General features: G+C 43.6%; 2 protein-coding genes across 7 annotated transcripts; one reads left to right on the top strand and one right to left on the bottom strand.

Annotated features, from left to right (window-relative positions):
* The first annotated feature begins 617 nt into the window (after positions 1 to 617).
* On the top strand, positions 618 to 72429 carry CNNM1 (cyclin and CBS domain divalent metal cation transport mediator 1). Of its 6 annotated transcripts, XR_004029084.1 has the most exons (13): positions 624 to 2479; positions 31878 to 32021; positions 35172 to 35312; positions 36555 to 36724; positions 38742 to 38841; positions 39285 to 39332; positions 42965 to 43027; positions 51232 to 51395; positions 62937 to 63120; positions 63269 to 63418; positions 65419 to 65520; positions 66550 to 68140; positions 71658 to 72429. XR_004029084.1 is itself a non-coding variant. In XM_030808624.1 (12 exons), the coding sequence occupies exons 1-12, from the start codon at positions 907 to 909 to the stop codon at positions 66627 to 66629; spliced, it is 2919 nt and encodes a 972-aa protein (XP_030664484.1). In that variant the 5' UTR covers positions 618 to 906; the 3' UTR covers positions 66630 to 69430. The 6 variants fall into 6 exon arrangements, 5 of the variants coding, with proteins under 5 accessions (XP_030664484.1, XP_030664494.1, XP_030664496.1 ...); XM_030808624.1 differs by lacking the exon at positions 71658 to 72429 and having other exon boundaries at positions 618 to 2479; positions 66550 to 69430; XM_030808634.1 differs by lacking the exons at positions 63269 to 63418; positions 71658 to 72429 and having other exon boundaries at positions 618 to 2479; positions 66550 to 69430.
* GOT1 (glutamic-oxaloacetic transaminase 1) lies at positions 71948 to 104170 on the bottom strand. Its single transcript, XM_003255323.4, has 9 exons — positions 102900 to 104170; positions 95774 to 95955; positions 81565 to 81688; positions 80987 to 81099; positions 80600 to 80704; positions 78552 to 78702; positions 78297 to 78462; positions 77413 to 77555; positions 71948 to 72769 (listed from the first exon to the last, which is right to left on the bottom strand). The coding sequence occupies exons 1-9, from the start codon at positions 103015 to 103017 to the stop codon at positions 72630 to 72632; spliced, it is 1242 nt and encodes a 413-aa protein (XP_003255371.1). The 5' UTR covers positions 103018 to 104170; the 3' UTR covers positions 71948 to 72629.
* Positions 104171 to 121896: the final 17726 nt, after the last annotated feature.

Genomic DNA, 121896 nt, shown 5'->3' with positions numbered 1-121896 from the left:
CCAGCTACTCAGGAGGCTGAGGTAGGAGAATCGCTTGAACCCGGGAGGTGGAGGTTGCAGTGAGCCAAGATTGTGCCACTGCACTCCACCCTGGGCGACAGAGCAAGACTCCATCTCAAAATAAATAAATAAATAAATAAATAAATAAATCTCATATAAATGTGTGTGTACAAATTTATACATAAATACTTTTAACACAAATGGTAGCATATTATACTTGATATTCTGCACCTTACTTTGTTTCTACAATTACTTTGGAGATTTTTTTCCATATTACATATACAATGGATCCACCACATTATTTTTTATTGCTGCATAATATTCCATTGCATAGTGGTTTCACTTATTTCAACAGTTTCTTATTGATGGACATTCGGATCTTAACTAGGAACTGAACTTAAATAATCCAGAAATTTTTGCAATAATGAAAGGTCAGCTGGAGTTGAGGCTAAACGTTTTCACATATTCAAGAATTGACTCCAGAATATTCTTTTGACCAGAAGGTGGAATGCAAGTGGCAGGAGAAGCAAAAAGCTGGGAAATTTCCCGGGCCAATGGGGAAGCAGTGGAGCCGGCAGGGAATTACTGCCGGGTAGGAGTTCGTAGAGGGGCACCTTACTTTTGGAGTAGGAGGCCATGCTGCAAACCCAGACTTTTCAGGCTGCATCTCAGATATACCGAAGTGTGTACCCGCTACGCACAGTGCGGTGATGCCTGGTCACCTCCAGCCTACCGCGGGGATCTCCTGCCCAGGCGGAGTCTGAATGCTCACCGCCACCAACCCACGCGCGCAGTGGGCGTACACGTGGTGACCTGCCTGCGGCTGGGTTCCCGGCTCCGGCTCCTCCTCCCTCCAGCTCTCGCTCGGCTTTCTGCAGTATCACGTGCAGCCGCGCTGGGTGCAGGATGGCGGCGGCCGCGGCGGCGGCAGCAGCGGTGGGTGTTAGGCTCCGAGACTGCTGCAGCCGAGGCGCTGTGCTCCTGCTCTTCTTTTCCCTGTCTCCTCGGCCCCCGGCCGCCGCCGCCTGGCTGCTGGGCCTGCGGCCCGAGGACACTGCTGGAGGCCGCGTGTCCCTGGAGGGGGGCACCCTGCGCGCCGCCGAAGGCACCAGTTTCCTCCTGCGTGTCTATTTCCAGCCAGGACCGCCGGCCACCGCCGCACCGGTGCCCTCACCGACCCTCAACTCGGGTGAGAATGGCACCGGCGACTGGGCTCCGCGGCTCGTGTTCATCGAGGAGCCCCCGGGCGGTAGCGGCGTGGCCCCCAGCGCGGTCCCCACGCGCCCCCCGGGACCGCAGCGCTGCCGCGAGCAGAGCGACTGGGCATCGGACGTGGAAGTCCTGGGGCCCTTGCGTCCCGGGGGCGTGGCAGGCTCGGCCCTGGTCCAGGTGCGAGTGCGGGAGCTGCGCAAGGGCGAGGCGGAGCGGGGCGGCGCGGGCGGTGGCGGGAAGCTCTTTTCGCTCTGCGCCTGGGATGGGCGCGCGTGGCACCACCACGGCGCCGCCGGCGGCTTCCTGCTGCGGGTCCGCCCGCGGTTGTACGGCCCAGGCGGGGACCTGCTGCCCCCTGCGTGGCTGCGGGCGCTCGGGGCGCTCCTGCTGCTAGCCTTGTCGGCCCTGTTCAGCGGCCTGCGCCTGAGCCTGCTGTCGCTGGACCCGGTGGAGTTACGGGTGCTGCGGAACAGCGGCTCGGCCGCCGAGCAGGAGCAGGCGCGCCGCGTGCAGGCCGTTCGCGGCAGGGGGACCCATCTGCTCTGCACCCTACTCCTGGGCCAAGCCGGAGCCAACGCGGCCCTGGCTGGCTGGCTGTACACCTCGCTGCCGCCGGGCGTCGGGGGCACCGGGGAAGACTACAGCGAAGAGGGGATCCACTTCCCATGGCTGCCGGCGCTCGTGTGCACCGGCGCGGTATTCCTGGGCGCCGAAATCTGCCCCTACTCAGTATGCTCGCGGCACGGGCTGGCCATTGCCTCGCACAGCGTGTGCCTGACCCGGCTTCTGATGGCAGCCGCTTTCCCCGTGTGCTACCCGCTGGGCCGCCTGCTGGACTGGGCGCTGCGCCAGGAGATAAGCACCTTCTACACGCGGGAGAAGCTGCTGGAGACGTTGCGGGCCGCAGACCCCTACAGCGACCTGGTGAAGGAGGAGCTCAACATCATACAGGGTGCCCTGGAGCTGCGCACCAAAGTGGTAGAGGAGGTGCTGACCCCCCTGGGAGACTGCTTCATGCTGCGCTCAGACGCGGTGCTCGACTTCGCCACTGTCTCCGAGATCCTGCGCAGCGGCTACACTCGCATCCCAGTGTACGAGGGCGACCAGCGGCACAACATTGTGGACATTTTATTTGTCAAGGACTTGGCCTTCGTGGACCCCGACGACTGCACCCCGCTCCTCACTGTCACCCGCTTCTACAACCGGCCCCTGCATTGTGTTTTCAATGACACCCGACTGGACACGGTACTGGAGGAGTTTAAGAAGGGTGAGCAGTAGTCTATCTTCTCTCCCAACTCTTATCCCCTTCAAAGGTATTATCCTTTCCTAACCACGTGAGGCTGTAGGTACCCAAAGCAATTTCTCTCCTACGGTACCAAAAACCCAAGGAAGACTCTACCTCTTGGCTCCCTGGCTATTTTCATCTCACTTCTGCCTCACTTCTTGCTCCTGATTGAGCCCCAGGCCTCTTCCCCTCTACTTGATTCACAAGATGCACCATATTCCTTATTTATTACATTCCATCAGTGTTTTTCCAAGACCTACCAAGTGTCAGATGCTGTGTAAGTGGGAGATAACCCTTGAAGATCATTGCATAGCTCCCCACCTATTACAGGAGGCACCTCTACAGGTTCCCATACAAGCAGCCTTTGCTTTAAACTCCTCCCAGGGCTGAAAGCTCACTATTTACAGAGGAAACTAGTTCCATTGCTGGACAGCTCCAGTGGCTGACAATGTTTCCTCATATAGAGCAGAAATTTGTGTCTCCAAATCCTCCTAGCTCTTCTGCCTTTTGAATCATGTAGACTAAACCCAGACACCTTAGACGTTCTTCCCCATACTTAACTTCCCATCAGGTATCGATTGCACACATATCAAGTACTCAGGTCCAGGGCCGGGCGCGGTGGCTCATGCTTGTAATCCCAGCACTTTGGGAAGCCGAGGCGAGAGGATTACTTGAGCCCAGGAGTTCAAAGCTTCAGTGAGCTGTAATCCCACCACTGTACAAAAGAGCAAGACCCTGTCTTTGTGGGGGGGGGAGGGAAGTACTCAGGTTGGGGTTTAAAAGTTGACTAAGGCAGTAGGATCCTTGTAATTCTGGGAACTGTGGTCCTGTGAAATAGGATAGATCTGGACCTGAAGAAATATTCTGGGTAGAGGAGATCCTAGAAAACTTGTATACCCAAATGAGTGGGGTTTCCTTCAGCGCTATCACCATCCTCCAACCCTCCTGCCCAAACTCAAGCTTGATGTCGTGCTTATAACATGTTTACTTCATGTCTGAGTTTGTCTTCAGAAAGTGCCTTCTGGTGACTACAAGTTCACTCAAGAAAAATCAGCCTGGATACATTAGAGTCACCCCTCTTGGCATTACACAGTTTGACCGTCCCCCTAATTCACCAGATTTGGCCCAGAACCCTTGATTGTTTTTTAAAATCAAATCTACTTTCAAGAGTCAACATTGAGAGCATTCAAAAGACTATCTCACAAACCCTGAAAGCAAGTCCAGACATCATAATTTGAAAACAGGGACATAATTAGAATAAGTGTAGAACTTTCCAGAATGACTCCTTTGAAGGAGGCATTCATCTGATATGAGTTGGAATGTTTATTAAAAACAAAAACCAAAAAATCAATCCCTTGACTTCAGATTCAGGCTTCAGATATAGCTTCCTAATGGCTAGCAGTACTCTCATTTGACTGCATTTTGTATAAATTTTTTGTCAAAAATTTAACATCATGATAATTTGAGCCCGAGGCTGCAGTGAGCTATGACTGTGCCACTGAACTCTAGCCTGGGTAACAGAGCAAGACCATGTCTCAAAAAAGAAAGAAAGAGAGAAAGAGAGAGGAAGGGAGGGAGGGAGGGAGGGAAGGGAAAATTCAGTCTCACTACTTTAACATCATAAATAATCTTTAGAACTTTGAATACAAACAAATCTGGGGTCTTGTTCCTGCCACAATATTTTGAAATCATATTAAATATTAAAATGTAGCCTGGAAGGGGGGAAAAAGGTCTAAAAGCTACTTTCAGTCTCAGATTTGAGAGAACAGCCCTAGACTTTGTGTTGGTATGATGAGAAGGGAAAGAAATGTATATATGGCAGCTATTTTAGTCCATTTTCGGCTGCTGTCTCACCCTGTTCAGTCCATCTCGCCTTAATCCTTGCATTCATAGTTCCCGCTGCAACTTGAGGTTCATCTATCCACTCTTAGAATTATGCTTACATTTTGTGTATCTTACAGAAGTAGGGTCTTAGATCTGGGCACTGGGTGGCATAAACCACAGAAATTTATTTCCTCAAAGATCTGGGGGCTAGCAGTCCAAGATCAAGGTGTCTGGCAGGTTTGGTTTCTTCTGAGGCGTTTCTCCTTGGCTTGCAGTCACCACCTTCTAACTGTGTCCTGACATGGTATTTCCTCTGTATGCATGCATCCGTGGTGTCTCCTTGTGTGTCCAAATTTTCTCTTCTAACAAGGACACCAGTCAGATTGGATTAGGGCCCACCCTAACGGCCTCATTTTAACTTAGTCACCTCTTAGAAGTGATAGTTAGGATACAGAGCAGTTAAGATAGTGTCTCATTGTCGTGTGCTGGCAGAAGATGTTTTAAATGAAACTCCTATGAACTCATTCATTCATTTGTTTAGGTTTGTTTGTTTGTTTGAGACAAAGTTTCACTCTGTTGCCCAGGCTGGAATGCAGTGGCACCATCTCGGCTCACTGCAAACTCTGCCTCCTGGGTTCAAGTGATTCTTCTGCCTCAGCCTCCCAAGTAGCTGTGATTACAGGAGTGCACCACCACGCCTGGCTAATTTTTGTATTTTTAGTAGACACAGGGTTTCACCATGTTGGCCAAGCTGGTCTCGAACTCCTGACCTCAGGTGATCCACCTACCTAGGCCTCCCAAAGTGCTGGGATTACAGGCGTGAGCCACTGCACCTGGCCTCATTTAGTATTTTTTAAACATCTATACAGTTTTAGGCAACAGGGGAGACGAGAAGACTGTCCTCAGGAGGTTAGCAATATACAGGGCATAATGAGCAGTCCTTTGAAGCAGGAATTGTCATATTAACTCTTATATCCCCAGCACCTTACACAGTGCCTTGTACATACTAAGCTGTTCCAAAAAGTTGTTATTGATCTGAAATGAATCCCTGTGCAGAATTTCTAAACCTGGTCTGAAAAAAAGCTCCTTTAGTGTTTTATTAATAGGTACTTTGTATTTAGGTAGATCACTAAAGAGAAGCAAGCCATTACAGAGAATACTATGCCAAGGAAGATATTTCCACCTTCTTTCATAGCCTTGCTACTTCCTCAAAGTAAGGTCCATGAAACAGCAGCATGAGTCTCACCTGGGAGCTTATTAGAAATGCAGAATTTTATGCCTCACCGTAAATCCACTGAATGAAAATCTGCATTTTAGCAAGCCGCCATGTGGCTCCTATGTGACATTAAAGTTTGAGAATCATTGCCTTCAGAGACCCCTTATTAACAGTGTTTGGTAGATCTACTTAGGATAGACTATAAGACATAATGAACAAGGTGGATGTTCTCAGGCTGCAAGCTATATAACATAGTGGTCATTTTCTTTAGGAGTTATACATTTGCACCATAGGTTAGGAGATGAAAGCTGGGTTGAACTGCTTTTCTTTACCTTTAAAAATAACTTTTTTGGCTGGGTGCAGTGGCTCACGCCTGTAATCCCAGCATTTTGGGAGGCCGAGGTGCGTGGATCACCTGAGGTCAGGAGTTCGTGACCAGCCTGGCCAACATGGTGAAACCCCATCTCTACTAAAAATACAAAAATTAGCCAGGTGTGGTGGCACACACCTGTAATCCCAGCTAATTGGGAGGCTGAGACAGGAGAAATGCTGAGACAGGAGGCGGAGGCTGCAGTGAGCTGAGATCGCACCACTGTACTCCAGCGTGGGTGACAGAGCAAGACTCTGTCTCAAAATAAATAAATAAATAATTAAAAAAAAATTCTAAAGCAGGTCTTTAATAGCTCTTCCATTTTCCTTACTTCCTTGCATCTCAAGTAACTTAACCACCAACAAACCCCTTAGAAGGTAGAAGAGGAAAATGATGATATTAATAGGAGCCACAGTTACCATTAACTGAGCACCAACAATTCTTCCAGGCACCATGCCAGGCCCTTTACATACTCAGAACAACCCTCCTGGATAGATGTTATTAACTGCATTGTACAGATGAAGAAACTAAAGCTCGGATCAATAACATGACTTGTACAACTTTCCATAACTAATAACTGACTGAATTGTGATGTGAACTACATCTGTAGGACCCCAAAGCCTGTTCTTTCCCTGCTACACCTGTCTTATTCCTTCCTCTATCCTGGAATTCCTGCCACCCACAGGGTTCAAAGGTAGCCTTTTCACCTCTGATTGCAGCCCATGGCTGCAATGGAGGTGAATCCACCTCCAGTTTCTGCAGGTTAATAATGTAGCTTTATAATTACAGTAATTGCTAACATGCATATTGAACTTGATAAAAACATTTCTATATACCTTCTCTTGTCCAATCTTAAACAACTCTGCAGTTACAGGTGATGATATGGGATTTTATCTTTTTACTTCTTATGAGTTGCAAGTCTTTAGAAGTGGGTAAGAGGAAAATGGTCTTTCACACTGGAGTGCTAGGTTTACAAAAGGGAACAGTATTTCTCACCACTGGACTGTAATTCCTTGAGGGCAGAGAATGAATCTTACTTACTTTGTGTTCTCAGGACAAGTACAGTGACCACCATGGCTAGGGGATGTATAAACATTTATTGAATAAATGGTTTTAAATACCTAACTTCTATATTTCTATGTTTGAGTGAGGTGAACCCTAAGTACAGAATAATTAATGTGGTTCCTTGATCCAGGCAAATCTCTCCTCTTCCTCTTCATGGGCCTCTGTCCCCAATAAGTGGCACCACTTGTCCCTTTAGTCTCCCAGGCTAGAAAGCTTTCCTTCGCATTCACCTCATCCTATTAATCACTGTCGTCTGCACAGGCTGTCATTACAAAATAGCATAGACTGGTGACTTAACAGAAATTTATTTTCTCACAATTCAAGGCTTTGACGTCCAAGATCAAGGTTCTGGCCAACTCAGTTTCTGGTGAGGATGCTCTTCCTGGGTTGCAGATGGGTTCCTTCTCTCCATGGCCTTTCCTCAGTGCATGCCCACAGAGAGCAAGAGGCTCTGGTCCTCTCTTCTTAGAAAGACACCAATCCTGTGGGATTAGGGCCCACCCTTATGCCATCATTTAATCTTAACTACTATACTTCCTTAGAGGCCTCTCTGGGTGTCATTAGGGCTTCAACATATGAATTTTGTGGGAAGACAAACATTCAGTCCATAACAATCACCAAAGCTGGCCAAATAATTGGATGCCAATATTGCATCCAACTGCAGTCATATGTCATTTTGGTCAATGATAGACTCCTTGTACGATGGTGGTCCCATAAGATTACATTGGAGCTAAAAAATTCTTGTCACCTAGTGATGTCCTAGCAGTCATAACACCTAACATCGTCATAAGGCACACATTACCTTTACTATGTTTAGATAAGCAAATACCATTGTGTTACAATTACCTACAGTATTCAGTACAGTAACATGCTCTACAGGTTTGTAGCCTAGGATTAATAGGTTATAACAGATAGCCTATACTTGCAGTACACTATATCCTCTAGGTTTTGTGTGAGTACATTTTATGATGTTCACACAATCATGAAATTGCCTTGCAATGAATTTCTCAGAGAGTGTCTCTATAGTTAAGCAGTGCATGACGATTTCTTAAGTCTGTACATAATTTAATCCACTATTTGTTCCTGTTAGGTTATTCACTGATTTTATTCAACAAATAGTTGTGTTGGCACAGTGGAGAACACCACCAACATAGTCCTTGTCTGCATAGAGCTTCATTCTAATTCAGGAGACAGAAATTAAACAGGATAGTGATTAAGAACATAAGATTCGGCCAGGCGTGGTAGCTCACACCTGTAATCTGAGCACTTTGGGAAGCCGAGGCAGGTGGATCATTTGAGGTCAGGAGTTAGAGACCAGCCTGGCCAACATGGTGAAACCCCGTCTCTACTAAAAATACAAAAATTAGCTGGGCAGTAGTGGGGCACACCTGTAATTCCAGCTACTCGGGAGGCCGAGGCAGGAGACTTGCTTGAGCCTGGGAGGCGGAGGTTGCAGTAAGCCAAGATCATGCCACTGAACTCCAGTCTGGGCAACAGAATGCGACCCTGTCTCAAAAAAAGAACATAAGACTTACTGGAATGCCTGGGTTGATACTGGCCCTGGGCAAATTACTTAACTGTTTATGTCTGTTTCATTAGCTGTAAAATGAAAATAATACTAATATTTACTCATAAGATTGTGTGAAATATTAAGACTATTGCATTATGCTTACTTACTACCTGTCATATAAGTACTAAGTAGATGTTAGCTATGATTATTAAATATAAACACAAGTCTCTTACTCGTTTATGCAAATGCCTCCTAAGAAGTTACACTTTTTCACATTTTTGTCTCCCTCAAATTCGTTCTCTCTAGTGCCACTAAAATAATCTCCAGTAATGTCACTGCTTAAAGCCCTTCCGCAGCTCCCCGCTGCCTACGGGAGAGAGGCTAAGCTGGTAAGGCAGCCAGCAATGCACTCATGACCTGCTTCCTGCCCTCCCCTCCAGCCTCATCCCTCACCACTCCCTGCCACAGCTTTACCCTCCAGCAACGCTGAACTCTGTGGTGCACTGTGCTATTCTTGTCTTTGTCCCTTTATTCACACTGCACTTCTGTCAGGAATATGCTTTGCCTGACTAATTCATTGCCAGCTCTTTGACACTCAGCTCAGGGGCCTCCTCCTCTGGGAAACTTCTCCTGTAAACCCCAAAATACAAAAATAGATTTTTTGGCCAGCTTCATTGTTTTATGTGCATATCTCAGTCATTGAACTAACAAGCTGTACTATCAGCGTTTGTTTATAAGTGCCTCCCGCCCATATAATGAGCATCTCCAGGGCAAAACTTATCTATTTTTGTAGCTCCAGCAGCTAACAATGGATATGACACATAGTAAATTTTCAATAAATGTTTGTTTAAAGACTGAATGGATGACTTAAGGAGTTAAACTTTAATATAATGGAAGAGATCTGCAGAGCACTAGTAAATGAATTAAATCATTTTGGACTATGCAGCAGAACAAATCAAACTTAGAAGTTTGTTAGTGTTAGAAGAAAAGTGTTGCATCTATTGTTTCTCAGCTTCTTTAGGTACATCTATTAATATTTATTACAACAATTTCTTTTCACATGTAAAGCACTGTGCTAAGAGTTAGGGGTATGAGATAAAAATCTCTGTTCCCAAAGAGCCTAAAGCATAGTGGATGAATAGCACTTCCCTTTGCAAAGCTAGAAGGCAAGCTGGACACTCACCTTTCCCATGACTTCTGGTGACCTTGAATTTACAAGTCATGTCTCAGTATATAAGTACAGGATATGGGTAAGACAGACCTTGGTACATAAAGCATTAAAATGAAAGTGCTATACTAGAAATGAAAAAATGCAATGGGAACATGGAGGATACAATAACTATGACTAGGTGGCATTTTTTTTTTTTTGAGATGGAGTCTCACTTTGTCGCCCAGGCTGGAGTGTAGTGGTATGATCTCACCTCCCGGGTTCAAGCGATTCTCCTGCCTCAGCCTCCCAAGTAGCTGGGACTACAGGCTTGTGCCACCATGCCCGGCTAAAGTTTTGTATTTTAGTAGAGACGAGGTTTCACCGTGTTGCCCAGGGTGGTCTCGAACTCCTGAGCTCAGGCAATCCGCCAGCCTCAGCCTCCCAAAGTGCTAGGATTGCAGGTGTGAGCCACTGCACCCAGTCATATTTTGCTTTTATAAATTTTTTACTGAAGTTTATGTTTCTATAATTTATACAGAAACAAATTTAAATATAGAATAGTAGAAAAAAGAAGTGTGAAAATCATATGAGGATAATCATCCCACTGTCCTGAAATAGTAACTCAGTATTTTGTTATATTAAAAATATATTGCCTGCTGGGCGCGGTGGCTCACGCTTGTAATCCCAGCACTTTGGGAGGCCGAGGCGGGCGGATCACGAGGTCAAAAGATCGAGACCACGGTGAAACCCCGTCTCTACTGAAAATACAAAAAATTAGCCGGGCGTGGTGGCGGGCGCCTGTAGTCCCTCCCAGCTACTCGGAGAGGCTGAGGCAGGAGAATGGCGTGAACCCGGGAGGCGGAGCTTGCAGTGAGCCGAGATGGCGCCACTGCACTCCAGCCTGGGCGACAGAGCAAGACTCCGTCTCAAAAAAAAAAAAAAAATATATATATATATATATATATATATATATACATATATTGCACATAATAATGAAATTCTTAAAAAGAAAACAAAAAGAAAAACCCATTGTCCTGCCATCAAGCACAAATCAAATGTCCCATTCTAATCCTGAGTGATTTTCTTATAGGATGGTATTTTTGCTATAGTTTCCTCAGGGTTGAGTTCTATAATTTGAGAAGAATAATTTTAAAAATGGAGCCATAGAGATTTATCATACTTCTTAAATTTACTACTCTATTATTGGATTGCTTTTAGGAGACACCGAGTTCTGTATAGACAACAGGGGAAAGGAATAAAGCTTTGTTCTGAAGTCAAAGCTTTTGAGTAATACAGCACTGACTGACATTTAACTCAATTAAACAATTTAGCTTTGCTGGGCTAATAACACCATCTTTACAAACAAAAGAGCAAAACCCACGTATGCTAGGCTGCTCCACCTGTACACTAGCATGGCTGTAACACAGCCTACTGCACAATCTATACTCAGTCTTTGCTTATTCATTGATTCATTCAGTAAACATTTTTTGAATTCCTGCTTTGGGCCAGGCATTATACTAGACTCTGGGAACACAGTGGTGAGCTAGGCAGACATTATGGAACTAAAAATATCCTCTTCCATCTTTGGTCTTCCTGCAAGTGGTCTGTTGCCTAAAGCAGGGGTCCCTAACCCCCAGACTGCAGAACGGTACCAGTTTGTGGCCTGGTAGGAACTGGGCCGCACAGTGGAAGGTGAGCAGTGAGCAAGCATTACTGTCTGAGCCCCACCTCCTGTCAGATCAGCTGGGGCATTAGGAGCGAGAACCCTATTGTGAACTGCATATGCAAGGAATCTAGGTTGCGTGCTCCTTATGAGAATCTAATGCCTGATGATCTGAGGTGGAACAGTTCCATCCCCAAACTGTCCCCCCTCCCACCCCAGTTCGTGGAAAAATCATCTTCCACAAAACCTGTCCCTGGTGCCAAAAAAGTTGGGGACCTCTGGCCTAAAGTATTCCAACCAGCCAGTAAGTGCTCCTGGCCCAGACACACAAGGTGGCCTTTTCACTGCAGAATAATCTAGTCCAAAAAGCCAGTGTTTTACTTTACACTCCAAATGCTGACCTTAGCTATTTTTGCAGGAAGAATAACCATTCCATTGCTTAATTCTATACCTGCCAAAGCATTAGTGCTCTATTCTTTGTCTTCCATAAAAGAAAATAAATTTTTTCATTCACAGTTACATTTCACTGTTATAAATAGATGTATTACGTTTTTAAAATGTGTTAAATGTTGCTAAATAATAATCAGTAAAATTTGTAATGAGATGCTTACTTTCTAAACAATAGAGCAAGCAGTAAACCAAGTGTAGTCCATTGTATATAGAGAGAAAGAATGAAAGGAAATGAAAAAGTGAAAATAATTAATATTCAAGATGATAAACTTGTGGGGTTTTTTCCTTTAAACATTTTCATTGTGATTGTTATAATGTTGTTATATTCTTTTTTTTCCAGCCTGGCAAAAGAAATGCCAGGTAACAATAGAATCTGAACTGGAAGGGGCACTAAAAATACCTGTGAGAGAATCTCATTCACACTTTTTTCAGATTTAGTTATCTTTTCCAGGCCATACCAGCCTTCATTGTCAAACTTGTCTTTTTATCTATCTAAATCCCACAGGCTGCAGTTAAATTCCATTTTTTCTATTTATCATCCTTTGTGAATATTCTTGTATTTGAAGAATATCATAGCTCATCTCAATTCCATTTTTTAGCTACCAAATACATTTGATTGTGTTTCTCGCTCCCTTGAAGCGTTTGGGTGTCTCCGAGGAAGGTCTGTGGGTTTTCCTAGTAGTACTGTCTTAAAACGAGTTCCTTCTAGGCCCATGTTTGGGGATTCTGGGACCTTCAATAACAACTCTAAATTCTCTTTTTATTTGCTACTGTTATGTTCCTTTTCAAAATGAGATTCTCCATTCTTTTCTTTCTCTCTCTTCCCTCCTTCCTTCCTTCCTTCCCTCCCTCCCTCCCTCTCTCTCTCTCCCTCTTTCTTTCTTTCCCTTTCTTTCTTTCTTTCTTTCTTTCTTTCTTTCTTTCTTTCTTTCTTTCTTTCTTTCCTTCCCTTCCTTCCTTCCTTCCTTCCTTCCTTCCTTCCTGTATTGAATGGCCATTCTTCTCTCTGGTCAGGCCTGTGTTAGGCACTGGGGATGCAGTGTGGACAAGACAGACACCATTCCTGCCCTCCTAGGGTTTGCAGTCGAGTAGGAGAGAGACACCAAGCAATAAATAATTAAAAATTGTCCTAAGTGAGTTGAAGAAAAAGTATAGGGAGCTCTGAACATATAATAGATAGACTTGGTCTTATAGGTAAAGATAGACTCTCCCTCGCCAAGTGGTATTTGAGCTGAATCCTAAAGGACGGTGACAAGGAGTTCATCAGAGGAAGAGCTTCCCAGGAGACAGGAACAGACATGCAAAGGCCCTGAGGAAGGAGGGCCAGCATGGGTGCCATGCCGAGCTCCTGGGCTGTGTAACATCCAGGAGGGAAAGTGCCACCTCTGCCAGCCACCCTCCTGTTTTCTCCTAGTGACTCTCAACAGCATCTGGGCAGGTCAGTTCAGTAGTATGTACTGAGTACCAGGGCTCGGCAGATAGACATGGATATAAATGCAGTGCTGACCCTGCCCTCCAGGAACAAGAAAGAAGGAAGGGCCATGATGGAAATGATGATATGAGGCAGCCTGGGGTACAGGAAAGGGAATCCAGAAAACATCAGTGGGTGAAAAGGGAAGGGAGAAATAGTCCCTAGATGATATGAGAAAACTTTTCTGAGAAAGTGGAATTTCAGCTCAGCCTTAAAAGAAGGAGAAGGACCCTGCTAAGCAATTATGAAGGGAAGAGTGTTCCAGCTAAGGCAGGAGTTTCAGCTGAAAAAGAAAGGCAGCGGGGGAGCCGACACTGTGTCTGAATGCTGGGAAAGCCATTATCATAATGTTGCTTTTCTTCCAGCAAAATGGGGAGCTAGGCAGCTGGAGATATTTGTCAAACATAATTTTGTTTCCTTCAAATGCTAAAACTGTATATTTTAACCATTTTTGATGGTGATATTTCTAAAATGTTTTATATCCATTCCTGCCTTCCTTAACAAAGGATTCTAAATATAACTTAATCTTTTCTTGAAGACACAGGATCATGATCATGAGAGTGTAGTTATTTTATGCTGTATTCCCTATTTTTTACATTTTTCTCTGTCCTCTGGCTGACAGCTGTTAGTTCTCTTTGAATCTGCCTCCAGCAAATCCCTGTCCCACCATTCCCCACAAAACCATTTTTCCTGTGTTCATCTCACAGTTTCTGTTTCACTGATAAACTAAGTGAATACCATGTTGAGAATCATGTGCCTGATATATAGTATGTTTCAATCAATACTTGTTGGTTAAATGATTAGTTAGGCTTTGACTGTAAGCCTAGGGCAGGGAGTCAATGGAGAGACCTGGGACAGTTCTTTCTGGGACCATATTCAAAACAGTGGGAAGTCAGACCTCCAGATAATGGGTTGTTACTCTGCTATTTTTACAGTGTTGCTTAGCAAGCCAAACCACTAACTGGCTTAGATTCTAGTGACGAACAACTATTTTTTCATGCCCTAGTGATGTTGGTTACCATGGTGCTCTGGATGACACAGTTGGCTTTTTTATAATTGCCTTTTAGTGGCTCAAGAAGTTATTTTGTGATAAAGGTGTTGATTATTTCTGATAAAATAGAGCAGGATAATTACTATAAAGTACAGCCTTTTTTTTAAGCTAGAGAAAGGGACAGTTTTGTTTTTCCAAATCAAGGTGGTTGCTGCAGGATTGGTAGAATAACATTTTTGTGTTTCTCTTCCTGATTTGGTAGAGAATGATTTCACTTGATTGTATAGTTTAAGAACAACAACAACAACAACAAAAATCTAGTATGTGTCAAGGTAGCTGTTTCTCATCTCATTCCAAAGGAGGCTTTCAAATATTAAGATACAAAGATTAGGAGCTCAGAGCCCTTTATAAACACAAGAGGCTCTAACAGCACTGTTAAAATTCTGGTATATATCATTGCAAAGAAGTATCCTGTAAAACCAAACTGTTTTGTAGCCCAGAGCTGTTTAGACTTATAAAAGCATAGAATTTTAGAGCCAGAAATGGAACCTTGGTGATCACCTGGTCCCATCTTTTTTTTTTTTCGTTCTTTTTTTTGAGACGGAGTCTCACTTTTGTCGCCCAGGCTGGAGTGCAGTGACACAATCTCGGCTCACTGCAACCTCCACCTCCCGGTTTCAAGCAATTCTCCTGCCTCAGCCTAAGTAGCTGGGATTACAGGCACCTGCCACCACTCCCAGCTGATTTTTGTATTTTTTAGTAGAGACGGGGTTTCACGATGTTGGCCAGGCTTGGTCTCAAACTCCTGACCTCAGGTGATCTGCCCATCTTGGCCTCCCAAAGTGCTGGGATTACAGGCATGAGCCACCGTGACTGCCCGGCACATCTTTTATGATTGAGAAAACTGAGGCACAGAAAGGATAAATACTAAAAAGAGCAATGATAATCCCTCATAGTTGCAAAGGCGTTATGTTTATTTATCGGCAAATTTTTTAAATGGCCATATAAACAAATATCACAGCCATATAAACAAAATTTCCAATTTAGTAATTTATTTTGTGCTCACCATAAATGTGAGGTCAGCATTTTTTATCCCCATTTTGTATATGCAGCACCAGAGATCTAACGACAGAAGTGTTCTGCTCAATGTTAGTGACAGAGGTGGAACCAGAACCCACATGTCTGACTTGCCACCTCAGACCATGGAGCCATGGACACAGACAGAGGGTCCCAGAGGCCTGAACTCAGATCCCAGCACCTTCGTTGACTAGCTTCGACTGGGGCAGGTCACTGTATCACTCTGAGACTTCTTTCTTTTTTGTTTTGTTTTGTTTTTTTGTTTTGAGATGGAGTCTCCCTCTGTCGCCCAGGCTGGAGCACCGTGGCATGGTCTTGACTCACTGCAAACTCTGCCTCCTGGGTTCAAGTGATTCTCCTGCCTCAGCCTCCTGAGTAGCTCAGATTACAGGCACCCGCCACCACGCCCAGCTAATTTTTGTTTTGTTTTTTTTTCAGTAGAGATGGGGTTTCACCATATTGGCCAGGCTGGTCTCGAACTCCTGACCTCAGGTGATCAGCCCGCCTTGGCCTCCCAAAGTGCTGGGATTACAGGCATAAGCCACTGTGCCCGGCCTATTCCCCTTTTAAGAAGAAGGAAGATAGGCCAGGTGTGGTGACTCACCCCTGTAATCCCAGCACTTTGGGAGGCCGAGGTGGGCGGATCACCTGAGGTCAGACGTTCAAGACCAGCCTGGCCAACATGGTGAAACCCCGTCTCTACAAAAATATAAAAATTAGCCGGGCGTGATGGCGGGTGCCTGTAATCCCAGCTGCTCAGGAGGCTGAGGCGGGAGAATCACTTGAACCCGGGAGGTGGAGGTTGCAGTGAGCTAAGATCATGCCATTACACTCCAGCCTAGGCAACAGAGCGAGATTCCGTCTCAAAGAAAAAAAGGGTGGGTGGGGGGGGATAGTGATACTACACTGTGAGTTTACTGTGAGGTCTGAAGGCAATTCCGGTATAGCCCTAAAGAGACTCCACCATTTGCCTCTTACCTCCCTGATCTAGTTAAATGAATGTGTACAGTTAGTCATCTTGTATAACAAGTCCTTCCTCTCTCTAATCCAGCCCATGTAAAACTGTATATAATAAGAAAACAAAATGGAAAGCTGTTTACTTTGGGTAGGGCCCAGGGGATGAAAATTGGGCCGTGGGAGGTTCCTTCTTTTTCTTTTATCCTGTCATCAGTTAGAATTCAGTTTCCTTCCCCATCACTCTGCCCTTCCTCAGACATCTCAGGCAAATAAAAAAACCTGACCATATAATCAAATATCACAGCCATATAAACAAAACTCCTCAAAGCTCCAAGCAGTCTACTAAAATAAAATATCAGGCTAAACGTAAGGTTTGGACTTGAAGGCAGAAGTGTAGCGAGGAGGTGGAATTGTGACTCCTTTCCCCTTCCCAGTTCAAAGCCGTTCTCCTCCCTTGCTAATCACTAGGGAGGTGCCGGGCATTAGCCCAGCATGCCTCTAGGCATTAACAGAATATGTGCCCATTGCTCTTAACATGTCGGAGACAGTAAACCTGATATTTGGCCTGGAATGTGGAGTCTGCATTGTGTTGGAAAGAGCACAAGGTCAAGAGGCAGACAGACCTGGGGTTTTTCCTGGCTCCATCACATACTAATATTTGTCCTTGGATAAGTCACTTTATTTTTCCAAGTCTCAGTTTCCTCATCTACATATTAGTAATAACAATCCCCCTTTTGCAGAGATATTATGAAGACCAGAGGTAACGTATGCACCCAATGTACAGTAGGTATTGCAGAAACTACTATGGCAAAAACTAGGAAATGGAGTCTCAGGATTCAGCTTGATTTAGATCAAAAATGATATGGAGAACACTGAAGAATCTGTAGGCTGTCTTCAGCTGCAATGAACACCTTCAAAAGCATGGATTTTAAGATCATCTCAGGTATCTAGCTTACTTCGAATAGTGCCCCTAAGAGTCCACATATCTCTCTTCTCCCAGGGACTAGCCTAGTTTGACCATACTCCCTGGCTGGCCCAGAACTAAGTAACGACTAAAGTTGGCCCTGTTTGCCTTTCGATGTATCATCCTCATATCTGAGGTTGGTTTGTGACCTGAGAATGACACCATCTGCCAAAGCTTAGCCAAATCACTCTGAGTCACCATGGTGATTTTTAAGCAGGGGATCCTGGGTATGGTTAGTCTGAACCTGGAGAGAGAGAGTCAAACTGGCCACCCAGGCAGTCTCCAAGACCAGTTCTGTGTCTGAGAGGCCTGAGCTTAATGTATCCAGCCTTTTCTAGTTGGGTCTTGAAGCTTTCCACAAATCCTAGCCAGGGCCCAATTTTGGCTTCACCATTTATTGGCTGAGTATTCTTGGACCAGTTATTTTATTTTTATTTTCTTTTATATTTTTTAATTTAAAAAAAATTTTTTAAGAGATGGGGTCTTACCATGTTGCCCAGGGTGGTCTCGAACTCATGGCCTCAAGCTATCCTCCTGCTTCAGCTTCCCAAAGTGCTGGTCTTATGAGCCACCACCCTTGACTCTGGATTGCCTGTGGACCAGCTATTTTATAAATAATATGTTTTGACATAGTAGTGGGAAAGAAGGCAAAAAAAATGTACCAAAAAATCATGGGAGCCTTTAATGCAAGGAAGAAGAATTCAGAAATGATCCTGCTTAGTCTTAAATGATCCTCCTACATGTGATTGAGGTGGGCAGTAACCTCACAAATGCAGTATTTGGGGGATCGTTAATCTGGTTTTAGTGTACAAAATGTATTAGAGCTAGAAAAACCAAAAGGATGAATGGTTAGGATATTGGTGCAGTTGTCCAAAATGGGATGAGGGCATAGAAATTAAGGACACTTTGAATTAAAAGAGGAAAAAAAATCTCTTAGACTTCATTACATGTGAACACTCCTCCTCAGTCTCCTTTACTGGTTCTGCCTACATCATATCCACTGGTGTATCTTCAGCACCTGGCACAGTGCCTACCCATAGCAGATGCTCAAATATTTATTCCATGAATGTTGCATTTCTATGACCTCTAAATGTTACAGTGCCTCAGGTCTCAGAAATTGATCTCTTCTCTGTCTACTCTCATTCCCTCGGTTATTTCATTCATTCTCCCAAACTTATCAACATGAACTCCAGACTTACATTTCCAATTGCCACTGAACATCTCCACTTAGAGGTCTAAAATACATCTCAAACTTAAACCTGCCCAAAACTGAACTCCTGCTCTTTTTGCCAAACACACTCCTTAAGTGATCCTCCCACCTCAGCCTCCTTAGTAGCTGGGGTTACAGGCGTGGGCCACCATGGCCAGCTAATATTTTTAATTTTTTATAGAGATGAGCTTTCACTATGTTGTCTAGGCTGATCTTGGAACTCCCGGGCTCAAGCAACCCTCCTGCCTCAGCCTCCCAAAGTGCTGGGATTACAGGCATGAGCCACTGCACTCAGTCATATGTCTATTCTTAACACAGCAGTTTAGCAAATGAACGCAGAAACAGAAAACCAAATACCGCATGTTCTCACTTATGAGTGGGAGCTAAATAATGAGAACACGTGGACACAAAGAGGGCAACAGCAGACACTGGAGGAGGGAGAGGATTAGAAAAAAAATACCTATTGGGTACTATGCTTAGTACCCGGGTGAAGAAATAGTCTGTATACCAAACCTCTGTGACATGAATTTGCCTGTATAACAAACCTGCACATATACCCCTGAACCTAAAATAAAAGTTAAAAGAAAAAAAAAAACAAAACACAGCAGCTAGAGTTCCTTTTAAAGCATAAGTTGGCCAGGCACGTGGCTCACGCCTGTAATACCAGCACTTTGGGAGGCAGAGGCAGGTGGATCATGAGGTCAGGAGTTCAAGACTAACCTGGCCAAGATGGTGAAACCCCATCTCTACTAAAAATACAAAAAAAATTAGCCTGGCATGGTGGCAGGCACCTGTAATCTCAGCTACTTGGGAGGCTGAGGCAGAGAATCGCTTGAACCCGGGAGGCGGAGGTTGCAGTGAGCCAAGATCACACCACTGCACTCCAGCCTGGGGGACAGAGCGAGATTCTGTCTCAAAAACACACAAAAGCAAAAACATAAGTCAGATCATATCACCTTTTTGCAACACACACACACACACACACACACACACACAAAATGTTACAATGGCTTTTTTTTATGTCACTGAGAGAAGACCCAAAGGCCTTCCTGGCTCTATCACATCAGCACCTCCCCTACCCTTCAACTCCCTGACCTTGGCTCCCACTACTTTCCTCTCCCACATTCTGCAGCCACTGCATTGGCCTCCTTGCCATTCCTTAAGCACATCAGTTACACTCCCAATGCATGGCCTTTACACCCTGTTCTACTGCGGAGATCTCCACAGGGCTCCCTACCTCACTGCCTTCAGGGCTTTATTGAAACATCACCTCAGGGAGTTCATCCCCGGGCTTCCCTCCCTAAAATTGTAACACCTGCTCTCTCACTCCCACACACTCCCTCATCACTATTCCCTGCTTCGCTTTCGCCTTAGCACTGTGCTATATATATATTTTTTATATATATGATGTGTGTGTGTGTGTATATATATATATGTATTTTTTTTTTTTAACAACATCTCACTGTCACCCCAGCTGGAGTGCAGTGGTGCAATCATTGCTAGCTGCAGACTCAAATTCCTAGGCTCAAACAATCCTCCTGCCTCAGCCTCCCAAGCAGCTGGGACTGCAGGCATGCACCACCCCACCTGGCTAAATTTTTTTAAATTTTTTGTAAAGATGAAGTTTTGATTCATTGCCCAGGCTGGTCACAAACCCCTGGGCCCAAGCAGTCCTCCTGCCTCAGCCTCCCAAAGTGTTGGGATAATGGGCTTAAGTCACGGTGCCCAGCCTTATGCTATATATTTTACTTATGTATTTGCTTTATTATCTCTTACCTCTACTTACAAGAGTGTAAGCTGCAGGAGGAAAATGATTTTGTGCATTGTGCTCATTGCTGCATTTCAAATGCCTAGAAGAGTGCTCGGCAGTGGTAGTCATTCAGTAAGTACTTGTTGAAAAAATAAAGGAAGAAGAATTGAAACAATGTGGGGATTTTTTTCTAAATTGACATAAAGGAAAGATAAAAGATGACTCTTGGGTTATGACTTAGGGTAACTAGAGTTAATGGTATCATTTACTGTAGTGAAGACAGAGGAAGAGCAGGGGCAAGTGTCTTGAAGATTAGGAGTTCCTATTTGGGTAAGTGATTTTGACAAGAGGACAGCTCAGGCAAAATATCTAAAACAGGATGGGTGTTCAAAATAGACATTGAGGCCAGGTGCAGTGGCTCACACCTGTAATCCCAGCACTTTGGGAGGCCAAAGTGGGCAGACTGCTTGAGCTCAGGAGTTCGAGACCAGCCTGGGCAACATTGCAAAGCCCCATCTCTACAAAAACAAACACAAACAAGCAAAAAAAATAGCCAGGCCTGCTGGCTTGAGTCTGTTGTCCTAGCTACTCAGGAGGCTGAGGTGGGAGGATCCCTTGAGCCTGGGAGGTAGAGGTTGCAGTGAGCTGAGATTGCACCACTGCACTCCAACCTGGGCAACAGAGTGAGGCCCTGTCTCAAAACAAAAAAATAGACACCTATGTTCAGATGTAAATCCAGTTCTCAGGAAAGAGGTGATTGTGATATTTAAATTAATAGGCTTTGCTGGGATCTTTAATCAACAGGAGAGATGAGCAGAAGATCAAGGACAGGAGCAGAAGTTCTTAACTGCAAGTGCCCATTAGAATCACCTGAAGAAGTTTTAAGCATTCCAGTGTCCCAGCCTCATCCACGATCAATTAGATCAGAATTTCTGTGGGTGGGACATAGGCATCAGTATGTGACTCCAACGTGTAGCCAGGGTTGAGAATCACTGAGTCAGAGTCCTTAAGATATATTTATCTGTAGGTGAAGATTAAAAAAAAGGAATTCACAATGGAAATAGAAAAGTTCCAGTCATAAGGGTGGGAAGAGAAGTAGGGTAGTCTTGACTAGGATTTCTGATACCCAAGTGTGCATAAGAATCACCTGGAGATCTTCAGGAAATGCAAATTCTGATTCAGAAAGCTAAGATGAGGGCCTGAATTTCTGCTTCCCTCACAAGCTCCTAAGTGATACCATGTTTCCAATCCAAGGACCACACTTTGAGTAGCACATGTCAAGAGCAGTGTTTCTCAAACTTTAGTATGCATACGAATCACCTGGAGAGCTCATTAAAACAGCTATCTTGGCCCGGCGCAGTGGCTCACGCCTGTAATCCCAGCACTTTGGGAGGCTGAGGTGGGCGGATCATGAGGTCAGGAGATCGAGACCATCCTGGCTAACACGGCAAAACCCCGTCTCTACTAAATATAAAAAAATTAGCTGGGCGTGGTGGCATGCGCCTGTAGTCCCAGCTACTTGGGAGGCTGAGGCAGGAGAATTGCTTGAACCCGAGAGGCAGAGGTTGCAGTGAGCCAGGATCGTGCCATTGCACTCCAGCCTGAGCGACAGAGCGAGACTCAGTCTCAAAACAAAACAGACAAACAAACAAAAAAAACAGCTATCTGGACCCTACCCCACCCCGTAAGATCCTGATTCTGATTCTGTAGGGCAGGGATGGGACCTCAGATCTTGCATTTTGAACAAAGGCCCAGGTAGTGTTCATGCTGCTACTCCAAGGAATACATTTCCATTGGTACTGAGTCACCAAGACCAAGGTAAGAAAGAGGAGACACTCAATGCTGTCTACCAAATGAATAAAAGATGCTGCAAGCACACCTGGAAGAAGAACGTAGCAAAAGCCACTATATTTTATAAGGTGAAGGTCACAAGTGAGGCCGAAACCATAAAACCATAAAACAATTTTGCTTAGTTCTCTATTTCCAAGCAATATGCTTTCCTCCTAGCTTTTATATTTTATCTTGGGAACAGTTACCAAAGTGCTGTAGCTATTTTTGAAGAAGAGAGGAAGCAAATCAATTATTTGCCTTTTTGTTCCCCTAAGGCATCGGAGGTATGCTAATGGAGTCCTTGAGAGCTCTTCTCTATGGATGTGCCTAAACCATGTAGAATAGATGAGGCTATATTTATTAAAGACTTTGAAGGCTATTTTAGCTTCTTCAAATATCAAAATACAATTGTGATGTTGCTGCCACTGCCTTTCTGTATATTTTTACATTTTTATTTATTTCAGGTTCCGGGGTATATGTGCAGGATGTGTAGGTTTGTTACATAGGTAAACATGTGCTATGGTGGTTTGCTGCACCTATCAACCCATCACCTAGGTATTAAGCCCAGCATGATTAGCTATTTTTCCTAATGTTCTCCCTCCTCCAACCCCACCCCCCTAATAGGCCAGGGCTTTAGACCTCAATAGTATTGATGTTTGAGGCCAGGTAATTCTTTGTGTTGGGGGACTGTCCTGTGCATTGAATGATGTTTAGCTTCATCCCTGGCCTCTACCCACCAAATGCCAGTAGCATTCCCTGCCTCAAGTTGTGACAACCAGATTATCTCCATATATGGCCAAATGTCCCCTGGGGGACAAAGTCACCTCCATTTGAGAACCACTGCTTTAAAAGCAATACCTGAAAACCTCATCTTCTAAGAAATCTGACTTGTAGTTTGGGTATGTCGATACAAGGTAGTGATGATAAAACCTTAGGTAGAACACTGCCAGTAACCAGTACTAGGACTGCCCTTTGGATTCTTGGGGCAATGGAAAACACTAATTTGGCCTTCAGTAATGGGTAATTTTACTGACCTCAAATGTGCCAAGAGCCTAATAGGTAATGTGGTATCTCAAGCCTGTCTCAGAGGAGATTGGTACAGAAGCCACAAAGAGACCCTTTCCCAAACCCAGCGTTGAATAGTCAATTACTACTTTTTGCCCATGTCAACAAAATACTGCAACCACTCACACAATATAAGATAGAGTATTAATCACCTTGCCACTGCAGCTACCCTTTGTTTTGGGAGGTTCTTTTCATGAGTACTTAGCGTCTTGTGACCCTTAAGCTAGGCACACCAAAGGGACCAGGATTTACTAAACATCTTGGTACTGATTTCTCTTCCTCATAACCAGTGTGACAAATCTTACTCATAAACCAGTGGTTTTCAAACTTTAGCCTGCATCAAAATCACCTGTAAAGCTTATTAAACCACAGATCACTGGGCTATGCCCCAGGGATTCTGATTCACTAGGTCTAGGGTTGGGCCTGAGAATTTGCATTTTTATTTTTTTATTTTTTGAGACAAGGTCTTGCTCTGTTGCCCACGCTGGAGTGCAGTGGTACGATCACAGTTTGCTGCAGGTTCAACTTCCCCAGGCTCAGATGATCCTCCCACCTCAGCCTCTCTAGTAACTGGGACTATAGGCACATGCCACCATGCCCAGCTAATTTTTTTGTTTTTTTTTTTTATAGAGACAGGGTTTCCCCATATTGCCCAGGCTGGTCTCAAACTCCTGGGCTCAAGCAATCCCCTGGCATCAACCTCCCAAAGTGCTGGGATTACAGTCATGAACCACTACACCCAGCCAGAATTTGCATATTTAATTAGTTCGAGTGATGTTGATGCTGGTGGTCCAGGGATCACACTTTGAGGACCAATGTCATAAGCCAAGATAGTAGTTCTCAACTTTGGCTGAACGTTAGACTCACCTGGGGGTCATTTTAAACTATTGATGCCACCCCCTCACCAATGAAATCAGAATTTCCAGGTGTGAGATCAAGTTATATTAATAGAATATACTTAAAGCTTCTCAGGTAATTCTAATGCACAGCCAGCATTGAAAACCATTGAACTAGGTGAGATGCATTCCAAAGCATTGAGAGTGGAGGGTCTTACCAGGTGGCCCTGTTTAATAGAGGAAAGAAAGATCACCAGTAAATATCAGTTAATCCTAGAGAAGTATGACTCCAACCCCTGAGGCTTCATTGAGGATTATTTCTCCTGTTCCACCGAAATGCATCCCAATACTGTAGTCCAAACAAGGTTCAAATCTCAGTTGCATATCATCTTTGTTATGTCTCATCAAGATGTGGGCAGGATTGGAGCCAGAGATTGTAAATCAGAGGCTGGGTTGGGAAGAAGTAGTCAAGGCTTGAGGGATGCAAACCAAGGCTTGAGGAGCTCACAGCTGGTAGAAATCAGGAAAGGCCATCAGGACAGTGCTGGGCTTCTGTTGAGACCGATCACCAGGAACATGGCAGAAAATCAAGCCAGAGGCCAGAGTTTGTAGTCACGAGATCTGAAGTGAGACACCAGTGAGCCCAGAGTTAAATATGTTCTTTAGACCTCAGAGACAGATGTAGCCTTCATTTTTAGAAAGTGCATTTTCATAAAACCCACTTATTTTTCAACTCAGCCCAGAGATTTCTCATCTATTGATGTTAGTGGCACAGTAGTATGCTCAAGAAACATGTAAAAATGCCTCATAAACTAGTATCATTCAAGAGTTTTCCACCCAAGGAAGTACCTTTTGCCTCTGCTGAATCTTTATGAGATACATTATGCTCTTGGACTTAGCAGGATTAAAGTTTGTCACGTTTACTATTTTTAGCAATTGGAAGGGTGACTTTGCCAGGGCCCCAATTGTTTTGCACCTGACTCAAGACTGAGAGTGTGTGGAGCAAACTTAGCTTAGTGTACTCCTCAACATCTGTAGCTTAGGATGACTTTACTGTGTGGTCTTGTTTGCAGTAATGCTTCTAAGGGAATACAGTCTCTGCTTCCACCCTGCCACCACCACCACCTCGCCAAGGAAAATGCCCACCAAATGAGATAGAACCCTTTAACGGAAGTTGGAAACAAAGCTAACTTGTTTAAAAATATGCACAAGACACATGTCTCAATAGATTCTGGAGAAACCTGAGAGCCTGTCCAATCATTGATTCACACCATGAGGGGTACAGGAAGTCCTGAAAAACATCCAACTTCAGTGCTCTTCTGTACTCTGTATAAAGCCTTCTCACAAACTATGAAGTTGTGTATAAATGATATCCTTCTTCATTACTAGCCTAAATTATTTCACAGACATCTCACTTTTCTAGAAAGTTGGAAGGAAACTGAGATTGGACTAATAGTTGTGAGAAGGCATTTGAGAATTTTTGCTAGTCCGCAGAGGGATGGCTCAACAGAAAAGGCCACAGTTCTCATTCACATAATCTCATAGGAAGGCAGAAGAGAAAAACCAAAATTTAAGCCACTTTACCACATATGCCATTAGGAAGTAAGGGAAGAAATGGTAAACAGATAGAGAGGAGAAATAATGTGTGTTAGATACGAGCATTTGCCCAGAGAAAGATGGAAACCCTTGGGATATTTGAGCCCCCACTGCCCCATTTGGACCCAGTTTAGAAGTTGTAAATATTCACAAGTCATCCTCGAGAGTTGATGAGGTTTCTGAAAGATGTGAACCAGGCCAACAGCTCTTTGTTCTCATATTTTCCCTCTCCTGCCTGTGATAAAGCCCTCATCCCTGTTCACCATTTCTGCCTGCACAGAACTCATAATATGGTGCCTTCTCCCCTATTTCTTGTCTCCCAGTGGCCTCACCTGTGGGAGACCATTTTTACTCTTCACACATCCTAGAGCACAAAATGATAATGTGTGCTGTAAATTATTACCCAAGTCCAAATCAGCATTCCTCTCATTTCAACCCATTCTCTTTATGAAGCAGTCCCTACTTTTACTCAACTTGTGTTGTAGGTTGTAACTTTCAGCCACACCAACTTCCTGCTCATTCAGGCATGGATTATTATTTTTTTCAATTGGCGTTCTTTTTAAAAAATAATAGCTTCATTGAGATAAGATTCACATACCATAAAACTCATCCTTTTAAAGTGCACACTTAATGCATTTTAGTATATTCAGAGTTGTGCAAACATCCCTACTAATCTAATTCCAGAACATTTCATCACTCCAGAAGAAACTCTGTACTCACTTAGCCGTGCCCCACACTTTCCTTTCCTCAGCTTCTGGCAACCATGACTTACTTTCTTCCTCTGTAGATTAGTCTATTCTGGAAATTTTACATAAATGGAATCATACAACATGGCCTTTTGTGTCTGGCTTCTTTCACTTAGCATAATGCTTTCAAGGGTCATCCATGTTGTAGGGTGTACTTCATTCCTTTTGATGGCAGGTTAATATCCAATTGTATTGATATAACACATTTTGTTTGGAAACATTTGGATTGTTTTCACTTTTAGGCTGTTAGGAATAATACTACTCTGAATATTTGTGTACAAGTTTTTGTGTGGATATATGTTTTTATTTCTCTAAAAGTAGAATTGCCGGGTCATTTGATAATTTTGTGTTTAACATCTTGAGGAACCACCAGACTATTTTTCAATCCCACCAGCAATGTCTGCGAGGTTCAATTTTTTCTGCATCCTAACCAACATTTGTTATTATCTGTCTTTTTTATTATCGCCATCTTGTGGGTATAAAGTATCTCATTAGCATCTTGATTTGAATTTCCTTCGTGATGACAATGTTTTGTTTTGTTTTGTTTTGTTTTGTTTTTTTGAGACGGAGTCTCGCTCTGTCACCCAGGCTAGAGCGCAGTGGCGTGATCTCGGCTCACTGCAAGCTCCGCCTCCTGGGTTCACGCCATTCTCCTGCCTCAGCCTCCTGAGTAGCTGGGAATACAGGCACCTGCCACCACACCCGGCTAATTTTTTTTCGTATTTTTAGTCGAGACGGGGTTTCACCGTGTTAGCCAGGATGGTCTCGATCTCCTGACCTCGTGATCCACCTGCCTCGGCCTCCCAAAGTGCTGGGATTACAGGTGTGAGCCACCGCGCCTGGCTCGTGATGACCATGTTAAGCATCTTTTCATTTGCTTATTAACCAATTGTATATCTTCTTTGGAGAAATATCTGTTCAAATCCTTTGCTCACTTTTTAATTGAGTTGGTTTTTTATGTGTTGTAGTATTTCATTATATATTCTGGATATAAGTCCTTTATCTAATGATTTGCAAATATTTTCTCCCATTCTGTGAATTGTCTTTTACCTTTCTTGGTGGTGTACTTTGCACAGATATTTCTAATTTTGGTGAAGTCCATTTGATCTGTTTTTTTTTATTTGATTGTGTTTTGGGTGTCCAAAGAAATCACTGCCTACTCTAAGGTTTTTGCCTATGTTTTTTTTCTAAGAGTTTTATAGTTTTTACTCTTATATGTAGGTGCTTGATCCATTTGTAGTTCATTTTTATGTATAGTATGAGGTAGGCATCGAACTTCACTTTTTTGCATGTGGATGTCCAGTTACCAGCTACTATTTGTTGACTTCTCAATGTTAAGCATCTTTTCACGTGCATTGACCAATTGTTTATCTTCCTTGGAGAAATATCTACTCAAATCTTTTGCCCACTTTTGGAGTTGTCTTCTTAAGAGTTGTAAGATTTTGATTTGTATTTCCTTACTGATGATATGCCAGGTGCTATTCTAGATTCTGAGGAAACAGAAGTAAACAGGATGTAGCATACCTGTTGCCTCTCAGGGAGCTTACCCTCACGGGTAGGGGTGGGGAACGCATATAAATAGAAAACAACCAGGGTCAAATAATGTGTGTGCAATGCCTGACACTGTGCCTGGCCCCTAGAGTGTGCATAGCAACAGGTAGCTTCAGTAATAATAATAACAGCTATTATTGTTATTATAAATGCCAGTACAGAGATGTGTACAAAGTGCTGTGGCAGGAGGGAGTGACTTGCACTTGTTTCAAGCTTGGCTACACATAGGGCCACCCCCAGCACCTCTAGGGCCCAGGAAGGGAGTAGGGGAGGTGCAGGCATAGGGCTCTTAAAGACCAACCTTTCATGAGTGTGTGTGTGGTATGTGTGACAGGGAAACAGCTGGTTTTCTTGTCTCTGTGAGTGTCAACTCGGAATAAGGATTGTGATTGACAATTCCCATCCCAGTCTGTACTTAAGAAGAAATGGCTTCCTTCATTGGTGTGTAGCAGATCTCAACAGGCTTTGGAGGGAAGTTCAGAGGCTAAGAGTAAATTATAAAATGTTTCTAAATAGCTTACCTAGGTACATTATCTTAAATATTATATAATTAGGGCTTAAAATCTCTATTCCTTGGTGATAACATAGTGTGTCCTCAAACTGAACTTTCAAAGTATAGAGCAATGGTGGTTTTTTAATGTGGAAACTATAATACTCTTTGTAAAATATCAAAAACTTAATTTAATTTCATCATATGAATAAATTACCTTAGTGGTAGGGAGTGTGGCTTTATTATATGTATTCTAGGGTTCACGTTACAAAAAAAATCCAATTATAGGAAACAATTTTAAGAAATCACTTTTCCAAGGCTTTTCATTATACTAGTCATCTGTTTTGTCATCTGCTAGCACATGTTAGCAGAAAAGTGAGAATAGGTGCCATAAGTTAAGAAAAATGTGTTAGAAATGAAAAACCTTAAGTTGAGCACGTTCTAACAATTAATATAATCTAATTTAAGCTACAAAGTACTTTGGCCAAACTGGGTAGGATGCAGTTTTTTCCAAGAAGGATAATTTTAGAACCACTGATGCAAGGTTTAAATTTTAATTTAAACACACTATTATATTTTATCAAAAAATAAAGGCTTTCTTTAGTATCTGGTTTTAATATCCTCTATTGTATAAATTATGAGTTTTTATTCAGTCTTCGGTTCATCAGGCACTGATTGGCTGTCTGATATATGGAGGGAACTTTATTTAAGTATATGATCCTTTGTCCTAAAGTAGTTCATGATCTGAGGAGGAAATGCTGTCTAGTGTAGGACAGATACATTGCTAGTTACAAGAAGTAGCAATTTGTGATAAATGCTGTAATAGAGAGGTTGGTTCAGATTCAGAATGGGGTAGATCTGGGGGAGCTTTCTTGGAGAGCTGGTACCTGGGCTAGAGCCCAAAGTTGGGGGTAGGGGAGATGGCGGCAATGGGGAAGAGAAATCAAGGAAGTGGTGGTAACCTGGTACGCCTGAAGTATAGAATGATTAGGGGATGTAGCAGGGCATACAGTTAGACAGGGAAGAGCCACATTGTGGAATCTTGATGATATTACACCAAACTAATGAGCCTGGACTTGATCCTGTAAGCAGTAGAGAGCCATAGAGTGTTTTTGAGGAGAGTTGTAACATGATCAGATCAGTACAGAAGGAGGCTGAAGGTTAGGTTGAAGGTGGGGAAAAAATTAGAGACCATTCTTGGGTGATACAAATGCCATCTTTCCAATTTCGTTTCAGCTTAAAAACTCCAAGGGGTAGCTATCTTATGATTTCAGATATTTGATACAGAAGTTCATTTACATTTTAATGGTTATTTATGCCTCCCGCTAACTGATGACTCCTCTTGACTGATATTTTTTAGCAATGGCCAAGCAAGAGTTTATAAAGGGTAAAACACCGCATGTTCTCACTCATAGGTGGGAACTGAACAATGAGAACACATGGACACAGGAAGGGGAACATCACACACCGGGGCCTGTTGTGGGGTGGGGGGAGGGGGGAGGGATAGCATTAGGAGAAATACCTAATGTTAAATGACGAGTTACTGGGTGCAGCAAACCAACATGGCACATGTATACATATATAACTAACCTGCACGTTGTGCACATGTACCCTACAACTTAAAGTATAATAAAAAAAGAGTTTATAAAGGGTACTAATAAAGCATGAACTTGCTTTTTATTGTTTTCCATAATAACATCTGAGTCAGTACCCCAGATTTTCTCCTTAAATGTCTCTGAGCCAAGGAAAGGAACCAACCAGATTTTTATTTTAGAAAAAGAACCAGGAAATGTGTCTATACAGCAGAAGAAAACAAACCGATATGAAGCAGGACTGTTAGACAAAACTTCAGTCCCCGGGTTAGTACTGAACCTAGTTACCTGGTTTGCAATCCAGCTTTGCTCTTACAGGCTGTGTAACTTCAGGCATGCTACATAACCAATCTGTGCCTCAGTTCTGTTATGTGTAAAATGTGGAGAATAGCACTCACCTCAGTGGTTGTTATGAGAATTAAATAGATAAATTTAGAGTTCTCTGGCACATAGTAAGACCTCAATAAATGGAAACTATTATTATTCAGTCATTGGGCAAGAAAAATGAAGTCTATGAAGTCTCTGCCAGTGACACATTGTAGTATACAGTCTTTTCACATATTCACTAGGTCATTTGAGCTCCACAGTCACCTTATAGGTACTGATTGTTCAAGCTACCATTGCTGCTAACAAACTACCCCAAAACTTAGAGCCATAAAACAACAACTATTTTGTTATGCTCACAGATTCTGTGAGTCAGGAATTCAAAAGAAGTACAGCGGGAATGGCTTATCTCTGCCTCACAGTGTCTGGGGCCATAGCTGGGAGCTGCTTGAAAGGCTGGGGAGAGGCTGGGTGAGGTGGCTCACACCTGTAACCCCAGCACTTTGGGAGGCCAAGGCAGGTGGATCATGAGGTCAAGAGATCGAGACCATCCTGGCCAACATGGTGAAACCCCGTCTCTACTAAACATACAAAAATTAGCTGGGCATGGTGGTGCTTGTCTGTAGTCCTAGCTACTTGGGGGGCTGAGGTAGGAGAATCACTGGAACCCGGAAGGTGGAGGTTGCAGTGAGCTGATATCACACCATTGCACTCCAGCCTGGTGACAGAGAGAGACTCCATCTCAAAAAGGAAGGAAGGAAGGAAGGAAGGAAGGAAGGAAGGAAGGAAGGAAGGAAGGAAGGAAGGAAGGAAGGGGGAGGGAGGGAGGGAGGGAAGGAAAGAAGGAAAGAAAGGCTGGGGAGTGAGTGAGACAAGGGGCTAGATCAGCTGAGACTGGCAAATCCACTTCCAAGACAGCTTCTTCTGCCAAACTGCCTGGCACTTTGGTGGGAAAGCTGGAAGGGTGGGCTCAGCTGGGACTGGCACCTAAGCACCTACATTGTGGCCTCTCCACTATGGGGGCCTCAGGGCAGTACTCAGACTTCTTACAATGTTCTTGCAGCAAAAGCTACATGCCTTTATGACCTAGCCTCAGAAGTCCTGTAATGGACATTCATTTCCCATTCTCTTTTGGTTGAAGTAGTCACAAGCTCACCCAGATTCAAGGGGAGGGGCTGTAGACCACACCTCTCCATGGGAGGCACACCACAAAGGCCATGTTTTAAAATCACCACACTGGCATTATTTCCTGATTCTAGATGAGAGATGTTAATTCAGTGGAGATTAAATGATTTGCCAAGGAATAGTAACTGGGATAGTTAGCGGGGAAGGGGGCTTAGGGGAGGAGAATGACTTTTGCCATAATTCTGACTGTAAATTCTTGCTCTTTCAATTAGTGTATATTATATCAGCTAACATATACTTGCTAATATGTAAAAGTTCAAAGAAAAAAATTAACTGGTTTTGAGTATATTCAGTAACTTCCCTAAATAGGAACACAAATCTAGAAGAATAAGGTTTGCATTTATAAGCGCTTGCATAAAAACTTCACATTTTAAGGAGGTCCAGGGATGAGTGCAGTCCTGAGATTGGTCAGACAGCAACTTTGTATCATTTTTCTCACAAAGAAAGAACTCTGAAAATGTCCCTGATACTTAACTGTGATTTCATTTGTTCTCTAGGAAAATCTCACCTGGCCATTGTCCAGCGGGTGAATAATGAGGGAGAAGGAGACCCTTTCTATGAGGTCATGGGCATTGTCACACTGGAGGATATCATAGAGGAGATCATCAAGTCGGAGATCCTGGATGAAACTGATCTCTACAGTAAGTGCACGGCCTTGGCTGTTCTCCAGGGTCATCTTATTTTCCTCCAAGACTCTCAGGTAAAGCCTCGTTTGATTTATAGAAAGGGTGTCAGGGCAAACCCTGTGCCCTGATGTGTGTCAGCCACCTATGCCAGGTGCTGCTGTGGCAAGATATCCTAGCTGGAATCACTTCTGAGTCGCTGGGAACATGCTAGCTAAGTGTTTATCAGGAGGGAACCTTCAGGAACTGAGCCAAGACTATGAAAAGGAGACCTCCCAGCCTTTGGATAGAAAAGGGACTACAGGAAACACAGTGTTCCCAGGACGGTGCCCAGAGGCCTCTCTGCCCTTGTTTCTGTCCCCCATGTTCTTGTTTGGTTGCTTCATCCACCTAGATGCAGACCCCAACAGGGGTTCCACTCACACCAGAACATCAGTGAGCAGTGGAGACTGTCATGAGATTGCCTACTCACAGCCTAAGCCAAAAACTGAATATTCCTTCTTACAAACTTCCCTGTCCTCTTATGCCTTTCAGCCCACCACCCTGGGTTTCTGTTCTCTCCCTGCCACCAGCATCCCTGCTCTTGTCTCTGCCTCCTTCTTTCTGGTCTGCTCCCCCTCCTAACTCCCTCACTCAGGAACAATACAGACTTTTCTATGCAGATGTGAGTACTTTGGGTTACTGAACCTTATCAAAGCTTTGCTTGCAAACATTACAAAGGCATGCTTTGTCTTTAGGATTGGAATGTTATCTAAGTCCATGGGAGTCCCTAGGCTGGGAAGTGTTTCCTCCTGAGAATTTCATCTCATGGAATAGCCATCCTTTTCTTCCTTACAGATAACTCATTTCAGACTTCGGTCCTTAGTTTGTGAGATGTGGCCTTTCAGAAACTGGCTCCTGGTAGAAAGAGCTTTGATACTGTAAGGCAGTGAGCAGTGCAGAAAGAGTGCCTTCCTTTTAGACAAAGAAGAGATCAACTCTAAAAGGTGGGCCAGGCCTTGACAAAGACAAGCAAGAGAGTCATGGCACCTCCCAAGCAAGAGCCTGGGCACTGCTGTGCTTGACCCAACCAGGCGTGTCTTCCTCACATGGGGATCGAGCTCGGAAGTGTCCTCTCCCTCCCCCACCTCTGCCTGCCACTCTTGATTTAGAATTCTCAGGTGTAGCCTGGGCAACATGGTGAAACCCCATCTCTACAAAAAATACAACAGTTAGCCAGGCGTGGTGACATGTGCCTGTAGTCCCAGCTACTTGGGAGGCCAAGGTGGGAGGATCACTTGAGCCTGGGAGGTCCTGGCTGCAGTGAGCTGAGATTGTGCCACGGCATTCCAGCATGGGAGCCTGGCTGACAGGGCAAGACTGTCTCAAAAAAAAAAAAAAAAAAAAAAAAAAAATCCCAGATGTCTCAGATAAACTAGTGAAGCCATTCACACTAAGGTGTTAGGTGCTGATAATAGTCTAAATGAGTAAGCTCCTCCCAGGGCACTTGTTTGAACAACCTTAAGGTTTCAAACACACACTATTAAAATCTAAGGAATGAAGGGGGTGATCAGAGGAATGATTCCCTAATGATGCCATGTTAAGTGGCAATCTGATGGGGGGGGGCTCTTAGGCAAACATCATACAAATCAGAAAGTTGCTCACTAGTGAGAGTGAAAGAGCTGGGCTAATAACCTGTATTTGCTACTCTTTTGCTGAGTGATCCTCTTTCTACAGGAGCAGGTTAGGGTCTTTCTACCTATAAATAGCTGCTGGCATGATTCCTTAAGAGCTGTGAAAAGGCCCAGAAGCCAGGGATACTGTCTTTCTTCTTGCATGACCCTGACCTCTTACGTGATCTGGATACCTGGGCCTGGGTCTGCACATTGTGACTTGAGCAAAAGGAGTGTCAAAGCAGGGGCCAGATGACTGTGAAGGCCCAGAGTGAGAGCGGGCCATGGAAGAGCTGCGCCGGCAAGAGGGCACTTTGTCCCTTCTAGAAGGAAACGCAAAGCAAGCCCCAAAAGGAGAGGGGGCACAACAGGGAGCCGGATTCTGGGGCCTTATTTTCCTGCCACAGGGGTTCATTCCCTTTCATTCTCACTGCATCCACTCAACTTGCACCAGAGGTTCCCCCACAGCCCTGTTTCTCTTTAGGTCAAGTTTGGAGAAAACACGAATCCCTCTCCCTGTTCCCCTTAGTGCAGATAAGATGGGCTAGCAGTTTGAAAATTTTACTCAAAACTCAGGGAAAGCAAAAGAGAAAGAACCAAAGAAAACATTTCCTCTACCAAAAAGAAAAAAAAAAAAAAGCGGGGGCGGGGGGGATGTAGATATATTTAGACAAGCTTTAAAAAGAATGAGAACAAATTAAATTGGAAAAAGCAGATTTTTTGAACCAATAATTACATGCCTGATACATAGGCTCTTGGGAGGTACCAGACCCTGCCTGAGGCCCCAACCCAGAAAACCCACCTTTAGAGATTATAGGTCCAATCTTATTTCTTCTCCTGTCTTCTTCCTTATATTTCCCCAGATTCCCTCCCAGTGGAGGGACTGGGGTTGAAGCAGGGAAATTGTGAGATAAGAGATGGTGGCCACCTTCCTTCCTTGTGTGGCATGCTTCAGGTACCACTCAGAGCATGGTTCACATAAGCAGCAGGAGACTAGAGGGCAAAGGAGTGGGAGAGAGTCAGAAATTCCCTGGGCCCCTGCAACCCTCTTGATACTAAGAATGCAGGTCCCTTGTGTGTGTATGACTTTGTGTAAAAGCATTCTCACAGGTAGTTTCCAGTTGGAGTCTCATAATTAATTGCACAAGATGAGTATGAGAGCTATATTAAATATTATTAGCCTCCTTGTACAGATTAAAATAAAAACTCTGATGCTTAGAGAGGTTGCATGGTGAGTAAGTAGGGGAACCAGCCCCAGAACCCCAGACTTGGATACCCTAAGCCAGCTTTCCCCTTTTTCTACTATACACCCCCTAAGTGTGGAAAACACTGAAATGATGGCAGTCTGCCATTGTCTATCCCTCACCAAAATCCTTCTACTTCCTGGGTGATATTGTGATGTCACCCATAGTTGACACTGCAGAAATGTTCTATCTGTCCCCTGTGATTCTGGGAAAACCTCCAAAGACCAACATGATTCTGAGATAGCTGCAATCTGTCCTCTGTGACCCCACAGCTGACAATCGGAAAAAGCAGAGGGTCCCGCACCGGGAGCGGAAGCGGCATGACTTCTCCTTGTTTAAGCTTTCGGACACGGAGATGCGGGTGAAAATCTCACCACAGCTTCTGCTAGCCACACACCGCTTCATGGCCACAGGTAGGACAAGTCTCCACTCCAGAGAAGCTAAAACAGAATCTCTAGGGTGGGACCCAGGCACCAATCCTTGTTAATACCTTCCAGCCTGATTCCAGTGTGCTGTCAGGACTGAGAAGCATGTTCTAGGAAGGAGGTTGCCTTAGACAGGGTAATGGATGCCACCTACTGTCGTATTGAGCCCCAGGCCTGATCTTATAGAGGAAGAAATGAGTATAACTCAACTCTTCTACCACAGAAAAGAGCTAAAGAAACCATTGCTGCATTTTTCCCTCTTCTAGTCACTTCCTGGCTGAAGCCTGAGGCCATCTCCCTGTCTGTTAGACTTGCAGTGCCCTAGAGCAGTACCATAGAAGCCTGTGAGCTATGAATTTTTAAAATACAGAAGTGTATTGTGAATCTTGGGATCTTTAGAAAGAAAAAAAAGTGAGAAAATCCAAAGATAAACTCCTTCTTGTGAAGAAGGTAAAGTTTGTCTTTGAACCCTCTGACCATCCATGCTTAATTAATGTGCTGACCTAGAATGATCATATCTATCACTAACTTCAATATTTAATTAATCCAACATGTATTTATTGAGTATATAATGAGTGCTAGCACTGTTTTAGGTGCTAAAGAGTAGAAAATTTTAAGTTGGAGCTGCTTTAAGGTAGAATTTCTAGTTCTGAATACAGGTTTCTTTTAACTACTTCCCAGAGCATATGTTATATAAGTACTATAAGTTTAACATATGTAATATAAGTAATAGCTGTAATATATAAATATGATGCAATGATGCCTCACATTATTGACAACTTATTATTTAAATAATTGCCTGTCTTTAGTAACGTGGGATTTCATTTCATTCAGCAGATATGTGTCATACAAATAAGCCAGATTAAATTATCTGCATCTCATTCAGTTATAGCATTAAAGTCTTTGCTGTTTATGTGGCTTAGTTGTCCATGTCCAATTTTAAATAAAATCAAAGAAAGTTAATAACAAAATAGACATTTCCAAATGGAGACCTGTTTCTCCTGAGATGCCAGTGCAGGGACACACATCTCCAGAGGACGTGGGTAAGGCCCTGAGATGCACACTTGGGATTAGGATCTTCCACCCCAGAGGAACTGCAGAAGCCCTGCCAGCCTGATACATGCACAGGGGTCCTAGTTGTGCTCACTCTGACTCCTCCCAGCTGCCACTGCTGGAATGGGTGGGACATAGCTGATGCTGATTCCTCCCTTCCCACTCACTCTCCTCTAGAAGTGGAGCCCTTTAAGTCTCTGTACCTTTCGGAGAAGATCCTGCTCCGGCTCCTGAAACATCCCAACGTGATCCAGGAGCTGAAGTTTGATGAGAAGAACAAGAAGGCCCCGGAACACTACCTCTACCAGCGCAACCGCCCTGTGGACTACTTTGTGCTGCTTCTACAGGTGAGTAGGAAAGTCAGGGAACCTCTAAGAGCCAGACGAGGGCATCTCCAGGGTGAAGAAATGGCCATGCCTCCTTCAGCACCAAGTTCCAAGACTTGGCTGCTGCCTCAGGAATAAGGCCAGTTGGGTGGACATTTCTTCATGACCTGCAGGAGGGGCCTAGACGTGGAAGACTGGTGTGCTGGGATCTTTGACATTTAGTCTGACAACTCAGCGATGTTTGGGGTGGGTTGAATACCTCTCCGATAGAGGGGTTCTGCTTCTAAACTTCCAGAACTGCTGCTCTGCGGAAGCTATAATACCTCCTCATCTCTGCTTGAACATCCCCTGAAATGAAACTGCCCACTGCCTCCTAAACTTTAGACAACTCTTCTTTAAACCCTTCTCTCTGTCAAGTGGAAATCTCACCATCTGTGACTTCCATACTGGTCCTTGCTCTGCTCTCTGGAGGTACATGGGACACATTCATTCTCTCAGCTGCATTTCAGCCTTTGCAGTTCCTGAAATCTTCTCCCCCTTCAGAGGACCAGGAAGGGGAAAAATGACCTGTTCAAAGAAGTGCAACATCTCCCCAGTGCTCACATAAGTATGATCACCTTCTGCTCTGGATACCTGAATAGGCCTGTCTTAAATAAGTGTCTGACATGATTACAGCTTGTAACACTGCTGGTGCCCTGTCTGACTGCACCATTAGCTCTGTCACTGATTCCCTGTCCTTTCCCAACATAATGTTGTGAATCCTAAATACACTGATTGTATTTTAAAATCTTGATTAAGCTCACATGAACTTAGAAATGGTCTCTTTGTTACTGTCCACTTCCAGCCTCTCTGCTCTGTCACTATAACTTGCCTCACGTATATCTTTCCAAATGGTCTGAACAAAATGACCTCTCTTCTCCAAAAAATGGAGTCATTTGCTTCACTGTTGGAAATCAACAAGAATCCTGTTACATTGTTTGTATAATGTAATGATCACATAGTTTCATGTCTTATGCTAAATATAAACTTAACAGTTTTCAAATAAAACATGGAATAAAATATAGTAGCAAGGGTGTACACTCAGAAATTTGAAAAATATGGCTTTAAAATTCTATTGTTGCCATTTCCTAATTAACCTTGACCAAGTTATTCAATCTCTGAGCCTCAAAATTGAGTCCCTTGTAAATTGAGGATAAAAATGGCATGGGCTTCATGGGGTTGTGGGGCGAATTGCATGAGAATCTATGCAGTGCACATAACACAGTGTCATGTCCGTGCATGCTACGCATTACACATCAGCTATCACTATTATTGGCAATGAATTAAACAAGCTTCACACAGAATTAGATTTTATCTTTTTTTCTTTTTTCTTTTTTTTTTTTTTGAGACAGAGTCTCACTGTGTCACCCAGGCTGGAGTGCAGTGGCCCGATCTCAGCTCACTGCAACCTCTGCCTCCCTGGTTCAAGCGATTCTCCTGCCTCAGTCTCCCGAGCAGCTAGGACTACAGGTGTGCACCACCACACCCAGCTAATTTTTGTATGTTTAGTAGAGATGGGGTTTCACCATATTGGCCAGGCTGGTCTCAAACTCCTGACCTTGTGATCCACCCGCCTTGGCCTCCCAAAGTGCTGGGATTACAGGCATGAGCCACCGCACCCGGCCTAGATTTTATCTTGACCTGACTTAGGAATGGTCCAATCTTGGACTAAACCGGTGGGGCAGTTTATGAGGCCCTGGGTTAGCTAGTGCTTAGGCCTGCATCATGGAAGGGCCATTACAGTACGCAAGGACAGCTTGGTTATTCATGACTGGATGCTGTTTTATGAACAACGAAGCACTGAATTTACTGCAAAGAGCTACTAAAGCTGGAGGTGCTTTCTCAAATGTAAATCTGGAGAGAATTAACATTCCTCTGTGATAAGAACATGGGTCTAGTCCACTTGTTATCCAAGCAGAAATGCTTAGGGTTCTAGTCAATAGTAGAACTGGAAGTGCTCATACACATTCATAGTATACTTCCTTTTTTTTTTTTCCAGGGTAAAGTGGAGGTGGAGGTTGGTAAGGAAGGCCTTCGCTTTGAAAATGGAGCCTTTACTTACTATGGTGTCCCAGCCATCATGACCACTGCTTGCTCAGGTATTCTAGTTTCCATTTGTTTATTGGGAAAGTAATGGGATATGGTAGAAAAAGCACAGGGGTTCAAGTCTTGACTCCCCCTTTGACTCTTGTTAATCCGCCTGGACAAGCCATTTAGCCTCCTTGGCTTTAGTTCCTTCCTCTGCAAAATGGGTGTATGAATCACTTTTCATTCAGTTAGTGCTTAAAAAAAAAGTGACAAAAAATTGAATTGTAAAAAGCAGTAATATTTTCAAGTGTTAGGGATCTAGGGTGGTAGATTTCAATATGAAAAGACAAGTTTAGTTTATTTTGCTTTTCATACTTGTTCCCTACCCTTCCATTTAATTGCCTGGTTTTTACAGGGTTAATTGGTGCTGGGGGTGGATAGAAGAGGGAAGATTCCCATAAGAAGTGTGTTTTCTGAGTTGCCTCTGAAACCCACTACATCCTTCTGTCCTTAGATAATGACGTGCGGAAGGTTGGAAGTCTGGCTGGATCTTCTGTCTTTCGTATGTATCTCTCAAATCCCTTCCTCGTCCTCCCCATCGTAGTCCTGCCTCAGCCGGCTCTGGGAACCTGGAACAAGCACTTTGAGCCTGGGCTGGGGCTAAGACAAATGCTGGCAGCCCCTTTGTAATGTTCTGCCAGGAACACTGCTTCCTGCTAGGTACCCACAGACCATGGGAGGTTGGGTCCTGTGTGTCTGGAATGTTTTCTGCTGCTTCTCTGCTCACATGGTTGGGGGGATGCAGGGGTTGTAAGGGAAGGCACTGCTTATTGCCACCTTCCAGGGAATGCAGGCAGGTGATTTGTGTGCTTGGGCAGAAGCTCAGCCCTTCCTTCTGTGCAATAACAATTCACCCATGGCCTTTACTCAAAAACTCTCATATGCTATTAGTGTGTCTGTGGGGTTTGTCCTCAGTAAGAAGTGACTGCAAGATTTGGGGATCTAAGTTCCACCCTTGTGCAATACGTTGCTTATCTGCTTCTCTTTCCTGGTTCTCCACCTCTCAGCTAGTGGAGAGGTATCTGCCAGCTGGCTGTGCATGCTGTTGGTGGGGGCAGGCACAGGGCTGATGGCTGGTGTGCTCTGCCCCTTCTGTGCTGTGCCTTCTTGCTGTTCCCTGTGTAGTTATTGCACTTGTGTTTAAAGGGCGTGGCATTTTTTGTGATTAAAAGTGTGATCCAGAAAGAATTATTTCTCTAGATTTCTTTCTGATTCATGGATCTGAATTTTGCATTGCTTTCAGCTGTGTTTACAGTGATCACTTCAATGCCAAATAGGGCCTTTCCTCTCATCATAAAAAAAGATTTTACATATTGCCTTGTGGTGCGAAGTATCAGAGGGTCCCAGAGCTTGATATCTTAGTCCCTGGAACATGGCAAGGTAGATACCATTTTAACATGAGTGAAACTAAAGAAATGACTTGCTTCGAATCACCCAGTAAGTTGGTGACCGGCCAAGATGCTTCCTGGTGTCCTGGCTAGTTCACACAGCACAATAAAATACAGATTTCAGATCCATCATATTCTGGAATGCAATTTCTAAGTGGAAATAGTGGAACAATTTACAGTTTAATTGTTACAGTGTAATAGCCCAGCCAGTGGCTGAAATGAAATACCTGCCCCGTGTGAAGAGTGTCAAAACATGAGTTGGAGGAGATCTGTAAAATTGAAAAGACCCTGGTACATTATTATACTTAAGACAATGAATCTCAATCAAGATTGATGAAGGAAGCATCAGTGCTCAGTAGAACTCTGGATGGGTGAGGGACGGGCTACAGGACTTTGGCAAACCTTAGTTCTCTAAGGGAAATTTCCATCATCCATCACATTAGGGACTTCTCCTGGGATTCTAATATGTTACCTAGAAATGTCTTTGGTCTCTTCCAGAAGACTAAAAGAGGTGGAAATTCTGAGAAAAAAAGACCTACATATGGCTTCCTAGCCCACCCAATTTATATGACCTTCTTTCTAAAAAATAAAAAAATAAAAAAAATTGCTGTGGCCGGGCATGGTGGCTCTCACCTGTAATCCCAGCACTTTGGGAGGCCAGGACGGGCGGATCACGTAGTCAGGAGATCGAGACCATCCTGGCCAACATGGTGAAACCCTGTCTCTACTAAAAATACAAAAATTAGCCAGGCATAGTAGCATGTGCCTTTGATCCCAGCTACTCCGGAGGCTGAGGCGGGTGAATCGCTTGAACCCGGGAGGTGGAGGTTGCAGTGAGCCGAGATCATGCCACCGTACTCCAGCCTGGCTACAGAGCAAGATTCCATCTCAAAAAAAAAAAAAATTGTTTTAAGTAGAAGGAAGATGTTATCCGATTTCTTCCTTTCCTTCCTTCTTGTCTCTAGTTCTTGCTTTCAGAAGCTTTCAGTTGCATCAGTGAGATAGAAATAAAGTTGCAACATTGATTTCTCCTTTAAAACTAGTTAACTGAAAAGAAGCATAGCACTCTTTCTCCTTCTGTCCCCATGTTACTGAGCATCTCTGTAAATCTTGAGAAGGAAAAAGAAATATTATTAGCCAATGGGGTAAAAAGACATTTTCCATCCTCCCCAAACCCATACTTAGTGTAGTGAAGTGTGAAAACTTCAAAGGCCGCCCATACCCCACAGTTATCCCAGGTGAATGCTCAGCCCATGGTCCAGCCACCCAGCATCTTTCACTGGCCAAGAACCTCAACCTATAGGTTGAGGGAGAGCTTAAGTCTAAGCTAAAAGGCAATAAAATCTTGTAGGGTCTTGGCCCAGCCCCATCCACCTATGCTTGAAGCTAGCTTAATCAGCCTTAGAGGATGAGGAGTGAGATTATGAGTTTGCTGGAATACTGGCACGATGACCTATGCTTCAAAGTTGAGCTTGAGGCTACAAAGAAGTCTCTGGCTTTCCTGTATGAGGTGAAGGGAACATAATCTACACTGTCTTCTTCTTCTTGGTTCTGATTGCCAGGAACCCAGGGTAGCTGGAATAGGTGCACACACAGGTGTGCAGATGTGGAAAGAACAGGTCTCCTGTCTGTTTGGTATATACATTTATGCATTGTATACAATGTATACAGTTTGGTGTATACATTTATACATTTAGAACTATGATTCTTCTTGAGAATAGAGAGTTTCTTAACTCCATTGTGTCTCATAATATTAGAGGCCCATTCTAATATTCATTAACATCTCATGTCAGAGTAAAGGATTATCAGGTAGGTAATTTCAAATAAAATCATTTGGTGTAGCAAATAAAACTGCAGAAGCAGTCTATTTCCGTATGCTATCATCTGCAGACTGGTTTCATTTAGCTCCTTAAAAAGGACTCTGGGAATGATCAGATAAGAGAGATGAAGACAGGTTCCCATAGTTCCCATGCCCAGACACTGCTTGAAGGGGGAGGGGCTGGACCGTTACTACACACTCAACTCTACCCGGGCCCCCAGGTGATAGCCAGCACCGTTTCAAACTCTGTGGGGAAAGAGAAGGAAAAGGGAACGGAGAGATACTTTGGACCACTGGTACTTGCCACGAAGTGGCTTTATTTAATTCATCAAGTTGATTCACATTAACACTGCTAGAGATATTGTTCTTCCTTTATCCCTATCCTCTAGCAATGCACAGTTCTTCACCAACACTGTGACCAGAGGCATCTCCTAGGAGTCTGAGGCAGGATCTAGCTTCCTCAAGGATGCCCCTAGCAGGAGCACACGCTTTCCATTCAGGACTCTGAGTACCTATGCAGGTGCCCTTGGCAGTTGAGCTCCATGGGAGCTGGGAGAGCTTGGTGGGAATGCAGCGCTGGGCTCCCAGCATGTTTGCTGGCTCAAAATGGGAGCCTCAGAGAATGCTGCCTACATGCTTCCCACAGGGCTCGGCTTGTGCTTGTACATCTGATTCCAAGATGTGTTGCACATCTTTTCAGATGACCTTCAGCAAAATCCATTTTATTTTCTTGTCTTTCTGGAGAGTGACTTTGTAAGAGGATGTGATTCCTGTGTTTTCAGAGTCAGGATTCCTTTTTGCAGAGAAATGTGATGTTGTGAAGATCCAGGAACAGACTGTCTCACCCACTTTGTTCTTTGTCTCTTTCCTTTTGTGTTTATATCTTCCCTTTCGCAACTCACAAATCCTTGGCCCCTGACTCTTTAGTGCCCGTCTCTGTGTCTCGTACCTTCGCTGTCAGCAGAGGGGACTCTCTGGCAGGCTCCCCAGGTAAACATGCATGGGTGTCTCGGGTCTCTGTAGATCCAGAGGGGTTTGCAAGAAGCCTTTGGCCTCTGTCACTTTCCTGCATGAGAACTAATCTCTCCACCAGGCACTCCTGTGACTAAGGCATAGCACTTTTCACAAATAGTACTCATTTGCACATACCACCCAGGCATTGCTGGTTCAGTGGTGTCATTTGTGAGTTTACCTCCCAGGAACGTATCTGTGTATGCACATGGAAAAATGGTGGGGGTGAGGGATAGTGTGAGTTTTTCCTTATTTGTCTGACTACAGAATGGAGGGATGAGGAGTACAGCATGAATGAAGTAGGAATAGTGGAATACTATGCTTTATTTCTACCTATTTTCTTTCTACCTTTCTTTCCTTCCATGTCCTCATCTTCCTAATAATGTTACTCTGTGATGATCATATTCTCACGAGCTCTGCTCGTACAAAAGATGCTATATGTAAAACTTTCAAAACAACTTTTCATTAGGTTTAACCTCTTTTGTTGATAAATGAAATAGTCACTGGGTTTCTTTTTAATCGGGTAACAATTCCTCATAGAGCTAGACAATAATTCAATGACTGAGAAGAATGCAACAAATCTGAATGATCAACGGTTTGTTTTCATCTCTAGAGGTTGTTCTCTTGGGCTCATAGAGCAAGTAATGACTAAACCAGGAATGTATTTGTTAAATTGCCCTGCAGTTAGAACACAGTCCAATTTCCTCTACCCTCTAAATCTGTATCCCTTATCATGTTGCTGGGGTAATGATACTAAGACCCTACCATATCCTCAGTCATCGAGAAATCGCTTATGTTTCTCCGTCTGTATAGTAGACCCTCAACATTTAAAAAAGGCTATGTTTTGAGACTTCAAACGCTGCAATTTGCAACCTCAGAAGTGTTTATGTTGACTTCTGTTTTTTCCCCACATCGCTTTTTTTCATCAAAAACCATCTGGTCCTCATGTTAATCTATACAAGATAAGTTAACCACCTTCTCAAATTTCACCGAAGTTTTCTGTCTGTCTCTCAATGGTGATTTTCCACTAAGAAATAGTTTTTCTTGCTTTGTGAGAGCTCATGCCTTCATAATGACTACAGGATCGGATAGTCAATGTGAAATGCCAGTCTGGTGCCCTCACCAGCTAAATGGTCTACTCCTACATGCCAGCAAAATTAGAAATGACCACTTGATGGACCTTCAAATTCCTTCACATGCAGTGAATCTTGGTGAATTCCAAGAGTGTGCTGTGAAGGTTCAGAGGAAAGGGGAGATGCACATTTTAAAAGACTTTCAGCCCAAAAGATCAAAGCGAGGATGTGTTTTCCTTTTTAATTAACCTTCAGTTAACCAGATGACCTAGTTAATTGTAACTTCCCAGTTAAAGGAAGGTTAATTCTCGTTCATCTGTATTGATTGTGATAAAGTTCATGATAACCCAATGTCAGACAGAGATGAAAGTGATTCCCTCCTGCTGTGCAGAACCCCCAGGAAGTGCTGAGACTTCTGATCCAACTCTGGGTAGTGTCATGTGCCCCTGGGAGTATTTTCAACTTTCCCCCCTTTTCCATGACTGTGGATATTCAACACAACAGGAGATTAGTGTCAACACAATGGAAACCCTACCCATAAAGAGGTAAGCTTATTCCCACCCTTGGTTTAACTCTGCAGGGTGGAGCAATGGTGGGTACAGTTGAAGAAAACCAGAGGTAGGGAGTGCCTAGTTTCTCCTTTGGCTTATTCCTGTCCACCTTATGTCTGGTCTCTATCTAGAGCTAATCACTGTGCCTTCCCAGTGATCAGGTGACATCCACAGGACCTATTCTGTGGTATTTCCTCTGTCACTCTTGCTTTTGTTCCATATCATTAAAAGAAGTAGCCTCAGAGGTCTGGGATTTTGTAGAAAGAAGTTCCAGGTAACTTCTGGCCCTATAAGCACAGACTTTGGAACCGAGGGTTCTTATTCAGTGCTCGATTGTCCATTCATAATGTGCATTGAGATCAACAATGATGCCATTTTCTCCTAGAATATACCAAAGTACCTAAAAAATTTTTTTACTTTGCAAAATGTGCTAAGTGGAAATATTGATTTCTGATCCAGATACATTAATTTACATATATGCTAAATCTCAACCCTATCTTATATGGGGGGAAAATAAATCCTAGAAATTAGTAGGGCCTTTAAGTTTAAAAAAGAACTGTCATTGTCTTATTTGACTCCCCACAATCACTTTGGGAGATAGGCAGGAATTGTCATTGAAAAACAACAGATTAAAAAACAGGTTCTGAGAAAGTCAGTCAGTGTTGTATGTGTAGTAGGTAGGTAGAGGGACAAGGACTGGAATCTAAATCTTAGCTCCTGCTCTCCATCTACTGCCTGCGACCTTGCTGTACCTCTGAATATAGACATTTTGTGCCCCCTAGAGGGCTGTGATTTATTTGCATTTTGAAAGCAGTGCTAATTACGAATCTGGTGCTCACACTAGATTGAGGACAGGGGTCTCTGCACCAAATATTGCCATCGTTATCCATAGGGAGTCTCTTTCTATTTGAGCCTTAGTTTGAAATAAGAGCACAGTGGTTCACAGATTACCTCCAGAGTGTGGTGTGGTTAACCAACTTGGCAGGTGCTTTCATTTAAAAATGAAACTTCTGATCAGGGGTTTCCCCTGAAAGTACACAGCCCCACTGCAATTATCATTCCCTTTCCCCAGATTCACTCCTTCTTTCTTCTCCTGGTGGTGGAGATAATTTTCAATTCCCCATGACAGTCCTTTCAAATCCACAAAAGCACAGAGACAGAGACTTTGGAACCAAGGGTTCTTTTTCAGTGCTCGGTTATCTATTCATAATGTGCACTGAGATCAATAATGACAGTTTTCTGCTTGAATATACAGGGAATCTCTAAAAATAATATTTCTACTTTGCAAAATGTGGTAAGTGGAAATATTCCTTCGGGTTGGCTCTTGTGTAATGAACATTTGGGAACCATTAAAGCTCCGTGTAAAGTGAATGAGTTCATCTGGGATCCTAACTTGGGCTTAGAGTTCACATTGTAGTTTTGACAGACAGCTGGCTTTGGTGTTCGGTTGTCTGATGCTAAATATTGCCCCAGTATAATGAATTTTAATAATTCTAGTTTGTACTCTTACAGGTCTGTGTAATTAAGCTTCCTCATCCATTTTGGAGAACAGAGATGGCCCATGGCACAATTACAGTCAGACCAAAGTAGGCCATTCCCCCTCATCCCTCACTGATGGTACAAAAGATGTAGGCAGGCAACCCCTGAACCCTCCTTTTTCCTCAAATCCCCATAAGGAAAATGGGAGCTTAGCATTCTACTTCTGTGTCTTGGGGTCTGATTCCAGGATAGGGTTGTGAAGGCTCCCTGGATACAGGTGTCGCAAATGAAGCAAGATTCCCAGAGCTGCTGTGTATAGATTTTCAGGGCCCCTGACTATTACTGCGGAAGGAGAGGAGATTCCATCCAGCCCCAATTACAGTGTGAAGTCCTCTACCATACCCTTTGCCACCCTGCCCCCAGTTTTACCCTAGTGCCTTCTCCGCCCAAATATGTTGGTGTTACATATCACTGTTTGATCTGTCTCCTTCCAGACCTCCTTGCACTATACTTAGGATTTTCCTCCTCGCTTCACTCCCCCAAGCTGTGCCTCTGTGCTCTTAGGATATGCCAAGGGGAATTACACAACTTGAACTAGTTTGCCATGCTGCTAGGACACTTGTCTGTTACTGATTTCTTCTGCTTTTTATTAAAAGCATTTCCATGTCCCTTGCTCAGAAACCTCTGAGTGTATGTGCACAATTACCAAAATGCCAAGTCATCAGCATCCCACCTATTGAGGAATGTCAGACTCCAGGACACAAAAACATTGATCTCACACAATACTCAGAGGAGCTGGGACCTTCTCATGGAGTGAAGGTTCTTTTTTCTTTTAAAAATTGCTTTTATAGACTCGATCTTTGTAAGACAGTTGTATCGTTTGGTGTTGGGAATCCTTTATGATTTTATAAATAAACTCTCAATAGCATTGTTTTTACTTAAAAAAAAAAAAAAGACATGTTTTTCCTCCTCCCAGCACAATAGTGATGTAGCTTGTGTTTGACATGTGAGTCCCTATGGTTGTCATCTACACTGGGTGCCAGTGAAATGATGAGAGCTTTGGAGGGAACTGGGATGTAGCTGTTGCCTCTGTCTCCAACAGGAGAGGCTTCCACGGATGGAAGGAGTTTAGTAGATAAAATGGGGCTATTTCCCTGTTGTCCTTCATGAACATATCTTGAATTGTGACATAAGAGATGAGGATGTGGAACAAGTGGTGTAGGGTGTGTGAAGCCCATGTCTGGCCAGGCAAAGTGGAGGATTATTGAGGAATGGTGGTGATTCTCTGGGCAGCTGAAGCCACAAGCCCTGCTCACACTGTCTTCCCTTGGTTATGTCCAAACTGAGTTGAGGTCAAAACCCACCAGGTCAAGGTATGGTTTTCCAGATGCTGCACTGGGGCCAAAGAAGCTACTCTTGGGCAGGACTGTCTGCCCCACTTTTCTGCAACAATTAGCCTGGAGGAAAGAACACAGACTTATCCAGCCACCACCCTAAAATAGCCACAAATGGGTCTGGCCAAGCCAGAACTCATCAATTTGCTTCCTCTTCTTCTTTTTTTTATAGATTTAGGGGGTACAAGTGCATTTTTGTTACATAGATATATTGCATAGTCGTGAAGTCTGAGCTTTTAGTGTGGCCATCACCCAAATAGTATACATTGTACTCATTATGTAATTTCTATCCCTCACCTTCTCCTGCCCTTCTGGGTCTTCAAGGTCTATTATTTCCCTTTGTCCACTTGTACATATTATTTAGCTCCCACTTACAAGAGAAATGATGCAGTCTTTGACTTTCTGAGTTATTTCACTTAAGATAATTGCCTCTATTTCCATCCATGTTGCTGCAAAAGACATGATTTCATTCTTTTTATGGCTGAGTAATATTTCATTGTGTGTACACACATACACACACACACGGACACACAGACACACACACACACACAGACACACACACACACATATATATATATACAAAATCACATTTTCTTTATCCAGTCATCCATTGATGGACACTTGGGTTGATTCTGTATCTTTGCTATTGTGAATAGTGCTGCAAGAAACATACACGTACAGGTATCTTTTTTACGTAATTTCTTTTCCTTTGGGTAGATACCCGGTTGTGGGCTTGCTGGCTTGAATGCTAGTTCTATTTTTAAGAACTCATCAGTTTGTTTTCAAGGAATCAGGCCCAGAAGTGAAATGTACCTTTTTCTGCCCAACACTACTGCTTTTTACAATCGCCTTGGTGCTTCATGTTGTCCTCTACAGCACCATCACTGTCCCTGTCCTGTCAGTTCTTAGTCGCTCTGGAGAAGGGTCTGGTCCTTCATCATACAGTGGATGGGTAGGGCCCTAGGCACCTGACTTCAGGACCCCCTGTTTCACATGCCCTTATTAAACAAACAGTCTTGCTGCTCCATGTGGCCTCTTCCTCAAGTTACTGGGTCAAGGCCTGAGGCTTCTTGGTGCCCTTCGATTCTAGTTGCACACTATTTTACTCTATCCAGCCACATTTCTGGAGTGTCTTGCTCCCCACCCTCACTTCTTGGGGAAGTCAGCTTCCCCAGAATGACTTTAGGTTTGTGATGATTTAAGAGCTTTAGTGACTTTAAGAGCTTTAGTTTGATGATTTAAGAGCTTTAATGACTTTAGCTTTGTGATGATTTAAGAGCTCTGAAACCTTTTTTAAAAACGAATTTAGATTATAAACTTTAAGAGTCATTGTATCACCCTGTGGGACCCTGACGTGCTGATTCATTTATTCTACACGTTTTCCTTGAGTACCTTCTCTAGGCCAGGCACTGTGCTAGATGCTGGGCGTACAATGAGGATAACCAGAGAAGACAAGGTCTCTGCCCTCGTGGAATTAAAAGTTGAATTAAGTAGATGTAACAAGTAGTTACTAATATGTAATTAATACTTGTGAAAGTGCTTTGAAAGGATGGACGGGGGTCACGATAGAGGAGAACAGGAGGAATCTTCTTAGGTGACCAGACAAGTTCTTCAGAGAAGGTGGTGCCTCAGCTGAGAACTAGTGACTGAGGAGCAGACAGCCATTAACTGAGGCGGGAGGAGGTGGGGTAGGAAGGGGAAATGGCATTCCTTGAGGTGGGGAAAGCCTGCATGGTTAAGGACGCCCAGGGAGGCCAGTGGCTAAAGCAAAGCAAGAGAGGGGAAAGGAGGTCCCAAGATAAGATCAGATGGGAAAGCAGGGGCCAGGTCACAGCAAGGAATTTGGATTTTATTCAGACAAAACAGGAAGCTGATTTGTGTTTTAAAAATGTGATTCTGGCAGCTGAGGTGAAAACAGATTATAAGATTCTAAGTGGGGAGACTGTGGTCCAGGTGAGGCTGAGGTAGCTGGGATTTGAGTGGAGACAGAGATAGGACCGATGGGCTCATTATGTCAGATGGATAGCAAGGCTCCATGTGGGGCTGAGGGAGCGGCAGGAGTCAAGGACAATCCTGGGGTTTCTGGTTTCAGGAACTGCATATAAGTGGATGACACTTACTGAGAAGGGGGAAGATTGGAAGTGGACTCCTTAATTCCATAATCAGATCAAGACAGTGATGATTATGGTTCTAATGAGAAAATGATTCAACCTATTATTTTACTCTTTCTGCTACATGGTTTGCCAGACAACAGCTTGGCAGCTAAATAGATCATCAACCTTCCATGACTCATTCCAAATAGAGTCTAATCAAATATTTTGCTTTATCTCAAGAGACAGGATTACATTCCCAAGGTTCTACCCTGAAAGAGCAGAATCTATAAAGAATCTGATTTTTCATTTGAGCCCCCTGAGCTAAATCTGTGTTAAGAGAAGCTGACAGCCTCCACATCCCCTTTTTTGGAAGAAGCAGAAGGATTGGGGGAGCTTTGCAGTCTACCACTTGGGGTAGTTCCACAGTTGAGAAGATGTTTGGAGTCACCTTTGGTATCCTCTTTTCTGTTGTTCCTAGAGAGGGCAGCTCATATAAAAACAAGTGAGATGGTCTTAATTGAACTTTTCCAAGAAGTATTTCTTAAAAATGTGAAAAGAATCTGGCTAAGCATTCAGGAGATCTTTGACAGAAGGCCTGCAGATTATCCCAGTGCCCCCCTCAGGCCTCTGCAAGAGGGAGCCCAGCCCTAGACCCACACTGTGGCCCTTCTCAGTCCAGCCCATCTGTATGGGGCAAAGAGTTCTCAGGGCCAAAGGGATGTGCTGAGCCAGAGCCTGTGTCTTCCCTTCTAAACCACATTTCAGATATCCAGAATCCTGGAATCCCCACCCAAACAATCCTAGGGGACCAGGGGTCCAGAAGCCCTAGGGCCAGTGCTGGCTATCCACCCACAGCTCTGTTTTCTGGCATGGTTGCTATGAACATTTGTCAAGGAAGAGGATAAAGCCTATTTTTACCATTTATCAATGTAATTTCTAACTTAAAAATATTTATCCTTGTGGTTTGTGGGCTTCCGTTTGTCCCAGGCCCTGCCAATGTGGGGGCAGGCCTGAGTTCTTCCCACTAAAATATATGGCCACATGAGGATTGGTTGCCTGTGCTGTGACAGATGGTTTTGAGGGCACACCCAAGGCCTTGGCCTTTCTAAAATAAGGTTTGTGATTGGAGTTGATGTAAAATACCTCACCATGGTAGAGGGGCACATGGTCTAGGGTAGCAAGCCATGCCTATAGTACTGACCTCATCTCATTCGGGGTCCTTGTGCACCTAACCTGAAGACAAGAACCAAGGAAGATGTGAACCACCCGTCCCCGCTGTCTGGGGAAAACAGATGCTCTAGCTCCTCACTGGGAGAGGTTGTGGGGAGCAGCTGAGTGGAAGGGAGCCATGAGTTTGTCTTAAGTATTTGTTCCTCTTAGGAATAAACATCAACAAAGCAGCTCAGCTCCTTCGCGGGCTCTGGTGGGAAGGGTGAGGCTCATCACCACCACCCAGTGTTACCATTGCCTGAAAGTCGTATGGGATCTCAGTAAACAACACCTATCTCTCCCTCCTTTCCTGTCTCCCTCCCTCCCCCTTCTTCCTCCCCACCCATCCCTCCTTGTCTTTTCTCCATCTCTCACCATCTGCAGTAAACCGGTCCCCTTCTCGCTGCAGTGGGTTGAATCGTTCTGAGTCTCCAAACCGAGAGCGCAGTGACTTTGGGGGCAGCAACACTCAGCTGTACAGCAGCAACAACAACCTCTACATGCCTGACTACTCAGTCCACATCCTCAGCGATGTGCAGTTTGTGAAGGTAACTCCCCCAGGAAGGTTATCCTCTCCCTCCCAGTGGGCAGTGTTGGCTGGGTGAGCGGGACAAGAAGACCACCCCCATTCCTAGGCGGGATGTGCGCACCATTCCCCTGTGTTCCAATACAGTGCTGGGTGGTAACTGCTACTGGCTGTATAAAGGCTGTTTTCAGTAAGCTTTAGGACTGTTCATTATTTGTCACTCTTTTAACATCTCCTGGCCCCCTTTTTTCATGTGGGGAAATGAGGCACAAAGCAATAGATTAGCTTGCCTGACACAAGTTGCTACCAGAATCATTTCCTTTGGATCCCCTACCATTGGCATCAGTTTGATTTTGTTCATTGGTCTTTCTAAGATAAGATTTTTCTAAGATAAGTTTGCAGGTGATTAATAAACCAAGTGATATATAGAAGAAACTATGCTATACATCTGCCTGTCTGTTGGTTAAATAGAAGAAACCATGCTATACTTTTACATATGATAATATATTTTTATACCTTAAAGTCTAAAACACAACTTGACCTGTCTGTTAACTGAAAATCTTTTGTAGTCACTAGTAGGACCCCTTGAAAATTACTAAGCTATTTGAAGAGAACCATGTGCAAGTGCCCAGGAGAGAGGTAGCAAAAGGCTCATGGCCTCATAATTAAGGAGGAGGAGAGCTGTTTCTTCATCCCCTCACTGGGATTGGCATCACACAGGAGCCTTTACATTTTCCCCTTTCCTCTTGTTTCCATAGGTTCTATTTTTTTTTTGAGACAGAATCTCGCTCTGCTGCCCAGGCTGGAGTGCAGTGGCATGATCTCGGCTCACTGCAACCTCCGCCTCCCAGGTTCAAGCAATCCTCCTGCCTCAGCCTCCTGAGTAGCTGGGACTACAGGCACACGCCACCGCGTCCAGCTAATTTTTGTGTTTTTAGTAGAGATGGGGTTTCACCATGTTGGTCAGGTTGGTCTTGATCTCTTGACTTCATGATCCACCTGCCTTGGCCTCCCAAAGTGCTGGGATTACAGGCGTGAGCCACCACACCCAGCCTGTTTTGTTTCCTAGTATTCTGCAAACCATGACAAACTTTGTCCTGAGATCTAGCTAGAGCTCCATTTATCCCAGGCCAGCAGAACACCCAGTGAGCTCACTTGGTAGCTGTTGTACAGTTGCAGGCTGGGTCATGAGAGGTGCACTGAAATCACCAGGGTGGAAGAAGGTCCTTCTTTCTAGAACACACGCCTTCATTATTTGGAGAGGGGTGTGTGCTGGTCGGCTTTCTGTGTTTCAGGACTTTGTGGACAGCCCTGAGTTAAAACTGACATCAGCCTATAAAAGTAACCTTGAAAAGTAACCATGGAATGTTGCCAGAGGGAGGGATAGAACCTGGGGGATGGGGTGAGACAATAACTGTTTTTTGCAATAAACTGTGCAAGGCACTTTACTGAGTCCTTTGTTTGAATTATCCATTTAGTCTCACAGCCACCCTATGAGGTAGGTATCGCTGTCATTCCCATTTTCTAGATGAAGAGTTGAGGTTTGAGGAGTATAAGGTCACATGTCTAGTAAATGGCACAGCCAGGCTTCAAAGTTGGGTCTTTCTGCCTCCAGAATCCAAGCCCTGAAGTCAGTGGGCTTTAGAGTGAGTGGTAGGACATCGGAGCTAAAGGAACCCGGGGGAAGTGCCTTTACGAGCTGACCGAGCAATGCTCATGGGTGCATATGACTGTGGACACTTAAGTCTAACGTGACAAGGAGGTTAAACCTTAGAAAACCATAGCCCACAATTCTGCTCCTCATAGCTTCCATCCCTGAAGGCTTCTCATTGCTAATGCAGACGTTCCCCAGAAGGGGAGGTAGGGAAAAAGTGGGAAAAGAGGAACTCTAATATGTTAAGTCTGGTTGGTTTTCGTGTTGGACATGTGATCTGTGGGGAAAGAAATGGAAAGTCATATAGAGTATGTGATTCAACAAACATTGAATGGAGGCCTGCTCTGTTCTTGGCACTGTTGAGGTACTGTGGTGAAGACAGCAAGCTGCTGCCTTTCGGGAGCTTACAGGCTAATGAGGGAGAAAGATGACAACCACATACGTAACCTAGGTAATTTCAGGTAGTACTAAGGGCTGTGAAGGAAATAAAGAGGTCATTGGGATCAGTGATTGGGCAGAGAAGGCAAGGAGACTGCTCTTGAAATGGTTATCAGACAGGCTGAGGAAGGACATTTTTGCTGAGACTTGAAAGGGGAGGGGGAGAATGTTCAAGATAGAAACAACAGAGGCTGGAAGGAGCTTGGGTCTGAGTGCCGGCCCATGGCGTGCAAAGGCAGAGGCTCCATGAGAATGCACCATCACAGGTGGTATCACCTGGGATCTTTAGGCCATAGTAAGGAATTTGGATTCTATTTTAAGTGTGGTGGGGGTGTGTGTGTGTGTGTGTGTGTGTGTGTGTGTGTGTGTGTAGAGACAGGATTCTCACTATGTTTCCCAGACTGGTCTCAAACTCTTGACCTCCAGCGATCCTCCCACCTCAGCCTCCCAAAGTGATGTGATTACAGCCAGAATTTTTAAGTTTGTTTCTCTTTTCATTTATATCAGTCATTTTCGGCCACTGTAACAAATTACCATAGACTGTGTGGCTTAAGCAACAGATATTTATTTCTCACCATTCTGGAGGCTGGGAAGTCCAATATCAAGGTGCCAGCAGATCCAGCATCTGATGAAGGCTTACTACGTAGTTTGCAGATTGCCTCTCATTGTATTCTCACATGGTGGAGAGCAAAGAAAGGAAGTAAACTCTCTCTCTCTCTTTTTTTTTTTTTTTTTTTTAATTGAGACAGGGTCTCACTATGTTGACTGGGCTGGTCTTAAACTCCTGGCCTCAAGTGATCCTCTTGCCTCAGCCTCCCAAAGTGCTGACAAGCTCTCTTCTTATAAGGGCACTAATTCCCTTCATGAGAAATTCACCCTTATATCCTAATCACCTCCCAAAGGCCCCAGCTGCTAATACCACCACATTGGGGTTAGGATTTCAACATATGAATATTGAGGAGACACAAACATTCAGTCCATAACCATTCATATCAGAAGTTGAGAAAATCAGTATGAAGATTTGGTTTGCTGCTTGGAGTAGAAAAGTGAAGGAGATTTTGAAGAGTCATGTTCAATGTGCAAAAACATCATCAGGCTTTACAGATTGGACAGTACTTTCAGGAGATGGATTTGGCAACTCCTCAGAGGAATGTGCTAAGATGATTACCTAGCATTAAGTTTGTAAGGATTTTCTTAAAACTTGCCAATGGGCTGGGCGTGGTGGCTCACGCCTGTAATCCCAGCACTTTGGGAGGCCGAGGCGGGTGGATCACCTGAGGTCAGGAGTTCGTGACCAGCCTGGCCAACATGGAGAAACCCTATCTGTACTAAAAATACAAAAATTAGCCAGGCGTGGTGGCAGGCATCTGTAATCCCAGCTATTCAGGAGGCTGAGGCAGGAAAATCACTTGAACCTGGGAGGCAGAGGTGGCAGTGAGCTGAGATCGTGCCACTGCACTCCAGCCTGGGTGACAGAGGGAGACTCGGCCTCAAAAAAAAAAAAAAAAAAAAAAATTGCCAATGATCTCCAACCCTAGAACATAAGGAAAAGGAACATTCTACAAATCACAAGGAACATAAAAGTCTGTTTCCCAATGTGAGATAGTGTCAGTGTTGAAAACCCCAAGTCCCAGGTCAGTTCTCAGGTGTAGGTGTCAGTCCTTTTTGTCCAAACAGAAGACTTTGCTGGATCAGTGAAGCGGAGCAGCACAGAATTTGATTTTTCTTTCCATCTGGATATTTTGAAATCAAGAAGAATAAATGTCAAAAGTAGAGAAGTTGAGAGGAAGGTGGAAACCAATTAAGTGTTATTCAACCGGGCGCGGCAGCTCACGCCTGTAATCCCAGCATTTTGGGAGGCTGACGTGGGCAGATCATCTGAGGTCAGGAGTTTCAGACCAGCCTGGCCAACATGGTGAAACCCTGTCTCTACTAAAAATACAAGAAAAATTAGCCAGGCATGGTGGTGGGCATCTGTAATCCCAGCTATTCAGGAGGCTGAGGCAGGAGAATCACTTCAACCCAGGACACGGAGGTTGTAGTGAGCCAAGGCCATTGCACTCCACCTGAGTGACAAGAGTGAGACTCTGTCTTCAAAAAACAAAAAAAAGAGTGTTATTCGAAAACCTCTTCAGGCCAGGCGCAGTGGCTCACACCTGTAATCCCAGCAATTTGGGAGGCTGAGGCAGGCAGATCACTTGAGGTCAGGAGTTCAAGACCACCCTGGCCAACATGGCGAAACCCCATTTCTACTAAAAATACAAAAATTACCCAGGCATGGTGGCGGGCACCTGTAATCCCAGCTACTTGGGAGGCTGAGGCAGGAGAATTGCTTGAACCTGGGAGGCGGAGGTTGTGGTGAGCCGAGATCGGCACCACTGCACTCCAGCCTGGGCAACAAGAGCGAAACTCCGTCTCAAAAAAAAAAAAAAAAAAAAACTTTGATTAAAATGGGTAGTTCTCCAAAAAGGAATTCTGTGAGTTCAAGCTCTTTTTTTTAACACAAGTGTCTTTTTTGTTTTGATTTTCTCTTTTCTTTTTTTTTTTTTAATATAAGATTCTGCCTTAGATTAACATTGAAAATTACCTCCTCCTGATTGATTAGACTGTGTTAGGGACGTTATTTAGGCTGCCCATTTATCTACCTCCCTCACCCATCTCTCCCCGTCTTTCCTTTTGTTGTTATTGTGTTTTTTAACATGAGAGTTTTGGGGGAAGCTAAAGAGAAGACTGCAAGATGAGTGTTTTCACAGGTTGAAGCCCCTGTGGTTGGCTGCTGGAAGGTTTCACAAGGGCTTTTTATATCCAACAGACTGAAGGTCCAGAATTAAGTCCAGGAGTAATTGAACTTCAAGATAAGTTACAAAATGAGATGGAAAGGTGCATCTAATAGTTATCTGGGAAAGGTGTTAAACAAAGCCATGATTAATAGTAGTTAATAAGTTATGAAGGTACCAAAGAATTCTTATGAAGGTTTTTTGAAATGTGTTCTGTGTCATCATTAAGCTAAGAATACTTGGCAGATGTCTTACAGTCTGGACTGTGTAACCTTGACCACGATTCCTCATCACCATCTTGTGGCCAAATCCCTAGATTGCAGCATTGTGTCTTCAGGGTTGAATAAACCACTTGAAAGTGAAAACAGAACATTATACCATGATAGGAGGCCAGGTGCAGTGGCTCACACCTGTAATCCCACCACTTTGGGAGGCTGAGACAGGAGAATCACTTGAGGCCAGGAGTGTGAGACCAGCCTGGGCAACAAAGTGAGACCCCATCTCTACAAAAATAAATTTTTAAATTAGCCAGGCATGGTGGCATGCACTTGTAGTCCCAGCTACTTGGGAGGCTGAGGCAGGAAGATTGCTTAAACCCAGGAGTTCAAGGTTACAGTGAGCTGTGATCATGCCACTGCACTCCAGCCTGCGCAACAGAGCGAGACCCTGTCTCTAAAATAAAATGACAGGAGACATCACATTAGCCTAAAGGTTAACTTCTGGACACCTTGGCTGCTAAGTCAAAAAGTCCAGAAAGGCACCCTTGCTTTTCACTACTTTCAGAATAAACAGACCTCCGCGTCCTTTGTAGCGTAGTGGGTGCTTGGATTCTAAACTGGCCACTCTATAATATAGAGAAGACAATTTGAACTAAAGCTGTTGCTAATAAATGGTTATGTCTACTGCAAAGAAGAGTAAACAAAAACATGGAGTCTGTTGAAAAGTGGCTTGATTCCCTCAGTCAACTAATCGATAAGTATTTGTTAAGCATTAACAATGGTTCTCGGTGCCATGAGCTATACTACAGAAATATAAATCTAATAAAAATATATCCTCTGCCTTATAAGTAGATTAAGACCTAGTTAGAGAGAGGAAGCTTAAGGTAAGTTGAATAATAGTGACCAATGCAGGGTACTATCTAATTCATTACAAAATTATGTGGAATTTTTTTTTTTTGATGGAGTCTCGCTCTGTCCCCCAGGCTGGAGTGCAGTGGTGCGATCTTGGCTCACTGCAACCTCTGCCTCCTGGGTTCAAGCAATTCTCCTGCCTCAGCCTCCTGAGTAGTCAGGATTACAGGCGTGTGCCACCACGCCTGGCTAATTTTTGTATTTTTAATAGAGACAAGGTTTCACCATGTTGGTCAGGCTGATCTTGAACTCCTGACCTTGTGATCCGCCCACCTCGGCCTCCCAAAGTGCTGGGATTACAGGTGTGAACCACTATCTGGAATTTTTTAAGCACTAATAGGCTGGAGAATGTACTTTAGGAATTTGGAAAGAACAAGAGGAGAGTTAAGGCAATGCCATGCAAAGGGACACCCTTAAACGGGTATGGAAGGCAAGTAGACATGATGCATTCGAGGGACTGGGTAGAGAGAGAAGCTGGGCGGGACCAGTGGTTCTGTCCTGGTGAGTAGTGGGAGTGCTGCTGGCCCTGCAAGGCCAGGTCATCGAAACTGGGCACAGCCGTTTAGGCGGTCCACTAAACCTTCACCATCCAGTACAGTAGCCAGTAGCCATGTATAAATACAGCCATTTAGTACATGCGGCTATTGAACGCATGAAGTGTGACTCTTTCAAACTGATGTGCTATAAGTGCAAAATACACATTGTATTTCAAGACCAGTGTGAAAAAGAAAGTAAAATTCCTCACTAATCACTTCAACTAATCACATGATGATGTGAAATTATTTTGGATATATTGGGTTAAATGAAATATGTTATTAAAATTAACTTTACCTGTTTTTACTTTTTAAACTGTGACTACTAGAAAACTTTGAATTACCCATGGGACTCACGTTACATTTCTCTTCAACGGTATTATGCTAGATTAAAAGAAGTTGTCATAAGTTGTTGAACAAGGGGAAGGAACTGACAAGAAGTGATACCCGAACCTAGAAATGCCTTTGGGAGAGGCAGAGCAGAGTTGCTTCCCTGGATACATTGGCACCTTGTCAACAATTTCTTTTAAGGCAACACATTGACATGGCAGAAGTTCATGATTTAAAAAAAAATTTTTTTTAAAAAAGCTGTGTGAAAGCAAGGCTGTTAAAGCTGTGAGTCACATAGAGGATTTAGCCATTGGGCGGTACCTTTCCTTTTATATAAACACCTACCAACAGTGCAGACCCTCTCCAGCCCCTACCCCTCCCCAGCCTCACTGCCATACATTGCCATGCTTCTTCCCACTAATGTCAGACCCTGGCTATGGCTGTCTGAATCTTCTCTTTAGCATCACTGACAAGTGGTGGTTTAACATCTGTGTGAATGCCTCCAATGATGAGGAACTCGGTACCTTACGAGGAAGTGTGTCCCATTCACTCAGCATTGTTACCAAAAATACTTTCTTCCCATCCTTTCCTCCCTGACAGTGCTTAAAAAGAGGGTTAGAGTTCCTGGATCCTTGATTCCAGGTAACAAGAGGGGCTTATCATTGTTTCTTAAAAACAAAAAGAGGCCAGGTGTGGTGGCTCACGCCTGTAATCCCAGCACTTTGGGAGGCCGAGGCGGGCGGATCACGAGGTCAGGAGATCGAGACCACGGTGAAACCCCGTCTCTATTAAAAATACAAAAAAATTAGCTGGGCGTGGTGGCGGGCGCCTGTAGTCCCAGCTACACGGGAGGCTGAGGCAGGAGAATGGCGTGAACCAGGGAGGCGGAGCTTGCAGTGAGCCGAGATTGTGCCACTGCACTCCCGCCTGGGAGACAGAGTGAGACTCCATCTCAAAAAAAAAAAAAAGAAAAAAGAGGCCGGGCGCAGTGGCTCACACCTGTAATCCCAGCACTTTGGGAGGCCGAGGAGGGTGATGTCACCTGAGGTCGGGAGTTCAAAATCAGCCTGACCAATATGGTGAAACCCCGTATCTATTAAAAATACAAAAAAATAAGCTGGGCGTCGTGGTGTGCACCTATGGTCCCATCTATTCAGGAGGCTGAAACAGGAGAATTGCTTGAATCTGGGAGGCAGAGGTTGCACTACTGCACTCCAGCCTGGGCAAGACAGAGCGAGACTCCATCTCAAAAAAAAAAAAAGAAAAAAAAATTAAAAAAAGAGTGGTACAACTCACTGAAGATAAAATCTGGGCAGAACTTTTCCAAAAATAAATTGGTTAAATAATATAGAGCATTTTGCAACAGTAGTCATTCCCAAGAGACTTTCAGCTTGGGGGGCGCAGCCAGTCTACCAACTCATAGGGGCCCTGAGCCAGGAAATCCATTTCAAAGCCTACTGAAACAGCCCCTTCATTCTTTCTTCCTCCTCTCCTTTCTTCACTCACTGTCCCTTTCCTTCTGTCCCCCTTCTCCACTGTCCATACTTGGAATTGCCTGCCTTCCCCTACTTTCTCTTTTGCTTTATTTTCTTGATTAAGGATTTATTTTTCCAAGACCTAGTCTTGCTTTCACAGCATCTCCAGTCACACTGACTCTGGGGGCAGAGCGGACACTGCTCCTTCCCCCACCTCCACCCTGTGTGTGGCATCAGCAATTTAGACATAATGAGATGGTAAGCTTGACAGCTGTCTTTGAAATGTATGTCCATTATAAAGTCAAATGGTGAGACATGCATGTGGGCATGTTTTAAACAACCATTCCTAACAGTTTTGTGTAATGGATTCACTCATGTTATCTCATTATCTCTGGGCCTCTTTTATAAGATCAGAGAGGTTAACAACGTGGCCAGTGTATTCATTTGCCCGTTGGCTGATTAAAAATGTATATATATATTGGCCAGGCGCGGCGGCTCACGCCTGTAATCCCAGCACTTTGGGAGGCCGAGGCGGGCGGATCACAAGGTCAGGAGATCGAGACCATCCTGGCTAACACGGTGAAACCCTGTCTCTACTAAAAATACAAAAAATTAGCCGGGCGAGGTGGCGGGCGCCTGTAGTCCCAGCTACACGGGAGGCTGAGGCAGGAGAATGGCGTGAACCCCAGGGGGCGGAGCCTGCAGTGAGCCGAGATCGTGCCACTGCACTCCAGCCTGGGTGAAAGAGTGAGACTCCTTCTCAAAAAAAAAAAAAAAAAAAAAAAAAAAAAAAGTATATATATTTGGCCAAGGTCGCCCGGCTTGAAAGTGGTAAAATTGGGACTTGAACTTTAGTTCTTGGCAGTGTGTTTCCTGCCATATTTCTTAGGTGAAGGGACATTTGGCCTTTGACTAAACTAGAAGCCAAAGCTAAATAACTAAAGAACCCAAATAGAGTAAGATCAACTGCTTTACTGGGCTTACCAAGTGTCATTTAGGGAATTTTCCCATCCTTTGGTGTTAGAGCCAAATTTCCTCATCTTTAGGGGCAATTTTGGAACCTGACTTCTCACTTCCCAACAGAGGGAGTTGCAAAAGTCAGGTGTTCTCAATAAGAACATTGAATCGATTGAAGAGTTTGGATAAATGCTAAGTGGAGAACTGTGGTTCCATGCCATAAAGCATAGAACATACCATTTTAACCTGAAAAATATCGAAGCCAGTTGTTAACACTTTGCTGCTTTGTCCTTTAAAATCCTTTAGAAGAAAAAAGCCAAAACCTGTGTAGTACCTGTATCTGATTTTAACTAGGTCTTAAGTTAGCAGTTCTCAAAGTGTGATCTCCAGACTAGCAGCACCAGGAACAGAGGAACTTGCTAAAAATGCAAATTCTCAGTCTCCACCCCAGACCTAGTAAATTAGAAACTCTGAGAGTTAAACCCAACAATCTTGTTTTAACAAGTCCTTCAGATAATTCTGATGCTGAGGTTTGAGAATCACTGATTTAAACCATCAAGAGAAAACTCTATTTGCCCACTCAAATGGGCAGTAGTATGATTGCAGGCCTGGAATCTCTGCATGTGTGTGTCCCATATGCTCTGCAAAAAGGCACGCTTTTTTTTTTTTTTTTTTTTTTTTTTGAGAGAAGTCTTGCTCTTACCCCCCAGGTTTGAATGCAATGGCTCAATCTTGGCTCACTGCAGCCTCTGCCTCCCAGGTTCAAACGATTCTCCTGCCTCTGCCTCCCAAATAGCTGGGATTAAGTCGCCTGCCACCACGCTTGGCTAATTTTTGTATTTTTTAGTAGAGACTGGGTTTCACCATGTTGGCCAGGCTGGTCTCAAATTCCTGACTTCAGGTGATCCGCCTGCCTCGGCCTCCCAAAGTGCTGGGATTACAGGCGTGAGCCACTGCACCTGGCCAGGCATGCATTCTTAACTGGTGTTTTGTGATTAGATTAGTTGTGCTTAGAATTTGCTTGGTTCTCTTGCAAAATATCCTGAAGTTTGTTAAAGAAAGGATTGATCGTGTCCAGTAAAATAATGGGTCTTGTCAGTAGTTGACAAGGAGCCACTGTTGAGACCTTGCTGGATACAAAGCTAACTTCAAGACTACTCTCCGTCCCAACGTGTAAGCCTTAACCATCCCCTCTCCTATTTCCAGCAGAAATCTTTTCTGTTTCAACATGTAATACCAATTCTGCCCCAGAGGAAACAGAAGGCAAAATGAGCAGAATTTGTGGTTTTGTCCATTCTCTAGCGCTAATGCAGTGAAGGAGGGATGAAAATGCTTTAGGAGATGGTATGATTGGGAAGGATATTATGCCGTGTACCATTTCCATCCTTCCCCCAGTGCCAGCCGCTGATGAGCGGTTTCACATTCCGGTACTGGGTGGCACACAACCTAGTCTGTTTTCACTGCTAGCAAGGATTCACAGTGCCAGTCTGTTATGTACATCCAGAGAACAGGGGTGACAGAGACACTCTCCTGCCTTTTAGAAGAGATATTTGATCCATATTTTTCCTGCCTGGAATAGTGGAGACTCCTGTCTGGTCTGGCTGCAGCCTGACCCTCCAGATGCCTTCACTTTCAGATCAAAATGGTATGTTCTATGCTTTATGGCATGGAACCACAGTTCTCCATGAGGACAGTAACAAGTCTGACTCCTGTGATTTGAGGAGACAGCTGGGAAACCTCCCTGATGTTGTCCTAGCCAGCATAGGATCATGACCCTACATCCAGGGATGGACTTAGTCCAAATCAGAAATGTCCGTGTTCTCTCAGGCCTTAGCCTCCAGCTTCCCAACACTGAGACCTGGGGCATGAGAGCTTCCCTGCTGGAGTCCTACCTTATTCTCACCAAGTCACCCCCGACTGACCCTTTGGGCCTTTGGCAATAGTATAAATGGGTGTTTTAAACTTCTCCATGGGCACCCACCCTGCTCTCAGAAGATGCCCTCCATCCTCTCCAGGGTCTCAGAAGGTTTGGCTCTTCCAGGTGCCAATAAAAATGAACAGTGGGAGCTGGTGGCAGACCAGCAAAAGGCCCCCTCACTGTCCCTGCTGGACTGCTACAGTGTGGGTAAGGCCCCCGTTCATGGATCTCAGGCCTGAGAGGCCGAGGGTTCCAAGCACCCCAGCGAGGCTGCCCCTGAGCCTGGGAAGGCTGGCTGCATCAGCAGGTCTCTGCCTAGCTGCTCCTAAGCTCCTGCCCTCTTCCTTCCAGATCACACGGCAGCAGTATCAGAACGCACTCACTGCCTGCCACATGGACAGCTCACCTCAGTCCCCCGACATGGAGGCCTTCACAGACGGGGACTCCACTAAGGCCCCCACAACCCGGGGCACACCCCAGACCCCCAAGGATGACCCCGCCATCACGCTCCTGAACAACAGGAACAGCCTGCCGTGTAAGTCAGCTGGGCAGACGGGCAGGCCGGGCTGGTGTGGGATAAGGACGACCCTGCCTTCCTCTTCTAGCCCTGCCCAGGGCTCACACCACCTGAGCCCTGGGTCTTCTCCAAAGCAGAGAGGTGATGCGCTCACTGTCCTCCCCAGGCAGCCGCTCAGACGGGCTGAGAAGCCCCAGCGAGGTAGTATACCTGAGGATGGAGGAGCTGGCCTTCACCCAGGAAGAAATGACTGACTTCGAGGAGCACAGCACACAGCAGCTCACGCTGTCTCCTGCAGCCGTTCCCACAAGAGCAGGTCAGGGAGGCCACCTGGGCCCAGTGCAGCAAGGGGGATCATTGCCTTTGGGCACTGGGATGGCCCAGGGAAAGCTGGCTGAGGGGAGCCCTGGGACTGCAGCCCCTGCGTTAAACCTCCGACCTCCTTACACAGCCAGGGAAAGGAAACATTTACTGAGCATGTACCATGCATCAGGCCCTGTCTGATTCATTCTCCTAGGAAAACTGTGTAGGGCAGTATTAGGAGTTGGGTTTCTGCCTGGATTCAGACCCTGGCTCCTTCATTTAGGAGTTAAGCAATTTTAGGCAAGTTATTGAACCTAAGACTCAGTTTTTTTTTATCTGAATAGATAAGTATCCTTATGTTAATAGGTATAAATTATGACAGCTATCTTATAAAGTAGCTTTGAGTAGAAATGAGATAACGTACATAAAAGGCATATCACAGTGTTCAGTACCATGCTTTATAAATGTTACATAGCTATTATTAGGCCTACTTTACAGATTAGGAAACTGAAATCAGCCGTCATTCTAACTAGCTGTGGCTTTGACCAAAGGTGTAGTCTATAAGACTTTTCCTGAGGTCTCAGACCATATCACCTCCCTCTGAGACACTGAACATTTCTGCCTTGACAGTGGTATTGCTCTGAGCTCCCAGGGTCCCAGCAGTCCTGAGAAGCTTCTGTGTTTGCCTCACTAAGATGTACTTCCCCAAGCTTTCAGTAGCCCCCTATGCCTGTACCCAAGCCAGCAGTTCCCCTACCCGACCTGTCAGACCTACTTCAATCTGTAGTATAAGACCTCTCAAGTCCAGAGCAACAACCTGAAAAAGTGCTCCAAGATTTTTTAAGTTGGCCAGGCATGGTGGCTCATGCCTGTAATCCCAGCACTTTGGGAGGCCCAGGCAGGCGGATCACCTAAGGTCTGGGGTTCGAGACCAGCCTGACCAACATGGTGAAACCCTATCTCTACTAAAAAAAACCACAAAAATTAGCCGGGCGTGGTGGTGGGTGCCTGTAATCCCAGCTACTCAGGAGGCCAAGGCAGGAGAATTGCTTGAACCTGGGAGGCTGAGGTTGCAGTGAGCTGAGATGGCGCCATTGCACTCTAGCCTGGGCAACAGAGCGAGACTCTGTCTCAAAAAAAAAAAAAAAATTAAAGTCAACAAGACAATATGTTTAAACTTGTGGCTGACCCAGAAAATCTGGGACATACATAGTCACTGTTCCAGGACCTGAATTTAGAACTGATGTTCTTTTTCTGCCCCCAACACCAAATCTAGTAGCTAAAGCACATAGCAAGAAAATGTAACAAAGGAATAAGAATGAAGGCGATGGAGTGGTCTTGGAGATCGTCTAGTCCACCCTCGTCCTGTGACACATGAGGACCCTGGAGGCCTAGAGAAGGGAAATAACTTGCTCAAGTCCAAAAACTGCATCAGAAGCAGGCTCAGCCTCATGGCTTCAGTGCAGTGCTGTTTCCAACACACCACTCTGCCTTAGGTTTTTATTTGCATTGGTGGTAAGGCTTAGCCCCTTCTGGGCTCTCAGATTCTGTAACTCTTTGAATTCCCATTGAGTCCTGCGGGAGAAGACAGGGGCGTTGTTGTTGAACCCTGTGGCTTTCCAGGGTTTGTGCAAATAGACCAAGGAGACCTCCACCTATCCTCATGTGTGCTTTTAGTCTGGCAAATAGACTCGGTGGAGAACACATTGTTCTCTAACCCCTCTCTCTTGCCAAACAGTGTTTGAGAAGAGGGAATGATTTCTGACTTTGCATGGATCGTTGGATTCCGGCTCCTGTTCTCCATCTTTTTGTTTCTTTTGTGGCACTAAAATGCCTCTTGCTAACTAATGACACCCAGTACTTCCCTGGGCATCCCTGCCTTGTTACACCATGCTCGCCTTGGCTCACGTCTTAAACTTCACTTGCTGAGGGATGTCACTCAGAATCACCCTGTCTTGATGCCTGAGTGTGTAGGTTGAGACAACTTGAGTTCTCTCTTCTTTCCTTTCTCAGCATCAGATAGTGAATGTTGTAACATCAACCTGGATACAGAGACCAGCCCCTGCAGTAGCGATTTTGAGGAAAACGTGGGCAAGAAGCTGCTGAGAACCTTGAGTGAGTAGCTAGTTCTTCACCCAGATGAAAGCCGCCCTGCTGATGGTTAGTAGGAAAAGCATGTTAGCATCTTCCTCTTGGGGGAGGAGCCATGGACTCCTCTTAGAAACTCTAATGAGGTATAATTGTGGAAATCCGCAAAAGGGGTTGGGCCAGCACTGCACCCTTGATAGTTTTGGGATCTGTCCCATTCAGTCATTTGTCCTCTAGGACAGGAGTCTGCACACCATGCCCAAAGGTCAATTCTGACCTCCCTCCTTTGCTTGTTTTTGTAAGTAAGGACTTATTGGATCACAGACAGATCCATTTGTTATCTATGGCAATAATGTCAGAGTCAAGTAATTGTGACAGAGACCATATGGCCCACAGGCCTCTAATATTTTCTGTCTAGTCCTTTAAAGAATTGGTGTCCAGGAGACTCAATAGAAAGAGAGCAATCTCCTCCACAGATGGAAGTCAATGGTGGAGAGAACAAGGTGAAGATATTCCTTCCTAAAAACAGACCTGGGAACAGATTGCTCTCTCATCCTTGAGGACAACTATGTAATTATGCCCACCTGCCCCACTGCAGAAGGGAGGTTGCTTCAGAGCTAGAGAATGCAGGTCTCTGGAAATGGCTCCCAGCTACAGCCACCAACCCTGATTCATGGGACATCAAAGTCTATGAGATTGGTCCTCTCTGAGGGTGTCTGGCAGTCAGAGGGGCTGGCCCCCAAGGGGCGCAGGAGGCATGGGCCTGAGGTGTTACATGGGCTTTACTCGGTCCCCTCCAGGAAGTCTCAATTCCAGGCACCAGCCTGGGTTTGTGACTTTTCAGAGATGGCATCTTATGTGGAAAGTACGTCCTAATCTTTCAAGATGTAAATATGCCAATATCAGCACCAGCATACAATGCAGGTTAGTTCTAGCCACGCTGTCAAGGGCTTTGTCTCCATTTCTGCTTCTGTTTTGAAAAGAACTCAGACTGCCAAGCAATTATGAATGTTCCTCCAGTGTTACAGGCTGATACTTGCAACCTGTTTTTTTCAGGTGGCCAAAAAAGGAAGAGGTCACCAGAAGGAGAGAGAACCTCTGAGGACAACTCCAATTTAACGCCTCTGATCACATGACAGGGCAAAGCCAGCATTCATTGGGTGTGTGAAATTCCAGAGCTTTGGGGGAGAACCCACTCTCCCATCATCTGCTTCCCCCAAGGCCTCCCACAGGTGACAGAACGTTCTGCCTTCCCTTCCATCTCTTCGCCCCTAGCTGTCAGTTTGGCAGATTTTCCCTCGTTACCTCCAGTTCAACTCAGAACCTTGACATGGCCATAACAGAAGGAGGTGGCTCTAATAGAACGTGCTAGAAATGGTCTTTTCCACAGCATAGTCTGGGACTGGAGAAGAGATGCCCGACTGCAAGCTGACAATGCCACTCTGGGACCCTGATGTTCTTCTTTGTTCTTTGGGATCCCCTGATGCCATAGGAGACCTATTGTCTTGGAACTTGCCATTCTTTCCTCCAGAACAAAATGTTAACTTTCTAACATATTTCATGCATAGCTTGGCTCAGAAGGTGCCATTGGCAGACAGGCCCATGGGAGGCTGGAGTAGGAGGTCTGGAGTAGTTCAGGGGATGGACTAAGAATTTCCCCCAGAGCTTTAAAGAAGTGGGACTTAGCCATGTTGGCATGTGATTGACATTACAGCACAGAAAACTGTTAGTGACTGGTTTCCTGTTGAATAAGGGTTCCAGCAGCCTGGGGAAGTATGTCTCAGCTGGAATGGAAAGAATGTGAGATGGAACCTCAAGTCACTGTTTTTACCAGGGACACATCTGTTTTGGCTCCTAATCAGCAGTCGTCAATTGATCAATAATTCTGCTCTGGAAGAGAAGGAACGGGGAGCAGAGAGACGCAATTGGGAGCCAGAGATGGAACTTCAGGTCTTAAGTGCAAATCAAAGCAAAAAACAAACAAAACTTACATGGAAAAACTGTAAGTGCTGAAAGCAAGTTTAGCCATGACAAACCAAAGAGTGCCCAGGTCAGCCAAGAAAGATACATAACTCATGGGACTTCAGTGAGAGTTACACAGGAACGTTGAAGAATCATTCTTCTTTTTCATGCATTTATCTCTCTCCCACCCCTTACTACACCCTAGCAGATCAGCTGAGTGTCCTTTATTCCAAGGACTTAGTAGATCTCTGGTTTTTCTCCTGAAGTTGAGGCAGCTGTAATTCCAAGCATAACCACCAGATGGCAGAGTGACCGCGCATACCTGCTTCCAAGACTAAAACAGTTCTGAAAAGCAACCACAAAGCAGGGCGCGGTGGCTCATGCCTGTAATCCCAACAATTTGGAAGGCCAAGGCGGGTGGATCACTTGAAGTCAGGAATTTGAGACCAGCCTGGCCAACATGGCGAAACCCCATCTCTCCTGGGCGTGTAGTTCCAGCTACTCGGGAGGCTGAGGCAGCAGAATCGCTTGAACCTGGGAGGCAGAGGTTGCAGTGAGCTGAGATCACACCACTGCACTTCATCCTAGGCAACAGAGCGAGACTGTCTCCCCTCACAAAAAAAAAAAAAAAAAAAAGAAAGAGAAAAGAAAAGCAACCACAGCCAGCCTTAGGGAAAACTTGGAAGTAAGTGAAATTTGTCTTCAGAATAACTATCTCCCTTTCTGATCTGTCTCCTACCCTTTAGATGTTCTCAGTCAGGTACTCATTGAACTCATTGATCGAGTGCTGTCTCCAAACCATTCCCAAACCTTTCCCTGTGGTACACCATCCAGCTTCCCTCCCCTTCCTCCGAAACCCTCACTCCCACCTCCCCACACCCATTCAATCATTCACAGGGAGGAGGGAGACTGATCATTCCTCTGGGTTATCTGCATCTCAAAAGAAAATGCTTACCCATGGGAACTGTTAACTCAGGGGTTCTTAACTTGGGGTCCATCACCCCAGGGGGTCCATAGTTTCATAGACCCTCTGAAGGTCTATGAAACCCCTAAAACTGTCAGTATTTAATGTATTTATTCTTGTATGTTTTTTCCAGAGCATTAAAGCTTTCATAAGGTTCTCAAAGGTCTCAGACCTACAAAGAGTTAAAACAAACAAACAAACAAAAAACACTACTATTTTAAATAGTGGAACTTTCAGCCCAGCGTTTCTGCAATGCAGAGTGAAGTGAATACTGGGCAGTTCGAAACAGGTTTTTAATTATAAGTGGTCTTCTCAAGTGTCCATCAATTGATGGGGAAGGCTGGCACCCACCAAGAAGTAGAAGTCCTCAGAAATTCTTGGCACACCCTAGAGTATTGTACAACCAATACCCCCACACAACTTTGTCCCCTCTTCCCCAACAACCCAGAGCAGGTGTTGCAGACAGGAGGGCCACAGCATGCGGAAGTAAAGACTTTGGAGCTAGAGATGCCTTTTCCAGCAATGATTATTGACTTCACCACACCCCTGGCCTGGCCTGGCCTGAGGCTCAGCAGTGCATGACTTCTCGTAGATAACTTCACAGCCATCCAGTCCCAACACCTGCTCTTGCCTGGTAGGAATAGGCAAAGTGTCAGCCCTCAGTGTTGGGTACTTAAGATGCAAACCAATAAATGGTGAGTTTTGAGCAAGAATTACCATCATCAGGCTTCCTGCCCAGCCGACCACTGGCCCAGGGGTGCCTGCCTGGCTGGTCTTCATCACCCCTGAGGCCACCAGGCTCAAGCCACTGCTGTTGCATTACAACCATCCCTTTGCAAAATCCCTATGGAGCCTGTCACCACTCTCCTCCCTGTATACCCTCACCCCACAAAAGATTTTCTTCAGGTTAAAAAAAAAGAGTTTAAAAAAAAGATTTTAAAATAAAGCATTTATGAAGGCTCAATAAATTGTAAATAATTTTTAAATAAAATGAAAATGCCTTTCCTGGAATGTGGCTGTTTTCCTTGCCCCTGGAATCTTCTGACGTGGCTTCATTTGAGATGCAGGTTGAGTGATGCCCATGTGTGATGATCTCACCTGTGGCCCACCTGCCTGAAGAGGCATGCTGCTCCGGGCCAGGTGTGAGGCTGCAGTGAGGTCATGGGGAAGCCTTGGCACAGTACTTTGGGAGGCCAGATGGTAAGATTTTGCAGGAGTGAATGCCAGAAATGAGAAGTAAAACCCAAATGAGAAGCCAGTGTGCATAAAGACAAGGAAGGAACTAAGACGACAGTGAGAAGGGCTGGCATTTGCTGAACCCACATGATGGGTGAGGTGCTGTGCTGGGTGCCGTCCAAATTCAAGGTCTTGGGGGCTAAACCCAGACAAGCCCCTGAGATAGAATGTTGGTCACACTAGCTCGCTTCTGCAGAACCTTCAGAAAGGAGTCCAAGTGGCATGACTCTGGCAGTTTGCAACCAAAGGCTAGGGAACAGAATACAAGAATGGGCCAGGCCTGTTGGTCAGTTTTAAGCCGATGCTGGAGGGAGGGAACAGCCAGGCAGGTGGGAAGATGTGTTTGGGCATTTAATACCTGTGTGGAAGGAAGGCTGAAATCTGACACCTACTACTAATTTCTCAAAGCAAACAGGAGGATTAGGGGCCTATGCCAAAACCTCTTAAGATTCTTCTCAGGAACCTCAGTAGAGGCTATTCATTTCACTAACGGTAATAATAAATGATGGAAACAACTATTTTGCCAAGGGCTTTATGTTCCAAGTATTGTGCTAAGTACCCATTAGCTCATTTCTTTCTCAACCACCCTGTGGAGGAGGGGTTACTGTCTGCAAGGTTACTGTCTTCTTGCTCACGGTTACACACCTGGGAACTGGCAGAGCCTGGAGGTTGGAGTGCCCTACTCTCAAGTGGGCAAAATTGGTGAAACAATCCCACCTCTGAAGTTCACTGGCATGTCAGAGACCTGAGGAGTCCTGCCGGCTTCCCAGACTCACAACCCTTTTTCAGGTGAACGCAGTGGGAGCCACACCGACCAACATATCTGTTGGAATACAAGAGGCCAGATTCCCATTGAGATGGGCTTTTTTCAAGTCCTAAAAACATTTCAGCACTTTGGTACTGTCACTTAGATTTAAAGATGTGTTTATCTTTGATGGTTTTGGCAGCCCCCTAAAGAGAAAATTTTAATTTTCCTTAACAAGAGAAATTAAATACTAATAAGATGGTCAGGTAGAATTGCACTTTGGAAGGCGACATTTTAGTATTTCAGGCTTTTTTTTTTTTTGCCCCAAAGAGCCAATTTTCGTCCCCATGGAGGCAGTATCATCCCCATGGAGAATGAGTGGTTTAAAGCATTTGGAGAGAATGGCAGATTGACAGAAGGTAGAATCGTTTGACTTCTCTATTGGCTGCCTTCCCTTACTAACAAGCATCTTTACATTGGAAGGAGAACAAAGACTGATTTGTTCAGAAAGCTGTGAAGAGATGGGTGGGAGGGCATCTAATCACATTCACTCATGAACTTCCACCAGCCCAACCACACAGTGGCAGAGTGAGTGTCCTCTGAAGGACTCCCGGGGCTCCAGCCAGACAGAGAAGGATCTGGAAACCACATCCTGTGCAGAAACAAAAGTGGTGGGGGAGAGGCAGTTCACATGGAAAAGTGTAAACAAGGAATGACAACTGCTACTTTCAAATATTCGAAAGGTGGTAGATTAGAAGTGCCAGTAGATTTACTATCTGTGGTTTAAAGGAAGGAAAGGAGGGGCAGGGGAGTGGAACAAAGATGAACTTTTACCATGAGCTAAAGGTAAATGAGCCTCTTTTTTTTAATTAAGAGGCTCCACCAGCAGAAGGGGATGCCTCACCAGGTATTTAAAGAATCCATCACCACCACCACCCCACCAGTTGAAATGGATGAGTCAGACACAATAGGGAGAGACTATTTCACTGGGGGAGAGGCAGGACTTGATGACTTCTAAGGCCGCAGCCATCCCTCAGGACTGTAGGATTTTCTAACAACCCAAACGAGTCCTAGAAAGTGGCAGATCCTATTAAAATCACAAGAATTAACTTTAAATATTTAAAAACTCCAAATAATAGACCTCTTGTGTGAAGTAACATCCAAGCCCACCAAATTCTACAAAATGGCCATTTGGAGCGGCCCTTGGACTCTGGAAATTGTGATCTATGTTTTTGTGGTTCTGTTTCAATAAACCAGGAGGGACTCTGACAGCAGGGGACGGGCTGATGTTCTATAATCAACCTGAGTGATGTCATCTCCTCTCACAAGTCCAAGAAGTCCAGTTTCTTAAGTAACATAAGAAGACAGCTGGCCTCCAAATGACAAGCCCGCAAAATCACCAGGGAGTTACATGGTGAGTTCACTGAAGGAAGCTATACTGTAAGAATACATTGTAGTTTTTCCTTTAGCCCCCAGTAAAACCCTCTAAAACATTCATTTTAAACTGTGGGTCACAACCCATTAGTGGTCACAAAATCAACTCCATGTCTTGATCAACATTTTAAGTTTATTTTTTTAGGTGAAGTAGAACACAATAGAATGGCTCGAAAACATCAGAATGCACTACACACATCACGAGTAAATACTGTTGGATGAAACTTCTGTTTCAGTTAAATATGTGTGTGTCTGTGCGTGTCATGATTAAATATCCTTCTTACCACAGTCACCCTAAAGAACCAAAGCTTAGGACTAGGGACACAACCATGCAGAAAGAGCGGGGAGACCAGACACTCTGGGTTGAGATGATGAGTTTAATGCCACAGCCGACACCCACATTCACACTTTGGCTCCTTCAGACAACTTGATCTTTGGGACTAGACTTCGTACAGAGTCAAACACCACACAGAAGCACGTGGCCGCCACAGGCAACACTCCTGCTTTTTAGTGAGAGGGACAAGATACCTGTGTCTCATGATCAAAGTACTCTTTTATTCTTAAATAAAAATCTTAATTTGCTTTGACCTCCAAAGGCTCGAATCCCAGTCTCCAAATTCGTCTCAAGGGATGTTCTCTTCATGTGGGGCCGGTTTAAACAGAGGCCGCCTCACCAGAGCAGCCTTTCAGTCCTGCAAGTGTCTCTAATCCATGATATGTACATGTAGGTTTGTGCAGGCAGGGAACACACATGACAGAGAACTACTTTGGTGGTACTGGACGGGTGGTGTTTCTTCACTGGATTTTGGTGACTGCTTCATGGATGGAGGTGGCCACATAATCTAGATTTTTGGTGGTTAAGCCACTCACGTTGATTCGACCACTTGGCAGCAGGTAGATGTGCTTTTCATTGACCAGATACTCAACCTGCTTGGCTGTTGAAAACCAAAAGAAGACATAATCAGAGCAGAGGGGATCCTTAAAGCAGTGGAGGCTCAGCAATTATATGACAATTACAGCTTTACTTCTTTCCCCTTAACAGAGAGAAGCAAAACAAAAGGCGCTATTTTGTCCAACTGACAAACAGAAAAATATACTCACTAGATTCTGGAAAGTACTCTTACTAGTTCACCTTTGAATCCCCAGAAAATTCAATATGGCTACTACTGATGGGAATTTTAATCTGAGATTGCCTTCCAACCAAGCCTTATACATTACATCCACCGGGACACCCCTATCACCTAAAAACAACCATCAGATGGAGAGCGATATGAAACGCTGGCTATGAAGTGCTTCCTTTAGTTCTTCCCTAACCTGGACTTGCGCTGAGCACCCGCGGCAGCCTCCCTTTGACATTTCATTTTTACAATACACTGGGCAAGGCCCCATGCAAGAGGTACCTGATCAATCCTGTGTGAATTAACCAACGAGCTGAGAAATGACACAGACCTCTCTGAACTGGCACCATCAGACTTCTGTTCATTCCTCAGTTCTCTCTCAGATGCAGTAGTTTTTCCATGTTTGCAGAAATGCATCACGTATGAGTAAGAAGAGACTACCTGTACTTCCTTTATACGGCAGTCTCTAGAGCAGTTTTGCTATTTGGCAAATCCATTGATAGAATTTTAGTGAATTTGGCTAGGCACAGTGGTTCACGCCTGTGATCCCAGCACTTCAGGAGGCTGAGGCTGGTGGATTACCTGAGGTCAGAAGTTCGAGATCAGCCTGGCCAACATACTGAGACCCAGTCTCTACTAAAAATACAAAAATTAGCCAGGCGTGGTGGCATGTGCCTATGGTCCCAGCTACTCAGGAGGCTGAGGCAGGAGAATTGCTTGAAACCCAAGAGGAGGAAGTTGCAGTGAGCCGAGATCACACCACTGCACTCCAGCCTGGGTGACAGAGTGAGACTCTGTCTCAAAAAAATAAAGAATTTTAGTGAATTATTGCTTAAGTAATTAGTACCTTTAAGATACCACCAACCTGAGGAAATGGAATAATAATAAAATCATCATAATCAGAGGTGTGAACACTATGTGCCAGGCAGTGTTCTAAGCACTGCATCTTAGTTCATCCTGATAATAACTTTATCATGCCCGTTTTACAGATAGGCCATAAAGACGTTAAATGGCCTTCCGAGGTCGCACAGCTGGTCAGTGGTGGATGTGGGATTTTCAGGCAGGATTTTAAGTCTGTGCTGTACACTGCTTCCATAATGCTACACTGCCTCTCTATGGAAGTGAAAAATCTGGACCCTGGACTCAGTGCTCTTTGAAGGAAACCAAAATAGTTCACCCCAAAATATACTTTGACATATTTCAAGATGGCTGTTGAGGGGGCCTGCATACAGAAGTAGCCCTGCAAAGCTGTCTTTTGTGGGAGAGATCTGTATCTGTAGAGAAAATCTGTGTGGCTACAGCTAGGCTTTCTCTGAGGCCCTCCCTTGTCCAGATCTAGGGGAGATTAACTGAGAGTCTGATGCCTTTAAAGGTCTAAAAGAAATAGACCTTTACTGCTATTTTCTCCAAGGGCTGCTACCTGTGACTTATCTACATAATATAACAAGACCACCTTTGCTAACCAGGCCTTCTCTTCTCTGCCTGCCATAATCTGTTTTGGCAAGCTCCAAGCTCTCATTCTTTCTGTAACCCCGAGATGGTATAAAAGCATCAATCATCTGGCCATTTATTTGAGTTCTACTTTGTAAGACATCCGTGCAAGTTAATAAATTTGCATGCTGGCCAGGCACAGTGGCTCATGCCTGTAATCCAAGTACTTTGGGAGGCCGAGGAGGGAGGATTGCTTGAGCCCAGGAGTTGAAGACCAGCCTGGGCATCATAAGGAGACCCTGTCTCTATAAAAAAATCTTAAAAATTAGCCAGGCATGGCGGCAGACACCTGTGGTCCCAGGTACTACGAAGGCTGAGGTGGGTGGATTGCTTGGGCCTGGGAGGTTGAGGCTACAGTAGGCCATGATCGTGCCGCTGCACTCCAGCCTGGGCAACAGAGTGAGACTCTGACTCAAAAATAAATAAATAAATTTGTATGCCTTTTCTCCTATTAATCTGCCTCTTGTCAGCTGATTTCCAGCAAACTTTCAGAGGGCAAAGGGTAAGTTTTCCCTTGACCCCTCCAAACCAGTGAACAAACAAAGCAAGCTTCAGAAGAGGTTTACCTGTGTGAATTGGTCACCCAAGGGGATAGAGCCTCAAGCCAACACAGCCCCGGGTGCACCACTGTTTCTAAAAGCCTGTGCCCTGAAGCAGTGATTAAATGGCTCCTACCCTGGTTTTTGGTTTTGTTTTAGTAAGTTTTTGTTTAGAAAGTTTTAGGCCTTTCTACTTTTTCAGAGAAGGGAAGTGTCACAGTTTGAGAAGCTAGTAAAAGTTATGGACTCTTTCCCTAAAGCAGGGCCAAAATACACATATACAATTTTTTAAACATCATTTCAGGGGCTTCGCAGTTCTCCTAAACGTACATCCAGGGACTCCAGGTTAAAAGCCCAATTCTGACAGAAAAAAGATAACAAAGGAAGTATTGTAATGTGAGAATTGTAGAAACTAGGTGGCGGATATATGGGGGTTCACTGTACAATTCCTCCAACTTTTCTGTATGTTTAAAACTTTTCCGGCCAGGTGCAGTGGCTCACGCCTGTAATCCCAGCACCTTGGGAGACTAAGGCGGGCAGATCACTTGAGCTCAGGAGTTTGAGACCAGCCTGAGCAATATGGTGAAACCCTGTCTCTACTAAAAATACAAAAATTAGCTGGGTGTGGTGGCTCATGCCTGTAGTCCCAGCTACTTGAGAGGCTGAGGCAGGAGAATCGCTGGAATCCAGGAGGTGGAGGTTGCAGTGAGCCAAGATTCTGCCACTGCACTCCAGCCTGAGCAACAGAGCAGGACTCTGTCTCAAAAAGAAAAAAAAAAAAAAAAGTTGGGAGGAAAACAAAACCTCTGTTTTTAATAAGGGCAAATGATGTCAAGTGCTAAAAATATAACTTTTGTATTATAAGCACAGTTCTATCCTCATCATTTTTCCAATTCATAATATTAATAAAACTAATTTCCTCCTGTGGATAATGGGAAGATATGGATATTTTACAGGTAGACAGTCCCATATTGTGAACTTTTAGACTATAACTACTAAAGACTATTAATATTTCTGTTACATGTAATATTTTTATAATTGTGAGTGAACTAATTCTCCGTTCCACAGTCAAGAGGACATCTACAGCTAACTGAGCTATTTCTTTACTTTCTTAGGTAGCTTCATTTTACCCCAAAGTATTTTGAGGGGTCCACAATACAAGCTCTATTAACTCTCATTTATATTTATTTCCTTTGGATTTTTCTGAGCCCACTTCACACTGGCACTGTGATGGCCCCAGTTAAATACCTCCCCACGGCCTCTGCTATTCTACCTACAAACCAAGCCAGCCAAACATCCCTACCTAGAGTCACTGGGACACACAGGTGAGTCGTCACATCTGCACTGTGGGAATTACTAAAGAAATGAATAATCTCAGCTACTTGGGAGGCTGAGGCAGGAGAATCACCTGAATCTGGGAGGTGGAGGTTGCAGTGAGTCGAGATCACACCACTGCACTCCAGCCTGGGCAACAGAGCAAGACTCCATCTCAAAAAAAAAAAAAAAAAAAAAAAAAGAAGAAGAAGAAATGACTCTTCTGTCATCAGATGGGACTGCAGATGGCAGATGTGCCCTACTGACAACTGACCAAGATCATGCATGATCGCCTACTAGATTTTCAATCAGCTTTTAATTCCAACCACCGATCTAGGTTCTTTTTTTTTTTTTTTTTTTGAGATGGAGTCTCACTCTGTCACCCAGGCTGGAGTGCAGTGGTACGGTCTCGACTCATTGCAAGCTCTGCCTCCTGGATTCAAGTAATTCTCCTGCTTCAGTCTCCCGAGTAGCTGGGACTACAGGCGCCCGCCACCATGCCCAGCTAATTTTTTTGTATTTTTAGTAGAGACGGGGTTTCACCGTGTTAGCCAGGATGGTCTTGATCTCCTGACCTCGTGATCCGCCCACCTCGGCCTCCCAAAGTGTTGGGATTACAGGCGTGAGCCACTGCGCCCAGCCCAATCTAGGTTCTTGTTTATGAAATGCAGAGATAACTTTGTAACCTCTTTTTGAGGATAATACCTAGAAATAGGAAAGACCTGTTAAGAAATCAGGTCCCTGAATAATCATACATACTTATATTCAGGATTAAGGCAAACCCAAAATGTACCTGAGCATTTATAAGAACTTTTCATAAATTAAAGCTCCCAGCTACCAATCCTGTTACCTCCCAGCTGGCTCTGAGCCACTTCCCAGCCCACAAACATGGAAATATCTTGGCTGTGGGTCAGCAGGGCAGACCACAATACTCTCCTGAGACCCAAAGAGTTTATGAGACGGTGGGACACCCTAAGAAAACCTAACTTGTCCTGGTCCAAAGCAATGGCTGCCCAATTAGGCAAAGGCCATGAAGGTGAGCTCAAGGCGAGCAACTGAAAGGAATGTTGTGTGTCTACATGCATGCATGGGCTGGAGGTGGTGGGGACCACTTACGGTTCAACCCGGTGAAGCTGAACATGCCAATTTGATCAGTGATGTGGTTCCAGGTCCCAGGGGTTTTGAGGGCTTCTAGTCGTGCCCTGAGTTCAGATCTCATGGTCAGAATCCGGTCAGCCATTGTCTTCACATTACCTGTCCTGAAGCATGGACAGCGACGTAAATACCAATCCAGACAGGAAAGTTGGTACCCGAAAACACACAGGTTTAAAAACCGTAATTTAAATGACAGCTGACAATGGGATCACAACCTGCCTATTATGGCATGTGGATGTCTGGATGGGTGGATTAACATACCAGAGAGAGAGACTTAGGGGGCAGAAGGAAAGGACTGCATTTACTAGTGAGTCTAGTGCTAGTCTCGGGTATACTGGCTAGAATACACTCACATTTCAACTGAGGCTTCACCGAGGTGCTGCTATAGATATTAATAGGGTAATATGTTTCATCAGGACTTACTAGAGATTGCAGATTTAGCTACTATATAAAAATTACTGTTCTAAAATAAGATAAAGTGTATGTAAATTACAGATAAAAACCAAGAGCTCCCAAACTGTTAAACTGCCTAGACGTTGGATATTCCGTTTTGCTAGGAATACCTTCTTGGGTTTTCCAACTTTATGGGGAGGAAGACTGGGTGGAGGGGAAATTGGGGAAAACTACCATTCATCAAGTGCCCCCTCCTGTCTTCCAGGTGTTGTGTTATGCACATGTGAGGTAGGTATCAGTCCCTGTTTTACAAATATCTGAGAGTCAAAGAAGTTAAAGTAATTTTATCCTGCTTCTGCCAAAATGAAAGGAAGAGACCCAGTTAAATGTACTGGGACAATTACTGTTCTGCACTCCCCACCCCCCGGCCCACCAGACTGGGAGCCCCTTACCATTCCTCAAAGAGCTCAGGGTTAGAGAGGGTGCTGGCCACGATTCGTGCTCCCTGGGCGGGGGGATTGGACCAAGTAATCCGCACGATCTTCTCCATCTGGGAGAGGACTCGCAGGATGCTCTCAGGTTCTTTTCCAACCACAGTCAGATTCCCGACTCTCTCATCTAAAGAGAGGAGCCAGAATCAGCTGTGGCTGCCGAAGTGGGGAGTGATGCGAGGAGGTGGGGCTGTAACTCCTCGGGAGAGCACTCACTGTAGAGCCCGAAGTTCTTGGAGAAGGACTGGGCACAGAAGAACTCGAAGCCTTCAGACACAAAATAGCGAATGGCCCAGGCATCTCTCTCCAGGTTTCCAGATGCGAAGCCCTGATAGGCTGAGTCAAAGAAGGGGAACAGAAACCGGTGCTGTGGGGAAGGAAAGTGAGTCAGGGCAGGAAATCCTTCTGGCACCAACCTCAGACACCGGCCTTCCTTCCCCAGCTGATGCCTGGAGGGAATTTCAAACACTGTCCATTTCTCCTATTTCTTAACTATATGCACCCAAACACCACTTTACATCCATCTCTCTCTACAACCAACAAGTGTAACCTTTTCCGTAAGCTTTACTTTTTAAAAGTACATTGTCCTAGAGTGTCCCAATTCAGCTTAGAGAAACAGGGCTTACTTTTGACGCAAGGAGACAATGTCCTACACTGGTGGATTTTCCTCAGTGAATTTCTGGTGTGAGAGCCTTAGTCAAGTGTAGGCTTGGTATCCCCAGGGCTCTTCACAACCTCGAGGCTATTCTGCTATAGGTACTCAAGAGGAAGGGAACAGAGTAGCCTCCATTCTTGTCACTCATCTCCTCAAAGAGCTCTCCACAGGGAACCTGCTTCTACAGCTGTCCTCTCTGAGTGGACACCACTTCCCTCCCCGGAACTGTCCAAGCCTTTGATTGTACTTTGATTCCCATTTCTTAGGTGTATCTTGACTAGGCAGGACTGGGGGGAGTCTGGACTCCTAACTCTACAGCTCATCCCCCACATCCTGGCACTCCCCAAGTCCCATCAGTCCTGTCTCTTAAGAGCTCCCAAATCCTTTTGCATCTCACTGTCCCCACTGCTACCTACTTCATCCAGGTCACCATCAACTCCTACCGGGGCTATGGCAACGGTCTCCTAACTGCTCCCACAGCCTGTCTAGTGTTGCCTCTCTCTGATCCATTCCCTGCCATGACATCAGGGTGACCTTAAGATCATGCACATCCAATCATGTCACTCCCCGACATCCAAGATTTCAGTGGCTCCCCACTACCCTGAGAATAAAGTCCAAGCCTCAGCACAGAGCCTGCCCCTATTCACTCTAGCCTCATCACTCACACTCCCCATGATCTCTGCCTGGGGTTTCTGACCATGCTCTGTCCTCTGCAGAGCGCATCCCTTCCCTGTCAACCCCTGTCTGCTGATGCCTTCTTAACTCCTCCCCATCCTACAGGACTCAACATGGAAACCACTTCTTCCAGGAAGGTTCCTGCCACCAACCCCCAAACTCCCACATATACACTGCCCAAAGTCTGGGCTATGTACTCCCATATAACACTGTCAACACAGCTATCTCACAGCATCACAGCTGCCTTAGTACTCGTCCATCTCCCCAAACAGGCTGTCTGTCTTTGAGGGTAGGGACTGCATCTGCTCCATTCAATACTGTATTTCCATAGTGTCCAATACACAGCAGTTCCTTAATAAGTATTCTACAAACTTGTTAGGGAAGAATATACACACTTTCAGCTAGGAATTCCCACCTAGCAAGTTATGCCAAAGAAATAATAAAAGGAAATTTTGTTACATAATTTTTCATCAGATCAAGCAATCTGAAGTAAACCTAAATATTCATCAGATGATTTACCCCATCCCCAATATGACATATCCATGAAAGGAATATAATATAGCTATGAAAAATGATGCTGCAAAATATTCAATGACATGTATATAAAGAAGTGAAAATGAAAAACAAATTGTGTTGCAAAAAACAGTACAGACAAAATGATCTCATCTTTGTAAAACATATACATAAAACTAGACACACACACACACACACACACACACACACACACACACACACACAGTCTCACATTCTATCTACCAAAACATTAACAGTATCCTTCTTTAGGTAATACAATTTACAGTTAATACTTATTTTCTTCTTTGGACTTTTCTCCATTTTCCTAATTCCTCAGCAAACAGCAAACAGGTATTGCTTCTGCATACATTAAATAAGAATACATACTATTTTTTAAGAGATGCTCTTAAGGGGCAGTTACCTTCATGACAGAAGCAATCTGCTTCCACTGCTCTGGAGTTGGGTCGGTCCCAGTTGGGTTGTGTGCACAGGCGTGGAGGACAACGATGGAGAACTCAGGAGCGTTCTGAGGAGAAGGAAGCTACGTCAGCTCTGACACTGATGGGAATATTGGGAAAGGGAGACAGAGTCAGCAGCAGACTGGTCAGTGATGGAGGGCAAAGGGCAACCATATTCTTGTCACTCTTTCAAGTCTCTTTTGTGCCCTCTCTCTTACATGCTATGTCAGAAACCACCATCGGGTGTGGGGAAGGTGTCTCAGACTCCTTCACTTAGCAACTGGTCCAAAGACTTTGCCTGAGATTCCTGACACCATGTAATTCTCTACTTTTTCCTCTAAATCACCCACCTCCAGATCATTTAGGAAGCCCTGGAGGTCCAGTCCTCTCTTCTCTGCATCCCAGTAGCGATAGGACCGAATGTCTTTAAAACCAGCAGCGGAAAACACAGCATTGTGATTCTCTGCATCAAAGGAGTAAAAAGTTAAGCACTTTACAAACACTAGGAGGCATGAGTGGAAAGGATGCAAGTCAGCTTCCCAGGCTCAATGTCCACTGGGCATCATCCAGACTGGGGGTTAAGATGTAGAGGAATGATTGTAACCAAGAACAAGTTCAACCAGTCACATTAATGCCAGACTTATATTCTACTACAATGATACTTCCTGCATCTACATTCTATGCCTCCTCTGGGGAGTTTCAACATAACCTTGGTAGATATAAGTCTACTAAGAGTCTTGAGAAAGAGTATTCTTAACTTGATTTTGAGCAGCAGGTTTCTCATGCACTGCCATAACCCACTGTTCAAGCCATTCCCAACGGTCAGTTGTTCCAGGGCTGGATTACATTTTCTGTGTAACCAGGGAGAGTCATGAGGATAATTCTCTCTGGTTTCTGTTTTTCCTCTCACTTCAGCTGAAAGACTCACCCCAGGTTGGTGAAGACACATAGACGGGTGTGTTCTTGTTGTTTGTTCCATTGTACCAGCGCGCTAAGAAATCAGCTCCAATTCGAAGTGCACCTGTTCCCCCCAAAGACTGCACACCTCCTACCTGAAAGAGAAGAAACAGGGTCACAGGCTGATAATGGTGAGGTCAGATAATATTTACAAAAATAAGGTAATAGCACTTCCTCTGTGCCTGCTCTGTGCTAAGCCTTTTAATCGTATTATCTCATCAAAACCTTACAACAACTACATGAAAAAGGTACTATGATTTGCCCATGTTTACAACTGAGGAAACTGAGGCTGAGAGAGGTGAAGAAACTTGCTCAAAGTTACCAGCTACTGAGCAGGAGTGCCAGTCTTCAACCTAGGAGGTCTGACACTAGAAGAAGCTTCCTTTCTGAACACAGAGGTAGAGGACACACCGAGGCCACATTTGTGTGTGTGTGTGTGTGTGTGCATGCGTGCATATGCCTTGGAAGGCAAACCCATCTCTTCAGCACCCATCCTAAGATCAAACTTACTCTCTAGCATAAGCCTCTAAAACAGTGTTCCTAACTTGTCATTGACATCAATCTGTGCTACTCCTCATATCTAGAATTCAGGCTTATTAATCCTTAGAAGTATGTTCTAACAAAACAGAGGTGATGCATGAATACTACTTTCCTCTCCTTGGCTTCCTGTCATCTTTTTTTTTTCTTTTTGAGACAGAGTCTCATTTTGTCGCCTAGGCTGGAGTGCAGTGGCATGGTCTCGGCTCACTGCAACTTCCGCCTCCCAGGTTCAAGTGATTCTCCTGCCTCAGCCTCCCAAGTAGCTGGGACTACAGGCGCCTGCCACCACGCCCGGCTAATTTTTTGTATATTTAGTAGAGACGGGGTTTCACCATTTTGGCCTGGTTGGTCTCGAACTCCTGACCTTGTGATCTGCCTGCCTTCGCCTCTCAAACTGCTGGGATTACAGGTGTGAGCCACTGCGCCTGGCCGGCCTCCTCTCATCCTAAAGTGACCTAACATAGGCAATAATAAAAGTCATATTTTATTTATTTATTTATTTATTTATTTATTTATTTATTTTACTTTAAGTTCTGGGATACATGTGCAGAATGTGCAGGTTTGTTACATATACATGTACCATGGTGGTTTGTGGCACCCATCGACCCGTCATCTAGGTTTTAAGCCCCGCATGCATTAGATATTTGTCCTAATGCTCTCCCTCCCCTTGCCTCCCACCCACCGACAGGCCCCGGTGTGTGATGTTCCCCTCCCTGCTTCCATGTGTTCTCATTGTTCAACTCCCATTTATAAGTGAGAGCATGCGGTGTTTGGTTTTCTGTTCCTATATTTTATCATTTACAAAATGCTTTCACGTACATTCAATGCCCACATCCCCTCTAAAGTCAAGTCTATATCCCCTGACACATGAGGAACTGATTCAGAGACATGTTTTTCCCAAAGGATACACAGCTGTTAAGTGGCACAGCTCAGCACAAATCCAGGTTTTCCATTCTAGACCGAGTCACTACATTCTAATGATGTAGTTCTCTGCCTATAGATCTTTGATTTCGCCTCTTCAAAATTCTAATTAGGTTTCAGCATAAGTCTCTCAGCAGAAAAATGTCATAAACCACATGTTGCCCAATTTGTCTAAAGGACTGAAGAGAAAGGAAGAGAAAGATCACATGAAAAAGTCTATCTAGCCAGGCGCGGTGGCTCACGCCTGTAATCCCAGCACTTTGGGAGGCCAAGGTGGGTAGATCACTTGAGCCCAGGAGTTTGAGACCAGCCTGGCCAACATGGTGAAACACCGTCTCTGCTAAAAATACAAAAAAAATTAGCTGGGCATGGTGGCACACACCTGTAATCTCAGCTACTCGGGAGGCTGAGGCATGAGAATCATTTGAACCTGGGAGGCAGAGGTTGCAGTCAGCCAAGACTGCACCACTGCCCTCCAGCCTGGGCAACACAGTGAGACTCTGTCTCAAATAAATAAACAAATACAAGGAGGGACACACGCCAATCTTCTAACAGTGGCAACCTCTGGGGAGGGGTCCAAGGATGTAGGAATAGTGGTTGAAAGGGACTTTGGCCTAATCTATAAGTTGTTTTTTTAAAAATAAGATGAATGTATTCATGTATTAGTCATAACATTTTACAACAATTTAAAACACCTATTTAGATGTCTGGAATTTACTATTAAATAATAATCCAGCTTTGGTGGAGGGCAGGGAGGCAGGGAGTGGGGTAGAGGGAAATAGACAGGATTGACCCTATACAGATAATTGTTGAAGTTAGGTGATGGATACATAGGGATTCATTCTTTATACTGTTTTCTCTACTTTCATATAGATTTGAAATTTTCCATAATAAAGAAGGTTTTTTTGGGGTTTTTTTGTTTGTTTGTTTTTTGAGACAGAATCTCGCTCTGTTGCCCAGGCTGGAGTGCGGTGACATGATCTCGGCTTACTGCAACCTCCGCTTCCTGGGTTCAAGTGATTCTCCTGCCTCAGACTCCTGAGTAGCTGGGACTACAGGCACGTGCCACCACACCCAGCTAATTGTTGTATTTTTAGTAGAGATGGGGTTTCACCATGTTGGTCAGGCTGCTCTCGAATTCCTGACCTCGTGATCCACCTGCCTCGGCCTCCTAAAGTGCTGGGATTACAGGCGTGAGCCACCACGCCTGGCCAATAAAAAGGTTTTAAAACTCTTCTTAGAGAAGAAAAGCTTCCTAAATCTTTTTAAGAACCTAACATAACATTGCTGCTAAAAGACAACAAAAGGGAAAAAAGTAGAATGAGAGACCTAGCTCGTACCTTGATACTAACTTCCCAAGTAAACATTAATGAACAATATTAATCCAGCAGTACATTAAAATTACCCCCTTGATTGAGAGTCATCCCATGAATGGATTATAAGAGATATAAAACCAGTCATGCTGCTAGATAGAGAAAACCCAAATGATCACCACAACAGGTAAGAAAAGCTTGGCTATTCCTGAGATAAATACTTAGTAAAACAGGAAACAGTGGATACTTCCTGAAAATGATGAAAAAAATTCATTTAACCCATAAGTCAGTTTAAAAACAATGAATCATTTAGTAGAAATCCCATTTAAGCCAAGAACAAGGCAATGTTACCAATTATCGGCACTATTATGCACCAATGTTCTGTTTGTATTTATAGGTGTGAGCATCTGTGAAAGAATACTACCTGAAATGTGAAACGTAAGCAAAGTTGACATTCAAGGGGATGCAAAACTAAACACAGCTGTACATTACAGAGAGGGGCAAAGGCAGTGCACTGGGGTGAAAATGCTCAGTGTGTGTCAGATTTGGTGTGCCAACTTCTCTGTTCTTTACAGTGATTCTTACTGAGCACTCATCCCTTGCTATTACTTTAAAAGTTTTGCCCCCACATTGTGGTTTACCTGAATTCTTTATGCAAATTGCTACCAAGATGATACAACACAAAGGTGCATTTATTTTTTAAGGATTTGTCATCCAGCTAAGTTGAATGTCAATTTCATACATGACTGCACATTTCAGATACCTAAGCCACTCTAGAGTGCTAATACTTCCTAAGCAAATGAGCAAGACCTCCCTTGAACATGGTTTTAACTTCTAGAAACATGACAGATGCATAGACACCAGTGGAAACATTCCCAGGCATAATTTTTCATTTCCTGCGCTCAACTTTTAACTCCACCCTTTCTCTCCCACTACAGAAAGCAAATTCATTTTTAAAAAAAGTCAGTAGAATACATTAAAAATGTGCTTAGAAGAGATAAACCCACTCCACATTAACTAATCCTTGACATTCATGACATATATGACACTTCAAATATCAAATTCTCAAGAAGTTATCACCCCCTAAAACTATATTAAATACTGGATGGCTTCAGTGAAACACAAGTTGCTCTAAACATCAGCAACTAACGGAAACAAGTTTTTGGTGAATCAATAACATAGTAATTTGGTCATTCTGTGAACTGATTTTTGGCAAATTGTCCTACAGCCTAAGAATGTCCTGTACTTATTATAAAGGAAAATCATAACATCAAAGGAAGTAAGTACAGACTTCTCAAGGAGCCAGGCAACTGGACCTGGGTAAATAAGAGTATCCAGAACAAGGGAAATCCAGGAAGACTTGGTATGAAACTAGACAGAGCAGGCCTCTGCTGGACATGTCAGCATATGATTGCTGGATTCTAGAACCCTTGTCTAACAACTTGCCGATACTATGATTTCACCGTGAGGAGTAGGAGAGCAACCGGGAGCTGCCTGTGGCCAGAGTCATGCTGCATTTATCTGGGTGCCCCCAGCATCTCTCATGGCATCTGGCACATGGTACTACATAAGCATGTGCTGAACTAGATGAAGAAAGAAGACAGTGGTGAAAAGATCTGAGCCACAGCAAAAGCCCCAAGTCTCCTAGAGGCAATCAAAGTGAGAGTGGGATGTCATGATGTGACAATGAGTTATGGCCCATGAGCCCTCCTTTCGGCAATGCTCAGTAATCTCAAAGCTGAAACAGTACTATGCCAGGGATGAACAATGGACATTTCTGTCTGGATCCTAAGATCTGAAAGTGGAAAAGTAATACAAGGCAGTGAGGAGTCTAGAAAATAGGTCTCCTCAAAATGGGTAAAGGATCTGGAAATGTTGAATCTGGAGAAGAAAAATCTAAGGGAATAAATGATTACTGTTGGTTTGCTTGTTCACTCATTCTTTCATTTATATCTCATCTTTAAGTTTTGGCTCAAATGTCATTTCTATTTCTATCATAACCACCCTAGTTAAAACTGTATCCACTCCCAGAATTCCTAACATGCCTCCTCCTACTCTATTTTTATAGCATTTATATCTTTAGTATACTATATCATTTTCTTATTGATATAGTCAATAAGATTACATTTAGAGTTTGTTCCTCTCCCCAAAACTGAATGCAAGGGCAGGGGATTCTGTGTGTTTGAGTCACTGCTGTGCTCCAGCATCTAGAATAGTGCCTGGCTCTAGTAGTGGTCATCTGATGACTAAAGGAATGAATGAATCCAAACCTCTGGAATCTGAGGTACCTGGATAGGAGCCAAATGCTGAAAATCTGCAAGGTAAAAAAGTAAACAATGATCCCTGCCCTGGGGAAGGTTAGGGTCTTGTGGAAGATGAAGACTTATAAAATTATCCATTATAGTAAGCACAGTTAAGTACGGTTATTCCCAAGCTGTGAACAAAGTCCTGTGATAACTCAGAGAGCTTAAACAAGCTCTGCCTAAAATACCTAAGGATTCAGTGTGGAAGTGACCCTTGATCAGCTCTTGAAGGACTTAGAGGTGGGGACTGGAGAGCTAGAGCAGTAAGGGAGGGCATTCCAAGTGGAGAGAAGGGCCAGGCAAAGGTTCTTAGTCATGACAGGGCCCAGTAGGTCTAGAAAACAGCAAGGCTCTTAGAATGGCAGGACCTCTAGTGGAGTGAGGGGAAATCAGCAACTGTAAGAACAGGATGAAGACTGTCACCTGTCACCTACATTCACTGCATGCCAAGCTCAAAGTCTGGATTTTACCCTACAGGCAATGGGGGAGCTATGGGCAGTGGGGGTGGGGAGTGGGAACAGGTGACATGAGTAGCTTGTTTTGCCAAGGAAGGTCATCCTAGCTGCAGCATGCAGAATGAACTAAAATAGGGAAGAGACTAGAGGCAGGAGGGTAAATTAAGAGGCTATTAGTGAACTAAGACAGCAGCCTGGGAATGGTGAGGCCTTCCAAGCAGAAGAAAGGCTCAGAGCTTGAACAAAAGGCAGCAGAAACCTCTGCAGACTTAAATGTCCCTGTTTGACAGCTTTGCAGAGAGTAGTGGTTCTCTCAGCATGGAGTTTGAGATCTGAGAATGAACAGACTGCCTCCTCAAGTGGGCCCCTGACCCCCGAGTAGCCTAACTGGGAGGCACCCCCCAGTAGGGGCAGACTGACACCTCACATGGCCAGGTACCCCTCTGAGACGAAATTTCCAGAGGAACCATCAGGCAGCATTTGCTGTTCAGCAATATTCTCTGTTCTGCAGCTTCCGCTGCTGATACCCAGGCAAACAGGGTCTGGAGTGGACCTCCAGCAAACTCCAACAGACCTGCAGCTGAGGGTCCTGACTGTTAAAAGGATAACTAACAAACAGAAAGGACATCCACACCAAAACCCCATCTGTACGTCACCATCATCAAAGACCCAAGGTAGATAAAACCACAAAGATGGGGAAAAAACAGAGCAGAAAAACTGAAAATTCTAAAAATCAGAGTGCCTCTCCTCCTACAAAGGAACACAGCTCCTCACCAGCAACGGAACAAAGCTAGACGGAGAATGACTTTGACGAGTTGAGAGAAGAAGGCTTCAGAAGATCAAATTTCTCTGAGCTAAAGGAGGAAGTTCAAACCCATCGCAAAGAAGTTAAAAACCTTGAAAAAAGATTAGATGAATGGCTAACTAGAATAACCAATGCAGAGAAGTCCTTAAAGGACCTGACAGAGCTGAAAACCATGGCACAAGAACTACGTGATGAATGCACAAGCTTCAGTACCCAATTCAATCAACTGGAAGAAAGGGTATCAGTGATGGAAGATCAAATGAATGAAATGAAGTGAGAAGAGAAGTTTAGAGAAAAAAGAGTAAAAAGAAATGAACAAAGCCTCCAAGAAATATGGGACTATGTGAAAAGACCAAATCTACGTCTGATTGGTGTACCTGAAAGTGACGGGGAGAATGGAACCAAGTTGGAAAACACTCTGCAGGATATTATCCAGGAGAACTCCCCCAACCTAGCAAGGCAGGCCAACATTCAAATTCAGGAAATACAGAGAACGCCACGAAGTTACTCCTTGAGAAGAGCAACTCCAGGACACATAATTGTCAGATTCACCAAAGTTGAAATGAAGGAAAAAATGTTAAGGGCAGCCAGAGAGAAAGGTCGGGTTACCCACAAAGGGAAGCCCATCAGACTAACAGCTGATATCTCAGCAGAAACTCTACAAGCCAGAAGAGAGTGGGGGCCAATATTCAACATTCTTAAAGAAAAGAATTTTCAACCCAGAATTTCATATCCAGCCAAACTAAGCTTCATAAGTGAAGGAGAAATAAAATCCTTTACAAACAAGCAAATGCTGAGAGATTTTGTCACCACCAGCCCTGCCCTACAAGAGCTCCTGAAGGAAGCACTAAACATAGAAAGGAACAACCGGTACCAGCCACTGCAAAAACATGCCAAATTGTAAAGACCATCGAGGCTAGGAAGAAACTGCATCAACTAACAAGCAAAATAACCAGCTAACATCATAATAACAGGATCAAATTCACACATAACAATATTAACCTTAAATGTAAATGGGCTAAATGCTCCAGTAAAAAGACACAGACTGGCAAATTGGATAAAGAGTCAAGACCCATCAGTGTGCTGTATTCAGGAAACCCATCTCATGCGCAGAGACATACATAGGCTCAAAATACAGGGATGGAGGAAGATCTACCAAGCAAATAAAAAACAAAAAAAAGGCAGGGGTTGCAATCCTAGTCTCTCATAAAACAGACTTTAAACCAACAAAGATCAAAAGAGATAAAGAAGGCCATTACATAATTGTAAAGGGATCAATTCAACAAGAAGAGCTAACTATCCTAAATATATATGCACCCAATACAGGAGCACCCAGATTCATAAAGCAAGTCCTTAGGGACCTACAAAGAGACTTAGACCCCCACACAATAATAATGGGAGACTTTAACACCCCATTGTCAACATTAGACAGATCAACGAAGAAAGAAAGTTAACAAGGATATCCAGGAATTGAACTCAGCTCTGCACCAAGCAGACCTAATAGACATCTACAGAACTCTCCACCCCAAATCAACAGAATATACATTCTTCTCAGCACCACACCACACTTACTTCAAAACTGACCACATAGTTGGAAGTAAAGCACTCCTCAGCAAATGTAAAAGAACATAAATTATAACAAACTGTCTCTCAGACCACAGTGCAATCAAACTAGAACTCAGGATTAAGAAACTCACTCAAAACCACTCAACTACATGAAAACTGAACAACCTGCTCCTGAATGACTACTGGATACATAACGAAATGAAGGCAGAAATAAAGATGTTCTTTAAAACCACCAAGAACAAAGAAACAACATACCAGAATCTCTGGGACACATTTAAAGCAGTGTGTGGAGGGAAATTTATAGCACTAAATGCCCACAAGAGAAAGCAGGAAAGGTCTAAAATTGACACCCTAACATCACAATTAAAAGAACTAGAGAAGCAAGAGCAAACACATTCAAAAGCTAGCAGAAGGCAAGAAATAACTAAGATCAGAGCAGAACTGAAGGAGATAGAGATATAAAAAACCCTTCAAAAAAATCAATGAATCCAGGAACTGGTTTTTTGAAAAGATCAACAAAATTGATAGACCGCTAACAAGATTAATAAAGAAGAGAGAAGAATCAAATAGACACAATAAAAAATGATAAAGGGGATATCACCACCAATCCCACAGAAATACAAACTACCATCAGAGAATACTATAAACACCTCTACGGAAATAAACTAGAAAATCTAGAAGAAATGGATAAATTCCTCGACACATACACCCTCCCAAGACTAAAACAGGAAGAAGTTGAATCTCTGAATAGACCAATAACAGGCTCTGATATTGAGGCAGTAAGTAATAGCTTACCAACCAAAAAAAGTCCAGGACCAGACGGATTCACAGCCGAATTCTACCAGAGATACAAGGAGGAGCTGGTACCATTCCTTCCGAAACTATTTCAATCAATAGAAAAAGAGGGAATCCTCCCTAACTCATTTTATGAGGCCAGCATCATCCTGATACCAAAGCCTGGCAGAGACACAACAAAAAAAGAGAATTTTAGACCAATATCCCTGATGAACATCGATGCAAAAATCCTCAATAAAATACTGGCAAACCAAATCCAGCAGCACATCAAAAAGCTTATCCACCATGATCAAGTGGGCTTCATCCCTGGGATGCAAGGCTGTTTCAACATACACAAATCAATAAATGTAATCCAGCATGTAAACAGAACCAAAGACAAAAACCACATGATTATCTCAATAGACGCAGAAAAGGCCTTTGACAAAATTCAACAGCCCTTCATGCTAAAAACTCTCAATAAATTAGGTATTGATGGGACATATCTCAAAATAATAAGAGCTATTAATGACAAACCCACAGCCAATATCATACCGAATGGGCAAAAACTGAATGGGCAAAAACTGAAAGCATTCCCTTTGAAAACTGGCACAAGACAGGGATGTCCTCTCTCACCACTCCTATTCAACATAGTGTTGAAAGTTCTGGCCAGGGCAATCAGTCAGGAGAAAGAAATAAAGGGTATTCAATTAGGAAAAGAGGAAGTCAAATTGTCCCTGTTTGCAGATGACATGATTGTATATCTAGAAAACCCCATTGTCTCACCACAAAATCTCCTTAAGCTGATTAGCAACTTCAGCAAAGTCTCAGGATACAAAATCAATGTGCAAAAATCACAAGCATTCTTATACACCAATAACAGACAAACAGAGAGCCAAATCATAAGTGAACTCCCATTCACAATTGCTTCAAAGAGAATAAAATACCTAGGAATCCAACTTACAAGGGATGTGAAGGACCTCTTCAAGGAGAACTACAAACCACTGCTCAACAAAATAAAAGAGGATACAAACAAATAGAAGAACATTCCATGCTCATGGATAGGAAGAATCAATATCGTGAAAATGGCCATACTGCCCAAGGTAATTTATAGATTCAATGCCATCCCCATCAAGCTACCAATGACTTTCTTCACAGAATTGGGAAAAACTACTTTAAAGTTCATATGGAACCAAAAAAGAGCCCGCATCGCCAAGTCAATCCTAAGCTGGAGGCATCACGCTACCTGACTTCAAACTATACTACAAGGCTACAGTAACCAAAACAGCATGGTACTGGTACCAAAACAGAGAAATAGACCAATGGAACAGAACAGAGCCCTCAGAAATAATACCACACATCTACAATTATCTGATCTTTGACAAATCTGACAAAAACAAGAAATGGGGAAAGGATTCCCTATTTAACAAATGGTGCTGGGAAAACTGGCTAGCCATATGGAGAAAGCTGAAACTGGATCCCTTCCTTACACCTTATACAAAAATTGATTCAAGATGGATTAAAGACTTACATGTTAGACCTAAAACCATAAAAACCCTAGAAGAAAACCTAGGCAATACCATTCAGGACATAGGCATGGGCAAGGACTTCATGTCTTAAACACCAAAAGCAATGGCAACAAAAGCCAAAATTGACAAATGGGATCTAATTAAACTAAAGAGCTTCTGCACAGCAAAAGAAACTACCATCAGAGTGAACAGGCAACCTACAGAATGGGAGAAAATTTTTGCAATCTACTCATCTGACAAAGGACTAATATCCAGAATCTACAAAGAACTCAAACAAATTTACAAGAAAAAAACAACCCCATCAACAAGTGGGTGAAGGATATGAACAGACACTTCTCAAAAGAAGACATTTATGCAGCCAAAAAAACACATGAAAAAATGCTCATCACCACTGGCTATCAGAGAAATGCAAATCAAAACCACAATGAGATACCATCTCACACCAGTTAGAATGGTGATCATTAAAAAGTCAGGAAACAACAGGTGCTGGAGAGGATGTGGAGAAATAGGAACACTTTTACACTGTTGGTGGGACTGTAAACTAGTTCAACCATTGTGGAAGACAGTGTGGCGATTCCTCAGGGATCTAGAACTAGAAATATCATTTGACCCAGCCATCCCATTACTGGGTATATACCCAAAGGATTATAAATCATACTGCTATAAAGACACATGCACACGTATGTTTATTGCGGCACTATTCGCAATAGCAAAGACTTGGAACCAACCCAAATGTCCAACAATGATAGATTGGATTAAGAAAATGTGGCACATACACACCATGGAATACTATGCAGCCATAAAAAAGGATGAGTTCACGTCCTTTTGTAGGGACATGGATGAAACTGGAAACCATCATTCTCAGCAAACTATCGCAAGGACAAAAAACCAAACACTGCATGTTCTCACTCATAGGTGGGAATTGAAGAATGAGAACACATGGACACAGGAAGGAGAACATCACACACAGGGGCCTGTTGTGGGGTGGGGGGAGGAAGAACGGATAGCATTAGGAGATATACCTAATGTAAATGATGAGTTAATGGGTGGAGCACACCAACATGGCACATGTATACATATGTAACAAACCTGCACGTTGTGCACATGTACCCTAGAACTTACAGTATAATAAAAAAAAAAAAAATATATATATATATATAAAGGCTCAGAGCTCACTAACAACTGGTACCCAGAGTGATGTATTAATAGATGCTAAGAGTGTATCCAAAAAGTTATCTTCAAATATTTGCTGCCATGAAGATGGCCTTTTAAAATTGTTTTATGATCAAAAATATAAAACAGGATGAACTAGACTAAGAGGGAGGGCTATATTCCCAGGGTCAAGGCTACAAACAATAGCCTTAAGTCTTAACAGGGTAAGTCATCAAATGGAGATCAATGGGCAGAGGAACAGCATCTGCCCAATATAATTAACAACTATATAAGAAATGCAGTCTTAGAGGAAGAAACTCCCAACACGGAATCTCTATTTTCATTTGTCAGTAACAGAATTCCAACTAATTTATTTAGTTTCAGAAGGGAGGCCCCAGTGGCCTACATTCCCGACTTTCTTTTTCTTTTTTTTTTGAGACAGGGTCCCATTCTGGTGCCTAGGCTGGAATGCAGTGGTGCAATCATGGCTCACTGCAGCCTCCACTTCTTGGGGTCAAGCAATCCTCCCACCTCAGTCTCCCAAGTACCTGGGACTACAGGTGCATGCCACCATGCCCAGCTAATTTTTGTATGTCTTTGTAGAGACGGGTTTTTGCCATGTTGCCCAGGCTGGTCTTGAACTCGTGAGCTCAAGTAATCTGCCCACCTTGGCCTCCAGAAGTGCTGGGATTACAGGTGTGCATCACCACGCCCAGCCAGTTCCCCACTTTCAAACTTCATTAGGATTCTCCTCTACCTCTGCAGAAACACTGGATTTTCAGAACAACTTCCCAATATGATTAATAATCTCTATACTCTTAACTATTCTAACCATATGCCTTCAGTTCCTTGAGGCAAATCATAGTCTCTCATTCCAATCCATACAAAACTTTAATCAAATTCATTACTTGCCTAATCATGGACCTGAGTCCCAAGACCTTCACCAGGGCCTTCCCTGCTTCCTGGTACATGTACAAATGTACATGTGTGCAACCTTTATTGTACTCTGCCATTCTGCTTATCAGGGCAACTGGGTAACATGATATACAAAAGAAAAACCTACCATACACAGCATGCGGGGAATAAATCAGATGACTCCAAGATGCAGTCTCCTCAACGCATGAACTACAGGCTACATCACAACACTGACCCAGGGGAACAATAGTGGCCACTGGTTTAAACTGCACAATTCCCAACTGGACTAGTGCAAAAATCTGAACTCTTCCTTTTTCCACCCACCCAATCAGACTTATCTTTTTCAAACAATACTTTTACTGGGTAACTCCTCTGCTCCAACCTTCAGTTGGCTTCTCCTGCCCTGGCTGCCAGAATCAGCCTGTCTAACCTATCCAACATGTTCCCAGCTCTCATCAGGTAGGTCTCTTTACAAGCTAGACCTGCTTAGCTCTTGCCTCTGTCCCTGGACTCCTACCATTCAAGATGAATATCCTTGCCCCTCTTCCATATTTTGTGGTTCTCAAAACTGGCTATACTTTGGAAACACCTGGGGAGTATTTAAAAAATATGCCCATGGGGGAGAAGAAAAGGGAGTGAAAGAGAGGGGAAAAGGGTGGTGCCTCCAAGATTCTGATTTACCTGGCCTGGCATGGGGTCCACAGGGCCCAGCCATAGTATGTTTTTAAAAACTCCCCAGGTAGGCCGGGCGCGGTGGCTCACGCTTGTAATCCCAGCACTTTGGGTGGCCGAGGCGGGCGGATCACGAGGTCAGGAGATCGAGACCACGGTGAAACCCCGTCTCTACTAAAAATACAAAAAAATTAGCCAGGCGTGGTGTCGGGCGCCTGTAGTCCCAGCTACTCGGAGAGGCTGAGGCAGGAGAATGGCGTGAACCCGGGAGGCGGAGCTTGCAGTGAGCCGAGATTGCGCCACTGCACTCCAGCCTGGGCGACAGAGCGAGACTCCGTCTCAAAAAAAAACCAAAAACTCCCCAGGTAATACTAACATCCAGCTGGAGCTGAGAACCAGCGTCCCGGCCTCACTTACACATTCTCTAAGGTTCAGCTCAAATGCCATCTCCAGCACTCATAGGTCTCCCTCCCCTCTGAATTCCTACAACACTGAGAATCTGTTCCACTTCCTGGAACACAGCCTATCTCGCTGTGTCTACTTCCAAATGTGTTCTTCCTCCATGTATCTCCAGTTGCACATAGAATATATACCAGGAAGCACTTAAATGATAGATGCTGAGATCAACAGTAGAAGTATTAAAGAATATTAGAACTGGCAGGGACTTTAGACGGCATCTCCTAGTAGCTCCTGAACCCTTGGGGGGCCACAGACACCTTTTGAAAATCTGATAAAAGCTATGCACCTTCTCCCGAGAAATAAGTACACACAAAATTCTGCATATAATTTCAGGGGACTCAGAGGCCCCTTAAACAATTCCCTACGCAAGTGCTCCTCATGGGATCATAGACTCGCACTATGTGGTCTTTTTCTAACGTGTATGTGAGGCCAGAGAACTAAATGACTTGCCTATGATCAAAAGTAGTGGCAGAGTTGGATCTAGAACCCTGGTGTCTTTATCATTCCATTAAATTCTTTCTACTTGGCATCTCCACTGACTGCTTCAAATGCAGTAGCTAAAATCTGATGATCTACTGGGCAAAACTGAACAAGTGAAAAAGCCGTGCTTTGTACATGGCCACATTATTTGCACTATCAGGTTCCTGAACTTGCGCTACTGAAACCCTTATTCATTGGCAGTTCAATAGACATAACGCCTAATATTCTAAACAAACTATTCTCAACATCTTTTTACTTTCAGTTTCTAAAGAGAAAATACATCCTTACCCAAAACTTACCCGCTTCTCCTTGAGGGCTGGGCTGTCATCCCCAAGGGCAAGACGAGAAGCACAGCTCCGGAACTCAGCCAGGCCCAGGATTGGCAGATACTCGTGGTTTAGGCTATTGTCATTAGCAATCTTCTGCTCCACTTTCTTCACTACTGGCAAAACCCAGGGATGGCAGTCATCCGTGCGATACGCTGGAAAATGGAAAAGAGTTATACATAGAGGAGGCTCAGGCTGTGTCCAAGTTAAGAGTTTGTAACTGTGAACCAGGAGAATCCCACCACCTTCCGGTCAAAACAGAACAGTGAAGGAAACTGGAGAAAAATTTGTTCACTTACTGAGTACCTAATTTGAGCCAAGCATTGGGCTAGGTGCTGGGCAAACATAAGGGCAGATGTGGTCCCCATCCTTGTGGAACTTACAGCTCTTAACTACGTGACCTCCAAAAAGTAGAATGCTGAAATAAAACTGGGACATCACAGAGCCTGGTCACATGAGAAAGTACATAGAAAAGCACTCCGCAAAGTAAAAAGCATCTTGCAAATGTCACGTCAATATCACTAGTGCACTGAGGTCTCTAGGCCATTGGCCCAGCAGTCTTCTTCCTTCTGCATCTCCCCAAGAGACTTCCGGAAAAAGCCTAGGTGCTACTTCCATATGAACCTGGCACCTTTAACACAAACGTGGAGAAGGAGTGGAAGAAGGCCCACCACTCCTCTTGTCCTAGAAGAGCAGAAATAAGATGAATGATAAGCAAATGCCCTGACGATTTCAATGACAGGTGACACAATCACCCAAGGACCTGCTTAAACAGGTCCTTAACTACTTCCAAGTAAGAATTGTCCCTAAAACACTCAACCTATCTATGATCACAATGCTACCATTGTTCAAAATATTCTTGAAACTTCTTTTGGAATTGTTTTTAGAGGCAACATCTCATTATTTTGAATATCCTCAATAGTGCCAAATCTTTGTCCTTTGAAAGTCAATTATTTTTCAGGAATAGCATTTGCATCATCTCCATTGAAAAGAGTGGGTGAATAAACTGGGTAAAACTCATGGAGAACAATTATTTTAAAAAATGATCTCTTGTGTGGGTCCTACATGCCTTGATAGCCAGTCTAAAAGGGGTTTCTAGAAATCTTGGAACAAGAAAAGCATATTTGAACTACCTACAAAGGATACTATGTAGATGCAAAAAAATCTGGGATATTTATAGAAAAACCAGGTCTGTTATGTTTCAGTTCTGTGTCTGGGTGTTATATCTATTCGATAACATTATTAGGCTATGTGTTTATATTTATGATAATATGTCATTCATAAATAATGTGCTATGAATAAATAAAATATGAAAGAGAAAGAAAAGACTGGAATACTGATGTTCTTACCACTACTGAATACTCTGTGGAACTCTAAAATTCTAATACTACTACTTGGGTTGGGGATGGTTGGAGAGGCATTGTGTCTATACTGTGACTAAAAAAAAAACTGGCCAATTTACAACTCCCCTTCTTTCTCCATTGCCCAGTTTTTCCCAGGTTGAGTTCTAGATTTGTTCCCAATGCTTCTCCTAACTGCCCTAGTGAAGCAGAACCAGATGTCTCTTGGGTGACTGGAGCAATGAGGTCAGGCATTAACAACAACCACTATTCCTGCTCTCTCCAAGAATTTTCATGCCTGTTTGTTGGACCCTTGAGTTTCTCATTCACTCTTTCATTCACTCGCTCACATAACAAGTACTTACTAAGTCTCACCATGAGCCAGGCACTGGCTAGTAGAAGCTACAGAGATTGATAAAATAAGATCTCATCTGCCCTCCAAGAAACACAGAGCATAGATAGAGCCTTTAATTCTAATTTGAGGAATCAGAGAAGATTTTACAGAGAATGAAGAATGAAAGATGAATCAGAGTTTAAAAGGTAAACAAGGGAAGAAGGGCATGCCAGAAGGCACACCTGTGCAAGGCCCCAGAGGCCTGGGGAGCATGAGGTCTTTGAGGATCTGCATTTTCATGACTCTGAGGTGGAATCCATTAAGGATTAGCGGGGAGTGGCTAAAAGAATCCTGGAGTCTCTTTTAGGGAACTTCAGTTTCAATGGGTAACCACTGACAGCATTTAAGCAAGAGAGTGACATGAGCAGCTGCACATTTTAACGGGATCATTTGAGTGACACCACAGAAAATAAACCGGAGAGAAGGACAGAGACGGTAGTTAAGAAGGGTGAGTTACTAGAAGTAGAAGCAGTAGAAAGCTACTGCAATATTCCAGAAGCAAAATAATGAGGCCTTGAATTCACACAATGGCAGCAGGGATGAAGAAAAGGGGTGCCATTGGAAATAGATTCGAGGTAGAAAAGACAGAACCTATTGACCAAATAAAAAGACAGGGGATTGGGGAAAGGGCTGCTGTTGACTCCAAGGTCTCCCTCAAGTCTGGATAATGAGTGGGTGGTGGTGGTGGGGTCGACCAAGATCTAGAACGCGAGGGGAAGATAAAAGAAAAGATCAAGGGGAAGGTGGAAACGATGAGCTGTGCTTTGAACATGCTGAATTTGAGGGAGTTGTAGGATGTGTCCACTGTAGGCCTGACATTCAGAGATGAGGTCTGGGGCATGGAGAAAGACATTGACGGAACCTGAGGGCAGAGAAATAACAACACGGATTTACTAAATACTCTGTACATACAAGGTACTGCACTAAATACATTTCTTTACTCTCATTTAATTCATATAGCAACCCACAAAATAGATACTGTGATGTCTATTTTAAGGATCTGGCTGCTGCAGCCAGAAAAGTCAAATCATTTGCCCAGGATCACAGAGATGACAAGAGCTAGGCTGTCATACTATTAAGTTCATGGATCCATGTGCTTTTTTAAAAGCAAGAGATGTCTAGAGAAAGCCTGAAGCAAGCAGGCCCCTGGGACCATGTCAGGGGCCTTTTTATCAGCATGCTCCCCAGCTCCATGCCCCACTGCTCTTCTTCCTGGACATAAACCCTTTTAGGGGAGTCACACAGTCTACAGGTGGGCCCAGCAGTCTTGCTTTGCAGAAGGAAAGGAAGAAAGAACACAGATTTAAATGGTCAAACCATCACCCTCATCTTCCTCCTAAGATCGCCACTTCCCTCACCTATTCCCACTCAAGAGCCTAATTGGGAGAAGGGCAGGGGTACTCAGAAACATCTGATAAAGCATATCTTTCCAACTATTTTATTTGAAGATGCTAGGAAACCATGTTGAAAATAAGAAATATTAAAGCTAGCAGAGTTTATCTGGGCCAAAAGAAAGCTAGGCTCACATGAAAAAATGGACTGGAGTCTTTGAAGAAACTTCTTGCTACAGGTTGCACCAGACTGGATCCATTTCCCATGTCCTTAAAACCACTTCAGTCTGAAGCTTTGAGAAGCACTAAAATGATCAACTTAGAAAGCATTGTGCTTAGCAGTGGAAAATGTGATACTCTCGTCTGTTTACCTATAAGGAAATTATTTAAATCATCACAGCAAGAAGAAAAACTGAGGAAACTAGCTGCAAGTAGGAACTGTCTGAGATTACAGTTGCAGTTTATTCTAAATGTGTCCAGAATCACTGGAACATTAACTAGATAACCTCCATTAGGTTTTATCTTAACTTGGGGGAAAAAAGTATCTTCCCTAAGGTCAATGATTAATTACATTTACTTCACAAGGGGTATACTTGGGGATGTGTATAAATAAGACTAGGACATATAACGGCTGGAAGGAGACCTTTTATTCTACTCTAATTAGATCCTTATCCAAACACCTGCTATCCACAAAAAGACGGGTCACAGTGATGATCAAAAATAACATTTATATATAACACTTTTCTTTACATAACACATTTCACACACAATTATTCATTTAATCCTCAGACAACCGATGAGGCCAGTAAAATTATTATCCTATGCTACAGTCATAGAATGTGCTAGTGAATTGTGGAGTAGACTTTTAGTACAGTAGAATCTTTTTTATTTATTTATTTTTTGAGACGGAGTCTCGCTCTGTTGCCCAGGCTGGAGTGCAGTGGCGCGATCTCGGCTCACTGCAAGCTCCACCTCCCCGGTTCACGCCATTCTCCTGCCTCAGCCTCCCGAGTAGCTGGGACTACAGGCGCCCGCCACCACGCCCGGCTAATTTTTTGTATTTTTAGTAGAGATGGGGTTTCACCGTGTTAGCCAGGATGGTCTGAATCTCCTGACCTTGTGATCCGCCCTCCTCAGCCTCCCAAAGTGCTGGGATTACAGGCATGAGCCACTGCGCCTGGCCCAGTAGAATCTTAAGGGTAGAATTTGGGAGAGAGGTCATTCAGTCTTGACTCCTCATTTAACAGATGAGCCCTAGGGATGTTAAATAACCCTTCCAAGTCACACGGCTGGACCAGGGTGCTGGGCCTGTACCTAGGTCTCCTGGCTCTTCCCACTACAGTGTACTGCCTACCACCTGGAGGTACCTGAAATAGAGGTGTGGGTAGAGACTCTGAGGCCTGAGAGACCTGGCCTGGATTCCCAGCTCTACCACCCAGTGGTCAAATGACCTGGGGCTAATTGCTTCACCTCTCCAGTCTTCGGCTTCCTTGCCTCTAAACAGTAATAGTAATAAACCACCCTCCAGAGTTGTGAGCATTAAATGAGATTACATGCATAAATAATTTGCTCATGGTAAGGAGTTGGAGTTCCTGGAAAACATGACAAAGGCACCATCACAGCTGAGGTGGCCGTCTGAGTCAATGACTCCAATCCTGAGTCCATCGCTTCTGGCCTGTGCTGTCGGGGTGCTTTTTCTCTGCATGAGCAGTTTATTTCTGAACCAATGTCATAAATTAGTTCATTTTGCAGTTCTTGAACTGAAAATTTTTATTCAATATCTTTTATGAGAATCACTCAAAGAAATGCCAAAACAACAATAACAGTAATACCTAACACTTATATAAATCTTACTTATGTGCCAGATACAGCTATAAACACTTTAAATGTACTTAATCCTCACAGAAACCCTGTAAGATAGTTCAAAGGTAAATTGAATTAATAAAATAAATCTGATGTGGTTTTTTGTTTTTTTTTTTCTTTCTTGAGACGGAGTCTCACTCTGTCACCCAGGCTGGAGTACAATGGCGTGATCTTGGCTCACTGCAACTGCCACCTCCCAGGTTCAAGCGATTCTCCTGCTTCAGCCTCCTGAGTAGCTGTGACTACCAGTGTGCACCACCACATCTGGCTAATTTTTGTATTTTTAGTAAAGATGGGGTTTCACCATGTTAGCCAAGCTGGTCTCGAACTCCTGACCTCAGGTGATCCACCTGCCTTGGCCTCCCAAAGTGCTGGGATTACAGGCGTGAGCCACCGTGGCAGGCAAAATATGATGTTTTAAAAAGATGTATTTAGATTGACAGTAATACTAGTTCTTTATGTATCTGGCTGCAAAGAAACGCTTGGAGGTTTTGGACTCGATTTAAATTAAGAGACCGAATGGTGTCCATTCAAATTCAATTTGAGGCAATCTTTCAATATTTCTCCCACTCTGTTGCCCGCTAAAAACATCATTTTCCCTCAATGGGCCAAACTATGTAGTACTGACTTACTTTAAAAGCTTTATGATGAAAAATTTCAAACCTATACAAAAGCTGAGAGAATAATATAACGTATGCCCATGTACCCATCACCCACCTTCAACAAATTACCAGCTTCAACAAACCATCACTTTTCAATGGATTTTTCCTTACCCCTCCCCATACTCCTTAGTGAAGACTTTTTTTTTTTTTTTGAGACAGAGTCTCGCTCTGTCGCCCAGGCTGGAGTACAATGGCGCGATCTCGGCTCACTGCAACCTCCGTCACCCGGGTTTAAGCAATTCTCCTGCCTCAGCCTCCCGAGTACCTGAGACTACAGGCGCCCAACACCACCCCCGGCTAATTTTTTGTATTTTTAGTAGAGACGGGGTTTCCCCGTGTTAGCCAGGATGGTCTCATCTCCTGACCTCGTGATCCGCCCGTCTCGGCCTCCCAAAGTGCTGGGATTACAGGCCTGAGCCACCGCGCCTGGCCGACTTTTTTTAACAAATGCTACGCACAGACAAAACGTTGTCTATGAGAAACCTGATTCTGAGCGTCCTTCATGTCACACTCTGCTACAAAATGATTCCACCTTCTCTTTCCACAATTTCTAGTCCTTTTATTCTAAGTCTATTCCCTAGCATAAGACTTTATTCTACCCATTTTCATCTCTCTGGCTGGTCTTTGCACGTGGCAAAATCCAAATGGAGAAAGTAAGTGTCTGTGGGGCTTCAAACATCCAAATGATAGTGAGAAGAATAACAAATTCATCAGAGAGGGTTAGGGGTAAAAAATTTGAGAGGCACTCCAATATAAATCTTCTTGGCAGATGGGGAAACTGAGGCCCATGCTCTGAGCTGTCCAAGGTACAGATGAGAATCACTTGAATCAAGAAATGAAGACAGGATGTGTGGAAAGTAAGCTTCTACCATCCATACTTCTCTCCACTCCTTTGCACCATCTCTACCCATTCCTACCACATCTGTGACGGCCAGAACCATCTCCCCAGACCCCCCGGGGGCAGTGTTAACCTGTCTCAAAGCATTGTGTAACACCAGCAGATTTTTAAATCCTTAAGGGCAAAATCAAGCCTCAGTCTCCCCCTCCAAAGCTTAATAAGGTGACTGATTGATACTCGGTGGTCATTCAAATATTTACCGACCCAGAACAGAGCTTCCTAGCGTTAAAAGTTCTCCTTTACCCATTTCCTAGCAACCTGAACCCTAAGCCTATCAGGCTTCCTATTTTTCTCCCTCTCCCTACAAGCTCCGGCAGCCTCATTTCTTAGGAGGATGTAGCAGAATGGGGAATCAGAAGGACTGAGTCTGTGTCTTGGCTGCTACACCTGGTCTGTGCGGCCTCGGACACATCGCCCCTTTCCAGGGACTCCACACCCGCATCTGTAAAATGGGCAGGTTTTAGGAAGCCTTCGTGGATCCAGCCTACTCTCCGGCGCCGCCCTCTCCAGGCAGCGCCACATTGGGCCTCGGCTTCTCCCACAGTCTCCATGACCTGGGGTGTCCGCTCCACTACCCGAGCTGCTCACACTCCAGAGCACTACATCCTTACCTCCCACTCCCAGGTTGACCTTGCGGGGGTCCGGATCCTCCCTGAAGTCGGCAGTGAGCTTGAAGACCAGGACAGGCTGGGCCTGCGGAACCTCGGCAAAGACTGACGGAGGTGCCATATCGAGAGAGTAGGAATCAAGAGGTTTCACCCCGCACCCGGAGCTGGCCGGTCACGTCTGGCCGTTGCGACTGGAGGAGACTCTCACCTTCACCTAGCCGGCGGGGGCGGGCCCGCGGCCTCCAATGGTCGAGCCGCGTCCAGAGCTTGGCAACGCGATTAACCAATCGTCAGCTTCTGACGACGAAGAGACAGGGGAGAAGGAACGCTATTAGCCAATCCAAGAAAACAATCTTATCGGCGGCCGAGAATGATGCAACCAATGCAATTTACTCCGGCTGAGGCGTGGGCGGAGACTGCGGGTGATTGGTAGAGCGTGTTCCTATCGCAGAGGCTGTTATTCCTTGGGTCTCCCGGCTGAGGGGAGGAGCCGAGCGAGCTGCGGGTGTCCCTGAGAGGCCACCTCTTCGACCTTCGAGGGCCAGGAGGATACGGGGAGGTGGCCGGAGGGAGTTCCCGAACACAGGTCTTCCTGTTCCCGCCGAGCAGGTGTTGGCGCTGCCAGGCCCGGCCTGGCGGGCCCGGGCTGGCAGCCAAATACCCAGCGTCTGTGCTCGGGACGCGAGTGTTCGGCTAGGACGTGCAGCGCCGGAGCCCGCGCGGGCGACCTTGACCACTTTTGTCGGCTGTTTCCCCCTGAGGGAAGTATGGCTGTGCTGCCAGCCTTGGTCTCTGGCCGGGAAGGTCCTTCCAACAGGGAGGGGTGCCCACGAATTCCTTTTTGCCGCTCTTCTATTAATAGTTTGAGATTTTCCTCCCCGATTCCTTGCAGAGAGGGCCTGGTCCTCAAGGACCTCGGGATCTGGGCGCGGCGTCCCTTCCCAGCTTCCTCCCGCGCGCACCGGACCAGATCTTGCTGTCGTCAGCTGGCTGGTACCCAAAGTTCCTCTTCGTCAGGCTGTTCCTTCCCCGTTAGAGTCCTTCCTCCCCAGGAGCCCTTCCATCTGTTGACCTTCAAGACCCAGAGCGAATGCCACTTCATCCATGAAGCCTTCCCTTAACCGTTATTCTGGCCAAAATGTCTCTTTCCTGTGCTTCTGTACTTTAACAATTTTAGAAAATGCCTTTGTGGTTAAGAACCTATCTCCGGGACCGGACTATCTAGGTTTAGATTCTGGCTACCGCTTACGAATTTGGGCAGGTTTAGTCAAGTTATTTTAACCTCTCTGTGGAAGTTCCTGCTCTGTGGAAATAATAGTATTTTCCTCAGAGTTGGTGTGGGGAGTTTGCGAGTTAATACATATACGAAGTGGTTAGTTGCATATAAGAAGGACTGTAAATGTCAGCTGTTGTTAACATTGCTTATCTGCCACACCCTTCGTAGATGGTAAACTGCCTTTTTTTTTTTTAACTTTTATTTTAGGTTCGGGATACATGCACAGGTTTGTTTTATAGGTAAATTGCTTGTCATGTGGGTTTGGTGTACAAATTATTTTGTCACCCAGATAGTAAGCATAGTACTTGACAGGTATTTTTTCTGATCCTTTCCCACCTCCCGCCTTCTAGCTTCAAGTAGGTCCCAGTGTCTGTTGTTCTCTCCTTTGTGTCCATGTATTCTCAATGTTTAGCTCCCACTTGTAAGTCAGAACATGCAGTATTTGGTTTTCTCTTCCGCATTAGTTCACTTAGGATAAAGGCCTCCAGCTCCATCCATGTTGCTACAAAGGACATCATCTCTTTCTTTTTTATGGCTGCATAGTAGTCCATGGTGTATATGCACCGTATTTTCTTCAGTCTACTGGTGATGGGCATTTAGGTTGATGCCATGTCTTTACAATTGTGAATAGTGCTGCAGTGAACATACATGTACATGTATCTTTATGGTAGAACGATTTATGTTCTTTTGGGTATAGACCCAATACTGGGATTGTTGGGTCGAATGGTAATTCTGTTTAAAGTTCTTTGAGAAATCGCCACACTGCTTTCCGCAGTTACTGAACTAATTTACGTTCCCACCAGTATTGTATAAGCATTCCCTTTTCTCCACAACCTCACCAGAAACCAGCATCTGTTATTTCTTGACTTTTATTAATAGCCATTCTGACTGGCGTGAGATGAGATCTCATTGTAGTTTTGATTTGGATTTCTCTAGTGATTAGTGATGTTGAGTATTTTATATGCTTGTTGGCCATGTAGCTTCTTTTGGCTAGGGACCTGTAAGTCTCCCTAGGTTTCTTGCACTTACTAAGCCTTCAACAAATGGTAGAAGAGTCAATTCTCTTGGTGTTTCAGAAGAAAACAATATCACAGCCCCTCTCCACTGGATAATACTATAAATCTTAAAATGAATTTTCATTCAGAGTAATAAACACAAGCCAAAGAACTTTGTGCAACATCTGTCAACTTTCTGTGTTATCTATTTCTTTTCCGAAACATTGCCTCTGGTTTTAAAGGTAACTGCCCACAGTGTTTCACTAATAACATTTTAAGCATTACAAGTTCAACACTGAAGGTCAAATGACAATGAACTTTCAGTGCTTCCAAAAGCAGGGGCAGAGGGCAACTGCTGAGGGGGGCATTGTATAGCCTAACCTTCCCAGAATTTGATTTAAAAGTATGATCTTCACAGCGTTGGCCAGCAATATCATGGTCACTCCCTATGTCATTCCCTGGGAGAAAAACAACCCTAGGTTACCTAAACACTGTTGGCTAAGACCAAATATTTATTAACATCCTAAGCAGCCCCATAATCAAGCCAATGCTGATAGGGACAAAGCAGGTGCCATGTGCAGTTTTTCTCCATGTCCCCACAATATCCACTCTGAATTTTAAAAAGGGCAATTACTGGGGGAGAAGGAAGCCTATATATTATGTAGCATCCAAGTCTCAAACTGCTTTCTTAGGGACGGTGAGGTTCTTGGAGATTAAGTGCAGTACCTTTCTGTCTTGAGCCCTGTAGGCTGCCCCTCTAATTTAATGCCAGTCTTGAAATAAACAGAATGCTTTCCAAGTCATCGCTAATTTTAACACTTTGGCTTAGAATTGACTCAACACTGCCTCCTTGCTGAATGGATAATTCAAGCAAAAGACTCAAGAACTAGATGCTGCCCAGACAGGTAGGCAGCCAGATAAAGTGAGTGTCCAGGGAAAGGGCAGTAAGGGTCAGAAGAGAAAGGCTGGTGTTCTCACTGCCTCCTGCCTTCCTTATGACTGTCTGTTCAGGAGTCCTCCTAGCATCTCCCTTCTGCCTTTCCCTGCTCCTGTCCCTGAAACCTTTTCTTCAGAAGAAGTGGAAAAGAGGAACTGGGAACCCATATAGCAACAGCATCACCTGGAATGAATTCCTTTAGAACATACTGTCTTGGAAATCTGAAGCCTGCAGGGCTGGACAGGCAAGAAGAGCAGTGAGCACTGCATGAACCTGTAAGCAAATCTGCATATGGATGGTTTTTTGGGTTTTTTTGAGACACAGCCTTACTCTGTTGCCTAGGCTGGAGTGCAGTGGCATGATCTCGGCTCACTGCAACCTCTGCATCCTGGGCTCAGGTGATTGTCCCACCTCAACCTCTCAAGTAGCTGGGACCACGGGTGTGCACCAACATGCACAGCTAATTTTTGTAGAGATGGGGTTTCGCCGTGTTGGCCAAGCTGGTCTCGAACTCCTGGGCTGAGCAATCAGCCTCCCAAAGTGTTGGGATTACAGGCGTGAGCCACTGCACCAAGCCACACATGCTTATTTTACTCAGTCTTGCCCCTGAATACCCAGAAGGTCTAAACTCAGGAAAAAGTCAGGGGAGGGATGAGTTTATCATTCTTTGCACTCAAGCACAAAGTGCTTTGGAGTCGTTATATTTGGGTGAGTGCTGGCACTATGGGTAGGATATTTAGAAGCTGAGTTGTGTGCTGAGCAAATATTTCTTTAAAAACCAAAGCTGTATGTGAATATCTGTTATAGAGTCACAGTGTGGCTAAATAGTGTGTGATAAGATAAACATAGGGCTCCTGAGGTGGTGCTGTTCTCCCACTGTAATGAGATTACTCTTCTTGCTAAGGAAAGTGATCCTTTATCAACCTCTCCTCTCAAATTAACTGGCTTGTTCCTGAGTGTGCCTTCATGGAACCATGTCTCCTTCTCTTCCCTCAGTTCTCTCCTTCCCTCACATATGTATGACTCCTCTCATAATCCGCACACATGGACTGAACCAAGTGAGGATATTTTTCTGTTTCCTACCTCATAGAAGGGCATAGAGTGGACAGGGTCTAAGGTTAGTTCCTGAACTGAGTACCCACATATGCAGAACTTTATTTAAAGCTGCTGAAATCTTTCTATAACAGATCAATAGGACTGAAAACTACTGATGGTTTTACCTACTTGTTGAACGTGATTAAGTTCTATGGCACCATTTAGAAATTGTGCTGTATAGTTTTCGTATGTTGCTTAAGAAACAGTTTAGCGTGATGGTTAAAAGCATGGCCTCTGGAACTAGATTGCCTCTGTATGCCTCAGTTTCCTCATCTGGGAATAATAATAGTTCTACCTCATGGGGTTGCTGTGAGGATTAAATGATTTAATTTAATTTAATGATTTCATACAAAACTCTGAATTGTACTTGACACTTAGTACTCAAGTGTTAACTGGGACCGTCATTATCATTACAGATGTTGTTTACATGCAGTTGCCTTTGAGATTTGTTTAGCTTTTTTATTAAATTGCGAGCGGCATAGTAGAACAGCACGTAGGCTTGGGCCTGGCGTCAAATTCTAGCTTTGCCTCTTATAGTTTTGAAACTTTGACTAAATTACTTGATGTGTCTGAGTTTTAATATTCTTATATGTAAATTATTTTTAAAAAGAATTTTGCTTAGTGTTGATATACACACATTTAACACAGTTATAGAAATTATTGTTTTTACTATTGTCATAGACATGAGGAAATTAGTCCCTGGGTTGCTGTAGGGTGCTAATGGTTAGGCAAACTCTCTTTGAAGTCTGCCTGATCTGGCCCTTTGCAGGCATGTACTCTGAAATATTTTTCAAATGGAAAAGAAAACAGAACACAATTTTCAAAATATCTAGAGCCCTCCAAGAAGTCTTTGTAGAGATCTATAAAATCTCAAGGTTTTAAAGATAACAAGACAACTTTATTAATAATTAAAATGTAAATGTTAATGACAGCCCTTTGTATAGCTATATTATGTTTTTCTGAAGCATAGAAAAATGTTTTAGAAACACTATTCTCTCCACATCCTGGGGCAGCAGCCTTCTCCAAAGAAACACAAAGAAGGAAATGGATTGCCTTAGCAAAAAAACAAATGAAGACACTCCAAATAACAGAAGAATGGGAAGGCTACAGACCTTGAAGTCAGAAGAAAATTTCCTCTCCTTGCCCTGTTTCTCCTTAAATGGATCACCAGTACAGTCTTTTACTTCTAGAGCCATGTTAAGCGTTCTTCCCCAAAGTTGTAATGTCCTTCTTTTGATTGCGTCGTGTCCTAAAATCCTGCGCTTTGGTACAAGATGAAAGTATATGAAGAGATAATGAAGGAAACAAATTCAATGTGTTTGCCAAGCTCACAGTCTTTTAAATAACTCTTAAAGGGTTCGTTTAAAACAATGTAATAAATTGTGGTAATCTAGTACACAAAGCTGGTAGGAACCTCAGGTATTAATAATATTTCAACATTCAGCAGTAGAGGGCAGCACTGTCCTTCTTTTGCAAAATGTTGAGCACTCTTGAGAAGGAAAATAAAGGCAAAGCTCCTGACCCCTGTGTCTGTGTTTACTTTTACCATTAAAAAAAAAAAAAAATGGAGTATTTTTATTATGGTTTAGGTGATTATGTATAAAGAATGTCAGAGCCTGGATTGCCTAGAAGTGGCACACCAGGTAATGCAAAAAACACAGAAGGTTTGAGGTCCCCCACTCAGGATATGGGTTCTGTCTAGTAAAGATAAACAGTAGCTTGACCCTGGGTAATCAGATAGGGTTATTGTATGAACAAACCTAATGCTCCTGCACGTTGTGGATAGAAGTCAATCTACTGAAATAGCAGGATGTGGTTTTAAAAAATGTGTGTAACTCATATAGTCTTAGCCTTGATAAGTGCTTCTAAATTCTTATTCACTGCCTTTATTCTGCTGTGTTAATGTTGCTCTCTGTCATACGTGGGTCACATCAGAACTATCTCAAATACAGTATGTGTATTATGACTTTAAGGAGTGGTGTCAGACAAGATGGGTAAGGAATGTCTTTCATGGGACTGCAGTTGGCTAAATGGCTGTGTATAAATAGTGAAATTGAAGCCTTGTATGCTCATCGTCATTCTATCACAGTATGATTTGAGTTTCCCTAACCAGTAAATAGCAAGAAAAAATGATCTGTTACTTTTTACTAAAAGTTACTTGATGCTCTTTAGCAGGTTGACAGAATAATTCTAATTTTAGCAAATACAAAGCCATGGTAATCCTAGCACATTTGGATTCTGTTTAACCCTGAAAACTCTTTTGGCAGCAAATCTTCAATGCCAATTTAGATAAATCCCACTAGGAATAAGCACTGAAAGACATTGAGTCTAGTTCCCAGCTCTGCCATGTGAAGTTGGGCAAATTACAATCTCTGAGCTTTTATTTCATCTGTTAAATGGAGATAATACCTCCTAGATTTATTAAAAGGGTCAATTTAGAAAATATGTATTAAAATGGTTTGAAAGCCATTTAAGTACCTAATGAATATTTCTATCACTGTAGCCCAAAAAGATTCCTGCCTAGAAGACTTTATGTCTCTTCTCCTCATCTGGTATCATTCTATTGCCTGAGATTGTTAATTAACTTTTATGCATACTCAATATTTTCTCCCACCTTGGTTGCTAGTTCCTTGAGAACTGAAACCATCAATTGCACTTCTTGGTATCCTCCACAACAAGGTATCTAGGTACTCAAATATTTGTTGGTTGATTAAAAACATAAAACACAAGACATAATTAACTTTTTAAAATTATGGTAAAAAACATGTATTTATCATCTTAACCATTCTTAAGTATACTATATATTAGTGTTTACTATCTACATTGCATTTACTATATGCATTGTTGTGCAACACATCTCTAGGACTTTTTCATCCAGAATTCTTTTTTTTTTTGAGACAGAGTCTTGCTCTGTCACCCAAGCTGGAGTTCAGTGGCACCATCTTGGCTCACTGCAACCTCTGCCTCCCAGGTTCAAGTGATTCTCCTGCCTCAACCTCCCAAGTAGCTGGGATTACATGTGCCTGCCACCACGCCTGGCAAATTTTTGTGTTTTTAGTAGAAATGGTGTTTTACCATGTTGGCCAGGACTGGCCTAGAACTCCAGACCTTAAGTGATCCACCCGCCTCAGCCTCCCAAAGTACTGGGATTACAGGCATGAGCAACTGTGCCTGGCCTAGCCATCTTCTATAAACCTGAAAATAGATGCCAGAAAAGAAGGTGCTGCTATAAAATGCTTTCATGAGTGATTTATGTCTAACATACAATTAAGCATTTATGAGAAGGAAATTATCAGGTTAAAATATAAACTCACTTGCCAATTATTTGATTTTCAGGATATCTGACTTTTGTTAATTACTGAAAATAAAGTATTATTTCTAATCACTATTGGTATCACAATAGCATTTTTATTTGGCCGGTATGTGTGAGGCCTGGAGTATGCAGGGAAACTGTCCTAGAAAAGGACCTTGCATTGGCTGTACAGAGTTCTGGAACTCTCAGGATGGCAAGATTGTATTTAACTCTTTTAAAAACAATGCACCTTTTCAAGCACAGATTTTCATCTGATGTCGTGATTGTCAATTATGTCAAATTTGTTTGATATATTAAAAAATTGGTTTTCTCCTTTGCACAAAATAAATTCTAGATGGATATAAGATTTAAATATTTTAAATAATATAGGGAAAATAGTATTTTTGAAACAGTATTAGGGTAGAATAGACTTTCCTAATCATGGCACAATCTCAGAAGCTATAAAGAAAATAATTGACTTTGCATGGCTATAGACACCATAAATAAACACGTGATAACATGGAAGAATACTTGCAACATGCTTATTAGTCACATCTATTATATACTCAGAGCTTCATTGTATTGGTGGAAAAATGAGGATATAAAGAAATTCAGAAAAGAATAAATACAAATAACCAGTAAACATGCCCAAAATCATCCTCATTATAAAATTGAAACCATGCTAATTTGTCAATGTTTATCCATTAGACTGACAAACATTTTAAATGTTGAAAAAATAGTGTTGAGGGGAAAGAGCACTGACATGCACTACTGGGGAGACTGTCAATCAATAAAGCCGTTTCTTAGAGTGCATTTTGGTAATAACAGTCAAAATTAAAATGCGCATAATACCATTTGACCAAGCAATTTCTCCTCTAGGAATCTATCCTAAAGAAATTTATACAAGTTTTCAAAGATAGGTATGTAGGCATACAGTTATGCATTGTAGCTTTGCTTTAATAGAAAAAGAGTAAATACATGTATTATTTTTGTAGCCTAAAAAAAAAATCAAGTTTTTATTGAAAATAAAAATGACAGGTTTGAAGCAGAACAGTGGCCATGGAAGTTGGAATCCACTAAGGCGTGTGTAACAACTCACCTGCTGAGTCAACAAAAATAAATAAAATTTTTTTTAAAACAGGCTTGAGAGACACTTCACAGGAATAGAAAATTAAGATAGTTTCTAACAATGATAATGAAGTAGGACAGACAGGAAAAAGTAATTCTCCAAAGCAAAGTATGTATGTGTGTAGTAACTTAAAACTTCAGATACTATGAGAAACTATTTTTAAATAAAGAACAATGTGGTGTGCTACAGTTTAGAGTTGATCTGGAAATCTGGGGAACTATTGATGCTCCTTAGTTAATAAAATAGTGATTTTTAAAAATATGAATCCCCATCATCCGTAGCAAACTAACGCAGGAACAGAAAACCAAATACCGCATGTTCTCATAAGTGGGGCTGAATGATGAACAACACATGGATACATGAAGGGGAATAACACACACTGGGGCCTGTCAGGGGTGGGAGTAGGAGGAGGGAGGGCATCAGAAAGAATAGCTAATGGATGCTTGGCTGAATAGCTAGGTGATGGGATGATCTATGCAGCAAACCACCATGGCACACATTTACCTATGTAACAAACCTGCACATCCTGCACATGTACTCCTGAACTTAAGAGCTGAAGAAAAAAAATGAATCCTACAATTCTGTATCCGAAGACCTAGAACAGCTCCTGACATCCAACGACAATAAATATTGGCTGAAGGAATGAATGAGGATATTTGCACCTGAGTTTTTATAAGAATAGTTGTAAAATTGCCTAATGATTATTACTTGGTCTGCAACAAGTGTTTAATAGATACTAGTTCACTATTTATGTCTAACACATCACAAAGGTTTATTTATTTAAAAGAATTTATATCGTGCTTATTATATGCTGGGTACTATTCTAAGTTCTTTACAAACACTAACTCATTCAAGTTGTATAAGTGAAGTAGGTGGTCTAATTATTCCATTTAACAGATGAGGCAATTGAGGCAAAGAGCAAGTAACTTGCCCACGATGGCACAGCTAGACAATGGTGGGGATATGAACACAGTCTGCCTCCAGGGTCACTTCTCCACGGTGCCATATTGCATCCCATATGGTAAAAACTTACTAAATGTAAGAATGAATAAAGTGTTATTGTTTTTGAAATTATATTATGCTTTTACCCCAGAAAGCTCAGAATATTTTATATCAAATCATGCCTAAAAATCATTCCCACAACTTCCCTTTGAGGTAGAGCATATTTCTAAAATCATGTTTTAGTGTATTACTGGTTTACTAGTTGTGTTTAAAAAAAACATGGGAGGTCATTGTTCCTATGATAAAGTCACTGTATTTGTTTTTTGACATCATATTCATTTCCATGACAACACTTCCAAGTTCCAAACACAGAATCATCTTGCTCTAGAAATGGAAGAGGCATAGGGCCTACAGAGAATTACATAACAATGTCAAAATTGTTTAAAGGGGTAAGGTTGTGTGTGTGTGTTTTAATCTTTTGTATAACTAAAGCAATGAGTCTCCAACTTTTTCAATCAGGAATCTTTTTTTTTGTATCTAAGCTTTGTAGGCTTTTTTTTTTTTTTAAGATGGAGTCTCTGTTAGGCTGGAGTGCAGTGGCATGATCATAGCTTATCACAGCCTCAAATTCCTGGGCAAAAGCAATCCTTCCACCTCAGCCTCCCAAGTAGCTGGGATTATAAGCACAACCCACCCTGCTGGCTAGTTTTCGTTTTTTGTTTGTTTGTTTTTGTTTTTGAGATGGAGTTTTGCTCTTGTTGCCCAGGCTAGAGTGCAATGGCATGATCTCGGCTCACTGCAATCTCCACCTCCTGGGTTCAGATGATTCTCCTGCCTCAGCCTCCCAAGTAGCTGGGATCATGGGCATGCGCCACCACACCCAGCTAATTTTGTATTTTTAGTAGAGACGGGGTTTCTCCATGTTGGTCAGGCTGGTCTCGAACTCCCAACCTCAGGTGATCTGCCCACCTCAGCCTCCCAAAGTGCTGGGATTACAGGCTTGAGCCACCACGCCCAGCCAGTTTTCATTTTAACCTTAGTTTAACTCCATTCCATAACAATACCAGTGTTTCTTTTTTTCATGATTCATTCATTCATTTATTCATTCATTCCATAAATATTTATTGACCATCTACTATGCGCCAGCATTGCACTAGGTGCTAAGAATAACATGATGAACAAAAAGACAAAATCCCTTTCTTCAGGGATTGAAATCTAATGGGGAAACAGATAATAAGAGTATTGCACAAATGAAATACTAAGATTACTACACTGTAGCCATATCTGAGTGCTACGTATCTTAGTAATCTGAGATTACTAAATTACAGCCATGGTAAGTGCCACATATCTTCATGGAAAAAGTCCATGAAAGCATAAAATAGAGGGAATTAATCTAGTTGAGACCAGTTCTTTCCCCCTCAGAATCTTCCATCCAGCATGGATAGCATTCCACTTCTAATTCCTACCCCAGCTATACCTCTTAGACCTTACAGTTTGCACATATGACAAAGTTCTGGAGTCCATGTTAGCAGCCAGTGTTTTCAAGAGAAAATGGCCTATTAAAAATAATATTTTTAATTTATTGTCTTGTCATTTTATTATTGCTTCTAGCTTTTTTCCCAAAAGACAAAAACATCACTTTAAAAATCTAATTGGCATTCATAAGATATAAGTACTTTTATCTTTGTGTTTCTGTTGGGAAATGTGAAGAATAAGACATTTCCTGTAAGAATAACATAGATCTTTATCAAATTAAAGGAAGACGTAAATATCAAGAGAAGGTAGAACCAGAAACATCTATTTGTGTTTGTTATTCTTATTCTACATAGGACAAGAATCTCCTTTAAAGGTTAAAAGGAAAACCTACTGGCACTGCCCAAAGAGGACAGCTCTGTCATTGGTGGTACGTGGACATCACCGAGTGACATGCAGCATCTCCTTCATGTGCGATGGGCATGGGGGCCAGAGCTAGGCTGCAAAGTCTCCTCTGGAAGACCGTTGTGTCAAAAGAGCAGGTGATGGGCACAGACAGGTCAAGCTCGGAGTTGGGGGCCTCTGGTTCCCCCAAGGGAGGATTGAGCTGTGAGTGAGGCATGGAAAGCAATGCGATGAGAACTAAAGGGTCCATGAGCTCCATCAGGATCCCCCAGAAGGGAAGGTTGTATATAGTCAGAGGCAAGAAACAATATTGGGAAAGTTCCAGAATTATAGATGGTTTGACAACCAAGAACTTAGAATGCCTTTAATGCCATATTCAGGACATGCCCCTGTTTAGGGCAAGGAACCCTAGGATGAAGGATACCTTGCTTAGCTGATGTACAGTAAGGGCCTCTTTGTCTCCCACCCTTCCCCACCCTGTATTTCCTTCTCCTTTCACTTCTTTGTTATGGCAAGTATTTATAATTTCAATGACACATAGTGTCTTCTAGGGAATTTTCTTCTCCCTTGTATTGAGCTGACTTTTATCTGGGTGCTCTAATCAAAGATTGGTCCTCAGACCAGCAGTATAGCACCACCCAGGTGCTTGTTAGAAATGCAAAATGTCAGGCCCCACCCTGGGCTTACTAAATGAGGATCTGCATTTTAAGATGATCCTCAGATTTTTCCCAAGCACAATAAATTAAGAAGCATCATTTTACCCCCATGAGCTTCCTGGACTGTAAAATGGACAAGGCCGTTCCTGACCCACCCTGCTCACAGCTTTGAAGGGAAGATGCTCTGAGATTTAAAAAAAAAAATTATTATTATTATTAGTTTTTGGCTGGGCAAGGTGGCTCATGCCTGTAATCCCAGCACTTTGGGAGGCCGAGATGGGCGGATCACAAGGTCAAGAGATGGAGACCATCCCGGCCAACATGGTGAAACCCCGTCTCTACTAAAAATACAAAAATTAGCTGGGCATGGTGGCACACACCTGTAGTCCCAGCTACTTGGGAGGCTGAGGCAGAAACATCACTTGAACCTGGGAGGCAGAGGTTGCAGTGAGCCGAGATCACGCCACTGCACTCCAGCCTGGTGACAGAGCAAGACTCCATCTCAAAAAAAAAAAAAAAAATTAAAAAAAGAAAGCGTTTTCAAAAGATAAAAGTGCAATAGAATTATTAAATATAAAATTTATTTGCACCTGGACAACTTGACTTATTCAAACCTTTTTAGAGTAAACAATTAAAGATTAATCAATGACTATTTGTTTCCATAATTGGTTATTTTAAATATTATCTTGAAATGTTCTAGAGTTCTGTTTTATTTTGTTTAGATCAATGATTCTCAATCCTTGCTACACTTCAGAATTTTCTAAATTTTTCTGAAAATCCAAAGCCTGAGCCCTATTCCCAAAAGATTCTGATTCAGTGGAAGTGAATCTAACATACTGCCAGAGTTGAAAACCATTGATAGAGACGAGTCCTGAGATGAGGAGAGTTAGATCCATTGTGTAATAAGCAAACATAGAAATGCTAAGGGGCTAAAAATTGCTTGAAAAATATGGCTTGAGCTTTGCCACTGAACCTGCAAGGCTACCTCCAGGAATCTGTCCTGCCAAAATATGTGTACAAGGATGTATAAGCCTGAAGGCTCGTGGCAACATTGTTTGTAATAACAAACATAATGGAAACAGTTTTAATGTCCACCAATTAGTGAGTGATTACATAAGTAGGGCACATCCATATGATGCAATACTACACTGTTAAAATTAATGAGGCAGACCTATATGTACTGCTGTGGAAACATCTCCAAGATATATACTATTAAGTAAAACAAAACACACAACAATATGTTATATATGAACTCATTTATGTAAAATCTATGTGCGTATATACATGCACATATATATAAACGTCTAGAAAGATTACCGAAGGACATGTACCAAATTGTTGACAGTGGTTACATCTGGGAATAGGAATGGAAGGGAAAGGGCCATTTTGCTGTGTAAACTTGTAAACATTTTACAACAAAAACATATTCATGCACTACTTGCATAACTATTCAAAACATATACCAGGGCTATCAGCTGTCATACCATCTATAATCCTGGATAATAAACTAAACTATTATTTTAATATTACGATTTTGAATGAATAATTCTATAATAAATAATATAGTGGTTGACAAAAAAAACAAAGCAAATCTAAATATAAACTCAAAACAAAAGCTCCTAGGACACGCAGGGCTTTTGTTAAGGAGCCTGTCACTTCTTGACCCTGAGATGGCTGGAACTGTGTTTCCCTGACTTCTCTGGATGCCCTCCCTATCCAGCATTATGCTGGGCATTGACTCTAATAGCCTCTCTGCTTCCTTGGAAAACTCACCCAGGCAAGCACTGTACTTCTAGAAGAATCTTGATGTTAGTACTTTGTAAATCCTTCCTCGGCCCAGCCCTAAAAATCACTGGGGACAGACAGCCATCTACAACTCAGCCTCGCTGAGAGTTAGGTCGCCTCCATTTCAGGCAAGTGAGAAAAGTACAGTGATTAAGCTGCAGGAGAAGGGATCTGCATCCCGTCTAGGGAGAAATCCTCGAAGTCTGCTGTGATAGCTCTTCCTCTTTGAAATGGTGATTAAGCATTGGAAGTGCATAATGAGAGAAACTACTTATAAATCTGTGCCTCTCAGCTCCAGGCCACTTCTTTTTCTGTAGGAGAAAATCAAGGATTTTGCCCTAATGGCATTGGAACAAAGTCAGGGCTGAGGCAGGCCGACAGAGAGGGAGGCTTCCAGCCCGTGGCGGCCCTGCTGACAGCTCGTTAGGAACTGTCCCTCTCCAGCTCCTGTTTCATTTCTTCAAGTTACAAAGCCTGACAGAGTTTGATGGGAAAACCAAGGCGGTAATGTCCCCCGCGGCAGCCGAAGCCCTGCTCATCCATCTTTGTTTGACAGATACAGAGAGTAGATGTCACCTACAAAACATTTCACTCACCTGAACCAAGTGTGCCAGGATGGCCCTGTCACCCTCAAAGGACCCAACAGGAAGAATCCAGACCAAAGCCGTACCATAATTGAGATTTCTCGCAAAAGAAAATCATTTCTAACAAGACAGTTCCTGCAAATCAAATGCTCATTCAAGTTCTCCTCGGAAAAGTACATATAATGCCTAATAATTCAAAGAAAGTTGTACTTAGATTTACAAACATCTCTTCCAGGCTACATCCTCCAGCTGGTCTTTGAGGGCTGGCGACCATTTAAGATCTGACAAGTCAGTCTGAGGTTCCACGCAGAGGACCTGGGAGTCTGATTTTGCTGGATTTTCAGGAAGGGGAGTGTATTGAAACAAAAATGCCTCTCCACTCTAGACAGCAGAGGCTGGGATGCATTGGTATCCCAAGGTCTCCTCAACTCAGCCTCTGTCAGTGGTTCTCCAATCTTAACATACCTTAGAAAAATCTGTGAAAAAGACTTTTAAAATGATGTTTAAAAACATGTTTTTTTTTTTTTTTTTGAGATGGAGTCTCGCTCTGTCGCCCAGGCTGGAGTGCAGTGGCGCAATCTCGGCTCACTGCAAGCTCCGCCTCCCGGGTTCACGCCATTCTCCTGCCTCAGCCTCCCGTAGCTGGGACTACAGGCGGCTGCCACCATGCCCGGCTAATTTTTTGTATTTTTAGTGGAGACGGGGTTTCACCATGTTAGCCAGGATGGTCTCAATCTCCTGACCTCATGATCCACTCGCCTTGGCCTCCCAAAGTGCTGGGATTACAGGCGTGAGCCACCGCGCCCAGCCTAAAAAGATGTTTGATATACAGATCCTGATTCAGAAGATCTGGAGCAGGGCCAAGGAATAGGCATTTTCAACAAACTCTTTAGGTGAGTCTGGCTGCAGGTAATCCTGGGGCCCCTTTGAGAAGCAATGCTGCTACCTGCAGCTGCCCAGGGCAGCACCTCCAGCCAGGGTTCCTAACAGCACCCTCGAGAAGCACCTCTTGGGGACAGCTCCCATCCCCACTGGCCGCCAAGCCCAGACTTGGTTCTCAGCAGCTGTTCCTGTTAAAGGTAGAGCCAGTTCAGGGTTCTTCTGAAGATAACAACAGTCCCCAGAGACCACTCCCTGAAGCAGAAGCATCTCCCAAAGACCACCCAGTGCCAACTTCTCAGATGCCCATCTGGAAGGTAACTCCCAGTAAAGTCTCTGCTGAGCCCGATGCTGCCACATGACTTTGTCGTAGTAGCTGCTGATTTTAGCCAATTGCTTTTTATTAGCTGTTAAGAACTAAAAATTGAAACCAGAGTTCAACTCTTAACCATTATATCACCTTGCTCATATTCATAATAACAGTAATTCATACAACAATTATTATGGGACTATTAAGCGCTAGTATTAGAGGTTATGCTCTAAGCATACAGTGACAAACAAGACAAATACAGTTGGTCTTCCCAGTCTGCAGGTTCCCCATCTACGAATTCAATCAACTGCTGATTGAAAATATCTGGGACAAAAAAATTAAAAATTACAATAAAAATATAGCAATACAGTATAGCAACCAACTATATAGAATTTACATTGTATTAAGCATTATAAGTAATCTAAAGATGATTTAAAGTATATGAGAGAATGTGCATGGGCCACATGTAAATACTATGCCATTTTATATAAGGGCCTTGAATATCTCCAGATTTTGGTATCTGCAGGGGTCCTGGAACCAGTTCCCCCCAGATACCAAGGGACTCACAACTGTCTGGCCTTCATGGTGCTAACAATCTTGAGAGCAATTCAAATGTATAAATGAACCATTCAGTGCAGTGTGAGGAGAGCAGTTCTAGGAAATTGCTAGGTTAGGTGCTAACACACTAGCCTAGACAAGGAGGATCAAGAGGGGTTTCTCAGAAAAAGTGAGGTCTAAGCTGAGATCTAAATATGGGCACAAATTAGCCAACACAAAAGCAGGAGAAAGGGGGCTCAGAGCTGAGGATACAGCAGTTGCAAAGCCCCAGAGTTAAGAGAGCATATAACATGGTCAAAGAACTGAAAAGTGATTTGGTATGATTAGAGTGGAGAGGAAAGAGAGGTTTCAGCAATTAGACTGAAAAGGTACACTGGATGGAAAGGGTGTGTGGGATGGCAGGGGGATGAAGGGAAGTTGGTCAATGGATATAGACTTACAGTTAGAAGAATTAAGTCCTAATATTCAGTTGCAGAGTAGGGTGACTATAGTTAGCAATAATGTATTGTATATTTCAAAATAGCTGGAAGCCAGGACTTGAAATGTTCCCAACACTTACTAATGATAAATATTCCTGACTTCTTATACATTCCATGCATGTAACAAAATATCACATGTACCCCATAAATATGTAAAATATTTTGTATCAAGATACACTGGACCCAGATTTAGAAGCACCCTATAAAACACCTTAAAGGGTTTTACAGTGTGTCTATGGAGATTCGTTAGGTATTAGCCAAAGCATGTAGCTGAGAAGATTTGGCCTGAGCTGATGTGTGCCATGGGCATGCAGTGGGAACTGAAGCTATGGGAAGATGACATTACCCAGGAAAGACCAAAGAGGGCCTTGGCCAGCAGCCTGGGATGTGCCAGCATTTCAGGAATGGAAAGAGAAGGAAGAGTCCCCAAAAGAGACTCAGAGAGGTAGTAAGAAAACATGAGAGGTGACTATGTGCCCCAAATCACAAAGCTAGTAAGTGGCAAACTTAGAATTCAAAACATCTCTAACATTTCAAAGCCATGACCCAGACCTCAGCATCTCTTAAATACTGTTTTCCCTTGCTGCTTAAAATTACAGTTGATATAAAATTTCACTTATACATATTTTTCTAGGAATTCATTTATACAACAAAAAAATTGTCAAGGCCTTTGTTGAGTGCATCCTCGAGTTGCATTAGGAAGCAAACTTGTGAAACCTGCCTCTGGCTGCCTCTCCATCTCTCCCCTGGTGTGCCCTGCCATGTCTTCAGTTTGGATATGCTTTCATTCCCCCTAGGAGTGTCACCTAGGGGATAACCACGTACAGTCCATTGACAAATGCTTAGGATTTATCTCCAGAAGTGCTTCCACAGGTGCACAAGGCACCCACAATTCTCCAAGGAGCAAACCAAACAGTAGTAATGATCATGTTCCTTACAACATGTGTGTCTTCTCCAAAAGAAAGATCAATGAATGCTCTGGTTGTTTCTATTGTTTATTGTTTTATCAAAACAATAAGTGCTCATTCTAAATAAAACAAATGTAGGATATATAACATTTCACAAGTATATAAAGCAAAAATAAGTTATTAAATTCCCTTACCTGTCTCCTGCAACCTATTACCTATAACCCCATTACCAGAAATATCCATGGCAACAAATTTGGTATATATATACACATATACACATACATATACACATATAATTTTTAAATTGAAAGGATTCTATTATCTATATTGCTCTGAGACTTGCTTCTTAAACTATATAATTATCAAACTTTTTATGTCTGTGTATATAGCTTTACCTACTTTATTTTTTCCACATACCAGCCCACAGTATGAAGGCACCATCACTTCTTTAACCAGTCTTTTATTGATGACCATTTGTATTGTTTCTGGGTTTTCTTGGCCTGCTTTGATTCCACAGAGTGTGAGGGGGCCCAGAAGAATATTGTTTGGGCTAAACTCTAAACGAAGCATTTTTTGGAATTTGACATTTTTTGTACTTACCTTTCCTCCCTCTTTGAGCTTGTTGGATGTTTAGCTCCTGCTGGTCCCTCTTAATCTTGCTGTTGCCTGATTTAAGGTGTTTGTTGTTTTAAAGATTTCCTTACAGAGTCTAGGTCTCTTTGGGGGATGTAAGTTCAGCAAATAAACAAAGTATTGTCCTAACTTTACATTCTTATTTTAGAGGATTCCAGGAGCACAGGAAGAAGTTCTCTTGTTATCTGGGAATCGGCTTAAAAACCTAAAGTCATGTTTGAACTGTGCTTTTCATTTCCCTCTAAAGAGCATCCTAGCTAGAGCTTGACTAAATATATTTAAATTGAAGGCATATCTTATAACCTCAAAGAGCTAACAGTCTCCTACAGTCTGTTGGGGAAGCAAAATTGGCATTAGAGAAGCAATTAGAGCACAGTTGAGTGCTAAATTATGTGGTACAAGCCCCTGGGCAACAGTTCAGGGATGATGACGGCTCAGAGGAGTTCTCTGCCTCCAAGGGGAAAGTGGAACTTGAGCTGGGTTGGGAAGCAGGAAGTCACATTCTGAAAAGTCTAGGCAGAAGGTGGAAGGTTTTTCAAGTACCGGGTAACTTCTCATACCTTCTCGTTTTCTGACATTTTAAAGTTTTTGTTTTGGGCCTGCCTACCTCCATGAGAGTGGAAGCTTCATGAGGTCAATAACTCTGTCTTTATTGTTCACCACT

The sequence above is a fragment of the Nomascus leucogenys genome, chromosome 3, assembly GCF_006542625.1.
Source record: "Nomascus leucogenys isolate Asia chromosome 3, Asia_NLE_v1, whole genome shotgun sequence".
Lineage (NCBI taxonomy): Eukaryota > Metazoa > Chordata > Mammalia > Primates > Hylobatidae > Nomascus > Nomascus leucogenys.
This window is presented reverse-complemented; position numbering and strand designations above follow the sequence as displayed.

Bases quoted from the DNA above. Each gene is read 5' to 3' on its own strand.
- GOT1 (XM_003255323.4), bottom strand. From the start codon at position 103,017: ATGGCACCTCCGTCAGTCTTTGCCGAGGTTCCGCAGGCCCAGCCTGTC. The intron at 78,703-80,599 runs GTAACTGCCCCT...CCTTCCCCACAG, and splicing joins AGATTGCTTCTGTCATGAAG to CACCGGTTTCTGTTCCCCTT. The intron at 72,770-77,412 runs GTAAGTGGTCCC...GGTTTTCAACAG, and splicing joins CAGCTTCACCGGGTTGAACC to CCAAGCAGGTTGAGTATCTG.
- CNNM1 (XM_030808624.1), top strand. From the start codon at position 907: ATGGCGGCGGCCGCGGCGGCGGCAGCAGCGGTGGGTGTTAGGCTCCGA. The intron at 63,121-63,268 runs GTAAGTCAGCTG...TGTCCTCCCCAG, and splicing joins CAACAGGAACAGCCTGCCGT to GCAGCCGCTCAGACGGGCTG. The intron at 65,521-66,549 runs GTGAGTAGCTAG...TGTTTTTTTCAG, and splicing joins GAAGCTGCTGAGAACCTTGA to GTGGCCAAAAAAGGAAGAGG.